We start from the raw sequence: 143521 nt of genomic DNA on the forward strand, positions 1-143521 counted from the left end.
GTGCACAGAAAGCCAGTAGGGAAGCTATCCCGATGGCCCACTCAGTCTGTTTCACCAAGCTAGGCTACACCGACGCCCAGGATCCCGCCTGGGAAGCCCAGTCTCCCCATCCCTAACCCTAACTTGCATCTTAACCCTAATTTTCTTGTGCAAGTGAAACATCCCTCCGTCCATACTGTTTAGAAAAAGTCAGTAGGCAAGCCATCCCGATTGCCAACTCAATCTGTTCCACCAAGCTAGCCTTCACAGAGGCCCTGGTTGCTGCCTGGGAAGCACAGTCTCCCCAACCCAGCCCTAACTTGGGTATTAATCCTAATTTTCCTGTGCAACTGAAACATCCCCTCGTCCATACAGCGTACAAAAAGACAGTAGGCAAGCAATCCTGATGGCCCACTCAGTCTGTTTCACCAGGCTCAGCTTCATCGAGGCCGTAGTTCTTGCCTGGGAAGCCCAGCCTCCATAACCCTAACCCTAATTTGGGTCTTAGTGCTAATGTTCTTCTGCAATGGAAACATCCCCCCATGGATACGGTGTACTAAAACGGAGTAGGGAAGCCATCCTGGTGGCCCACTCAAGTCTGTTTCACCAAGCTAGGCTTCACAGAGGGTCTGGTTCCCTCCAGGGAAGCCTAGCCTCCCCAACCTTACCCCTAACTAGAGTCTTGGCCCTAATTTTCTTGTGCAACTGAAACATTCCCCCGTCCAAACGGTGAACAAAAAGAAAGTAGGCAAGCTATCCCGATGGCCCACTCAGTCTGTTTCACCAAGCTAGGCTGCACCGAAGCCCAGGATCACGCTTGGGATCCGCAGTCTCCCCAACCCTAACCCTAACTTGAGTTTTAACACAAATTTTCTTGTGCAACTGAAAAGATACCCCGCCCTTACAGTGCAAAGAAAGCCAGTAGGAAAGCTATCCCGATGGCCCACTCAGTCTGTTTCACCAAGCTAGGCTGCACCGAAGCCCAGGATCTCGCCTGGGAAGCCCAGTCTCCCCAACCCTAACCCTAACTTGAGTCTTAACCCTAATTTTCTTGTGCAAGTGAAACATCCCCCCGTCCATACGGTTTAGAAAAAGTCAGTAGGCAAGCCATCCCGATTGCCAACTCAATGTGTTCCACCAAGCTAGCCTTCACAGAGGCCCTGGTTGCTACCTGGGAAGCACAGTCTCCCCAACCCAGCCCTAACTTGAGTCTTCTTAACCCTAATTTTCTTGTGCAAGTGAAACATCCCCCCGTCCATACGGTTTAGAAAAAGTCAGTAGGCAAGCGAACCCGATTGCCAACTCAATCTGTTCCAACAAGCTAGCCTTCACAGAGGCCCTGGTTCCTGCCTGGGAAGCACAGTCTCCACAACCCAGCCCTCACTTGGGTATTAATCCTAATTTTCCTGTGCAACTGAAACATCCCCTCGTCCATACAGCGTACAAAAAGACAGTAGGCAAGCAATCTTGATGGCCCACTCAGTCTGTTTCACCAGGCTCGGCTTCATCGAGGCCATAGTTCCTGCCTGGGAAGCCCAGCCTCCATAACCCTAACCCTAATTTGGGTGTTAATGCTAATGTTCTTCTGCAATGGAAACATCCCCCCATGGATAAGGTGTACTAAAACGGAGTAGGGAAGCCATCCTGGTGGCCCACTCAAGTCTGTTTCACCAAGCTAGGCTTCACAGAAGGTCTGGTTCCCTCCAGGGAAGCCTAGACTCCCCAACCTTACCCCTAACTAGAGTCTTGGCCCTAATTTTCTTGTGCAACTGAAATATTCCCCCGTCCAAACGGTGTACAAAAAGAAAGTAGGCAAGCTATCCCGATGGCCCACTCAGTCTGTTTCACCAAGCTAGGCTGCACCGAAGCCCAGGATCACGCTTGGGATCCGCAGTCTCCCCAACCCTAACCGTAACTTGAGTTTTAACACAAATTTTCTTGTGCAACTGAAACGATACCCCATCCTTACAGTGCACAGAAAGCCAGTAGGCAAGCTATCCCGATGGCCCACTCAGTCTGTTTCACCAAGCTAGGCTACACCGACGCCCAGGATCCCACCTGGGAAGCCCAGTCTCCCCAACCCTAACCCTAACTTGAGTCTTAACCCTAATTTTCTTGTGCGAGTGAAACATCCCTCCGTCCATACGGTTTAGAAAAAGTCAGTAGGCAAGCCATCCCGATTGCCAACTCAATCTGTTCCACCAAGCTAGCCTTCACAGAGGCCCTGGTTGCTGCCTGGGAAGCACAGTCTCCCCAACCCAGCCCTCACTTGGGTATTAATCCTAATTTTCCTGTGCAACTGAAACATCCCCTCGTCCATACAGCGTACAAAAAGACAGTAGGCAAGCAATCCTGATGGCCCACTCAGTCTGTTTCACCAGGCTCGGCTTCATCGAGGCCGTAGTTCCTGCCTGGGAAGCCCAGCCTCCATAACCCTAACCCTAATTTGGGTCTTAATGCTAATGTTCTTCTGCAATGGAAACATCCCCCCATGGATACGGTGTACTAAAATGGAGTAGGAAAGCCATCCTGGTGGCCCAATCAAGTCTGTTTCACCAAGCTAGGCTTCACAGAGGGTCTGGTTCCCTCCAGGGAAGCCTAGCCTCCCCAACCTTACCCCTAACTAGAGTCTTGGCCCTAATTTTCTTGTGCAACTGAAACATTCCCCCGTACATACGGTTTAGAAAAAGTCAGTAGGCAAGCCATCCCGATTGCCAACTCAATGTGTTCCACCAAGCTAGCCTTCACAGAGGCCCTGGTTGCTACCTGGGAAGCACAGTCTCCCCAACCCAGCCCTAACTTGAGTCTTCTTAACCCTAATTTTCTTGTGCAAGTGAAACATCCCCCCGTCCATACGGTTTAGAAAAAGTCAGTAGGCAAGCGAACCCGATTGCCACCTCAATCTGTTCCAACAAGCTAGCCTTCACAGAGGCCCTGGTTCCTGCCTGGGAAGCACAGTCTCCACAACCCAGCCCTCACTTGGGTATTAATCCTAATTTTCCTGTGCAACTGAAACATCCCCTCGTCCATACAGCGTACAAAAAGACAGTAGGCAAGCAATCCTGATGGCCCACTCAGTCTGTTTCACCAGGCTCGGCTTCATAGAGGCCGTAGTTCCTGCCTGGGAAGCCCAGCCTCCATAAGCCTAACCCTAATTTGGGTCTTAATGCTAATGTTCTTCTGCAATGGAAACATCCCCCCATGGATACGGTGTACTAAAACGGAGTAGGGAAGCCATCCTCGTGGCCCAATCAAGTCTGTTTCACCAAGCTAGGCTTCACAGAGGGTCTGGTTCCCTCCAGGGAAGCCTAGCCTCCCCAACCTTACCCCTAACTAGAGTCTTGGCCCTAATTTTCTTGTGCAACTGAAACATTCCCCCGTCCAAACGGTGAACAAAAAGAAAGTAGGCAAGCTATCCCGATGCCCCACTCAGTCTGTTTCACCAAGCTAGGCTGCACCGAAGCCCAGGATCACGCTTGGGATCCGCAGTCTCCCCAACCCTAACCCTAACTTGAGTTTTAACACAAATTTTCTTGTGCAAGTGAAACATCCCCCCGTCCATACGGTTTAGAAAAAGTCAGTAGGCAAGCCATCCCGATTGCCAACTCAATGTGTTCCACCAAGCTAGCCTTCACAGAGGCCCTGGTTGCTACCTGGGAAGCACAGTCTCCCCAACCCAGCCCTAACTTGAGTCTTCTTAACCCTAATTTCCTTGTGCAAGTGAAACATCCCCCCGTCCATACGGTTTAGAAAAAGTGAGTAGGCAAGCCATCCCGATTGCCAACTCAATCTGTTCCAACAAGCTAGCCTTCACAGAGGCCCTGGTTCCTGCCTGGGAAGCACAGTCTCCACAACCCAGCCCTCACTTGGGTATTAATCCTAATTTTCCTGTGCAACTGAAACATCCCCTCGTCCATACAGCGTACAAAAAGACAGTAGGCAAGCAATCCTGATAGCCCACTCAGTCTGTTTCACCAGGCTCGGCTTCATCGAGGCCGTAGTTCCTGCCTGGGAAGCCCAGCCTCCATAACCCTAACCCTAATTTGGGTGTTAATGCTAATGTTCTTCTGCAATGGAAACATCCCCCCATGGATAAGGTGTACTAAAACTGAGTAGGGACGCCATCCTGGTGGCCCACTCAAGTCTGTTTCACCAAGCTAGGCTTCACAGAGGGTCTGGTTCCCTCAAGGGAAGCCTAGCCTCCCCAACCTTTCCCCTAACTAGAGTCTTGGCCCTTAATTTTCTTGTGCAACTGAAACATTCCCCCGTCCAAACGGTGTACAAAAAGAAAGTAGGCAAGCTATCCCGATGCCCCACTCAGTCTGTTTCACCAAGCTAGGCTGCACCGAAGCCCAGGATCACGCTTGGGATCCGCAGTCTCCCCAACCCTAACCCTAACTTGAGTTTTAACACAAATTTTCTTGTGCAACTGAAACGATACCCCGTCCTTACAGTGCACAGAAAGCCAGTAGGCAAGCTATCCCGATGGCCCACTCAGTCTGTTTCACCAAGCTAGGCTACACCGACGCCCAGGATCCCGCCTGGGAAGCCCAGTCTCCCCAACCCTAACCCTAACTTGAGTCTTAACCCTAATTTTCTTGTGCAGGTGAAACATCCTCCCGTCCTTACGGTTTAGAAAAAGTCAGTAGGCAAGCCATCACGATTGCCAACTCAATCTGTTCCACCAAGCTAGCCTTCACAGAGGCCCTGGTTGCTGCCTGGGAAGCCCGGACTCACCAACCCTAACCCTAACTTGAGTCTTCTTAACCCTAATGTTCTTGTGCAAGTGAAACATTCCCCCTTCCATACGGTTTAGAAAAAGTAAGTAGGCAAGCCATCCCGATTGCCAACTCAATCTGTTCCACCAAGCTAGCCTTCACAGAGGCCCTGGTTGCTGCCTGGGAAGCACAGTCTCCCCAACCCAGCCCTAACTTGGGTATTAATCCTAATTTTCCTGTGCAACTGAAACATCCCCTCGTCCATACAGCGTACAAAAAGACAGTAGGCAAGCTATCCCGATGGCCCACTCAGTCTCTTTCACCAAGCTAGGCTACACCGAAGCCCAGGATCCCGCCTGGGAAGCCCAGTCTCCCCAACCCTGACCCTAACTTGAGTCTTAACCCTAATTTTCTCGTGCAAGTGAAACATCCTCCCGTCCTTACGGTTTAGAAAAAGTCAGTAGGCAAGCCATCCCGATTGCCAACTCAATCTGTTTCACCAAGCTAGCCTTCACAGAGGCCCTGGTTCCTGCCTGGGAAGCCCGGTCTCACCAACCCTAACCCTAACTTGAGGCTTCTTAACCCTAATTTTCTTGTGCAAGTGAAACATCCCCCCGTCCATACGGTTTAGAAAAAGTCAGTAGGCAAGCGAACCCGATTGCCAACTCAATCTGTTCCAAAAAGCTAGCCTTCACAGACGCCCTGGTTGCTGCCTGGGAAGCACAGTCTCCCCAACCCAGCCCTCACTTGGGTATTAATCCTAATTTTCCTGTGCAACTGAAACATCCCCTCGTCCATACAGCATACAAAAAGACAGTAGGCAAGCAATCCTGATGGCCCACTCAGTCTGTTTCACCAGGCTCGGCTTCATCGAGGCCGTAGTTCCTGCCTGGGAAGCCTAGCCTCCATAACCCTAACCCTAATTTGGGTCTTAATGCTAATGTTCTTCTGCAACGGAAACATCCCCCCATGGACACGATGTACTAAAACGGAGTAGGGAAGCCATCCTGGTGGCCCACTCAAGTCTGTTTCACCAAGCTAGGCTTCACAGAGGGTCTGGTTCCCTCCAGGGAAGCCTAGCCTCCCCAACCTTACCCCTAACTAGAGTCTTGGCCCTAATTTTCTTGTGCAACTGAAACATTCCCCCGTCCAAACGGTGTACAAAAAGAAAGTAGGCAAGCTATCCCGATGGCCCACTCAGTCTTTTTCCCCAAGCTAGGCTGCACTCACACCCAGGAACATGCTTGGGATCCACAGTCTCCCCAACCCTAACCCTAACTTGAGTTTTAACACAAATTTTCTTGTGCAACTGAAACGATACCCCGTCCTTACAGTGCACAGAAAGCCAGTAGGAAAGCTATCCCGATGGCCCACTCAGTCTGTTTCACCAAGCTAGGCTACACCGACGCCCAGGATCCCGCCTGGGAAGCCCAGTCTCCCCATCCCTAACCCTAACTTGCATCTTAACCCTAATTTTCTTGTGCAAGTGAAACATCCCTCCGTCCATACTGTTTAGAAAAAGTCAGTAGGCAAGCCATCCCGATTGCCAACTCAATCTGTTCCACCAAGCTAGCCTTCACAGAGGCCCTGGTTGCTGCCTGGGAAGCACAGTCTCCCCAACCCAGCCCTAACTTGGGTATTAATCCTAATTTTCCTGTGCAACTGAAACATCCCCTCGTCCATACAGCGTACAAAAAGACAGTAGGCAAGCAATCCTGATGGCCCACTCAGTCTGTTTCACCAGGCTCGGCTTCATCGAGGCCGTAGTTCTTGCCTGGGAAGCCCAGCCTCCATAACCCTAACCCTAATTTGGGTCTTAGTGCTAATGTTCTTCTGCAATGGAAACATCCCCCCATGGATACGGTGTACTAAAACGGAGTAGGGAAGCCATCCTGGTGGCCCACTCAAGTCTGTTTCACCAAGCTAGGCTTCACAGAGGGTCTGGTTCCCTCCAGGGAAGCCTAGCCTCCCCAACCTTACCCCTAACTAGAGTCTTGGCCCTAATTTTCTTGTGCAACTGAAACATTCCCCCGTCCAAACGGTGAACAAAAAGAAAGTAGGCAAGCTATCCCGATGGCCCACTCAGTCTGTTTCACCAAGCTAGGCTGCACCGAAGCCCAGGATCACGCTTGGGATCCGCAGTCTCCCCAACCCTAACCCTAACTTGAGTTTTAACACAAATTTTCTTGTGCAACTGAAAAGATACCCCGTCCTTACAGTGCAAAGAAAGCCAGTAGGAAAGCTATCCCGATGGCCCACTCAGTCTGTTTCACCAAGCTAGGCTGCACCGAAGCCCAGGATCTCGCCTGGGAAGCCCAGTCTCCCCAACCCTAACCCTAACTTGAGTCTTAACCCTAATTTTCTTGTGCAAGTGAAACATCCCCCCGTCCATACGGTTTAGAAAAAGTCAGTAGGCAAGCCATCCCGATTGCCAACTCAATGTGTTCCACCAAGCTAGCCTTCACAGAGGCCCTGGTTGCTACCTGGGAAGCACAGTCTCCCCAACCCAGCCCTAACTTGAGTCTTCTTAACCCTAATTTTCTTGTGCAAGTGAAACATCCCCCCGTCCATACGGTTTAGAAAAAGTCAGTAGGCAAGCGAACCCGATTGCCAACTCAATCTGTTCCAACAAGCTAGCCTTCACAGAGGCCCTGGTTCCTGCCTGGGAAGCACAGTCTCCACAACCCAGCCCTCACTTGGGTATTAATCCTAATTTTCCTGTGCAACTGAAACATCCCCTCGTCCATACAGCGTACAAAAAGACAGTAGGCAAGCAATCCTGATGGCCCACTCAGTCTGTTTCACCAGGCTCGGCTTCATCGAGGCCATAGTTCCTGCCTGGGAAGCCCAGCCTCCATAACCCTAACCCTAATTTGGGTGTTAATGCTAATGTTCTTCTGCAATGGAAACATCCCCCCATGGATAAGGTGTACTAAAACGGAGTAGGGAAGCCATCCTGGTGGCCCACTCAAGTCTGTTTCACCAAGCTAGGCTTCACAGAAGGTCTGGTTCCCTCCAGGGAAGCCTAGACTCCCCAACCTTACCCCTAACTAGAGTCTTGGCCCTAATTTTCTTGTGCAACTGAAATATTCCCCTGTCCAAACGGTGTACAAAAAGAAAGTAGGCAAGCTATCCCGATGGCCCACTCAGTCTTTTTCACCAAGCTAGGCTGCACCGAAGCCCAGGATCACGCTTGGGATCCGCAGTCTCCCCAACCCTAACCGTAACTTGAGTTTTAACACAAATTTTCTTGTGCAACTGAAACGATACCCCGTCCTTACAGTGCACAGAAAGCCAGTAGGCAAGCTATCCCGATGGCCCACTCAGTCTGTTTCACCAAGCTAGGCTACACCGACGCCCAGGATCCCACCTGGGAAGCCCAGTCTCCCCAACCCTAACCCTAACTTGAGTCTTAACCCTAATTTTCTTGTGCAAGTGAAACATCCCTCCGTCCATACGGTTTAGAAAAAGTCAGTAGGCAAGCCATCCCGATTGCCAACTCAATCTGTTCCACCAAGCTAGCCTTCACAGAGGCCCTGGTTGCTGCCTGGGAAGCACAGTCTCCCCAACCCAGCCCTCACTTGGGTATTAATCCTAATTTTCCTGTGCAACTGAAACATCCCCTCGTCCATACAGCGTACAAAAAGACAGTAGGCAAGCAATCCTGATGGCCCACTCAGTCTGTTTCACCAGGCTCGGCTTCATCGAGGCCGTAGTTCCTGCCTGGGAAGCCCAGCCTCCATAACCCTAACCCTAATTTGGGTCTTAATGCTAATGTTCTTCTGCAATGGAAACATCCCCCCATGGATACGGTGTACTAAAACGGAGTAGGGAAGCCATCCTCGTGGCCCAATCAAGTCTGTTTCACCAAGCTAGGCTTCACAGAGGGTCTGGTTCCCCCCAGGGAAGCCTAGCCTCCCCAACCTTACCCCTAACTAGAGTCTTGGCCCTAATTTTCTTGTGCAACTGAAACATTCCCCCGTCCAAACGGTGTACAAAAAGAAAGTAGGCAAGCTATCCCGATGCCCCACTCAGTCTGTTTCACCAAGCTAGGCTGCACCGAAGCCCAGGATCACGCTTGGGATCCGCAGTCTCCCCAACCCTAACCCTAACTTGAGTTTTAACACAAATTTTCTTGTGCAACTGAAACGATACCCCGACCTTACAGTGCACAGAAAGCCAGTAGGAAAGCTATCCCGATGGCCCACTCAGTCTGTTTCACCAAGCTAGGCTACACCGACGCCCAGGATCCCGCCTGGGAAGCCCAGTCTCCCCAACCCTGACCCTAACTTGAGTCTTAACCCTAATTTTCTCGTGCAAGTGAAACATCCTCCCGTCCTTACGGTTTAGAAAAAGTCAGTAGGCAAGCCATCCCGATTGCCAACTCAATCTGTTTCACCAAGCTAGCCTTCACAGAGGCCCTGGTTCCTGCCTGGGAAGCCCGGTCTCACCAACCCTAACCCTAACTTGAGGCTTCTTAACCCTAATTTTCTTGTGCAAGTGAAACATCCCCCCGTCCATACGGTTTAGAAAAAGTCAGTAGGCAAGCGAACCCGATTGCCAACTCAATCTGTTCCAAAAAGCTAGCCTTCACAGACGCCCTGGTTGCTGCCTGGGAAGCACAGTCTCCCCAACCCAGCCCTCACTTGGGTATTAATCCTAATTTTCCTGTGCAACTGAAACATCCCCTCGTCCATACAGCATACAAAAAGACAGTAGGCAAGCAATCCTGATGGCCCACTCAGTCTGTTTCACCAGGCTCGGCTTCATCGAGGCCGTAGTTCCTGCCTGGGAAGCCTAGCCTCCATAACCCTAACCCTAATTTGGGTCTTAATGCTAATGTTCTTCTGCAACGGAAACATCCCCCCATGGACACGATGTACTAAAACGGAGTAGGGAAGCCATCCTGGTGGCCCACTCAAGTCTGTTTCACCAAGCTAGGCTTCACAGAGGGTCTGGTTCCCTGCAGGGAAGCCTAGCCTCCCCAACCTTAACCCTAACTAGAGTCTTGGCCCTAATTTTCTTGTGCAACTGAAACATTCCCCCGTCCAAACGGTGTACAAAAAGAAAGTAGGCAAGCTATCCCGATGGCCCACTCAGTCTTTTTCACCAAGCTAGGCTGCACTCACACCCAGGAACATGCTTGGGATCCACAGTCTCCCCAACCCTAACCCTAACTTGAGTTTTAACACAAATTTTCTTGTGCAACTGAAACGATACCCCGTCCTTACAGTGCACAGAAAGCCAGTAGGGAAGCTATCCCGATGGCCCACTCAGTCTGTTTCACCAAGCTAGGCTACACCGACGCCCAGGATCCCGCCTGGGAAGCCCAGTCTCCCCATCCCTAACCCTAACTTGCATCTTAACCCTAATTTTCTTGTGCAAGTGAAACATCCCTCCGTCCATACTGTTTAGAAAAAGTCAGTAGGCAAGCCATCCCGATTGCCAACTCAATCTGTTCCACCAAGCTAGCCTTCACAGAGGCCCTGGTTGCTGCCTGGGAAGCACAGTCTCCCCAACCCAGCCCTAACTTGGGTATTAATCCTAATTTTCCTGTGCAACTGAAACATCCCCTCGTCCATACAGCGTACAAAAAGACAGTAGGCAAGCAATCCTGATGGCCCACTCAGTCTGTTTCACCAGGCTCAGCTTCATCGAGGCCGTAGTTCTTGCCTGGGAAGCCCAGCCTCCATAACCCTAACCCTAATTTGGGTCTTAGTGCTAATGTTCTTCTGCAATGGAAACATCCCCCCATGGATACGGTGTACTAAAACGGAGTAGGGAAGCCATCCTGGTGGCCCACTCAAGTCTGTTTCACCAAGCTAGGCTTCACAGAGGGTCTGGTTCCCTCCAGGGAAGCCTAGCCTCCCCAACCTTACCCCTAACTAGAGTCTTGGCCCTAATTTTCTTGTGCAACTGAAACATTCCCCCGTCCAAACGGTGAACAAAAAGAAAGTAGGCAAGCTATCCCGATGGCCCACTCAGTCTGTTTCACCAAGCTAGGCTGCACCGAAGCCCAGGATCACGCTTGGGATCCGCAGTCTCCCCAACCCTAACCCTAACTTGAGTTTTAACACAAATTTTCTTGTGCAACTGAAAAGATACCCCGTCCTTACAGTGCAAAGAAAGCCAGTAGGAAAGCTATCCCGATGGCCCACTCAGTCTGTTTCACCAAGCTAGGCTGCACCGAAGCCCAGGATCTCGCCTGGGAAGCCCAGTCTCCCCAACCCTAACCCTAACTTGAGTCTTAACCCTAATTTTCTTGTGCAAGTGAAACATCCCCCCGTCCATACGGTTTAGAAAAAGTCAGTAGGCAAGCCATCCCGATTGCCAACTCAATGTGTTCCACCAAGCTAGCCTTCACAGAGGCCCTGGTTGCTACCTGGGAAGCACAGTCTCCCCAACCCAGCCCTAACTTGAGTCTTCTTAACCCTAATTTTCTTGTGCAAGTGAAACATCCCCCCGTCCATACGGTTTAGAAAAAGTCAGTAGGCAAGCGAACCCGATTGCCAACTCAATCTGTTCCAACAAGCTAGCCTTCACAGAGGCCCTGGTTCCTGCCTGGGAAGCACAGTCTCCACAACCCAGCCCTCACTTGGGTATTAATCCTAATTTTCCTGTGCAACTGAAACATCCCCTCGTCCATACAGCGTACAAAAAGACAGTAGGCAAGCAATCTTGATGGCCCACTCAGTCTGTTTCACCAGGCTCGGCTTCATCGAGGCCATAGTTCCTGCCTGGGAAGCCCAGCCTCCATAACCCTAACCCTAATTTGGGTGTTAATGCTAATGTTCTTCTGCAATGGAAACATCCCCCCATGGATAAGGTGTACTAAAACGGAGTAGGGAAGCCATCCTGGTGGCCCACTCAAGTCTGTTTCACCAAGCTAGGCTTCACAGAAGGTCTGGTTCCCTCCAGGGAAGCCTAGACTCCCCAACCTTACCCCTAACTAGAGTCTTGGCCCTAATTTTCTTGTGCAACTGAAATATTCCCCCGTCCAAACGGTGTACAAAAAGAAAGTAGGCAAGCTATCCCGATGGCCCACTCAGTCTGTTTCACCAAGCTAGGCTGCACCGAAGCCCAGGATCACGCTTGGGATCCGCAGTCTCCCCAACCCTAACCGTAACTTGAGTTTTAACACAAATTTTCTTGTGCAACTGAAACGATACCCCATCCTTACAGTGCACAGAAAGCCAGTAGGCAAGCTATCCCGATGGCCCACTCAGTCTGTTTCACCAAGCTAGGCTACACCGACGCCCAGGATCCCACCTGGGAAGCCCAGTCTCCCCAACCCTAACCCTAACTTGAGTCTTAACCCTAATTTTCTTGTGCGAGTGAAACATCCCTCCGTCCATACGGTTTAGAAAAAGTCAGTAGGCAAGCCATCCCGATTGCCAACTCAATCTGTTCCACCAAGCTAGCCTTCACAGAGGCCCTGGTTGCTGCCTGGGAAGCACAGTCTCCCCAACCCAGCCCTCACTTGGGTATTAATCCTAATTTTCCTGTGCAACTGAAACATCCCCTCGTCCATACAGCGTACAAAAAGACAGTAGGCAAGCAATCCTGATGGCCCACTCAGTCTGTTTCACCAGGCTCGGCTTCATCGAGGCCGTAGTTCCTGCCTGGGAAGCCCAGCCTCCATAACCCTAACCCTAATTTGGGTCTTAATGCTAATGTTCTTCTGCAATGGAAACATCCCCCCATGGATACGGTGTACTAAAATGGAGTAGGAAAGCCATCCTGGTGGCCCAATCAAGTCTGTTTCACCAAGCTAGGCTTCACAGAGGGTCTGGTTCCCTCCAGGGAAGCCTAGCCTCCCCAACCTTACCCCTAACTAGAGTCTTGGCCCTAATTTTCTTGTGCAACTGAAACATTCCCCCGTACATACGGTTTAGAAAAAGTCAGTAGGCAAGCCATCCCGATTGCCAACTCAATGTGTTCCACCAAGCTAGCCTTCACAGAGGCCCTGGTTGCTACCTGGGAAGCACAGTCTCCCCAACCCAGCCCTAACTTGAGTCTTCTTAACCCTAATTTTCTTGTGCAAGTGAAACATCCCCCCGTCCATACGGTTTAGAAAAAGTCAGTAGGCAAGCGAACCCGATTGCCACCTCAATCTGTTCCAACAAGCTAGCCTTCACAGAGGCCCTGGTTCCTGCCTGGGAAGCACAGTCTCCACAACCCAGCCCTCACTTGGGTATTAATCCTAATTTTCCTGTGCAACTGAAACATCCCCTCGTCCATACAGCGTACAAAAAGACAGTAGGCAAGCAATCCTGATGGCCCACTCAGTCTGTTTCACCAGGCTCGGCTTCATAGAGGCCGTAGTTCCTGCCTGGGAAGCCCAGCCTCCATAAGCCTAACCCTAATTTGGGTCTTAATGCTAATGTTCTTCTGCAATGGAAACATCCCCCCATGGATACGGTGTACTAAAACGGAGTAGGGAAGCCATCCTCGTGGCCCAATCAAGTCTGTTTCACCAAGCTAGGCTTCACAGAGGGTCTGGTTCCCTCCAGGGAAGCCTAGCCTCCCCAACCTTACCCCTAACTAGAGTCTTGGCCCTAATTTTCTTGTGCAACTGAAACATTCCCCCGTCCAAACGGTGAACAAAAAGAAAGTAGGCAAGCTATCCCGATGCCCCACTCAGTCTGTTTCACCAAGCTAGGCTGCACCGAAGCCCAGGATCACGCTTGGGATCCGCAGTCTCCCCAACCCTAACCCTAACTTGAGTTTTAACACAAATTTTCTTGTGCAAGTGAAACATCCCCCCGTCCATACGGTTTAGAAAAAGTCAGTAGGCAAGCCATCCCGATTGCCAACTCAATGTGTTCCACCAAGCTAGCCTTCACAGAGGCCCTGGTTGCTACCTGGGAAGCACAGTCTCCCCAACCCAGCCCTAACTTGAGTCTTCTTAACCCTAATTTCCTTGTGCAAGTGAAACATCCCCCCGTCCATACGGTTTAGAAAAAGTGAGTAGGCAAGCCATCCCGATTGCCAACTCAATCTGTTCCAACAAGCTAGCCTTCACAGAGGCCCTGGTTCCTGCCTGGGAAGCACAGTCTCCACAACCCAGCCCTCACTTGGGTATTAATCCTAATTTTCCTGTGCAACTGAAACATCCCCTCGTCCATACAGCGTACAAAAAGACAGTAGGCAAGCAATCCTGATAGCCCACTCAGTCTGTTTCACCAGGCTCGGCTTCATCGAGGCCGTAGTTCCTGCCTGGGAAGCCCAGCCTCCATAACCCTAACCCTAATTTGGGTGTTAATGCTAATGTTCTTCTGCAATGGAAACATCCCCCCATGGATAAGGTGTACTAAAACTGAGTAGGGACGCCATCCTGGTGGCCCACTCAAGTCTGTTTCACCAAGCTAGGCTTCACAGAGGGTCTGGTTCCCTCAAGGGAAGCCTAGCCTCCCCAACCTTTCCCCTAACTAGAGTCTTGGCCCTTAATTTTCTTGTGCAACTGAAACATTCCCCCGTCCAAACGGTGTACAAAAAGAAAGTAGGCAAGCTATCCCGATGCCCCACTCAGTCTGTTTCACCAAGCTAGGCTGCACCGAAGCCCAGGATCACGCTTGGGATCCGCAGTCTCCCCAACCCTAACCCTAACTTGAGTTTTAACACAAATTTTCTTGTGCAACTGAAACGATACCCCGTCCTTACAGTGCACAGAAAGCCAGTAGGCAAGCTATCCCGATGGCCCACTCAGTCTGTTTCACCAAGCTAGGCTACACCGACGCCCAGGATCCCGCCTGGGAAGCCCAGTCTCCCCAACCCTAACCCTAACTTGAGTCTTAACCCTAATTTTCTTGTGCAGGTGAAACATCCTCCCGTCCTTACGGTTTAGAAAAAGTCAGTAGGCAAGCCATCACGATTGCCAACTCAATCTGTTCCACCAAGCTAGCCTTCACAGAGGCCCTGGTTGCTGCCTGGGAAGCCCGGACTCACCAACCCTAACCCTAACTTGAGTCTTCTTAACCCTAATGTTCTTGTGCAAGTGAAACATTCCCCCTTCCATACGGTTTAGAAAAAGTAAGTAGGCAAGCCATCCCGATTGCCAACTCAATCTGTTCCACCAAGCTAGCCTTCACAGAGGCCCTGGTTGCTGCCTGGGAAGCACAGTCTCCCCAACCCAGCCCTAACTTGGGTATTAATCCTAATTTTCCTGTGCAACTGAAACATCCCCTCGTCCATACAGCGTACAAAAAGACAGTAGGCAAGCTATCCCGATGGCCCACTCAGTCTCTTTCACCAAGCTAGGCTACACCGAAGCCCAGGATCCCGCCTGGGAAGCCCAGTCTCCCCAACCCTGACCCTAACTTGAGTCTTAACCCTAATTTTCTCGTGCAAGTGAAACATCCTCCCGTCCTTACGGTTTAGAAAAAGTCAGTAGGCAAGCCATCCCGATTGCCAACTCAATCTGTTTCACCAAGCTAGCCTTCACAGAGGCCCTGGTTCCTGCCTGGGAAGCCCGGTCTCACCAACCCTAACCCTAACTTGAGGCTTCTTAACCCTAATTTTCTTGTGCAAGTGAAACATCCCCCCGTCCATACGGTTTAGAAAAAGTCAGTAGGCAAGCGAACCCGATTGCCAACTCAATCTGTTCCAAAAAGCTAGCCTTCACAGACGCCCTGGTTGCTGCCTGGGAAGCACAGTCTCCCCAACCCAGCCCTCACTTGGGTATTAATCCTAATTTTCCTGTGCAACTGAAACATCCCCTCGTCCATACAGCATACAAAAAGACAGTAGGCAAGCAATCCTGATGGCCCACTCAGTCTGTTTCACCAGGCTCGGCTTCATCGAGGCCGTAGTTCCTGCCTGGGAAGCCTAGCCTCCATAACCCTAACCCTAATTTGGGTCTTAATGCTAATGTTCTTCTGCAACGGAAACATCCCCCCATGGACACGATGTACTAAAACGGAGTAGGGAAGCCATCCTGGTGGCCCACTCAAGTCTGTTTCACCAAGCTAGGCTTCACAGAGGGTCTGGTTCCCTCCAGGGAAGCCTAGCCTCCCCAACCTTACCCCTAACTAGAGTCTTGGCCCTAATTTTCTTGTGCAACTGAAACATTCCCCCGTCCAAACGGTGTACAAAAAGAAAGTAGGCAAGCTATCCCGATGGCCCACTCAGTCTTTTTCCCCAAGCTAGGCTGCACTCACACCCAGGAACATGCTTGGGATCCACAGTCTCCCCAACCCTAACCCTAACTTGAGTTTTAACACAAATTTTCTTGTGCAACTGAAACGATACCCCGTCCTTACAGTGCACAGAAAGCCAGTAGGAAAGCTATCCCGATGGCCCACTCAGTCTGTTTCACCAAGCTAGGCTACACCGACGCCCAGGATCCCGCCTGGGAAGCCCAGTCTCCCCATCCCTAACCCTAACTTGCATCTTAACCCTAATTTTCTTGTGCAAGTGAAACATCCCTCCGTCCATACTGTTTAGAAAAAGTCAGTAGGCAAGCCATCCCGATTGCCAACTCAATCTGTTCCACCAAGCTAGCCTTCACAGAGGCCCTGGTTGCTGCCTGGGAAGCACAGTCTCCCCAACCCAGCCCTAACTTGGGTATTAATCCTAATTTTCCTGTGCAACTGAAACATCCCCTCGTCCATACAGCGTACAAAAAGACAGTAGGCAAGCAATCCTGATGGCCCACTCAGTCTGTTTCACCAGGCTCGGCTTCATCGAGGCCGTAGTTCTTGCCTGGGAAGCCCAGCCTCCATAACCCTAACCCTAATTTGGGTCTTAGTGCTAATGTTCTTCTGCAATGGAAACATCCCCCCATGGATACGGTGTACTAAAACGGAGTAGGGAAGCCATCCTGGTGGCCCACTCAAGTCTGTTTCACCAAGCTAGGCTTCACAGAGGGTCTGGTTCCCTCCAGGGAAGCCTAGCCTCCCCAACCTTACCCCTAACTAGAGTCTTGGCCCTAATTTTCTTGTGCAACTGAAACATTCCCCCGTCCAAACGGTGAACAAAAAGAAAGTAGGCAAGCTATCCCGATGGCCCACTCAGTCTGTTTCACCAAGCTAGGCTGCACCGAAGCCCAGGATCACGCTTGGGATCCGCAGTCTCCCCAACCCTAACCCTAACTTGAGTTTTAACACAAATTTTCTTGTGCAACTGAAAAGATACCCCGTCCTTACAGTGCAAAGAAAGCCAGTAGGAAAGCTATCCCGATGGCCCACTCAGTCTGTTTCACCAAGCTAGGCTGCACCGAAGCCCAGGATCTCGCCTGGGAAGCCCAGTCTCCCCAACCCTAACCCTAACTTGAGTCTTAACCCTAATTTTCTTGTGCAAGTGAAACATCCCCCCGTCCATACGGTTTAGAAAAAGTCAGTAGGCAAGCCATCCCGATTGCCAACTCAATGTGTTCCACCAAGCTAGCCTTCACAGAGGCCCTGGTTGCTACCTGGGAAGCACAGTCTCCCCAACCCAGCCCTAACTTGAGTCTTCTTAACCCTAATTTTCTTGTGCAAGTGAAACATCCCCCCGTCCATACGGTTTAGAAAAAGTCAGTAGGCAAGCGAACCCGATTGCCAACTCAATCTGTTCCAACAAGCTAGCCTTCACAGAGGCCCTGGTTCCTGCCTGGGAAGCACAGTCTCCACAACCCAGCCCTCACTTGGGTATTAATCCTAATTTTCCTGTGCAACTGAAACATCCCCTCGTCCATACAGCGTACAAAAAGACAGTAGGCAAGCAATCCTGATGGCCCACTCAGTCTGTTTCACCAGGCTCGGCTTCATCGAGGCCATAGTTCCTGCCTGGGAAGCCCAGCCTCCATAACCCTAACCCTAATTTGGGTGTTAATGCTAATGTTCTTCTGCAATGGAAACATCCCCCCATGGATAAGGTGTACTAAAACGGAGTAGGGAAGCCATCCTGGTGGCCCACTCAAGTCTGTTTCACCAAGCTAGGCTTCACAGAAGGTCTGGTTCCCTCCAGGGAAGCCTAGACTCCCCAACCTTACCCCTAACTAGAGTCTTGGCCCTAATTTTCTTGTGCAACTGAAATATTCCCCTGTCCAAACGGTGTACAAAAAGAAAGTAGGCAAGCTATCCCGATGGCCCACTCAGTCTTTTTCACCAAGCTAGGCTGCACCGAAGCCCAGGATCACGCTTGGGATCCGCAGTCTCCCCAACCCTAACCGTAACTTGAGTTTTAACACAAATTTTCTTGTGCAACTGAAACGATACCCCGTCCTTACAGTGCACAGAAAGCCAGTAGGCAAGCTATCCCGATGGCCCACTCAGTCTGTTTCACCAAGCTAGGCTACACCGACGCCCAGGATCCCACCTGGGAAGCCCAGTCTCCCCAACCCTAACCCTAACTTGAGTCTTAACCCTAATTTTCTTGTGCAAGTGAAACATCCCTCCGTCCATACGGTTTAGAAAAAGTCAGTAGGCAAGCCATCCCGATTGCCAACTCAATCTGTTCCACCAAGCTAGCCTTCACAGAGGCCCTGGTTGCTGCCTGGGAAGCACAGTCTCCCCAACCCAGCCCTCACTTGGGTATTAATCCTAATTTTCCTGTGCAACTGAAACATCCCCTCGTCCATACAGCGTACAAAAAGACAGTAGGCAAGCAATCCTGATGGCCCACTCAGTCTGTTTCACCAGGCTCGGCTTCATCGAGGCCGTAGTTCCTGCCTGGGAAGCCCAGCCTCCATAACCCTAACCCTAATTTGGGTCTTAATGCTAATGTTCTTCTGCAATGGAAACATCCCCCCATGGATACGGTGTACTAAAACGGAGTAGGGAAGCCATCCTCGTGGCCCAATCAAGTCTGTTTCACCAAGCTAGGCTTCACAGAGGGTCTGGTTCCCCCCAGGGAAGCCTAGCCTCCCCAACCTTACCCCTAACTAGAGTCTTGGCCCTAATTTTCTTGTGCAACTGAAACATTCCCCCGTCCAAACGGTGTACAAAAAGAAAGTAGGCAAGCTATCCCGATGGCCCACTCAGTCTGTTTCACCAAGCTAGGCTGCACCGAAGCCCAGGATCACGCTTGGGATCCGCAGTCTCCCCAACCCTAACCCTAACTTGAGTTTTAACACAAATTTTCTTGTGCAACTGAAACGATACCCCGACCTTACAGTGCACAGAAAGCCAGTAGGAAAGCTATCCCGATGGCCCACTCAGTCTGTTTCACCAAGCTAGGCTACACCGACGCCCAGGATCCCGCCTGGGAAGCCCAGTCTCCCCAACCCTAACCCTAACTTGCATTTTAACCCTAATTTTCTTGTGCAAGTGAAACATCCCTCCGTCCATACTGTGTAGAAAAAGTCAGTAGGCAAGCCATCCCGATTGCCAACTCAATCTGTTCCACCAAGCTAGCCTTCACAGAGGCCCTGGTTGCTGCCTGGGAAGCACAGTCTCCCCAACCCAGCCCTAACTAGGGTATTAATCCTAATTTTCCTGTGCAACTGAAACATCCCCTCGTCCATACAGCGTACAAAAAGACAGTAGGCAAGCAATCCTGATGGCCCACTCAGTCTGTTTCACCAGGCTCGGCTTCATCGAGGCCGTAGTTCTTGCCTGGGAAGCCCAGCCTCCATAACCCTAACCCTAATTTGGGTCTTAGTGCTAATGTTCTTCTGCAATGGAAACATCCCCCCATGGATACGGTGTACTAAAACGGAGTAGGGAAGCCATCCTGGTGGCCCACTCAAGTCTGTTTCACCAAGCTAGGCTTCACAGAGGGTCTGGTTCCCTCCAGGGAAGCCTAGCCTCCCCAACCTTACCCCTAACTAGAGTCTTGGCCCTAATTTTCTTGTGCAACTGAAACATTCCCCCGTCCAAACGGTGAACAAAAAGAAAGTAGGCAAGCTATCCCGATGGCCCACTCAGTCTGTTTCACCAAGCTAGGCTGCACCGAAGCCCAGGATCACGCTTGGGATCCGCAGTCTCCCCAACCCTAACCCTAACTTGAGTTTTAACACAAATTTTCTTGTGCAACTGAAACGATACCCCGTCCTTACAGTGCACAGAAAGCCAGTAGGAAAGCTATCCCGATGGCCCACTCAGTCTGTTTCACCAAGCTAGGCTGCACCGAAGCCCAGGATCCCGCCTGGGAAGCCCAGTCTCCCCAACCCTGACCCTAACTTGAGTCTTAACCCTAATTTTCTTGTGCAAGTGAAACAACCCCCCGTCCATACGGTTTAGAAAAAGTCAGTAGGCAAGCCATCCCGATTGCCAACTCAATCTGTTCCACCAAGCTAGCCTTCACAAAGGCCCTGGTTGCTGCCTGGGAAGCACAGTCTCCCCAACCCAGCCCTAACTTGGGTATTAATCCTAATTTTCCTGTGCAACTGAAACATCCCCTCGTCCATGCACCGTACAAAAAGACAGTAGGCAAGCCATCCCGATTGCCAACTCAATGTGTTCCACCAAGCTAGCCTTCACAGAGGCCCTGGTTGCTACCTGGGAAGCACAGTCTCCCCAACCCAGCCCTAACTTGAGTCTTCTTAACCCTAATTTTCTTGTGCAAGTGAAACATCCCCCCGTCCATACGGTTTAGAAAAAGTCAGTAGGCAAGCGAACCTGATTGCCAACTCAATCTGTTCCAACAAGCTAGCCTTCACAGAGGCCCTGGTTCCTGCCTGGGAAGCACAGTCTCCACAACCCAGCCCTCACTTGGGTATTAATCCTAATTTTCCAGTGCAACTGAAACATCCCCTCGTCCATACAGCTTCTAAAAAGACAGTAGGCAAGCAATCCTGATGGCCCACTCAGTCTGTTTCACCAGGTTCGGCTTCATCGAGGCCGTAGTTCCTGCCTGGGAAGCCCAGCCTCCATAACCCTAACCCTAACTTGGGTGTTAATGCTAATGTTCTTCTGCAATGGAAACATCCCCCCATGGATACGGTGTACTAAAACGGAGGAGGGAAGCCATCCTGGTGGCCCACTCAAGTCTGTTTCACCAAGCTAGGCTTCAAAGAAGGTCTGGTTCCCTCCAGGGAAGCCTAGACTCCCCAACCTTACCCCTAACTAGAGTCTTGGCCCTAATTTTCTTGTCAACTGAAACATTCCCCCATCCAAACGGTGTACAAAAAGAAAGTAGGCAAGCTATCCCGATGGCCCACTCAGTCTGTTTCACCAAGCTAGGCTGCACCGAAGCCCAGGATCACGCTTGGGATCCGCAGTCTCCCCAACCCTAACCCTTACTTGAGTTTTAACACAAATTTTCTTGTGCAACTGAAATGATACCCCGTCCTTACAGTGCACAGAAAGCCAGTAGGAAAGCTATCCCGATGGCCCACTCAGTCTGTTTCACCAAGCTAGGCTACACCGACGCCCATGATCCCGCCTGGGAAGCCCAGTCTCCCCAACCCTAACCCTAACTTGAGTCTTAACCCTAATTTTCTTGTGCAAGTGAAACATCACTCCGTCCATACGGTTTAGAAAAAGTCAGTAGGCAAGCCATCCCGACTGCCAACTCAATCTGTTCCACCAAGCTAGCCTTCACAGAGGCCCTGGTTGCTGCCTGGGAAGCACAGTCTCCCCAACCCAGCCCTAACTTGGGTATTAATCCTAATTTTCCTGTGCAACAGAAACATCCCCTCGTCCATACAGCGTACAAAACGACAGTAGGCAAGCAATCCTGATGGCCCACTCAGTCTGTTTCACCAGGCTCGGCTTCATCGAGGCCGTAGTTCCTGCCTGGGAAGCCCAGCCTCCATAACCCTAACCCTAATTTGGGTCTTAATGCTAATGTTCTTCTGCAATGGAAACATCCCCCCATGGATACGGTGTACTAAAACGGAGTAGGGAAGCCATCCTGGTGGCCCATTCCAGTCTGTTTCACCAAGCTAGGCTTCACAGAGGGTCTGGTTCCCTCCAGGGAAGCCTAGCCTCCCCAACCTTACCCCTAACTAGAGTCTTGGCCCTAATTTTCTTGTGCAACTGAAACATTCCCCTGTCCAAACGGTGTACAAAAAGAAAGTAGGCAAGCTATCCCGATGGCCCACTCAGTCTTTTTCACCAAGCTAGGCTGCACCGAAGCCCAGGATCACGCTTCGGATCCGCAGTCTCCCCAACCCTAACCCTAACTTGAATTTTTACACAAATTTTCTTGTGCAACCGAAACGATACCCCGTCCTTACAGTGCACAGAAAGACAGTAGGCAAGCTATCCCGATGGCCCACTCAGTCTGTTTCACCAAGCTAGGCTACACCGAAGCCCAGGATCCCGCCTGGGAAGCCCAGTCTCCCCAACCCTAACCCTAACTTGAGTCTTAACCCTAATTTTCTTGTGCAAGTGAAACATCCCTCCATCCATACGGTTTAGAAAAAGTCAGTAGGCAAGCCATCCCGATTGCCAACTCAATCTCTTCCACCAAGCTAGCCTTCACAGAGGCCCTCGTTGCTGCCTGGGAAGCACAGTCTCCCCAACCCAGCCCTCACTTGGGTATTAATCCTAATTTTCCTGTGCAACTGAAACATCCCCTCGTCCATACAGCGTACAAAAAGACAGTAGGCAAGCAATCCTGATGGCCCACTCAGTCTGTTTCACCAGGCTCGGCTTCATCGAGTCCGTAGTTCCTGCCTGGGAAGCCCAGCCTCCATAACCCTAACCCTAATTTGGGTCTTAATGCTAATATTCTTCTGCAATGGAAACATCCCCCCATGGATACGGTGTACTAAAACGGAGTAGGGAAGCCATCCTGTTGGGCCACTCAAGTCTATTTCACCAAGCTAGGCTTCACAGAAGGTCTGGTTCCCTCCAGGGAAGCCTAGCCTCCCCAACCTTACCCCTAACTAGAGTCTTGGCCCTAATTTTCTTGTGCAACTGAAACATTCCCCCGTCCAAACGGTGTACAAAAAGAAAGTAGGCAAGCTATCCCGATGGCCCACTCAGTCTGTTTCACCAAGCTAGGCTGCACCGAAGCCCAGGATCACGCTTGGGATCCGCAGTCTCCCCAACCCTAACCCTAACTTGAGTTTTAACACAAATTTTCTTGTGCAACTGAAACGATACCCCGTCCTTACAGTGCACAGAAAGCCAGTAGGAAAGCTATCCCGATGGCCCACTCAGTCTGTTTCACCAAGCTAGGCTGCACCGAAGCCCAGGATCCCGCCTGGGAAGCCCAGTCTCCCCAACCCTAACCCTAACTTGAGTCTTAACCCTAATTTTCTTGTGCAAATGAAACATCCCCCCGTCCATACGGTTTAGAAAAAGTCAGTAGGCAAGCCATCCCGATTGCCAACTCAATCTGTTCCACCAAGCTAGCCTTCACAGAGGCCCTGGTTGCTACCTGGGAAGCACAGTCTCCCAACCCAGCCCTAACTTGAGTCTTCTCAACCCTAATTTTCTTGTGCAAGTGAAACATCCCCCCGTCCATACGGTTTAGAAAAAGTCAGTAGGCAAGCGAACCCGATTGCCAACTCAATCTGTTCCAACAAGCTAGCCTTCACAGAGGCCCTGGTTCCTGCCTGGGAAGCACAGTCTCCACAACCCAGCCCTCACTTGGGCATTAATCCTAATTTTCCTGTGCAACTGAAACATCCCCTCGTCCATACAGCGTACAAAAAGACAGTAGGCAAGCAATCCTGATGGCCCACTCAGTCTGTTTCACCAGGCTCGGCTTCATCGAGGCCGTAGTTCTTGCCTGGGAAGCCCAGCCTCCATAACCCTAACCCTAATTTGGGTCTTAGTGCTAATGTTCTACTGCAATGGAAACATCCCCCCATGGATACGGTGTACTACAACGGAGTAGGGAAGCCATCCTGGTGGCCCACTCAAGTCTGTTTCACCAAGCTAGGCTTCACAGAGGGTCTGGTTCCCTCCAGGGAAGCCTAGCCTCCCCAACCTTACCCCTAACTAGAGTCTTGGCCCTAATTTTCTTGTGCAACTGAAACATTCCCCCGTCCAAACGGTGAACAAAAAGAAAGTAGGCAAGCTATCCCGATGGCCCACTCAGTCTGTTTCACCAAGCTAGGCTGCACCGAAGCCCAGGATCACGCTTGGGATCCGCAGTCTCCCCAACCCTAACCCTAACTTGAGTTTTAACACAAATTTTCTTGTGCAACTGAAACGATACCCCGTCCTTACAGTGCACAGAAAGCCAGTAGGAAAGCTATCCCGATGGCCCACTCAGTCTGTTTCACCAAGCTAGGCTGCACCGAAGCCCAGGATCCCGCCTGGGAAGCCCAGTCTCCCCAACCCTAACCCTAACTTGAGTCTTAACCCTAATTTTCTTCTGCAAGTGAAACATCCCCCCGTCCATACGGTTTAGAAAAAGTCAGTAGGCAAGCCATCCCGATTGCCAACTCAATGTGTTCCACCAAGCTAGCCTTCACAGAGGCCCTGGTTGCTACCTGGGAAGCACAGTCTCCCCAACCCAGCCCTAACTTGAGTCTTCTTAACCCTAATTTTCTTGTGCAAGTGAAACATCCCCCCGTCCATACGGTTTAGAAAAAGTCAGTAGGCAAGCGAACCCGATTGCCACCTCAATCTGTTCCAACAAGCTAGCCTTCACAGAGGCCCTGGTTCCTGCCTGGGAAGCACAGTCTCCACAACCCAGCCCTCACTTGGGTATTAATCCTAATTTTCCTGTGCAACTGAAACATCCCCTCGTCCATACAGCGTACAAAAAGACAGTAGGCAAGCAATCCTGATGGCCCACTCAGTCTGTTTCACCAGGCTCGGCTTCATCGAGGCCGTAGTTCCTGCCTGGGAAGCCCAGCCTCCATAACCCTAACGCTAATTTGGGTCTTAATGCTAATGTTCTTCTGCAATGGAAACATCCCCCCATGGATAAGGTGTACTAAAACGGAGTAGGGAAGCCATCCTGGTGGCCCACTCAAGTCTGTTTCACCAAGCTAGGCTTCACAGAAGGTCTGGTTCCCTCCAGGGAAGCCTAGACTCCCCAAACGTACCCCTAACTAGAGTCTTGGCCCTAATTTTCTTGTGCAACTGAAATATTCCCCCGTCCAAACGGTGTACAAAAAGAAAGTAGGCAAGCTATCCCGATGGCCCACTCAGTCTGTTTCACCAAGCTAGGCTGCACCGAAGCCCAGGATCACGCTTGGGATCCGCAGTCTCCCCAACCCTAACCGTAACTTGAGTTTTAACACAAATTTTCTTGTGCAACTGAAACGATACCCCGTCCTTACAGTGCACAGAAAGCCAGTAGGCAAGCTATCCCGATGGCCCACTCAGTCTGTTTCACCAAGCTAGGCTACACCGACGCCCAGGATCCCACCTGGGAAGCCCAGTCTCCCCAACCCTAACCCTAACTTGAGTCTTAACCCTAATTTTCTTGTGCGAGTGAAACATCCCTCCGTCCATACGGTTTAGAAAAAGTCAGTAGGCAAGCCATCCCGATTGCCAACTCAATCTGTTCCACCAAGCTAGCCTTCACAGAGGCCCTGGTTGCTGCCTGGGAAGCACAGTCTCCCCAACCCAGCCCTAACTTGGGTATTAATCCTAATTTTCCTGTGCAACTGAAACATCCCCTCGTCCATACAGCGTACAAAAAGACAGTAGGCAAGCAATCCTGATGGCCCACTCAGTCTGTTTCACCAGGCTCGGCTTCATCGAGGCCGTAGTTCCTGCCTGGGAAGCCCAGCCTCCATAACCCTAACCCTAATTTGGGTCTTAATGCTAATGTTCTTCTGCAATGGAAACATCCCCCCATGGATACGGTGTACTAAAACGGAGTAGGGAAGCCATCCTGGTGGCCCAATCAAGTCTGTTTCACCAAGCTAGGCTTCACAGATGGTCCGGTTCCCTCCAGGGAAGCCTAGCCTCCCCAACCTTACCCCTAACTAGAGTCTTGGCCCTAATTTTCTTGTGCAACTGAAACATTCCCCCGTCCATACGGTTTAGAAAAAGTCAGTAGGCAAGCCATCCCGATTGCCAACTCAATGTGTTCCACCAAGCTAGCCTTCACAGAGGCCCTGGTTGCTACCTGGGAAGCACAGTCTCCCCAACCCAGCCCTAACTTGAGTCTTCTTAACCCTAATTTTCTTGTGCAAGTGAAACATCCCCCCGTCCATACGGTTTAGAAAAAGTCAGTAGGCAAGCGAACCCGATTGCCACCTCAATCTGTTCCAACAAGCTAGCCTTCACAGAGGCCCTGGTTCCTGCCTGGGAAGCACAGTCTCCACAACCCAGCCCTCACTTGGGTATTAATCCTAATTTTCCTGTGCAACTGAAACATCCCCTCGTCCATACAGCGTACAAAAAGACAGTAGGCAAGCAATCCTGATGGCCCACTCAGTCTGTTTCACCAGGCTCGGCTTCATCGAGGCCGTAGTTCCTGCCTGGGAAGCCCAGCCTCCATAACCCTAACCCTAATTTGGGTCTTAATGCTAATGTTCTTCTGCAATGGAAACATCCCCCCATGGATACGGTGTACTAAAACGGAGTAGGGAAGCCATCCTCGTGGCCCAATCAAGTCTGTTTCACCAAGCTAGGCTTCACAGAGGGTCTGGTTCCCTCCAGGGAAGCCTAGCCTCCCCAACCTTACCCCTAACTAGAGTCTTGGCCCTAATTTTCTTGTGCAACTGAAACATTCCCCCGTCCAAACGGTGAACAAAAAGAAAGTAGGCAAGCTATCCCGATGGCCCACTCAGTCTGTTTCACCAAGCTAGGCTGCACCGAAGCCCAGGATCACGCTTGGGATCCGCAGTCTCCCCAACCCTAACCCTAACTTGAGTTTTAACACAAATATTCATGTGCAACTGAAACGATACCCCGTCCTTACAGTGCACAGAAAGCCAGTAGAAAAGCTATCCCGATGGCCCACTCAGTCTGTTTCACCAAGCTAGGCTACAGCGAAGCCCAGGATCTCGCCTGGGAAGCCCAGTCTCCCCAACAATGACCCTAACTTGAGTCTTAACCCTAATTTTCTTGTGCAAGTGAAACATCCTCCCGTCCTTACGGTTTAGAAAAAGTCAGTAGGCAAGCCATCCCGATTGCCAACTCAATGTGTTCCACCAAGCTAGCCTTCACAGAGGCCCTGGTTGCTGCCTGGGAAGCCCGGTCTCACCAACCCTAACCCTAACTTGAGTCTTCTTAACCCTAATTTTCTTGTGCAAGTGAAACATCCCCCCTTCCATAGGGTTTAGAAAAAGTCAGTAGGCAAGCCATCCCGATTGCCAACTCAATGTGTTCCCCCAAGCTAGCCTTCACAGAGGCCCTGGTTGCTGCCTGGGAAGCACAGTCTCCCCAACCCAGCCGTAACTTGGGGATTAATCCTAATTTTCCTGTGCAACTGAAACATCCCCTCGTCCATACAGCGTACAAAAAGACAGTAGGCAAGCTATCCCGATGGCCCACTCAGTCTCTTTCACCAAGCTAGGCTACACCGAAGCCCAGGATCCCGCCTGGGAAGCCCAGTCTCCCCAACCCTGACCCTAACTTGAGTCTTAACCCTAATTTTCTCGTGCAAGTGAAACATCCTCCCGTCCTTACGGTTTAGAAAAAGTCAGTAGGCAAGCCATCCCGATTGCCAACTCAATCTGTTCCACCAAGCTAGCCTTCACAGAGGCCCTGGTGCCTGCCTGGGAAGCCCGGTCTCACCAACCCTAACCCTAACTTGAGTCTTCTTAACCCTAATTTTCTTGTGCAAGTGAATCATCCCCCCGTCCATACGGTTTAGAAAAAGTCAGTAGGCAAGCGAACCCGATTGCCAACTCAATCTGTTCCAACAAGCTAGCCTTCACAGACGCCCTGGTTGCTGCCTGGGAAGCACAGTCTCCCCAACCCAGCCCTCACTTGGGTATTAATCCTAATTTTCCTGTGCAACTGAAACATCCCCTCTTCCATACAGCATACAAAAAGACAGTAGGCAAGCAATCCTGATGGCCCACTCAGTCTGTTTCACCAGGCTCGGCTTCATCGAGGCCGTAGTTTCTGCCTGGGAAGCCTAGCCTCCATAACCCTAACCCTAATTTGGGTGTTAATGCTAATGTTCTTCTGCAATGGAAACATCCCCCCATGGACACGATGTACTGAACCGGAGTAGGGAAGCCATCCTGGTGGCCCACTCCAGTCTGTTTCACCAAGCTAGGCTTCACAGAGGGTCTGGTTCCCTCCAGGGAAGCCTAGCCTCCCCAACCTTAACCCTAACTAGAGTCTTGGCCCTAATTTTCTTGTGCAACTGAAACATTCCCCCGTCCAAACGGTGTACAAAAAGAAAGTAGGCAAGCTATCCCGATGGCCCACTCAGTCTTTATCACCAAGCTAGGCTGCACCGACGCCCAGGAACATGCTTGGGATCCACAGTCTCCCCAACCCTAACCCTAACTTGAGTTTTAACACAAATTTTCTTGTGCAACTGAAACGATACCCCGTCCTTACAGTGCACAGAAAGCCAGTAGGAAAGCTATCCCGATGGCCCACTCAGTGTGTTTCACCAAGCTAGGCTGCACCGAAGCCCAGGATCCCGCCTGGGAAGCCCAGTCTCCCCAACCCTAACCCTAACTTGAGTCTTAACCCTAATTTTCTTGTGCAAGTGAAACATCCCCCCGTCCATACGGTTTAGAAAAAGTCAGTAGGCAAGCCATCCCGATTGCCAACTCAATGTGTTCCACCAAGCTAGCCTTCACAGAGGCCCTGGTTGCTACCTGGGAAGCACAGTCTCCCCAACCCAGCCCTAACTTGAGTCTTCTTAACCCTAATTTCCTTGTGCAAGTGAAACATCCCCCCGTCCATACGGTTTAGAAAAAGTGAGTAGGCAAGCCATCCCGATTGCCAACTCAATCTGTTCCAACAAGCTAGCCTTCACAGAGGCCCTGGTTCCTGCCTGGGAAGCACAGTCTCCCCAACCCAGCCCTCACTTGGGTATTAATCCTAATTTTCCTGTGCAACTGAAACATCCCCTCGTCCATACAGCGTACAAAAAGACAGTAGGCAAGCAATCCTGATAGCCCACTCAGTCTGTTTCACCAGGATCGGCTTCATCGAGGCCGTAGTTCCTGCCTGGGAAGCCCAGCCTCCATAACCCTAACCCTAATTTGGGTGTTAATGCTAATGTTCTTCTGCAATGGAAACATCCCCCCATGGATACGGTGTACTAAAACGGAGTAGGGAAGCCATCCTCGTGGCCCAATCAAGTCTGTTTCACCAAGCTAGGCTTCACAGAGGGTCTGGTTCCCCCCAGGGAAGCCTAGCCTCCCCAACCTTACCCCTAACTAGAGTCTTGGCCCTAATTTTCTTGTGCAACTGAAACATTCCCCCGTCCAAACGGTGTACAAAAAGAAAGTAGGCAAGCTATCCCGATGCCCCACTCAGTCTGTTTCACCAAGCTAGGCTGCACCGAAGCCCAGGATCACGCTTGGGATCCGCAGTCTCCCCAACCCTAACCCTAACTTGAGTTTTAACACAAATTTTCTTGTGCAACTGAAACGATACCCCGTCCTTACAGTGCACAGAAAGCCAGTAGGAAAGCCATCCCGATGGCCCACTCAGTCTGTTTCACCAAGCTAGGCTACACCGACGCCCAGGATCCCACCTGGGAAGCCCAGTCTCCCCAACCCTAACCCTAACTTGAGTCTTAACCCTAATTTTCTTGTGCAAGTGAAACATCCCCCCGTCCATACGGTTTAGAAAAAGTCAGTAGGCATGCCATCCCGATTGCCAACTCAATGTGTTCCACCAAGCTAGCCTTCACAGAGGCCCTGGTTGCTACCTGGGAAGCACAGTCTCCCCAACCCAGCCCTAACTTGAGTCTTCTTAACCCTAATTTTCTTGTGCAAGTGAAACATCCCCCCGTCCATACGGTTTAGAAAAAGTCAGTAGGCAAGCGAACCCGATTGCCAGCTCAATCTGTTCCAACAAGCTAGCCTTCACAGAGGCCCTGGTTGCTGCCTGGGAAGCACAGTCTCCACAACCCAGCCCTCACTTGGGTATTAATCCTAATTTTCCTGTGCAACTGAAACATCCCCTCGTCCATACAGCGTACAAAAAGACAGTAGGCAAGCAATCCTGATGGCCCACTCAGTCTGTTTCACCAGGCTCGGCTTCATCGAGGCCGTAGTTCCTGCCTGGGAAGCCCAGCCTCCATAACCCTAATGCTAATTTGGGTCTTAATGCTAATGTTCTTCTGCAATGGAAACATCCCCCCATGGATAAGGTGTACTAAAACGGAGTAGGGAAGCCATCCTCGTGGCCCAATCAAGTCTGTTTCACCAAGCTAGGCTTCACAGAGGGTCTGGTTCCCTCCAGGGAAGCCTAGCCTCCCCAACCTTACCCCTAACTAGAGTCTTGGCCCTAATTTTCTTGTGCAACTGAAACATTCCCCCGTCCAAACGGTGTACAAAAAGAAAGTAGGCAAGCTATCCCGATGCCCCACTCAGTCTGTTTCACCAAGCTAGGCTGCACCGAAGCCCAGGATCACGCTTGGGATCTGCAGTCTCCCCAACCCTAACCCTAACTTGAGTTTTAACACAAATTTTCTTGTGCAACTGAAACGATACCCCGACCTTACAGTGCACAGAAAGCCAGTAGGAAAGCTATCCCGATGGCCCACTCAGTCTGTTTCACCAAGCTAGGCTACACCGACGCCCAGGATCCCGCCTGGGAAGCCCAGTCTCCCCAACCCTAACCCTAACTTGCATCTTAACCCTAATTTTCTTGTGCAAGTGAAACATCCCTCCGTCCATACTGTTTAGAAAAAGTCAGTAGGCAAGCCATCCCGATTGCCAACTCAATGTGTTCCACCAAGCTAGCCTTCACAGAGGCCCTGGTTGCTGCCTGGGAAGCACAGTCTCCCCAACCCAGCCCTAACTAGGGTATTAATCCTAATTTTCCTGTGCAACTGAAACATCCCCTCGTCCATACAGCGTACAAAAAGACAGTAGGCAAGCAATCCTGATGGCCCACTCAGTCTGTTTCACCAGGCTCGGCTTCATCGAGGCCGTAGTTCTTGCCTGGGAAGCCCAGCCTCCATAACCCTAACCCTAATTTGGGTCTTAGTGCTAATGTTCTTCTGCAATGGAAACATCCCCCCATGGATACGGTGTACTAAAACGGAGTAGGGAAGCCATCCTGGTGGCCCACTCAAGTCTGTTTCACCAAGCTAGGCTTCACAGAGGGTCTGGTTCCCTCCAGGGAAGCCTAGCCTCCCCAACCTTACCCCTAACTAGAGTCTTGGCCCTAATTTTCTTGTGCAACTGAAACATTCCCCCGTCCAAACGGTGAACAAAAAGAAAGTAGGCAAGCTATCCCGATGGCCCACTCAGTCTGTTTCACCAAGCTAGGCTGCACCGAAGCCCAGGATCACGCTTGGGATCCGCAGTCTCCCCAACCCTAACCCTAACTTGAGTTTTAACACAAATTTTCTTGTGCAACTGAAACGATACCCCGTCCTTACAGTGCACAGAAAGCCAGTAGGAAAGCTATCCCGATGGCCCACTCAGTCTGTTTCACCAAGCTAGGCTGCACCGAAGCCCAGGATCCCGCCTGGGAAGCCCAGTCTCCCCAACCCTGACCCTAACTTGAGTCTTAACCCTAATTTTCTTGTGCAAGTGAAACAACCCCCCGTCCATACGGTTTAGAAAAAGTCAGTAGGCAAGCCATCCCGATTGCCAACTCAATCTGTTCCACCAAGCTAGCCTTCACAAAGGCCCTGGTTGCTGCCTGGGAAGCACAGTCTCCCCAACCCAGCCCTAACTTGGGTATTAATCCTAATTTTCCTGTGCAACTGAAACATCCCCTCGTCCATGCACCGTACAAAAAGACAGTAGGCAAGCCATCCCGATTGCCAACTCAATGTGTTCCACCAAGCTAGCCTTCACAGAGGCCCTGGTTGCTACCTGGGAAGCACAGTCTCCCCAACCCAGCCCTAACTTGAGTCTTCTTAACCCTAATTTTCTTGTGCAAGTGAAACATCCCCCCGTCCATACGGTTTAGAAAAAGTCAGTAGGCAAGCGAACCTGATTGCCAACTCAATCTGTTCCAACAAGCTAGCCTTCACAGAGGCCCTGGTTCCTGCCTGGGAAGCACAGTCTCCACAACCCAGCCCTCACTTGGGTATTAATCCTAATTTTCCAGTGCAACTGAAACATCCCCTCGTCCATACAGCTTCTAAAAAGACAGTAGGCAAGCAATCCTGATGGCCCACTCAGTCTGTTTCACCAGGTTCGGCTTCATCGAGGCCGTAGTTCCTGCCTGGGAAGCCCAGCCTCCATAACCCTAACCCTAACTTGGGTGTTAATGCTAATGTTCTTCTGCAATGGAAACATCCCCCCATGGATACGGTGTACTAAAACGGAGGAGGGAAGCCATCCTGGTGGCCCACTCAAGTCTGTTTCACCAAGCTAGGCTTCAAAGAAGGTCTGGTTCCCTCCAGGGAAGCCTAGACTCCCCAACCTTACCCCTAACTAGAGTCTTGGCCCTAATTTTCTTGTCAACTGAAACATTCCCCCATCCAAACGGTGTACAAAAAGAAAGTAGGCAAGCTATCCCGATGGCCCACTCAGTCTGTTTCACCAAGCTAGGCTGCACCGAAGCCCAGGATCACGCTTGGGATCCGCAGTCTCCCCAACCCTAACCCTTACTTGAGTTTTAACACAAATTTTCTTGTGCAACTGAAATGATACCCCGTCCTTACAGTGCACAGAAAGCCAGTAGGAAAGCTATCCCGATGGCCCACTCAGTCTGTTTCACCAAGCTAGGCTACACCGACGCCCATGATCCCGCCTGGGAAGCCCAGTCTCCCCAACCCTAACCCTAACTTGAGTCTTAACCCTAATTTTCTTGTGCAAGTGAAACATCACTCCGTCCATACGGTTTAGAAAAAGTCAGTAGGCAAGCCATCCCGACTGCCAACTCAATCTGTTCCACCAAGCTAGCCTTCACAGAGGCCCTGGTTGCTGCCTGGGAAGCACAGTCTCCCCAACCCAGCCCTAACTTGGGTATTAATCCTAATTTTCCTGTGCAACAGAAACATCCCCTCGTCCATACAGCGTACAAAACGACAGTAGGCAAGCAATCCTGATGGCCCACTCAGTCTGTTTCACCAGGCTCGGCTTCATCGAGGCCGTAGTTCCTGCCTGGGAAGCCCAGCCTCCATAACCCTAACCCTAATTTGGGTCTTAATGCTAATGTTCTTCTGCAATGGAAACATCCCCCCATGGATACGGTGTACTAAAACGGAGTAGGGAAGCCATCCTGGTGGCCCATTCCAGTCTGTTTCACCAAGCTAGGCTTCACAGAGGGTCTGGTTCCCTCCAGGGAAGCCTAGCCTCCCCAACCTTACCCCTAACTAGAGTCTTGGCCCTAATTTTCTTGTGCAACTGAAACATTCCCCTGTCCAAACGGTGTACAAAAAGAAAGTAGGCAAGCTATCCCGATGGCCCACTCAGTCTTTTTCACCAAGCTAGGCTGCACCGAAGCCCAGGATCACGCTTCGGATCCGCAGTCTCCCCAACCCTAACCCTAACTTGAATTTTTACACAAATTTTCTTGTGCAACCGAAACGATACCCCGTCCTTACAGTGCACAGAAAGACAGTAGGAAAGCTATCCCGATGGCCCACTCAGTCTGTTTCACCAAGCTAGGCTACACCGAAGCCCAGGATCCCGCCTGGGAAGCCCAGTCTCCCCAACCCTAACCCTAACTTGAGTCTTAACCCTAATTTTCTTGTGCAAGTGAAACATCCCTCCATCCATACGGTTTAGAAAAAGTCAGTAGGCAAGCCATCCCGATTGCCAACTCAATCTCTTCCACCAAGCTAGCCTTCACAGAGGCCCTCGTTGCTGCCTGGGAAGCACAGTCTCCCCAACCCAGCCCTCACTTGGGTATTAATCCTAATTTTCCTGTGCAACTGAAACATCCCCTCGTCCATACAGCGTACAAAAAGACAGTAGGCAAGCAATCCTGATGGCCCACTCAGTCTGTTTCACCAGGCTCGGCTTCATCGAGTCCGTAGTTCCTGCCTGGGAAGCCCAGCCTCCATAACCCTAACCCTAATTTGGGTCTTAATGCTAATATTCTTCTGCAATGGAAACATCCCCCCATGGATACGGTGTACTAAAACGGAGTAGGGAAGCCATCCTGTTGGGCCACTCAAGTCTATTTCACCAAGCTAGGCTTCACAGAAGGTCTGGTTCCCTCCAGGGAAGCCTAGCCTCCCCAACCTTACCCCTAACTAGAGTCTTGGCCCTAATTTTCTTGTGCAACTGAAACATTCCCCCGTCCAAACGGTGTACAAAAAGAAAGTAGGCAAGCTATCCCGATGGCCCACTCAGTCTGTTTCACCAAGCTAGGCTGCACCGAAGCCCAGGATCACGCTTGGGATCCGCAGTCTCCCCAACCCTAACCCTAACTTGAGTTTTAACACAAATTTTCTTGTGCAACTGAAACGATACCCCGTCCTTACAGTGCACAGAAAGCCAGTAGGAAAGCTATCCCGATGGCCCACTCAGTCTGTTTCACCAAGCTAGGCTGCACCGAAGCCCAGGATCCCGCCTGGGAAGCCCAGTCTCCCCAACCCTAACCCTAACTTGAGTCTTAACCCTAATTTTCTTGTGCAAATGAAACATCCCCCCGTCCATACGGTTTAGAAAAAGTCAGTAGGCAAGCCATCCCGATTGCCAACTCAATCTGTTCCACCAAGCTAGCCTTCACAGAGGCCCTGGTTGCTACCTGGGAAGCACAGTCTCCCAACCCAGCCCTAACTTGAGTCTTCTCAACCCTAATTTTCTTGTGCAAGTGAAACATCCCCCCGTCCATACGGTTTAGAAAAAGTCAGTAGGCAAGCGAACCCGATTGCCAACTCAATCTGTTCCAACAAGCTAGCCTTCACAGAGGCCCTGGTTCCTGCCTGGGAAGCACAGTCTCCACAACCCAGCCCTCACTTGGGCATTAATCCTAATTTTCCTGTGCAACTGAAACATCCCCTCGTCCATACAGCGTACAAAAAGACAGTAGGCAAGCAATCCTGATGGCCCACTCAGTCTGTTTCACCAGGCTCGGCTTCATCGAGGCCGTAGTTCTTGCCTGGGAAGCCCAGCCTCCATAACCCTAACCCTAATTTGGGTCTTAGTGCTAATGTTCTACTGCAATGGAAACATCCCCCCATGGATACGGTGTACTACAACGGAGTAGGGAAGCCATCCTGGTGGCCCACTCAAGTCTGTTTCACCAAGCTAGGCTTCACAGAGGGTCTGGTTCCCTCCAGGGAAGCCTAGCCTCCCCAACCTTACCCCTAACTAGAGTCTTGGCCCTAATTTTCTTGTGCAACTGAAACATTCCCCCGTCCAAACGGTGAACAAAAAGAAAGTAGGCAAGCTATCCCGATGGCCCACTCAGTCTGTTTCACCAAGCTAGGCTGCACCGAAGCCCAGGATCACGCTTGGGATCCGCAGTCTCCCCAACCCTAACCCTAACTTGAGTTTTAACACAAATTTTCTTGTGCAACTGAAACGATACCCCGTCCTTACAGTGCACAGAAAGCCAGTAGGAAAGCTATCCCGATGGCCCACTCAGTCTGTTTCACCAAGCTAGGCTGCACCGAAGCCCAGGATCCCGCCTGGGAAGCCCAGTCTCCCCAACCCTAACCCTAACTTGAGTCTTAACCCTAATTTTCTTGTGCAAGTGAAACATCCCCCCGTCCATACGGTTTAGAAAAAGTCAGTAGGCAAGCCATCCCGATTGCCAACTCAATGTGTTCCACCAAGCTAGCCTTCACAGAGGCCCTGGTTGCTACCTGGGAAGCACAGTCTCCCCAACCCAGCCCTAACTTGAGTCTTCTTAACCCTAATTTTCTTGTGCAAGTGAAACATCCCCCCGTCCATACGGTTTAGAAAAAGTCAGTAGGCAAGCGAACCCGATTGCCACCTCAATCTGTTCCAACAAGCTAGCCTTCACAGAGGCCCTGGTTCCTGCCTGGGATGCACAGTCTCCACAACCCAGCCCTCACTTGGGTATTAATCCTAATTTTCCTGTGCAACTGAAACATCCCCTCGTCCATACAGCGTACAAAAAGACAGTAGGCAAGCAATCCTGATGGCCCACTCAGTCTGTTTCACCAGGCTCGGCTTCATCGAGGCCGTAGTTCCTGCCTGGGAAGCCCAGCCTCCATAACCCTAACGCTAATTTGGGTCTTAATGCTAATGTTCTTCTGCAATGGAAACATCCCCCCATGGATAAGGTGTACTAAAACGGAGTAGGGAAGCCATCCTGGTGGCCCACTCAAGTCTGTTTCACCAAGCTAGGCTTCACAGAAGGTCTGGTTCCCTCCAGGGAAGCCTAGACTCCCCAAACGTACCCCTAACTAGAGTCTTGGCCCTAATTTTCTTGTGCAACTGAAATATTCCCCCGTCCAAACGGTGTACAAAAAGAAAGTAGGCAAGCTATCCCGATGGCCCACTCAGTCTGTTTCACCAAGCTAGGCTGCACCGAAGCCCAGGATCACGCTTGGGATCCGCAGTCTCCCCAACCCTAACCGTAACTTGAGTTTTAACACAAATTTTCTTGTGCAACTGAAACGATACCCCGTCCTTACAGTGCACAGAAAGCCAGTAGGCAAGCTATCCCGATGGCCCACTCAGTCTGTTTCACCAAGCTAGGCTACACCGACGCCCAGGATCCCACCTGGGAAGCCCAGTCTCCCCAACCCTAACCCTAACTTGAGTCTTAACCCTAATTTTCTTGTGCGAGTGAAACATCCCTCCGTCCATACGGTTTAGAAAAAGTCAGTAGGCAAGCCATCCCGATTGCCAACTCAATCTGTTCCACCAAGCTAGCCTTCACAGAGGCCCTGGTTGCTGCCTGGGAAGCACAGTCTCCCCAACCCAGCCCTAACTTGGGTATTAATCCTAATTTTCCTGTGCAACTGAAACATCCCCTCGTCCATACAGCGTACAAAAAGACAGTAGGCAAGCAATCCTGATGGCCCACTCAGTCTGTTTCACCAGGCTCGGCTTCATCGAGGCCGTAGTTCCTGCCTGGGAAGCCCAGCCTCCATAACCCTAACCCTAATTTGGGTCTTAATGCTAATGTTCTTCTGCAATGGAAACATCCCCCCATGGATACGGTGTACTAAAACGGAGTAGGGAAGCCATCCTGGTGGCCCAATCAAGTCTGTTTCACCAAGCTAGGCTTCACAGATGGTCCGGTTCCCTCCAGGGAAGCCTAGCCTCCCCAACCTTACCCCTAACTAGAGTCTTGGCCCTAATTTTCTTGTGCAACTGAAACATTCCCCCGTCCATACGGTTTAGAAAAAGTCAGTAGGCAAGCCATCCCGATTGCCAACTCAATGTGTTCCACCAAGCTAGCCTTCACAGAGGCCCTGGTTGCTACCTGGGAAGCACAGTCTCCCCAACCCAGCCCTAACTTGAGTCTTCTTAACCCTAATTTTCTTGTGCAAGTGAAACATCCCCCCGTCCATACGGTTTAGAAAAAGTCAGTAGGCAAGCGAACCCGATTGCCACCTCAATCTGTTCCAACAAGCTAGCCTTCACAGAGGCCCTGGTTCCTGCCTGGGAAGCACAGTCTCCACAACCCAGCCCTCACTTGGGTATTAATCCTAATTTTCCTGTGCAACTGAAACATCCCCTCGTCCATACAGCGTACAAAAAGACAGTAGGCAAGCAATCCTGATGGCCCACTCAGTCTGTTTCACCAGGCTCGGCTTCATCGAGGCCGTAGTTCCTGCCTGGGAAGCCCAGCCTCCATAAGCCTAACCCTAATTTGGGTCTTAATGCTAATGTTCTTCTGCAATGGAAACATCCCCCCATGGATACGGTGTACTAAAACGGAGTAGGGAAGCCATCCTCGTGGCCCAATCAAGTCTGTTTCACCAAGCTAGGCTTCACAGAGGGTCTGGTTCCCTCCAGGGAAGCCTAGCCTCCCCAACCTTACCCCTAACTAGAGTCTTGGCCCTAATTTTCTTGTGCAACTGAAACATTCCCCCGTCCAAACGGTGAACAAAAAGAAAGTAGGCAAGCTATCCCGATGCCCCACTCAGTCTGTTTCACCAAGCTAGGCTGCACCGAAGCCCAGGATCACGCTTGGGATCCGCAGTCTCCCCAACCCTAACCCTAACTTGAGTTTTAACACAAATATTCATGTGCAACTGAAACGATACCCCGTCCTTACAGTGCACAGAAAGCCAGTAGAAAAGCTATCCCGATGGCCCACTCAGTCTGTTTCACCAAGCTAGGCTACAGCGAAGCCCAGGATCTCGCCTGGGAAGCCCAGTCTCCCCAACAATGACCCTAACTTGAGTCTTAACCCTAATTTTCTTGTGCAAGTGAAACATCCTCCCGTCCTTACGGTTTAGAAAAAGTCAGTAGGCAAGCCATCCCGATTGCCAACTCAATGTGTTCCACCAAGCTAGCCTTCACAGAGGCCCTGGTTGCTGCCTGGGAAGCCCGGTCTCACCAACCCTAACCCTAACTTGAGTCTTCTTAACCCTAATTTTCTTGTGCAAGTGAAACATCCCCCCTTCCATAGGGTTTAGAAAAAGTCAGTAGGCAAGCCATCCCGATTGCCAACTCAATGTGTTCCCCCAAGCTAGCCTTCACAGAGGCCCTGGTTGCTGCCTGGGAAGCACAGTCTCCCCAACCCAGCCGTAACTTGGGGATTAATCCTAATTTTCCTGTGCAACTGAAACATCCCCTCGTCCATACAGCGTACAAAAAGACAGTAGGCAAGCTATCCCGATGGCCCACTCAGTCTCTTTCACCAAGCTAGGCTACACCGAAGCCCAGGATCCCGCCTGGGAAGCCCAGTCTCCCCAACCCTGACCCTAACTTGAGTCTTAACCCTAATTTTCTCGTGCAAGTGAAACATCCTCCCGTCCTTACGGTTTAGAAAAAGTCAGTAGGCAAGCCATCCCGATTGCCAACTCAATCTGTTCCACCAAGCTAGCCTTCACAGAGGCCCTGGTGCCTGCCTGGGAAGCCCGGTCTCACCAACCCTAACCCTAACTTGAGTCTTCTTAACCCTAATTTTCTTGTGCAAGTGAATCATCCCCCCGTCCATACGGTTTAGAAAAAGTCAGTAGGCAAGCGAACCCGATTGCCAACTCAATCTGTTCCAACAAGCTAGCCTTCACAGACGCCCTGGTTGCTGCCTGGGAAGCACAGTCTCCCCAACCCAGCCCTCACTTGGGTATTAATCCTAATTTTCCTGTGCAACTGAAACATCCCCTCTTCCATACAGCATACAAAAAGACAGTAGGCAAGCAATCCTGATGGCCCACTCAGTCTGTTTCACCAGGCTCGGCTTCATCGAGGCCGTAGTTTCTGCCTGGGAAGCCTAGCCTCCATAACCCTAACCCTAATTTGGGTGTTAATGCTAATGTTCTTCTGCAATGGAAACATCCCCCCATGGACACGATGTACTGAACCGGAGTAGGGAAGCCATCCTGGTGGCCCACTCCAGTCTGTTTCACCAAGCTAGGCTTCACAGAGGGTCTGGTTCCCTCCAGGGAAGCCTAGCCTCCCCAACCTTAACCCTAACTAGAGTCTTGGCCCTAATTTTCTTGTGCAACTGAAACATTCCCCCGTCCAAACGGTGTACAAAAAGAAAGTAGGCAAGCTATCCCGATGGCCCACTCAGTCTTTATCACCAAGCTAGGCTGCACCGACGCCCAGGAACATGCTTGGGATCCACAGTCTCCCCAACCCTAACCCTAACTTGAGTTTTAACACAAATTTTCTTGTGCAACTGAAACGATACCCCGTCCTTACAGTGCACAGAAAGCCAGTAGGAAAGCTATCCCGATGGCCCACTCAGTGTGTTTCACCAAGCTAGGCTGCACCGAAGCCCAGGATCCCGCCTGGGAAGCCCAGTCTCCCCAACCCTAACCCTAACTTGAGTCTTAACCCTAATTTTCTTGTGCAAGTGAAACATCCCCCCGTCCATACGGTTTAGAAAAAGTCAGTAGGCAAGCCATCCCGATTGCCAACTCAATGTGTTCCACCAAGCTAGCCTTCACAGAGGCCCTGGTTGCTACCTGGGAAGCACAGTCTCCCCAACCCAGCCCTAACTTGAGTCTTCTTAACCCTAATTTCCTTGTGCAAGTGAAACATCCCCCCGTCCATACGGTTTAGAAAAAGTGAGTAGGCAAGCCATCCCGATTGCCAACTCAATCTGTTCCAACAAGCTAGCCTTCACAGAGGCCCTGGTTCCTGCCTGGGAAGCACAGTCTCCCCAACCCAGCCCTCACTTGGGTATTAATCCTAATTTTCCTGTGCAACTGAAACATCCCCTCGTCCATACAGCGTACAAAAAGACAGTAGGCAAGCAATCCTGATAGCCCACTCAGTCTGTTTCACCAGGATCGGCTTCATCGAGGCCGTAGTTCCTGCCTGGGAAGCCCAGCCTCCATAACCCTAACCCTAATTTGGGTGTTAATGCTAATGTTCTTCTGCAATGGAAACATCCCCCCATGGATACGGTGTACTAAAACGGAGTAGGGAAGCCATCCTCGTGGCCCAATCAAGTCTGTTTCACCAAGCTAGGCTTCACAGAGGGTCTGGTTCCCCCCAGGGAAGCCTAGCCTCCCCAACCTTACCCCTAACTAGAGTCTTGGCCCTAATTTTCTTGTGCAACTGAAACATTCCCCCGTCCAAACGGTGTACAAAAAGAAAGTAGGCAAGCTATCCCGATGCCCCACTCAGTCTGTTTCACCAAGCTAGGCTGCACCGAAGCCCAGGATCACGCTTGGGATCCGCAGTCTCCCCAACCCTAACCCTAACTTGAGTTTTAACACAAATTTTCTTGTGCAACTGAAACGATACCCCGTCCTTACAGTGCACAGAAAGCCAGTAGGAAAGCCATCCCGATGGCCCACTCAGTCTGTTTCACCAAGCTAGGCTACACCGACGCCCAGGATCCCACCTGGGAAGCCCAGTCTCCCCAACCCTAACCCTAACTTGAGTCTTAACCCTAATTTTCTTGTGCAAGTGAAACATCCCCCCGTCCATACGGTTTAGAAAAAGTCAGTAGGCATGCCATCCCGATTGCCAACTCAATGTGTTCCACCAAGCTAGCCTTCACAGAGGCCCTGGTTGCTACCTGGGAAGCACAGTCTCCCCAACCCAGCCCTAACTTGAGTCTTCTTAACCCTAATTTTCTTGTGCAAGTGAAACATCCCCCCGTCCATACGGTTTAGAAAAAGTCAGTAGGCAAGCGAACCCGATTGCCAGCTCAATCTGTTCCAACAAGCTAGCCTTCACAGAGGCCCTGGTTCCTGCCTGGGAAGCACAGTCTCCACAACCCAGCCCTCACTTGGGTATTAATCCTAATTTTCCTGTGCAACTGAAACATCCCCTCGTCCATACAGCGTACAAAAAGACAGTAGGCAAGCAATCCTGATGGCCCACTCAGTCTGTTTCACCAGGCTCGGCTTCATCGAGGCCGTAGTTCCTGCCTGGGAAGCCCAGCCTCCATAACCCTAATGCTAATTTGGGTCTTAATGCTAATGTTCTTCTGCAATGGAAACATCCCCCCATGGATAAGGTGTACTAAAACGGAGTAGGGAAGCCATCCTCGTGGCCCAATCAAGTCTGTTTCACCAAGCTAGGCTTCACAGAGGGTCTGGTTCCCTCCAGGGAAGCCTAGCCTCCCCAACCTTACCCCTAACTAGAGTCTTGGCCCTAATTTTCTTGTGCAACTGAAACATTCCCCCGTCCAAACGGTGTACAAAAAGAAAGTAGGCAAGCTATCCCGATGCCCCACTCAGTCTGTTTCACCAAGCTAGGCTGCACCGAAGCCCAGGATCACGCTTGGGATCTGCAGTCTCCCCAACCCTAACCCTAACTTGAGTTTTAACACAAATTTTCTTGTGCAACTGAAACGATACCCCGACCTTACAGTGCACAGAAAGCCAGTAGGAAAGCTATCCCGATGGCCCACTCAGTCTGTTTCACCAAGCTAGGCTACACCGACGCCCAGGATCCCGCCTGGGAAGCCCAGTCTCCCCAACCCTAACCCTAACTTGCATCTTAACCCTAATTTTCTTGTGCAAGTGAAACATCCCTCCGTCCATACTGTTTAGAAAAAGTCAGTAGGCAAGCCATCCCGATTGCCAACTCAATGTGTTCCACCAAGCTAGCCTTCACAGAGGCCCTGGTTGCTGCCTGGGAAGCACAGTCTCCCCAACCCAGCCCTAACTAGGGTATTAATCCTAATTTTCCTGTGCAACTGAAACATCCCCTCGTCCATACAGCGTACAAAAAGACAGTAGGCAAGCAATCCTGATGGCCCACTCAGTCTGTTTCACCAGGCTCGGCTTCATCGAGGCCGTAGTTCTTGCCTGGGAAGCCCAGCCTCCATAACCCTAACCCTAATTTGGGTCTTAGTGCTAATGTTCTTCTGCAATGGAAACATCCCCCCATGGATACGGTGTACTAAAACGGAGTAGGGAAGCCATCCTGGTGGCCCACTCAAGTCTGTTTCACCAAGCTAGGCTTCACAGAGGGTCTGGTTCCCTCCAGGGAAGCCTAGCCTCCCCAACCTTACCCCTAACTAGAGTCTTGGCCCTAATTTTCTTGTGCAACTGAAACATTCCCCCGTCCAAACGGTGAACAAAAAGAAAGTAGGCAAGCTATCCCGATGGCCCACTCAGTCTGTTTCACCAAGCTAGGCTGCACCGAAGCCCAGGATCACGCTTGGGATCCGCAGTCTCCCCAACCCTAACCCTAACTTGAGTTTTAACACAAATTTTCTTGTGCAACTGAAACGATACCCCGTCCTTACAGTGCACAGAAAGCCAGTAGGAAAGCTATCCCGATGGCCCACTCAGTCTGTTTCACCAAGCTAGGCTGCACCGAAGCCCAGGATCCCGCCTGGGAAGCCCAGTCTCCCCAACCCTAACCCTAACTTGAGTCTTAACCCTAATTTTCTTGTGCAAGTGAAACATCCCCCCGTCCATACGGTTTAGAAAAAGTCAGTAGGCAAGCCATCCCGATTGCCAACTCAATGTGTTCCACCAAGCTAGCCTTCACAGAGGCCCTGGTTGCTACCTGGGAAGCACAGTCTCCCCAACCCAGCCCTAACTTGAGTCTTCTTAACCCTAATTTTCTTGTGCAAGTGAAACATCCCCCCGTCCATACGGTTTAGAAAAAGTCAGTAGGCAAGCGAACCCGATTGCCAGCTCAATCTGTTCCAACAAGCTAGCCTTCACAGAGGCCCTGGTTCCTGCCTGGGAAGCACAGTCTCCACAACCCAGCCCTCACTTGGGTATTAATCCTAATTTTCCTGTGCAACTGAAACATCCCCTCGTCCATACAGCGTACAAAAAGACAGTAGGCAAGCAATCCTGATGGCCCACTCAGTCTGTTTCACCAGGCTCGGCTTCATCGAGGCCGTAGTTCCTGCCTGGGAAGCCCAGCCTCCATAACCCTAACGCTAATTTGGGTCTTAATGCTAATGTTCTTCTGCAATGGAAACATCCCCCCATGGATAAGGTGTACTAAAACGGAGTAGGGAAGCCATCCTGGTGGCCCACTCAAGTCTGTTTCACCAAGCTAGGCTTCACAGAAGGTCTGGTTCCCTCCAGGGAAGCCTAGACTCCCCAACCTTACCCCTAACTAGAGTCTTGGCCCTAATTTTCTTGTGCAACTGAAATATTCCCCCGTCCAAACGGTGTACAAAAAGAAAGTAGGCAAGCTATCCCGATGGCCCACTCAGTCTGTTTCACCAAGCTAGGCTGCACCGAAGCCCAGGATCACGCTTGGGATCCGCAGTCTCCCCAACCCTAACCGTAACTTGAGTTTTAACACAAATTTTCTTGTGCAACTGAAACGATACCCCGTCCTTACAGTGCACAGAAAGCCAGTAGGCAAGCTATCCCGATGGCCCACTCAGTCTGTTTCACCAAGCTAGGCTACACCGACGCCCAGGATCCCACCTGGGAAGCCCAGTCTCCCCAACCCTAACCCTAACTTGAGTCTTAACCCTAATTTTCTTGTGCAAGTGAAACATCCCTCCGTCCATACGGTTTAGAAAAAGTCAGTAGGCAAGCCATCCCGATTGCCAACTCAATCTGTTCCACCAAGCTAGCCTTCACAGAGGCCCTGGTTGCTGCCTGGGAAGCACAGTCTCCCCAACCCAGCCCTAACTTGGGTATTAATCCTAATTTTCCTGTGCAACTGAAACATCCCCTCGTCCATACAGCGTACAAAAAGACAGTAGGCAAGCAATCCTGATGGCCCACTCAGTCTGTTTCACCAGGCTCGGCTTCATCGAGGCCGTAGTTCTTGCCTGGGAAGCCCAGCCTCCATAACCCTAACCCTAATTTGGGTGTTAATGCTAATGTTCTTCTGCAATGGAAACATCCCCCCATGGACACGATGTACTGAACCGGAGTAGGGAAGCCATCCTGGTGGCCCACTCCAGTCTGTTTCACCAAGCTAGGCTTCACAGAGGGTCTGGTTCCCTCCAGGGAAGCCTAGCCTCCCCAACCTTAACCCTAACTAGAGTCTTGGCCCTAATTTTCTTGTGCAACTGAAACATTCCCCCGTCCAAACGGTGTACAAAAAGAAAGTAGGCAAGCTATCCCGATGGCCCACTCAGTCTTTATCACCAAGCTAGGCTGCACCGACGCCCAGGAACATGCTTGGGATCCACAGTCTCCCCAACCCTAACCCTAACTTGAGTTTTAACACAAATTTTCTTGTGCAACTGAAACGATACCCCGTCCTTACAGTGCACAGAAAGCCAGTAGGAAAGCTATCCCGATGGCCCACTCAGTGTGTTTCACCAAGCTAGGCTGCACCGAAGCCCAGGATCCCGCCTGGGAAGCCCAGTCTCCCCAACCCTAACCCTAACTTGAGTCTTAACCCTAATTTTCTTGTGCAAGTGAAACATCCCCCCGTCCATACGGTTTAGAAAAAGTCAGTAGGCAAGCCATCCCGATTGCCAACTCAATGTGTTCCACCAAGCTAGCCTTCACAGAGGCCCTGGTTGCTACCTGGGAAGCACAGTCTCCCCAACCCAGCCCTAACTTGAGTCTTCTTAACCCTAATTTCCTTGTGCAAGTGAAACATCCCCCCGTCCATACGGTTTAGAAAAAGTGAGTAGGCAAGCCATCCCGATTGCCAACTCAATCTGTTCCAACAAGCTAGCCTTCACAGAGGCCCTGGTTCCTGCCTGGGAAGCACAGTCTCCCCAACCCAGCCCTCACTTGGGTATTAATCCTAATTTTCCTGTGCAACTGAAACATCCCCTCGTCCATACAGCGTACAAAAAGACAGTAGGCAAGCAATCCTGATAGCCCACTCAGTCTGTTTCACCAGGATCGGCTTCATCGAGGCCGTAGTTCCTGCCTGGGAAGCCCAGCCTCCATAACCCTAACCCTAATTTGGGTGTTAATGCTAATGTTCTTCTGCAATGGAAACATCCCCCCATGGATACGGTGTACTAAAACGGAGTAGGGAAGCCATCCTCGTGGCCCAATCAAGTCTGTTTCACCAAGCTAGGCTTCACAGAGGGTCTGGTTCCCCCCAGGGAAGCCTAGCCTCCCCAACCTTACCCCTAACTAGAGTCTTGGCCCTAATTTTCTTGTGCAACTGAAACATTCCCCCGTCCAAACGGTGTACAAAAAGAAAGTAGGCAAGCTATCCCGATGCCCCACTCAGTCTGTTTCACCAAGCTAGGCTGCACCGAAGCCCAGGATCACGCTTGGGATCCGCAGTCTCCCCAACCCTAACCCTAACTTGAGTTTTAACACAAATTTTCTTGTGCAACTGAAACGATACCCCGTCCTTACAGTGCACAGAAAGCCAGTAGGAAAGCCATCCCGATGGCCCACTCAGTCTGTTTCACCAAGCTAGGCTACACCGACGCCCAGGATCCCACCTGGGAAGCCCAGTCTCCCCAACCCTAACCCTAACTTGAGTCTTAACCCTAATTTTCTTGTGCAAGTGAAACATCCCTCCGTCCATACTGTTTAGAAAAAGTCAGTAGGCAAGCCATCCCGATTGCCAACTCAATGTGTTCCACCAAGCTAGCCTTCACAGAGGCCCTGGTTGCTGCCTGGGAAGCACAGTCTCCCCAACCCAGCCCTAACTAGGGTATTAATCCTAATTTTCCTGTGCAACTGAAACATCCCCTCGTCCATACAGCGTACAAAAAGACAGTAGGCAAGCAATCCTGATGGCCCACTCAGTCTGTTTCACCAGGCTCGGCTTCATCGAGGCCGTAGTTCTTGCCTGGGAAGCCCAGCCTCCATAACCCTAACCCTAATTTGGGTCTTAGTGCTAATGTTCTTCTGCAATGGAAACATCCCCCCATGGATACGGTGTACTAAAACGGAGTAGGGAAGCCATCCTGGTGGCCCAATCAAGTCTGTTTCACCAAGCTAGGCTTCACAGAGTGTCTGGTTCCTTCCAGGGAAGCCTAGCCTCCCCAACCTTACCCCTAACTAGAGTCTTGGCCCTAATTTTCTTGTGCAACTGAAACATTCCCCCGTCCAAACGGTGAACAAAAAGAAAGTAGGCAAGCTATCCCGATGGCCCACTCAGTCTGTTTCACCAAGCTAGGCTGCACCGAAGCCCAGGATCACGCTTGGGATCCGCAGTCTCCCCAACCCTAACCCTAACTTGAGTTTTAACACAAATTTTCTTGTGCAACTGAAACGATACCCCGTCCTTACAGTGCACAGAAAGCCAGTAGGAAAGCTATCCCGATGGCCCACTCAGTCTGTTTCACCAAGCTAGGCTGCACCGAAGCCCAGGATCCCGCCTGGGAAGTCCAGTCTCCCCAACCCTAACCCTAACTTGAGTCTTAACCCTAATTTTCTTGTGCAAGTGAAACATCCCCCCGTCCATACGGTTTAGAAAAAGTCAGTAGGCAAGCCATCCCGATTGCCAACTCAATGTGTTCCACCAAGCTAGCCTTCACAGAGGCCCTGGTTGCTACCTGGGAAGCACAGTCTCCCCAACCCAGCCCTAACTTGAGTCTTCTTAACCCTAATTTTCTTGTGCAAGTGAAACATCCCCCCGTCCATACGGTTTAGAAAAAGTCAGTAGGCAAGCCATCCCGATTGCCACCTCAATCTGTTCCAACAAGCTAGCCTTCACAGAGGCCCTGGTTCCTGCCTGGGAAGCACAGTCTCCACAACCCAGCCCTCACTTGGGTATTAATCCTAATTTTCCAGTGCAACTGAAACATCCCCTCGTCCATACAGCGTACAAAAAGACAGTAGGCAAGCAATCCTGATGGCCCACTCAGTCTGTTTCACCAGGCTCGGCTTCATCGAGGCCGTAGTTCCTGCCTGGGAAGCCCAGCCTCCATAACCCTAACGCTAATTTGGGTCTTAATGCTAATGTTCTTCTGCAATGGAAACATCCCCCCATGGATAAGGTGTACTAAAACGGAGTAGGGAAGCCATCCTGGTGGCCCACTCAAGTCTGTTTCACCAAGCTAGGCTTCACAGAAGGTCTGGTTCCCTCCAGGGAAGCCTAGACTCCCCAACCTTACCCCTAACTAGAGTCTTGGCCCTAATTTTCTTGTGCAACTGAAATATTCCCCCGTCCAAACGGTGTACAAAAAGAAAGTAGGCAAGCTATCCCGATGGCCCACTCAGTCTGTTTCACCAAGCTAGGCTGCACCGAAGCCCAGGATCACGCTTGGGATCCGCAGTCTCCCCAACCCTAACTGTAACTTGAGTTTTAACACAAATTTTCTTGTGCAACTGAAACGATACCCCGTCCTTACAGTGCACAGAAAGCCAGTAGGCAAGCTATCCCGATGGCCCACTCAGTCTGTTTCACCAAGCTAGGCTACACCGACGCCCAGGATCCCACCTGGGAAGCCCAGTCTCCCCAACCCTAACCCTAACTTGAGTCTTAACCCTAATTTTCTTGTGCGAGTGAAACATCCCTCCGTCCATACGGTTTAGAAAAAGTCAGTAGGCAAGCCATCCCGATTGCCAAATCAATCTGTTCCACCAAGCTAGCCTTCACAGAGGACCTGGTTGCTGCCTGGGAAGCACAGTCTCCCCAACCCAGCCCTCACTTGGGTATTAATCCTAATTTTCCTGTGCAACTGAAACATCCCCTCGTCCATACAGCGTACAAAAAGACAGTAGGCAAGCAATCCTGATGGCCCACTCAGTCTGTTTCACCAGGCTCGGCTTCATCGAGGCCGTAGTTCCTGCCTGGGAAGCCCAGCCTCCATAACCCTAACCCTAATTTGGGTCTTAATGCTAATGTTCTTCTGCAATGGAAACATCCCCCCATGGATACGGTGTACTAAAACGGAGTAGGGAAGCCATCCTCGTGGCCCAATCAAGTCTGTTTCACCAACCTAGGCTTCACAGAGGGTCTGGTTCCCTCCAGGGAAGCCTAGCCTCCCCAACCTTACCCCTAACTAGAGTCTTGGCCCTAATTTTCTTGTGCAACTGAAACATTCCCCCGTCCAAACGGTGTACAAAAAGAAAGTAGGCAAGCTATCCCGATGCCCCACTCAGTCTGTTTCACCAAGCTAGGCTGCACCGAAGCCCAGGATCACGCTTGGGATCCGCAGTCTCCCCAACCCTAACCCTAACTTGAGTTTTAACACAAATTTTCTTGTGCAACTGAAACGATACCCCGTCCTTACAGTGCACAGAAAGCCAGTAGGAAAGCTATCCCGATGGCCCACTCAGTCTGTTTCACCAAGCTAGGCTACACCGATGCCCAGGATCCCACCTGGGAAGCCCAGTCTCCCCAACCCTGACCCTAACTTGAGTCTTAACCCGAATTTTCTTGTGCAAGTGAAACATCCTCCCGTCCTTACGGTTTAGAAAAAGTCAGTAGGCAAGCCATCCCGATTGCCAACTCAATGTGTTCCACCAAGCTAGCCTTCACAGAGGCCCTGGTTGCTGCCTGGGAAGCCCGGTCTCACCAACCCTAACCCTAACTTGAGTCTTCTTAACCCTAATTTTCTTGTGCAAGTGAAACATCCCCCCTTCCATAGGGTTTAGAAAAAGTCAGTAGGCAAGCCATCCCGATTGCCAACTCAATGTGTTCCCCCAAGCTAGCCTTCACAGAGGCCCTGGTTGCTGCCTGGGAAGCACAGTCTCCACAACCCAGCCCTCACTTGGGTATTAATCCTAATTTTCCTGTGCAACTGAAACATCCCCTCGTCCATACAGCGTACAAAAAGACAGTAGGCAAGCAATCCTGATGGCCCACTCAGTCTGTTTCACCAGGCTCGGCTTCATCGAGGCCGTAGTTCCTGCCTGGGAAGCCCAGCCTCCATAACCCTAACGCTAATTTGGGTCTTAATGCTAATGTTCTTCTGCAATGGAAACATCCCCCCATGGATAAGGTGTACTAAAACGGAGTAGGGAAGCCATCCTGGTGGCCCACTCAAGTCTGTTTCACCAAGCTAGGCTTCACAGAAGTTCTGGTTCCCTCCAGGGAAGCCTAGACTCCCCAACCTTACCCCTAACTAGAGTCTTGGCCCTAATTTTCTTGTGCAACTGAAATATTCCCCCGTCCAAACGGTGTACAAAAAGAAAGTAGGCAAGCTATCCCGATGGCCCACTCAGTCTGTTTCACCAAGCTAGGCTGCACCGAAGCCCAGGATCACGCTTGGGATCCGCAGTCTCCCCAACCCTAACTGTAACTTGAGTTTTAACACAAATTTTCTTGTGCAACTGAAACGATACCCCGTCCTTACAGTGCACAGAAAGCCAGTAGGCAAGCTATCCCGATGGCCCACTCAGTCTGTTTCACCAAGCTAGGCTACACCGACGCCCAGGATCCCACCTGGGAAGCCCAGTCTCCCCAACCCTAACCCTAACTTGAGTCTTAACCCTAATTTTCTTGTGCGAGTGAAACATCCCTCCGTCCATACGGTTTAGAAAAAGTCAGTAGGCAAGCCATCCCGATTGCCAAATCAATCTGTTCCACCAAGCTAGCCTTCACAGAGGACCTGGTTGCTGCCTGGGAAGCACAGTCTCCCCAACCCAGCCCTCACTTGGGTATTAATCCTAATTTTCCTGTGCAACTGAAACATCCCCTCGTCCATACAGCGTACAAAAAGACAGTAGGCAAGCAATCCTGATGGCCCACTCAGTCTGTTTCACCAGGCTCGGCTTCATCGAGGCCGTAGTTCCTGCCTGGGAAGCCCAGCCTCCATAACCCTAACCCTAATTTGGGTCTTAATGCTAATGTTCTTCTGCAATGGAAACATCCCCCCATGGATACGGTGTACTAAAACGGAGTAGGGAAGCCATCCTCGTGGCCCAATCAAGTCTGTTTCACCAACCTAGGCTTCACAGAGGGTCTGGTTCCCTCCAGGGAAGCCTAGCCTCCCCAACCTTACCCCTAACTAGAGTCTTGGCCCTAATTTTCTTGTGCAACTGAAACATTCCCCCGTCCAAACGGTGTACAAAAAGAAAGTAGGCAAGCTATCCCGATGCCCCACTCAGTCTGTTTCACCAAGCTAGGCTGCACCGAAGCCCAGGATCACGCTTGGGATCCGCAGTCTCCCCAACCCTAACCCTAACTTGAGTTTTAACACAAATTTTCTTGTGCAACTGAAACGATACCCCGTCCTTACAGTGCACAGAAAGCCAGTAGGAAAGCTATCCCGATGGCCCACTCAGTCTGTTTCACCAAGCTAGGCTACACCGATGCCCAGGATCCCACCTGGGAAGCCCAGTCTCCCCAACCCTGACCCTAACTTGAGTCTTAACCCGAATTTTCTTGTGCAAGTGAAACATCCTCCCGTCCTTACGGTTTAGAAAAAGTCAGTAGGCAAGCCATCCCGATTGCCAACTCAATGTGTTCCACCAAGCTAGCCTTCACAGAGGCCCTGGTTGCTGCCTGGGAAGCCCGGTCTCACCAACCCTAACCCTAACTTGAGTCTTCTTAACCCTAATTTTCTTGTGCAAGTGAAACATCCCCCCTTCCATAGGGTTTAGAAAAAGTCAGTAGGCAAGCCATCCCGATTGCCAACTCAATGTGTTCCCCCAAGCTAGCCTTCACAGAGGCCCTGGTTGCTGCCTGGGAAGCACAGTCTCCACAACCCAGCCCTCACTTGGGTATTAATCCTAATTTTCCTGTGCAACTGAAACATCCCCTCGTCCATACAGCGTACAAAAAGACAGTAGGCAAGCAATCCTGATGGCCCACTCAGTCTGTTTCACCAGGCTCGGCTTCATCGAGGCCGTAGTTCCTGCCTGGGAAGCCCAGCCTCCATAACCCTAACGCTAATTTGGGTCTTAATGCTAATGTTCTTCTGCAATGGAAACATCCCCCCATGGATAAGGTGTACTAAAACGGAGTAGGGAAGCCATCCTGGTGGCCCACTCAAGTCTGTTTCACCAAGCTAGGCTTCACAGAAGTTCTGGTTCCCTCCAGGGAAGCCTAGACTCCCCAACCTTACCCCTAACTAGAGTCTTGGCCCTAATTTTCTTGTGCAACTGAAATATTCCCCCGTCCAAACGGTGTACAAAAAGAAAGTAGGCAAGCTATCCCGATGGCCCACTCAGTCTGTTTCACCAAGCTAGGCTGCACCGAAGCCCAGGATCACGCTTGGGATCCGCAGTCTCCCCAACCCTAACCGTAACTTGAGTTTTAACACAAATTTTCTTGTGCAACTGAAACGATACCCCGTCCTTACAGTGCACAGAAAGCCAGTAGGCAAGCTATCCCGATGGCCCACTCAGTCTGTTTCACCAAGCTAGGCTACACCGACGCCCAGGATCCCACCTGGGAAGCCCAGTCTCCCCAACCCTAACCCTAACTTGAGTCTTAACCCTAATTTTCTTGTGCAAGTGAAACATCCCTCCGTCCATACGGTTTAGAAAAAGTCAGTAGGCAAGCCATCCCGATTGCCAACTCAATGTGTTCCACCAAGCTAGCCTTCACAGAGGCCCTGGTTGCTGCCTGGGAAGCACAGTCTCCCCAACCCAGCCCTAACTTGGGTATTAATCCTAATTTTCCTGTGCAACTGAAACATCCCCTCGTCCATACAGCGTACAAAAAGACAGTAGGCAAGCAATCCTGATGGCCCACTCAGTCTGTTTCACCAGGCTCGGCTTCATCGAGGCCGTAGTTCCTGCCTGGGAAGCCCAGCCTCCATAACCCTAACCCTAATTTGGGTCTTAATGCTAATGTTCTTCTGCAATGGAAACATCCCCCCATGGATACGGTGTACTAAAACGGAGTAGGGAAGCCATCCTCGTGGCCCAATCAAGTCTGTTTCACCAAGCTAGGCTTCACAGAGGGTCTGGTTCCCTCCAGGGAAGCCTAGCCTCCCCAACCTTACCCCTAACTAGAGTCTTGGCCCTAATTTTCTTGTGCAACTGAAACATTCCCCCGTCCAAACGGTGTACAAAAAGAAAGTAGGCAAGCTATCCCGATGCCCCACTCAGTCTGTTTCACCAAGCTAGGCTGCACCGAAGCCCAGGATCACGCTTGGGATCCGCAGTCTCCCCAACCCTAACCCTAACTTGAGTCTTAACCCTAATTTTCTTGTGCAAGTGAAACATCCCCCCGTCCATACGGTTTAGAAAAAGTCAGTAGGCAAGCCATCCCGATTGCCAACTCAATGTGTTCCACCAAGCTAGCCTTCACAGAGGCCCTGGTTGCTACCTGGGAAGCACAGTCTCCCCAACCCAGCCCTAACTTGAGTCTTCTTAACCCTAATTTCCTTGTGCAAGTGAAACATCCCCCCGTCCATACGGTTTAGAAAAAGTGAGTAGGCAAGCCATCCCGATTGCCAACTCAATCTGTTCCAACAAGCTAGCCTTCACAGAGGCCCTGGTTCCTGCCTGGGAAGCACAGTCTCCCCAACCCAGCCCTCACTTGGGTATTAATCCTAATTTTCCTGTGCAACTGAAACATCCCCTCATCCATACAGCGTACAAAAAGACAGTAGGCAAGCAATCCTGATGGCCCACTCAGTCTGTTTCACCAGGCTCGGCTTCATCGAGGCCGTAGTTCCTGCCTGGGAAGCCTAGCCTCCATAACCCTAACCCTAATTTGGGTGTTAATGCTAATGTTCTTCTGCAATGGAAACATCCCCCCATGGACACGATGTACTGAAACGGAGTAGGGAAGCCATCCTGGTGGCCCACTCCAGTCTGTTTCACCAAGCTAGGCTTCACAGAGGGTCTGGTTCCCTCCAGGGAAGCCTAGCCTCCCCAACCTTAACCCTAACTAGAGTCTTGGCCCTAATTTTCTTGTGCAACTGAAACATTCCCCCGTCCAAACGGTGTACAAAAAGAAAGTAGGCAAGCTATCCCGATGGCCCACTCAGTCTTTATCACCAAGCTAGGCTGCACCGACGCCCAGGAACATGCTTGGGATCCACAGTCTCCCCAACCCTAACCCTAACTTGAGTTTTAACACAAATTTTCTTGTGCAACTGAAACGATACCCCGTCCTTACAGTGCACAGAAAGCCAGTAGGAAAGCTATCCCGATGGCCCACTCAGTGTGTTTCACCAAGCTAGGCTGCACCGAAGCCCAGGATCCCGCCTGGGAAGCCCAGTCTCCCCAACCCTGACCCTAACTTGAGTCTTAACCCTAATTTTCTTGTGCAAGTGAAACATCCCCCCGTCCATACGGTTTAGAAAAAGTCAGTAGGCAAGACATCCCGATTGCCAACTCAATGTGTTCCACCAAGCTAGCCTTCACAGAGGCCCTGGTTGCTACCTGGGAAGCACAGTCTCCCCAACCCAGCCCTAACTTGAGTCTTCTTAACCCTAATTTCCTTGTGCAAGTGAAACATCCCCCCGTCCATACGGTTTAGAAAAAGTGAGTAGGCAAGCCATCCCGATTGCCAACTCAATCTGTTCCAACAAGCTAGCCTTCACAGAGGCCCTGGTTCCTGCCTGGGAAGCACAGTCTCCCCAACCCAGCCCTCACTTGGGTATTAATCCTAATTTTCCTGTGCAACTGAAACATCCCCTCGTATATACAGCATACAAAAAGACAGTAGGCAAGCAATCCTGATGGCCCACTCAGTCTGTTTCACCAGGCTCGGCTTCATCGAGGCCGTAGTTCCTGCCTGGGAAGCCTAGCCTCCATAACCCTAACCCTAATTTGGGTGTTAATGCTAATGTTCTTCTGCAATGGAAACATCCCCCCATGGACACGATGTACTGAAACGGAGTAGGGAAGCCATCCTGGTGGCCCACTCCAGTCTGTTTCACCAAGCTAGGCTTCACAGAGGGTCTGGTTCCCTCCAGGGAAGCCTAGCCTCCCCAACCTTAACCCTAACTAGAGTCTTGGCCCTAATTTTCTTGTGCAACTGAAACATTCCCCCGTCCAAACGGTGTACAAAAAGAAAGTAGGCAAGCTATCCCGATGGCCCACTCAGTCTTTATCACCAAGCTAGGCTGCACCGACGCCCAGGAACATGCTTGGGATCCACAGTCTCCCCAACCCTAACCCTAACTTGAGTTTTAACACAAATTTTCTTGTGCAACTGAAACGATACCCCGTCCTTACAGTGCACAGAAAGCCAGTAGGAAAGCTATCCCGATGGCCCACTCAGTGTGTTTCACCAAGCTAGGCTGCACCGAAGCCCAGGATCCCGCCTGGGAAGCCCAGTCTCCCCAACCCTAACCCTAACTTGAGTCTTAACCCTAATTTTCTTGTGCAAGTGAAACATCCCCCCGTCCATACGGTTTAGAAAAAGTCAGTAGGCAAGCCATCCCGATTGCCAACTCAATGTGTTCCACCAAGCTAGCCTTCACAGAGGCCCTGGTTGCTACCTGGGAAGCACAGTCTCCCCAACCCAGCCCTAACTTGAGTCTTCTTAACCCTAATTTCCTTGTGCAAGTGAAACATCCCCCCGTCCATACGGTTTAGAAAAAGTGAGTAGGCAAGCCATCCCGATTGCCAACTCAATCTGTTCCAACAAGCTAGCCTTCACAGAGGCCCTGGTTCCTGCCTGGGAAGCACAGTCTCCCCAACCCAGCCCTCACTTGGGTATTAATCCTAATTTTCCTGTGCAACTGAAACATCCCCTCGTCCATACAGCGTACAAAAAGACAGTAGGCAAGCAATCCTGATAACCCACTCAGTCTGTTTCACCAGGCTCGGCTTCATCGAGGCCGTAGTTCCTGCCTGGGAAGCCCAGCCTCCATAACCCTAACCCTAATTTGGGTGTTAATCCTAATGTTCTTCTGCAATGGAAACATCCCCCCATGGATAAGGTGTACTAAAACTGAGTAGGGACGCCATCCTGGTGGCCCACTCAAGTCTGTTTCACCAAGCTAGGCTTCACAGAGGGTCTGGTTCCCTCAAGGGAAGCCTAGCCTCCCCAACCTTTCCTCTAACTAGAGTCTTGGCCCTTAATTTTCTTGTGCAACTGAAACATTCCCCCGTCCAAACGGTGTACAAAAAGAAAGTAGGCAAGCTATCCCGATGGCCCACTCAGTCTGTTTCACCAAGCTAGGCTGCACCGAAGCCCAGGATCACGCTTGGGATCCGCAGTCTCCCCAACCCTAACCCTAACTTGAGTTTTAACACAAATTTTCTTGTGCAACTGAAACGATACCCCGTCCTTACAGTGCACAGAAAGCCAGTAGGCAAGCTATCCCGATGGCCCACTCAGTCTGTTTCACCAAGCTAGGCTACACCGACGCCCAGGATCCCGCCTGGGAAGCCCAGTCTCCCCAACCCTAACCCTAACTTGAGTCTTAACCCTAATTTTCTTGTGCAAGTGAAACATCCCTCCGTCCATACGGTTTAGAAAAAGTCAGTAGGCAAGCCATCCCGATTGCCAACTCAATGTGTTCCACCAAGCTAGCCTTCACAGAGGCCCTGGTTGCTGCCTGGGAAGCACAGTCTCCCCAACCCAGCCCTAGCTTGGGTATTAATCCTAATTTTCCTGTGCAAGTGAAACATCCCCTCGTCCATACAGCGTACAAAAAGACAGTAGGCAAGCAATCCTGATGGCCCACTCAGTCTGTTTCACCAGGCTCGGCTTCATCGAGGCCGTAGTTCCTGCCTGGGAAGCCCAGCCTCCATAACCCTAACCCTAATTTGGGTCTTAATGCTAATGTTCTTCTGCAATGGAAACATCCCCCCATGGATACGGTGTACTAAAACGGAGTAGGGAAGCCATCCTGGTGGCCCACTCCAGTCTGTTTCACCAAGCTAGGCTTCACAGAGGGTCTGGTTCCCTCCAGGGAAGCCTAGCCTCCCCAACCTTACCCCTAACTAGAGTCTTGGCCCTAATTTTCTTGTGCAACTGAAACATTCCCCCGACCAAACGGTGTACAAAAAGAAAGTAGGCAAGCTATCCCGATGCCCCACTCAGTCTGTTTCACCAAGCTAGGTTGCACCGAAGCCCAGGATCACGCTTGGGATCCGCAGTCTCCCCAACCCTAACCCTAACTTGAGTTTTAACACAAATTTTCTTGTGCAACTGAAACGATACCCCGTCCTTACAGTGCACAGAAAGCCAGTAGGAAAGCTATCCCGATGGCCCACTCAGTCTGTTTCACCAAGCTAGGCTACAGCGAAGCCCAGGATCTCGCCTGGGAAGCCCAGTCTCCCCAACCCTGACCCTAACTTGAGTCTTAACCCTAATTTTCTTGTGCAAGTGAAACAACCCCCCGTCCATACGGTTTAGAAAAAGTCAGTAGGCAAGCCATCCCGATTGCCAACTCAATCTGTTCCACCAAGCTAGCCTTCACAAAGGCCCTGGTTGCTGCCTGGGAAGCACAGTCTCCCCAACCCAGCCCTAACTTGGGTATTAATCCTAATTTTCCTGTGCAACTGAAACATCCCCTCGTCCATGCACCGTACAAAAAGACAGTAGGCAAGCCATCCCGATTGCCAACTCAATGTGTTCCACCAAGCTAGCCTTCACAGAGGCCCTGGTTGCTACCTGGGAAGCACAGTCTCCCCAACCCAGCCCTAACTTGAGTCTTCTTAACCCTAATTTTCTTGTGCAAGTGAAACATCCCCCCGTCCATACGGTTTAGAAAAAGTCAGTAGGCAAGCGAACCTGATTGCCAACTCAATCTGTTCCAACAAGCTAGCCTTCACAGAGGCCCTGGTTCCTGCCTGGGAAGCACAGTCTCCACAACCCAGCCCTCACTTGGGTATTAATCCTAATTTTCCAGTGCAACTGAAACATCCCCTCGTCCATACAGCTTCCAAAAAGACAGTAGGCAAGCAATCCTGATGGCCCACTCAGTCTGTTTCACCAGGTTCGGCTTCATCGAGGCCGTAGTTCCTGCCTGGGAAGCCCAGCCTCCATAACCCTAACCCTAACTTGGGTGTTAATGCTAATGTTCTTCTGCAATGGAAACATCCCCCCATGGATACGGTGTACTAAAACGGAGGAGGGAAGCCATCCTGGTGGCCCACTCAAGTCTGTTTCACCAAGCTAGGCTTCACAGAAGGTCTGGTTCCCTCCAGGGAAGCCTAGACTCCCCAACCTTACCCCTAACTAGAGTCTTGGCCCTAATTTTCTTGTCAACTGAAACATTCCCCCATCCAAACGGTGTACAAAAAGAAAGTAGGCAAGCTATCCCGATGGCCCACTCAGTCTGTTTCACCAAGCTAGGCTGCACCGAAGCCCAGGATCACGCTTGGGATCCGCAGTCTCCCCAACCCTAACCCTTACTTGAGTTTTAACACAAATTTTCTTGTGCAACTGAAATGATACCCCGTCCTTACAGTGCACAGAAAGCCAGTAGGAAAGCTATCCCGATGGCCCACTCAGTCTGTTTCACCAAGCTAGGCTACACCGACGCCCATGATCCCGCCTGGGAAGCCCAGTCTCCCCAACCCTAACCCTAACTTGAGTCTTAACCCTAATTTTCTTGTGCAAGTGAAACATCACTCCGTCCATACGGTTTAGAAAAAGTCAGTAGGCAAGCCATCCCGACTGCCAACTCAATCTGTTCCACCAAGCTAGCCTTCACAGAGGCCCTGGTTGCTGCCTGGGAAGCACAGTCTCCCCAACCCAGCCCTCACTTGGGTATTAATCCTAATTTTCCTGTGCAACAGAAACATCCCCTCGTCCATACAGCGTACAAAACGACAGTAGGCAAGCAATCCTGATGGCCCACTCAGTCTGTTTCACCAGGCTCGGCTTCATCGAGGCCGTAGTTCCTGCCTGGGAAGCCCAGCCTCCATAACCCTAACCCTAATTTGGGTCTTAATGCTAATGTTCTTCTGCAATGGAAACATCCCCCCATGGATACGGTGTACTAAAACGGAGTAGGGAAGCCATCCTGGTGGCCCATTCCAGTCTGTTTCACCAAGCTAGGCTTCACAGAGGGTCTGGTTCCCTCCAGGGAAGCCTAGCCTCCCCAACCTTACCCCTAACTAGAGTCTTGGCCCTAATTTTCTTGTGCAACTGAAACATTCCCCTGTCCAAACGGTGTACAAAAAGAAAGTAGGCAAGCTATCCCGATGGCCCACTCAGTCTTTTTCACCAAGCTAGGCTGCACCGAAGCCCAGGATCACGCTTCGGATCCGCAGTCTCCCCAACCCTAACCCTAACTTGAATTTTTACACAAATTTTCTTGTGCAACTGAAACGATACCCCGTCCTTACAGTGCACAGAAAGCCAGTAGGAAAGCTATCCCGATGGCCCACTCAGTCTGTTTCACCAAGCTAGGCTACACCGAAGCCCAGGATCCCGCCTGGGAAGCCCAGTCTCCCCAACCCTAACCCTAACTTGAGTCTTAACCCTAATTTTCTTGTGCAAGTGAAACATCCCTCCATCCATACGGTTTAGAAAAAGTCAGTAGGCAAGCCATCCCGATTGCCAACTCAATCTGTTCCACCAAGCTAGCCTTCACAGAGGCCCTGGTTGCTGCCTGGGAAGCACAGTCTCCCCAACCCAGCCCTCACTTGGGTATTAATCCTAATTTTCCTGTGCAACTGAAACATCCCCTCGTCCATACAGCGTACAAAAAGACAGTAGGCAAGCAATCCTGATGGCCCACTCAGTCTGTTTCACCAGGCTCGGCTTCATCGAGTCCGTAGTTCCTGCCTGGGAAGCCCAGCCTCCATAACCCTAACCCTAATTTGGGTCTTAATGCTAATATTCTTCTGCAATGGAAACATCCCCCCATGGATACGGTGTACTAAAACGGAGTAGGGAAGCCATCCTGTTGGGCCACTCAAGTCTATTTCACCAAGCTAGGCTTCACAGAAGGTCTGGTTCCCTCCAGGGAAGCCTAGCCTCCCCAACCTTACCCCTAACTAGAGTCTTGGCCCTAATTTTCTTGTGCAACTGAAACATTCCCCCGTCCAAACGGTGTACAAAAAGAAAGTAGGCAAGCTATCCCGATGGCCCACTCAGTCTGTTTCACCAAGCTAGGCTGCACCGAAGCCCAGGATCACGCTTGGGATCCGCAGTCTCCCCAACCCTAACCCTAACTTGAGTTTTAACACAAATTTTCTTGTGCAACTGAAACGATACCCCGTCCTTACAGTGCACAGAAAGCCAGTAGGAAAGCTATCCCGATGGCCCACTCAGTCTGTTTCACCAAGCTAGGCTGCACCGAAGCCCAGGATCCCGCCTGGGAAGCCCAGTCTCCCCAACCCTAACCCTAACTTGAGTCTTAACCCTAATTTTCTTGTGCAAATGAAACATCCCCCCGTCCATACGGTTTAGAAAAAGTCAGTAGGCAAGCCATCCCGATTGCCAACTCAATCTGTTCCACCAAGCTAGCCTTCACAGAGGCCCTGGTTGCTACCTGGGAAGCACAGTCTCCCCAACCCAGCCCTAACTTGAGTCTTCTCAACCCTAATTTTCTTGTGCAAGTGAAACATCCCCCCGTCCATACGGTTTAGAAAAAGTCAGTAGGCAAGCGAACCCGATTGCCAACTCAATCTGTTCCAACAAGCTAGCCTTCACAGAGGCCCTGGTTCCTGCCTGGGAAGCACAGTCTCCACAACCCAGCCCTCACTTGGGCATTAATCCTAATTTTCCTGTGCAACTGAAACATCCCCTCGTCCATACAGCGTACAAAAAGACAGTAGGCAAGCAATCCTGATGGCCCACTCAGTCTGTTTCACCAGGCTCGGCTTCATCGAGGCCGTAGTTCCTGCCTGGGAAGCCCAGCCTCCATAACCCTAACCCTAATTTGGGTCTTAATGCTAATGTTCTTCTGCAATGGAAACATCCCCCCATGGATACGGTGTACTAAAACGGAGTAGGGAAGCCATCCTGGTGGCCCACTCCAGTCTGTTTCACCAAGCTAGGCTTCACAGAGGGTCTGGTTCCCTCCAGGGAAGCCTAGCCTCCCCAACCTTACCCCTAACTAGAGTCTTGGCCCTAATTTTCTTGTGCAACTGAAACATTCCCCCGTCCAAAAGGTGTACAAAAAGAAAGTAGGCAAGCTATCCCGATGCCCCACTCAGTCTGTTTCACCAAGCTAGGCGGCACCGAAGCCCAGGATCACGCTTGGGATCCGCAGTCTCCCCAACCCTAACCCTAACTTGAGTTTTAACACAAATTTTCTTGTGCAACTGAAACGATACCCCGTCCTTACAGTGCACAGAAAGCCAGTAGGAAAGCTATCCCGATGGCCCACTCAGTCTGTTTCACCAAGCTAGGCTACAGCGAAGCCCAGGATCTCACCTGGGAAGCCCAGTCTCCCCAACCCTGACCCTAACTTGAGTCTTAACCCTAATTTTCTTGTGCAAGTGAAACAACCCCCCGTCCATACGGTTTAGAAAAAGTCAGTAGGCAAGCCATCCCGATTGCCAACTCAATCTGTTCCACCAAGCTAGCCTTCACAAAGGCCCTGGTTGCTGCCTGGGAAGCACAGTCTCCCCAACCCAGCCCTAGCTTGGGTATTAATCCTAATTTTCCTGTGCAACTGAAACATCCCCTCGTCCATGCACCGTACAAAAAGACAGTAGGCAAGCCATCCCGATTGCCAACTCAATGTGTTCCACCAAGCTAGCCTTCACAGAGGCCCTGGTTGCTACCTGGGAAGCACAGTCTCCCCAACCCAGCCCTAACTTGAGTCTTCTTAACCCTAATTTTCTTGTGCAAGTGAAACATCCCCCCGTCCATACGGTTTAGAAAAAGTCAGTAGGCAAGCGAACCCGATTGCCAACTCAATCTGTTCCAACAAGCTAGCCTTCACAGAGGCCCTGGTTCCTGCCTGGGAAGCACAGTCTCCACAACCCAGCCCTCACTTGGGTATTAATCCTAATTTTCCAGTGCAACTGAAACATCCCCTCGTCCATACAGCGTACAAAAAGACAGTAGGCAAGCAATCCTGATGGCCCACTCAGTCTGTTTCACCAGGTTCGGCTTCATCGAGGCCGTAGTTCCTGCCTGGGAAGCCCAGCCTCCATAACCCTAACCCTAACTTGGGTGTTAATGTTAATGTTCTTCTGCAATGGAAACATCCCCCCATGGATACGGTGTACTAAAACGGAGTAGGGAAGCCATCCTGGTGGCCCACTCAAGTCTGTTTCACCAAGCTAGGCTTCACAGAAGGTCTGGTTCCCTCCAGGGAAGCCTAGACTCCCCAACCTCACCCCTAACTAGAGTCTTGGCCCTAATATTCTTGTCAACTGAAACATTCCCCCATCCAAACGGTGTACAAAAAGAAAGTAGGCAAGCTATCCCGATGGCCCACTCAGTCTGTTTCACCAAGCTAGGCTGCACCGAAGCCCAGGATCACGCTTGGGATCCGCAGTCTCCCCAACCCTAACCCTTACTTGAGTTTTAACACAAATTTTCTTGTGCAACAGAAATGATACCCCGTCCTTACAGTGCACAGAAAGCCAGTAGGAAAGCTATCCCGATGGCCCACTCAGTCTGTTTCACCAAGCTAGGCTACACCGACGCCCATGATCCCGCCTGGGAAGCCCAGTCTCCCCAACCCTAACCCTAACTTGAGTCTTAACCCTAATTTTCTTGTGCAAGTGAAACTTCCCTCCGTCCATACGGTTTAGAAAAAGTCAGTAGGCAAGCCATCCCGATTGCCAACTCAATGTGTTCCACCAAGCTAGCCTTCACAGAGGCCCTGGTTGCTACCTGGGAAGCACAGTCTCCCCAACCCAGCCCTAACTTGAGTCTTCTTAACCCTAATTTCCTTGTGCAAGTGAAACATCCCCCCGTCCATACGGTTTAGAAAAAGTGAGTAGGCAAGCCATCCCGATTGCCAACTCAATCTGTTCCAACAAGCTAGCCTTCACAGAGGCCCTGGTTCCTGCCTCGGAAGCACAGTCTCCCCAACCCAGCCCTCACTTGGGTATTAATCCTAATTTTCCTGTGCAACTGAAACATCCCCTCGTCCATACAGCGTACAAAAAGACAGTAGGCAAGCAATCCTGATAACCCACTCAGTCTGTTTCACCAGGCTCGGCTTCATCGAGGCCGTAGTTCCTGCCTGGGAAGCCCAGCCTCCATAACCCTAACCCTAATTTGGGTCTTAATGCTAATGTTCTTCTGCAATGGAAACATCCCCCCATGGATAAGGTGTACTAAAACTGAGTAGGGACGCCATCCTGGTGGCCCACTCAAGTCTGTTTCACCAAGCTAGGCTTCACAGAGGGTCTGGTTCCCTCAAGGGAAGCCTAGCCTCCCCAACCTTTCCTCTAACTAGAGTCTTGGCCCTAATTTTCTTGTGCAACTGAAACATTCCCCCGTCCAAACGGTGTACAAAAAGAAAGTAGGCAAGCTATCCCGATGGCCCACTCAGTCTGTTTCACCAAGCTAGGCTGCACCGAAGCCCAGGATCACGCTTGGGATCCGCAGTCTCCCCAACCCTAACCCTAACTTGAGTTTTAACACAAATTTTCTTGTGCAACTGAAACGATACCCCGTCCTTACAGTGCACAGAAAGCCAGTAGGCAAGCTATCCCGATGGCCCACTCAGTCTGTTTCACCAAGCTAGGCTACACCGACGCCCAGGATCCCGCCTGGGAAGCCCAGTCTCCCCAACCCTAACCCTAACTTGAGTCTTAACCCTAATTTTCTTGTGCAAGTGAAACATCCCTCCGTCCATACGGTTTAGAAAAAGTCAGTAGGCAAGCCATCCCGATTGCCAACTCAATCTGTTCCACCAAGCTAGCCTTCACAGAGGCCCTGGTTGCTACCTGGGAAGCACAGTCTCCCCAACCCAGCCCTAGCTTGGGTATTAATCCTAATTTTCCTGTGCAAGTGAAACATCCCCTCGTCCATACAGCGTACAAAAAGACAGTAGGCAAGCAATCCTGATGGCCCACTCAGTCTGTTTCACCAGGCTCGGCTTCATCGAGGCCGTAGTTCCTGCCTGGGAAGCCCAGCCTCCATAACCCTAACCCTAATTTGGGTCTTAATGCTAATGTTCTTCTGCAATGGAAACATCCCCCCATGGATACGGTGTACTAAAACGGAGTAGGGAAGCCATCCTGGTGGCCCACTCCAGTCTGTTTCACCAAGCTAGGCTTCACAGAGGGTCTGGTTCCCTCCAGGGAAGCCTAGCCTCCCCAACCTTACCCCTAACTAGAGTCTTGGCCCTAATTTTTTTGTGCAACTGAAACATTCCCCCGACCAAACGGTGTACAAAAAGAAAGTAGGCAAGCTATCCCGATGCCCCACTCAGTCTGTTTCACCAAGCTAGGTTGCACCGAAGCCCAGGATCACGCTTGGGATCCGCAGTCTCCCCAACCCTAACCCTAACTTGAGTTTTAACACAAATTTTCTTGTGCAACTGAAACGATACCCCGTCCTTACAGTGCACAGAAAGCCAGTAGGAAAGCTATCCCGATGGCCCACTCAGTCTGTTTCACCAAGCTAGGCTACAGCGAAGCCCAGGATCTCGCCTGGGAAGCCCAGTCTCCCCAACCCTGACCCTAACTTGAGTCTTAACCCTAATTTTCTTGTGCAAGTGAAACAACCCCCCGTCCATACGGTTTAGAAAAAGTCAGTAGGCAAGCCATCCCGATTGCCAACTCAATCTGTTCCACCAAGCTAGCCTTCACAAAGGCCCTGGTTGCTGCCTGGGAAGCACAGTCTCCCCAACCCAGCCCTAACTTGGGTATTAATCCTAATTTTCCTGTGCAACTGAAACATCCCCTCGTCCATGCACCGTACAAAAAGACAGTAGGCAAGCGATCCCGATTGCCAACTCAATGTGTTCCACCAAGCTAGCCTTCACAGAGGCCCTGGTTGCTACCTGGGAAGCACAGTCTCCCCAACCCAGCCCTAACTTGAGTCTTCTTAACCCTAATTTTCTTGTGCAAGTGAAACATCCCCCCGTCCATACGGTTTAGAAAAAGTCAGTAGGCAAGCGAACCTGATTGCCAACTCAATCTGTTCCAACAAGCTAGCCTTCACAGAGGCCCTGGTTCCTGCCTGGGAAGCACAGTCTCCACAACCCAGCCCTCACTTGGGTATTAATCCTAATTTTCCAGTGCAACTGAAACATCCCCTCGTCCATACAGCTTCCAAAAAGACAGTAGGCAAGCAATCCTGATGGCCCACTCAGTCTGTTTCACCAGGTTCGGCTTCATCGAGGCCGTAGTTCCTGCCTGGGAAGCCCAGCCTCCATAACCCTAACCCTAACTTGGGTGTTAATGCTAATGTTCTTCTGCAATGGAAACATCCCCCCATGGATACGGTGTACTAAAACGGAGGAGGGAAGCCATCCTGGTGGCCCACTCAAGTCTGTTTCACCAAGCTAGGCTTCACAGAAGGTCTGGTTCCCTCCAGGGAAGCCTAGACTCCCCAACCTTACCCCTAACTAGAGTCTTGGCCCTAATTTTCTTGTCAACTGAAACATTCCCCCATCCAAACGGTGTACAAAAAGAAAGTAGGCAAGCTATCCCGATGGCCCACTCAGTCTGTTTCACCAAGCTAGGCTGCACCGAAGCCCAGGATCACGCTTGGGATCCGCAGTCTCCCCAACCCTAACCCTTACTTGAGTTTTAACACAAATTTTCTTGTGCAACTGAAATGATACCCCTTCCTTACAGTGCACAGAAAGCCAGTAGGAAAGCTATCCCGATGGCCCACTCAGTCTGTTTCACCAAGCTAGGCTACACCGACGCCCATGATCCCGCCTGGGAAGCCCAGTCTCCCCAACCCTAACCCTAACTTGAGTCTTAACCCTAATTTTCTTGTGCAAGTGAAACATCACTCCGTCCATACGGTTTAGAAAAAGTCAGTAGGCAAGCCATCCCGACTGCCAACTCAATCTGTTCCACCAAGCTAGCCTTCACAGAGGCCCTGGTTGCTGCCTGGGAAGCACAGTCTCCCCAACCCAGCCCTAACTTGGGTATTAATCCTAATTTTCCTGTGAAACAGAAACATCCCCTCGTCCATACAGCGTACAAAACGACAGTAGGCAAGCAATCCTGATGGCCCACTCAGTCTGTTTCACCAGGCTCGGTTTCATCGAGGCCGTAGTTCCTGCCTGGGAAGCCCAGCCTCCATAACCCTAACCCTAATTTGGGTCTTAATGCTAATGTTCTTCTGCAATGGAAAAATCCCCCCATGGATACGGTGTACTAAAACGGAGTAGGGAAGCCATCCTGGTGGCCCATTCCAGTCTGTTTCACCAAGCTAGGCTTCACAGAGGGTCTGGTTCCCTCCAGGGAAGCCTAGCCTCCCCAACCTTACCCCTAACTAGAGTCTTGGCCCTAATTTTCTTGTGCAACTGAAACATTCCCCTGTCCAAACGGTGTACAAAAAGAAAGTAGGCAAGCTATCCCGATGGCCCACTCAGTCTTTTTCACCAAGCTAGGCTGCACCGAAGCCCAGGATCACGCTTCGGATCCGCAGTCTCCCCAACCCTAACCCTAACTTGAATTTTTACACAAATTTTCTTGTGCAACTGAAACGATACCCCGTCCTTACAGTGCACAGAAAGACAGTAGGAAAGCTATCCCGATGGCCCACTCAGTCTGCTTCACCAAGCTAGGCTACACCGAAGCCCAGGATCCCGCCTGGGAAGCCCAGTCTCCCCAACCCTAACCCTAACTTGAGTCTTAACCCTAATTTTCTTGTGCAAGTGAAACATCCCTCCGTCCATACGGTTTAGAAAAAGTCAGTAGGCAAGCCATCCCGATTGCCAACTCAATCTGTTCCACCAAGCTAGCCTTCACAGAGGCCCTGGTTCCTGCCTGGGAAGCACAGTCTCCACAACCCAGCCCTCACTTGGGCATTAATCCTAATTTTCCTGTGCAACTGAAACATCCCCTCGTCCATACAGCGTACAAAAAGACAGTAGGCAAGCAATCCTGATGGCCCACTCAGTCTGTTTCACCAGGCTCGGCTTCATCGAGGCCGTAGTTCCTGCCTGGGAAGCCCAGCCTCCATAACCCTAACCCTAATTTGGGTCTTAATGCTAATGTTCTTCTGCAATGGAAACATCCCCCCATGGATACGGTGTACTAAAACGGAGTAGGGAAGCCATCCTGGTGGCCCACTCCAGTCTGTTTCACCAAGCTAGGCTTCACAGAGGGTCTGGTTCCCTCCAGGGAAGCCTAGCCTCCCCAACCTTACCCCTAACTAGAGTCTTGGCCCTAATTTTCTTGTGCAACTGAAACATTCCCCCGTCCAAACGGTGTACAAAAAGAAAGTAGGCAAGCTATCCCGATGCCCCACTCAGTCTGTTTCACCAAGCTAGGCGGCACCGAAGCCCAGGATCACGCTTGGGATCCGCAGTCTCCCCAACCCTAACCCTAACTTGAGTTTTAACACAAATTTTCTTGTGCAACTGAAACAATACCCCGTCCTTACAGTGCACAGAAAGCCAGTAGGAAAGCTATCCCGATGGCCAACTCAGTCTGTTTCACCAAGCTAGGCTACAGCGAAGCCCAGGATCTCGCCTGGGAAGCCCAGTCTCCCCAACCCTGACCCTAACTTGAGTCTTAACCCTAATTTTCTTGTGCAAGTGAAACAACCCCCCGTCCATACGGTTTAGAAAAAGTCAGTAGGCAAGCCATCCCGATTGCCAACTCAATCTGTTCCACCAAGCTAGCCTTCACAAAGGCCCTGGTTGCTGCCTGGGAAGCACAGTCTCCCCAACCCAGCCCTAGCTTGGGTATTAATCCTAATTTTCCTGTGCAACTGAAACATCCCCTCGTCCATGCACCGTACAAAAAGACAGTAGGCAAGCCATCCCGATTGCCAACTCAATGTGTTCCACCAAGCTAGCCTTCACAGAGGCCCTGGTTGCTACCTGGGAAGCACAGTCTCCCCAACCCAGCCCTAACTTGAGTCTTCTTAACCCTAATTTTCTTGTGCAAGTGAAACATCCCCCCGTCCATACGGTTTAGAAAAAGTCAGTAGGCAAGCGAACCCGATTGCCAACTCAATCTGTTCCAACAAGCTAGCCTTCACAGAGGCCCTGGTTCCTGCCTGGGAAGCACAGTCTCCACAACCCAGCCCTCACTTGGGTATTAATCCTAATTTTCCAGTGCAACTGAAACATCCCCTCGTCCATACAGCGTACAAAAAGACAGTAGGCAAGCAATCCTGATGGCCCACTCAGTCTGTTTCACCAGGCTCGGCTTCATCGAGGCCGTAGTTCCTGCCTGGGAAGCCCAGCCTCCATAACCCTAACCCTAATTTGGGTCTTAATGCTAATGTTCTTCTGCAATGGAAACATCCCCCCATGGATACGGTGTACTAAAACGGAGTAGGGAAGCCATCCTGGTGGCCCACTCCAGTCTGTTTCACCAAGCTAGGCTTCACAGAGGGTCTGGTTCCCTCCAGGGAAGCCTAGCCTCCCCAACCTTACCCCTAACTAGAGTCTTGGCCCTAATTTTCTTGTGCAACTGAAACATTCCCCCGACCAAACGGTGTACAAAAAGAAAGTAGGCAAGCTATCCCGATGCCCCACTCAGTCTGTTTCACCAAGCTAGGTTGCACCGAAGCCCAGGATCACGCTTGGGATCCGCAGTCTCCCCAACCCTAACCCTAACTTGAGTTTTAACACAAATTTTCTTGTGCAACTGAAACGATACCCCGTCCTTACAGTGCACAGAAAGCCAGTAGGAAAGCTATCCCGATGGCCCACTCAGTCTGTTTCACCAAGCTAGGCTACAGCGAAGCCCAGGATCTCGCCTGGGAAGCCCAGTCTCCCCAACCCTGACCCTAACTTGAGTCTTAACCCTAATTTTCTTGTGCAAGTGAAACAACCCCCCGTCCATACGGTTTAGAAAAAGTCAGTAGGCAAGCCATCCCGATTGCCAACTCAATCTGTTCCACCAAGCTAGCCTTCACAAAGGCCCTGGTTGCTGCCTGGGAAGCACAGTCTCCCCAACCCAGCCCTAACTTGGGTATTAATCCTAATTTTCCTGTGCAACTGAAACATCCCCTCGTCCATGCACCGTACAAAAAGACAGTAGGCAAGCCATCCCGATTGCCAACTCAATGTGTTCCACCAAGCTAGCCTTCACAGAGGCCCTGGTTGCTGCCTGGGAAGCACAGTCTCCCCAACCCAGCCCTAACTTGGGTATTAATCCTAATTTTCCTGTGCAACAGAAACATCCCCTCGTCCATACAGCGTACAAAACGACAGTAGGCAAGCAATCCTGATGGCCCACTCAGTCTGTTTCACCAGGCTCGGCTTCATCGAGGCCGTAGTTCCTGCCTGGGAAGCCCAGCCTCCATAACCCTAACCCTAATTTGGGTCTTAATGCTAATGTTCTTCTGCAATGGAAACATCCCCCCATGGATACGGTGTACTAAAACGGAGTAGGGAAGCCATCCTGGTGGCCCATTCCAGTCTGTTTCACCAAGCTAGGCTTCACAGAGGGTCTGGTTCCCTCCAGGGAAGCCTAGCCTCCCCAACCTTACCCCTAACTAGAGTCTTGGCCCTAATTTTCTTGTGCAACTGAAACATTCCCCTGTCCAAACGGTGTACAAAAAGAAAGTAGGCAAGCTATCCCGATGGCCCACTCAGTCTTCTTCACCAAGCTAGGCTGCACCGAAGCCCAGGATCACGCTTCGGATCCGCAGTCTCCCCAACCCTAACCCTAACTTGAATTTTTACACAAATTTTCTTGTGCAACTGAAACGATACCCCGTCCTTACAGTGCACAGAAAGACAGTAGGAAAGCTATCCCGATGGCCCACTCAGTCTGCTTCACCAAGCTAGGCTACACCGAAGCCCAGGATCCCGCCTGGGAAGCCCAGTCTCCCCAACCCTAACCCTAACTTGAGTCTTAACCCTAATTTTCTTGTGCAAGTGAAACATCCCTCCGTCCATACGGTTTAGAAAAAGTCAGTAGGCAAGCCATCCCGATTGCCAACTCAATCTGTTCCACCAAGCTAGCCTTCACAGAGGCCCTGGTTGCTGCCTGGGAAGCACAGTCTCCCCAACCCAGCCCTCACTTGGGTATTAATCCTAATTTTCCTGTGCAACTGAAACATCCCCTCGTCCATACAGCGTACAAAAAGACAGTAGGCAAGCAATCCTGATGGCCCACTCAGTCTGTTTCACCAGGCTCGGCTTCATCGAGTCCGTAGTTCCTGCCTGGGAAGCCCAGCCTCCATAACCCTAACCCTAATTTGGGTCTTAATGCTAATATTCTTCTGCAATGGAAACATCCCCCCATGGATACGGTGTACTAAAACGGAGTAGGGAAGCCATCCTGTTGGGCCACTCAAGTCTATTTCACCAAGCTAGGCTTCACAGAGGGTCTGGTTCCCTCCAGGGAAGCCTAGCCTCCCCAACCTTACCCCTAACTAGAGTCTTGGCCCTAATTTTCTTGTGCAACTGAAACATTCCCCCGTCCAAACGGTGTACAAAAAGAAAGTAGGCAAGCTATCCCGATGGCCCACTCAGTCTGTTTCACCAAGCTAGGCTGCACCGAAGCCCAGGATCACGCTTGGGATCCGCAGTCTCCCCAACCCTAACCCTAACTTGAGTTTTAACACAAATTTTCTTGTGCAACTGAAACGATACCCCGTCCTTACAGTGCACAGAAAGCCAGTAGGAAAGCTATCCCGATGGCCCACTCAGTCTGTTTCACCAAGCTAGGCTGCACCGAAGCCCAGGATCCCGCCTGGGAAGCCCAGTCTCCCCAACCCTAACCCTAACTTGAGTCTTAACCCTAATTTTCTTGTGCAAATGAAACATCCCCCCGTCCATACGGTTTAGAAAAAGTCAGTAGGCAAGCCATCCCGATTGCCAACTCAATCTGTTCCACCAAGCTAGCCTTCACAGAGGCCCTGGTTGCTACCTGGGAAGCACAGTCTCCCCAACCCAGCCCTAACTTGAGTCTTCTCAACCCTAATTTTCTTGTGCAAGTGAAACATCCCCCCGTCCATACGGTTTAGAAAAAGTCAGTAGGCAAGCGAAACCGATTGCCAACTCAATCTGTTCCAACAAGCTAGCCTTCACAGAGGCCCTGGTTCCTGCCTGGGAAGCACAGTCTCCACAACCCAGCCCTCACTTGGGCATTAATCCTAATTTTCCTGTGCAACTGAAACATCCCCTCGTCCATACAGCGTACAAAAAGACAGTAGGCAAGCAATCCTGATGGCCCACTCAGTCTGTTTCACCAGGCTCGGCTTCATCGAGGCCGTAGTTCCTGCCTGGGAAGCCCAGCCTCCATAACCCTAACCCTAATTTGGGTCTTAATGCTAATGTTCTTCTGCAATGGAAACATCCCCCCATGGATACGGTGTACTAAAACGGAGTAGGGAAGCCATCCTGGTGGCCCACTCCAGTCTGTTTCACCAAGCTAGGCTTCACAGAGGGTCTGGTTCCCTCCAGGGAAGCCTAGTCTCCCCAACCTTACCCCTAACTAGAGTCTTGGCCCTAATTTTCTTGTGCAACTGAAACATTCCCCCGTCCAAACGGTGTACAAAAAGAAAGTAGGCAAGCTATCCCGATGCCCCACTCAGTCTGTTTCACCAAGCTAGGCGGCACCGAAGCCCAGGATCACGCTTGGGATCCGCAGTCTCCCCAAACCTAACCCTAACTTGAGTTTTAACACAAATTTTCTTGTGCAACTGAAACGATACCCCGTCCTTACAGTGCACAGAAAGCCAGTAGGAAAGCTATCCCGATGGCCCACTCAGTCTGTTTCACCAAGCTAGGCTACAGCGAAGCCCAGGATCTCGCCTGGGAAGCCCAGTCTCCCCAACCCTGACCCTAACTTGAGTCTTAACCCTAATTTTCTTGTGCAAGTGAAACAACCCCCCGTCCATACGGTTTAGAAAAAGTCAGTAGGCAAGCCATCCCGATTGCCAACTCAATCTGTTCCACCAAGCTAGCCTTCACAAAGGCCCTGGTTGCTGCCTGGGAAGCACAGTCTCCCCAACCCAGCCCTAGCTTGGGTATTAATCCTAATTTTCCTGTGCAACTGAAACATCCCCTCGTCCATGCACCGTACAAAAAGACAGTAGGCAAGCCATCCCGATTGCCAACTCAATGTGTTCCACCAAGCTAGCCTTCACAGAGGCCCTGGTTGCTACCTGGGAAGCACAGTCTCCCCAACCCAGCCCTAACTTGAGTCTTCTTAACCCTAATTTTCTTGTGCAAGTGAAACATCCCCCCGTCCATACGGTTTAGAAAAAGTCAGTAGGCAAGCGAACCCGATTGCCAACTCAATCTGTTCCAACAAGCTAGCCTTCACAGAGGCCCTGGTTCCTGCCTGGGAAGCACAGTCTCCACAACCCAGCCCTCACTTGGGTATTAATCCTAATTTTCCAGTGCAACTGAAACATCCCCTCGTCCATACAGCGTACAAAAAGACAGTAGGCAAGCAATCCTGATGGCCCACTCAGTCTGTTTCACCAGGTTCGGCTTCATCGAGGCCGTAGTTCCTGCCTGGGAAGCCCAGCCTCCATAACCCTAACCCTAACTTGGGTGTTAATGTTAATGTTCTTCTGCAATGGAAACATCCCCCCATGGATACGGTGTACTAAAACGGAGTAGGGAAGCCATCCTGGTGGCCCACTCAAGTCTGTTTCACCAAGCTAGGCTTCACAGAAGGTCTGGTTCCCTCCAGGGAAGCCTAGACTCCCCAACCTTACCCCTAACTAGAGTCTTGGCCCTAATTTTCTTGTCAACTGAAACATTCCCCCATCCAAACGGTGTACAAAAAGAAAGTAGGCAAGCTATCCCGATGGCCCACTCAGTCTGTTTCACCAAGCTAGGCTGCACCGAAGCCCAGGATCACGCTTGGGATCCGCAGTCTCCCCAACCCTAACCCTTACTTGAGTTTTAACACAAATTTTCTTGTGCAACTGAAATGATACCCCGTCCTTACAGTGCACAGAAAGCCAGTAGGAAAGCTATCCCGATGGCCCACTCAGTCTGTTTCACCAAGCTAGGCTACACCGACGCCCATGATCCCGCCTGGGAAGCCCAGTCTCCCCAACCCTAACCCTAACTTGAGTCTTAACCCTAATTTTCTTGTGCAAGTGAAACTTCCCTCCGTCCATACGGTTTAGAAAAAGTCAGTAGGCAAGCCATCCCGATTGCCAACTCAATGTGTTCCACCAAGCTAGCCTTCACAGAGGCCCTGGTTGCTACCTGGGAAGCACAGTCTCCCCAACCCAGCCCTAACTTGAGTCTTCTTAACCCTAATTTCCTTGTGCAAGTGAAACATCCCCCCGTCCATACGGTTTAGAAAAAGTGAGTAGGCAAGCCATCCCGATTGCCAACTCAATCTGTTCCAACAAGCTAGCCTTCACAGAGGCCCTGGTTCCTGCCTGGGAAGCACAGTCTCCCCAACCCAGCCCTCACTTGGGTATTAATCCTAATTTTCCTGTGCAACTGAAACATCCCCTCGTCCATACAGCATACAAAAAGACAGTAGGCAAGCAATCCTGATAACCCACTCAGTCTGTTTCACCAGGCTCGGCTTCATCGAGGCCGTAGTTCCTGCCTGGGAAGCCCAGCCTCCATAACCCTAACCCTAATTTGGGTGTTAATGCTAATGTTCTTCTGCAATGGAAACATCCCCCCATGGATAAGGTGTACTAAAACTGAGTAGGGACGCCATCCTGGTGGCCCACTCAAGTCTGTTTCACCAAGCTAGGCTTCACAGAGGGTCTGGTTCCCTCAAGGGAAGCCTAGCCTCCCCAACCTTTCCTCTAACTAGAGTCTTGGCCCTTAATTTTCTTGTGCAACTGAAACATTCCCCCGTCCAAACGGTGTACAAAAAGAAAGTAGGCAAGCTATCCCGATGGCCCACTCAGTCTGTTTCACCAAGCTAGGCTGCACCGAAGCCCAGGATCACGCTTGGGATCCGCAGTCTCCCCAACCCTAACCCTAACTTGAGTTTTAACACAAATTTTCTTGTGCAACTGAAACGATACCCCGTCCTTACAGTGCACAGAAAGCCAGTAGGCAAGCTATCCCGATGGCCCACTCAGTCTGTTTCACCAAGCTAGGCTACACCGACGCCCAGGATCCCGCCTGGGAAGCCCAGTCTCCCCAACCCTAACCCTAACTTGAGTCTTAACCCTAATTTTCTTGTGCAAGTGAAACATCCCTCCGTCCATACGGTTTAGAAAAAGTCAGTAGGCAAGCCATCCCGATTGCCAACTCAATCTGTTCCACCAAGCTAGCCTTCACAGAGGCCCTGGTTGCTGCCTGGGAAGCACAGTCTCCCCAACCCAGCCCTAGCTTGGGTATTAATCCTAATTTTCCTGTGCAAGTGAAACATCCCCTCGTCCATACAGCGTACAAAAAGACAGTAGGCAAGCAATCCTGATGGCCCACTCAGTCTGTTTCACCAGGCTCGGCTTCATCGAGGCCGTAGTTCCTGCCTGGGAAGCCCAGCCTCCATAACCCTAACCCTAATTTGGGTCTTAATGCTAATGTTCTTCTGCAATGGAAACATCCCCCCATGGATACGGTGTACTAAAACGGAGTAGGGAAGCCATCCTGGTGGCCCACTCCAGTCTGTTTCACCAAGCTAGGCTTCACAGAGGGTCTGGTTCCCTCCAGGGAAGCCTAGCCTCCCCAACCTTACCCCTAACTAGAGTCTTGGCCCTAATTTTCTTGTGCAACTGAAACATTCCCCCGACCAAACGGTGTACAAAAAGAAAGTAGGCAAGCTATCCCGATGCCCCACTCAGTCTGTTTCACCAAGCTAGGTTGCACCGAAGCCCAGGATCACGCTTGGGATCCGCAGTCTCCCCAACCCTAACCCTAACTTGAGTTTTAACACAAATTTTCTTGTGCAACTGAAACGATACCCCGTCCTTACAGTGCACAGAAAGCCAGTAGGAAAGCTATCCCGATGGCCCACTCAGTCTGTTTCACCAAGCTAGGCTACAGCGAAGCCCAGGATCTCGCCTGGGAAGCCCAGTCTCCCCAACCCTGACCCTAACTTGAGTCTTAACCCTAATTTTCTTGTGCAAGTGAAACAACCCCCCGTCCATACGGTTTAGAAAAAGTCAGTAGGCAAGCCATCCCGATTGCCAACTCAATCTGTTCCACCAAGCTAGCCTTCACAAAGGCCCTGGTTGCTGCCTGGGAAGCACAGTCTCCCCAACCCAGCCCTAACTTGGGTATTAATCCTAATTTTCCTGTGCAACTGAAACATCCCCTCGTCCATGCACCGTACAAAAAGACAGTAGGCAAGCCATCCCGATTGCCAACTCAATGTGTTCCACCAAGCTAGCCTTCACAGAGGCCCTGGTTGCTACCTGGGAAGCACAGTCTCCCCAACCCAGCCCTAACTTGAGTCTTCTTAACCCTAATTTCCTTGTGCAAGTGAAACATCCCCCCGTCCATACGGTTTAGAAAAAGTGAGTAGGCAAGCCATCCCGATTGCCAACTCAATCTGTTCCAACAAGCTAGCCTTCACAGAGGCCCTGGTTCCTGCCTGGGAAGCACAGTCTCCCCAACCCAGCCCTCACTTGGGTATTAATCCTAATTTTCCTGTGCAACTGAAACATCCCCTCGTCCATACAGCGTACAAAAAGACAGTAGGCAAGCAATCCTGATAACCCACTCAGTCTGTTTCACCAGGCTCGGCTTCATCGAGGCCGTAGTTCCTGCCTGGGAAGCCCAGCCTCCATAACCCTAACCCTAATTTGGGTGTTAATGCTAATGTTCTTCTGCAATGGAAACATCCCCCCATGGATAAGGTGTACTAAAACTGAGTAGGGACGCCATCCTGGTGGCCCACTCAAGTCTGTTTCACCAAGCTAGGCTTCACAGAGGGTCTGGTTCCCTCAAGGGAAGCCTAGCCTCCCCAACCTTTCCTCTAACTAGAGTCTTGGCCCTTAATTTTCTTGTGCAACTGAAACATTCCCCCGTCCAAACGGTGTACAAAAAGAAAGTAGGCAAGCTATCCCGATGGCCCACTCAGTCTGTTTCACCAAGCTAGGCTGCACCGAAGCCCAGGATCACGCTTGGGATCCGCAGTCTCCCCAACCCTAACCCTAACTTGAGTTTTAACACAAATTTTCTTGTGCAACTGAAACGATACCCCGTCCTTACAGTGCACAGAAAGCCAGTAGGCAAGCTATCCCGATGGCCCACTCAGTCTGTTTCACCAAGCTAGGCTACACCGACGCCCAGGATCCCGCCTGGGAAGCCCAGTCTCCCCAACCCTAACCCTAACTTGAGTCTTAACCCTAATTTTCTTGTGCAAGTGAAACATCCCTCCGTCCATACGGTTTAGAAAAAGTCAGTAGGCAAGCCATCCCGATTGCCAACTCAATCTGTTCCACCAAGCTAGCCTTCACAGAGGCCCTGGTTGCTGCCTGGGAAGCACAGTCTCCCCAACCCAGCCCTAGCTTGGGTATTAATCCTAATTTTCCTGTGCAAGTGAAACATCCCCTCGTCCATACAGCGTACAAAAAGACAGTAGGCAAGCAATCCTGATGGCCCACTCAGTCTGTTTCACCAGGCTCGGCTTCATCGAGGCCGTAGTTCCTGCCTGGGAAGCCCAGCCTCCATAACCCTAACCCTAATTTGGGTCTTAATGCTAATGTTCTTCTGCAATGGAAACATCCCCCCATGGATACGGTGTACTAAAACGGAGTAGGGAAGCCATCCTGGTGGCCCACTCCAGTCTGTTTCACCAAGCTAGGCTTCACAGAGGGTCTGGTTCCCTCCAGGGAAGCCTAGCCTCCCCAACCTTACCCCTAACTAGAGTCTTGGCCCTAATTTTCTTGTGCAACTGAAACATTCCCCCGACCAAACGGTGTACAAAAAGAAAGTAGGCAAGCTATCCCGATGCCCCACTCAGTCTGTTTCACCAAGCTAGGTTGCACCGAAGCCCAGGATCACGCTTGGGATCCGCAGTCTCCCCAACCCTAACCCTAACTTGAGTTTTAACACAAATTTTCTTGTGCAACTGAAACGATACCCCGTCCTTACAGTGCACAGAAAGCCAGTAGGAAAGCTATCCCGATGGCCCACTCAGTCTGTTTCACCAAGCTAGGCTACAGCGAAGCCCAGGATCTCGCCTGGGAAGCCCAGTCTCCCCAACCCTGACCCTAACTTGAGTCTTAACCCTAATTTTCTTGTGCAAGTGAAACAACCCCCCGTCCATACGGTTTAGAAAAAGTCAGTAGGCAAGCCATCCCGATTGCCAACTCAATCTGTTCCACCAAGCTAGCCTTCACAAAGGCCCTGGTTGCTGCCTGGGAAGCACAGTCTCCCCAACCCAGCCCTAACTTGGGTATTAATCCTAATTTTCCTGTGCAACTGAAACATCCCCTCGTCCATGCACCGTACAAAAAGACAGTAGGCAAGCCATCCCGATTGCCAACTCAATGTGTTCCACCAAGCTAGCCTTCACAGAGGCCCTGGTTGCTACCTGGGAAGCACAGTCTCCCCAACCCAGCCCTAACTTGAGTCTTCTTAACCCTAATTTTCTTGTGCAAGTGAAACATCCCCCCGTCCATACGGTTTAGAAAAAGTCAGTAGGCAAGCGAACCTGATTGCCAACTCAATCTGTTCCAACAAGCTAGCCTTCACAGAGGCCCTGGTTCCTGCCTGGGAAGCACAGTCTCCACAACCCAGCCCTCACTTGGGTATTAATCCTAATTTTCCAGTGCAACTGAAACATCCCCTCGTCCATACAGCGTACAAAAAGACAGTAGGCAAGCAATCCTGATGGCCCACTCAGTCTGTTTCACCAGGTTCGGCTTCATCGAGGCCGTAGTTCCTGCCTGGGAAGCCCAGCCTCCATAACCCTAACCCTAACTTTGGTGTTAATGCTAATGTTCTTCTGCAATGGAAACATCCCCCCATGGATACGGTGTACTAAAACGGAGGAGGGGAGCCATCCTGGTGGCCCACTCAAGTCTGTTTCACCAAGCTAGGCTTCACAGAAGGTCTGGTTCCCTCCAGGGAAGCCTAGACTCCCCAACCTTACCCCTAACTAGAGTCTTGGCCCTAATTTTCTTGTCAACTGAAACATTCCCCCATCCAAACGGTGTACAAAAAGAAAGTAGGCAAGCTATCCCGATGGCCCACTCAGTCTGTTTCACCAAGCTAGGCTGCACCGAAGCCCAGGATCACGCTTGGGATCCGCAGTCTCCCCAACCCTAACCCTTACTTGAGTTTTAACACAAATTTTCTTGTGCAACTGAAATGATACCCCGTCCTTACAGTGCACAGAAAGCCAGTAGGAAAGCTATCCCGATGGCCCACTCAGTCTGTTTCACCAAGCTAGGCTACACCGACGCCCATGATCCCGCCTCGGAAGCCCAGTCTCCCCAACCCTAACCCTAACTTGAGTCTTAACCCTAATTTTCTTGTGCAAGTGAAACATCACTCCGTCCATACGGTTTAGAAAAAGTCAGTAGGCAAGCCATCCCGACTGCCAACTCAATCTGTTCCACCAAGCTAGCCTTCACAGAGGCCCTGGTTGCTGCCTGGGAAGCACAGTCTCCCCAACCCAGCCCTAACTTGGGTATTAATCCTAATTTTCCTGTGCAACTGAAACATCCCCTTGTCCATACAGCGTACAAAAAGACAGTAGGCAAGCAATCCTGATGGCCCACTCAGTCTGTTTCACCAGGCTCGGCTTCATCGAGGCCGTAGTTCCTGCCTGGGAAGCCCAGCCTCCATAACCCTAACCCTAATTTGGGTCTTAATGCTAATGTTCTTCTGCAATGGAAACATCCCCCCATGGATACGGTGTACTAAAACGGAGTAGGGAAGCCATCCTGGTGGCCCATTCCAGTCTGTTTCACCAAGCTAGGCTTCACAGAGGGTCTGGTTCCCTCCAGGGAAGCCTAGCCTCCCCAACCTTACCCCTAACTAGAGTCTTGGCCCTAATTTTCTTGTGCAACTGAAACATTCCCCCGTCCAAACGGTGAACAAAAAGAAAGTAGGCAAGCTATCCCGATGGCCCACTCAGTCTGTTTCACCAAGCTAGGCTGCACCGAAGCCCAGGATCACGCTTGGGATCCGCAGTCTCCCCAACCCTAACCCTAACTTGAGTTTTAACACAAATTTTCTTGTGCAACTGAAACGATACCCCGTCCTTACAGTGCACAGAAAGCCAGTAGGAAAGCTATCCCGATGGCCCACTCAGTCTGTTTCACCAAGCTAGGCTGCACCGAAGCCCAGGATCCCGCCTGGGAAGCCCAGTCTCCCCAACCCTAACCCTAACTTGAGTCTTAACCCTAATTTTCTTGTGCAAGTGAAACATCCCCCCGTCCATACGGTTTAGAAAAAGTCAGTAGGCAAGCCATCCCGATTGCCAACTCAATGTGTTCCACCAAGCTAGCCTTCACAGAGGCCCTGGTTGCTACCTGGGAAGCACAGTCTCCCCAACCCAGCCCTAACTTGAGTCTTCTTAACCCTAATTTTCTTGTGCAAGTGAAACATCCCCCCGTCCATACGGTTTAGAAAAAGTCAGTAGGCAAGCGAACCTGATTGCCAACTCAATCTGTTCCAACAAGCTAGCCTTCACAGAGGCCCTGGTTCCTGCCTGGGAAGCACAGTCTCCACAACCCAGCCCTCACTTGGGTATTAATCCTAATTTTCCTGTGCAACTGAAACATCCCCTCGTCCATACAGCGTACAAAAAGACAGTAGGCAAGCAATCCTGATGGCCCACTCAGTCTGTTTCACCAGGCTCGGCTTCATCGAGGCCGTAGTTCCTGCCTGGGAAGCCCAGCCTCCATAACCCTAACGCTAATTTGGGTCTTAATGCTAATGTTCTTCTGCAATGGAAACATCCCCCCATGGATAAGGTGTACTAAAACGGAGTAGGGAAGCCATCCTGGTGGCCCACTCAAGTCTGTTTCACCAAGCTAGGCTTCACAGAAGGTCTGGTTCCCTCCAGGGAAGCCTAGACTCCCCAACCTTACCCCTAACTAGAGTCTTGGCCCTAATTTTCTTGTGCAACTGAAATCTTCCCCCGTCCAAACGGTGTACAAAAAGAAAGTAGGCAAGCTATCCCGATGGCCCACTCAGTCTGTTTCACCAAGCTAGGCTGCACCGAAGCCCAGGATCACGCTTGGGATCCGCAGTCTCCCCAACCCTAACCGTAACTTGAGTTTTAACACAAATTTTCTTGTGCAACTGAAACGATACCCCGTCCTTACAGTGCACAGAAAGCCAGTAGGCAAGCTATCCCGATGGCCCACTCAGTCTGTTTCACCAAGCTAGGCTACACCGACGCCCAGGATCCCACCTGGGAAGCCCAGTCTCCCCAACCCTAACCCTAACTTGAGTCTTAACCCTAATTTTCTTGTGCAAGTGAAACATCCCTCCGTCCATACGGTTTAGAAAAAGTCAGTAGGCAAGCCATCCCGATTGCCAACTCAATCTGTTCCACCAAGCTAGCCTTCACAGAGGCCCTGGTTGCTGCCTGGGAAGCACAGTCTCCCCAACCCAGCCCTAACTTGGGTATTAATCCTAATTTTCCTGTGCAACTGAAACATCCCCTCGTCCATACAGCGTACAAAAAGACAGTAGGCAAGCAATCCTGATGGCCCACTCAGTCTGTTTCACCAGGCTCGGCTTCATCGAGGCCGTAGTTCCTGCCTGGGAAGCCCAGCCTCCATAACCCTAACCCTAATTTGGGTCTTAATGCTAATGTTCTTCTGCAATGGAAACATCCCCCCATGGATACGGTGTACTAAAACGGAGTAGGGAAGCCATCCTCGTGGCCCAATCAAGTCTGTTTCACCAAGCTAGGCTTCACAGAGGGTCTGGTTCCCTCCAGGGAAGCCTAGCCTCCCCAACCTTACCCCTAACTAGAGTCTTGGCCCTAATTTTCTTGTGCAACTGAAACATTCCCCCGTCCAAACGGTGTACAAAAAGAAAGTAGGCAAGCTATCCCGATGCCCCACTCAGTCTGTTTCACCAAGCTAGGCTGCACCGAAGCCCAGGATCACGCTTGGGATCCGCAGTCTCCCCAACCCTAACCCTAACTTGAGTTTTAACACAAATTTTCTTGTGCAACTGAAACGATACCCCGTCCTTACAGTGCACAGAAAGCCAGTAGGAAAGCTATCCCGATGGCCCACTCAGTCTGTTTCACCAAGCTAGGCTACACCGATGCCCAGGATCCCACCTGGGAAGCCCAGTCTCCCCAACCCTGACCCTAACTTGAGTCTTAACCCTAATTTTCTTGTGCAAGTGAAACATCCTCCCGTCCTTACGGTTTAGAAAAAGTCAGTAGGCAAGCCATCCCGATTGCCAACTCAATGTGTTCCACCAAGCTAGCCTTCACAGAGGCCCTGGTTGCTGCCTGGGAAGCCCGGTCTCACCAACCCTAACCCTAACTTGAGTCTTCTTAACCCTAATTTTCTTGTGCAAGTGAAACATCCCCCCTTCCATAGGGTTTAGAAAAAGTCAGTAGGCAAGCCATCCCGATTGCCAACTCAATGTGTTCCACCAAGCTAGCCTTCACAGAGGCCCTGGTTGCTGCCTGGGAAGCACAGTCTCCCCAACCCAGCCCTAACTTGGGTATTAATCCTAATTTTCCTGTGCAACTGAAACATCCCCTCGTCCATACAGCGTACAAAAAGACAGTAGGCAAGCTATCCCGATGGCCCACTCAGTCTGTTTCACCAGGCTCGGCTTCATCGAGGCCGTAGTTCCTGCCTGGGAAGCCTAGCCTCCATAACCCTAACCCTAATTTGGGTGTTAATGCTAATGTTCTTCTGCAATGGAAACATCCCCCCATGGACACGATGTACTGAAACGGAGTAGGGAAGCCATCCTGGTGGCCCACTCCAGTCTGTTTCACCAAGCTAGGCTTCACAGAGGGTCTGGTTCCCTCCAGGGAAGCCTAGCCTCCCCAACCTTAACCCTAACTAGAGTCTTGGCCCTAATTTTCTTGTGCAACTGAAACATTCCCCCGTCCAAACGGTGTACAAAAAGAAAGTAGGCAAGCTATCCCGATGGCCCACTCAGTCTTTATCACCAAGCTAGGCTGCACCGACGCCCAGGAACATGCTTGGGATCCACAGTCTCCCCAACCCTAACCCTAACTTGAGTTTTAACACAAATTTTCTTGTGCAACTGAAACGATACCCCGTCCTTACAGTGCACAGAAAGCCAGTAGGAAAGCTATCCCGATGGCCCACTCAGTGTGTTTCACCAAGCTAGGCTGCACCGAAGCCCAGGATCCCGCCTGGGAAGCCCAGTCTCCCCAACCCTAACCCTAACTTGAGTCTTAACCCTAATTTTCTTGTGCAAGTGAAACATCCCCCCGTCCATACGGTTTAGAAAAAGTCAGTAGGCAAGCCATCCCGATTGCCAACTCAATGTGTTCCACCAAGCTAGCCTTCACAGAGGCCCTGGTTGCTACCTGGGAAGCACAGTCTCCCCAACCCAGCCCTAACTTGAGTCTTCTTAACCCTAATTTCCTTGTGCAAGTGAAACATCCCCCCGTCCATACGGTTTAGAAAAAGTGAGTAGGCAAGCCATCCCGATTGCCAACTCAATCTGTTCCAACAAGCTAGCCTTCACAGAGGCCCTGGTTCCTGCCTGGGAAGCACAGTCTCCCCAACCCAGCCCTCACTTGGGTATTAATCCTAATTTTCCTGTGCAACTGAAACATCCCCTCGTCCATACAGCGTACAAAAAGACAGTAGGCAAGCAATCCTGATGGCCCACTCAGTCTGTTTCACCAGGCTCGGCTTCATCGAGGCCGTTGTTCCTGCCTGGGAAGCCTAGCCTCCATAACCCTAACCCTAATTTGGGTGTTAATGCTAATGTTCTTCTGCAATGGAAACATCCCCCCATGGACACGATGTACTGAAACGGAGTAGGGAAGCCATCCTGGTGGCCCACTCCAGTCTGTTTCACCAAGCTAGGCTTCACAGAGGGTCTGGTTCCCTCCAGGGAAGCCTAGCCTCCCCAACCTTAACCCTAACTAGAGTCTTGGCCCTAATTTTCTTGTGCAACTGAAACATTCCCCCATCCAAACGGTGTACAAAAAGAAAGTAGGCAAGCTATCCCGATGGCCCACTCAGTCTGTTTCACCAAGCTAGGCTGCACCGACGCCCAGGAACATGCTTGGGATCCACAGTCTCCCCAACCCTAACCCTAACTTGAGTTTTAACACAAATTTTCTTGTGCAACTGAAACGATACCCCGTCCTTACAGTGCACAGAAAGCCAGTAGGAAAGCTATCCCGATGGCCCACTCAGTGTGTTTCACCAAGCTAGGCTGCACCGAAGCCCAGGATCCCGCCTGGGAAGCCCAGTCTCCCCAACCCTAACCCTAACTTGAGTCTTAACCCTAATTTTCTTGTGCAAGTGAAACATCCCCCCGTCCATACGGTTTAGAAAAAGTCAGTAGGCAAGCCATCCCGATTGCCAACTCAATGTGTTCCACCAAGCTAGCCTTCACAGAGGCCCTGGTTGCTACCTGGGAAGCACAGTCTCCCCAACCCAGCCCTAACTTGAGTCTTCTTAACCCTAATTTCCTTGTGCAAGTGAAACATCCCCCCGTCCATACGGTTTAGAAAAAGTCAGTAGGCAAGCCATCCCGATTGCCAACTCAATCTGTTCCAACAAGCTAGCCTTCACAGAGGCCCTGGTTCCTAACTGGGAAGCACAGTCTCCCCAACACAGCCCTCACTTGGGTATTAATCCTAATTTTCCTGTGCAACTGAAACATCCCCTCGTCCATACAGCATACAAAAAGACAGTAGGCAAGCAATCCTGATGGCCCACTCAGTCTGTTTCACCAGGCTCGGCTTCATCGAGGCCGTAGTTCCTGCCTGGGAAGCCTAGCCTCCATAACCCTAACCCTAATTTGGGTGTTAATGCTAATGTTCTTCTGCAGTGGAAACATCCCCCCATGGACACGATGTACTGAAACGGAGTAGGGAAGCCATCCTGGTGGCCCACTCCAGTCTGTTTCACCAAGCTAGGCTTCACAGAGGGTCTGGTTCCCTCCAGGGAAGCCTAGCCTCCCCAACCTTAACCCTAACTAGAGTCTTGGCCCTAATTTTCTTGTGCAACTGAAACATTCCCCCGTCCAAACGGTGTACAAAAAGAAAGTAGGCAAGCTATCCCGATGGCCCACTCAGTCTTTATCACCAAGCTAGGCTGCACCGACGCCCAGGAACATGCTTGGGATCCACAGTCTCCCCAACCCTAACCCTAACTTGAGTTTTAACACAAATTTTCTTGTGCAACTGAAACGATACCCCGTCCTTACAGTGCACAGAAAGCCAGTAGGAAAGCTATCCCGATGGCCCACTCAGTGTGTTTCACCAAGCTAGGCTGCACCGAAGCCCAGGATCCCGCCTGGGAAGCCCAGTCTCCCCAACCCTAACCCTAACTTGAGTCTTAACCCTAATTTTCTTGTGCAAGTGAAACATCCCCCCGTCCATACGGTTTAGAAAAAGTCAGTATGCAAGCCATCCCGATTGCCAACTCAATGTGTTCCACCAAGCTAGCCTTCACAGAGGCCCTGGTTGCTACCTGGGAAGCACAGTCTCCCCAACCCAGCCCTAACTTGAGTCTTCTTAACCCTAATTTCCTTGTGCAAGTGAAACATCCCCCCGTCCATACGGTTTAGAAAAAGTGAGTAGGCAAGCCATCCCGATTGCCAACTCAATCTGTTCCAACAATCTAGCCTTCACAGAGGCCCTGGTTCCTGCCTGGGAAGCACAGTCTCCCCAACCCAGCCCTCACTTGGGTATTAATCCTAATTTTCCTGTGCAACTGAAACATCCCCTCGTCCATACAGCGTACAAAAAGACAGTAGGCAAGCAATCCTGATAACCCACTCAGTCTGTTTCACCAGGCTCGGCTTCATCGAGGCCGTAGTTCCTGCCTGGGAAGCCCAGCCTCCATAACCCTAACCCTAATTTGGGTGTTAATGCTAATGTTCTTCTGCAATGGAAACATCCCCCCATGGATAAGGTGTACTAAAACTGAGTAGGGACGCCATCCTGGTGGCCCACTCAAGTCTGTTTCACCAAGCTAGGCTTCACAGAGGGTCTGGTTCCCTCAAGGGAAGCCTAGCCTCCCCAACCTTTCCTCTAACTAGAGTCTTGGCCCTTAATTTTCTTGTGCAACTGAAACATTCCCCCGTCCAAACGGTGTACAAAAAGAAAGTAGGCAAGCTATCCCGATGGCCCACTCAGTCTGTTTCACCAAGCTAGGCTGCACCGAAGCCCAGGATCACACTTGGGATCCGCAGTCTCCCCAACCCTAACCCTAACTTGAGTTTTAACACAAATTTTCTTGTGCAACTGAAACGATACCCCGTCCTTACAGTGCACAGAAAGCCAGTAGGCAAGCTATCCCGATGGCCCACTCAGTCTGTTTCACCAAGCTAGGCTACACCGACGCCCAGGATCCCGCCTGGGAAGCCCAGTCTCCCCAACCCTAACCCTAACTTGAGTCTTAACCCTAATTTTCTTGTGCAAGTGAAACATCCCTCCGTCCATACGGTTTAGAAAAAGTCAGTAGGCAAGCCATCCCGATTGCCAACTCAATCTGTTCCACCAAGCTAGCCTTCACAGAGGCCCTGGTTGCTGCCTGGGAAGCACAGTCTCCCCAACACAGCCCTAGCTTGGGTATTAATCCTAATTTTCCTGTGCAAGTGAAACATCCCCTCGTCCATACAGCGTACAAAAAGACAGTAGGCAAGCAATCCTGATGGCCCACTCAGTCTGTTTCACCAGGCTCGGCTTCATCGAGGCCGTAGTTCCTGCCTGGGAAGCCCAGCCTCCATAACCCTAACCCTAATTTGGGTCTTAATGCTAATGTTCTTCTGCAATGGAAACATCCCCCCATGGATACGGTGTACTAAAACGGAGTAGGGAAGCCATCCTGGTGGCCCACTCCAGTCTGTTTCACCAAGCTAGGCTTCACAGAGGGTCTGGTTCCCTCCAGGGAAGCCTAGCCTCCCCAACCTTACCCCTAACTAGAGTCTTGGCCCTAATTTTCTTGTGCAACTGAAACATTCCCCCGACCAAACGGTGTACAAAAAGAAAGTAGGCAAGCTATCCCGATGCCCCACTCAGTCTGTTTCACCAAGCTAGGTTGCACCGAAGCCCAGGATCACGCTTGGGATCCGCAGTCTCCCCAACCCTAACCCTAACTTGAGTTTTAACACAAATTTTCTTGTGCAACTGAAACGATACCCCGTCCTTACAGTGCACAGAAAGCCAGTAGGAAAGCTATCCCGATGGCCCACTCAGTCTGTTTCACCAAGCTAGGCTACAGCGAAGCCCAGGATCTCGCCTGGGAAGCCCAGTCTCCCCAACCCTGACCCTAACTTGAGTCTTAACCCTAATTTTCTTGTGCAAGTGAAACAACCCCCCGTCCATACGGTTTAGAAAAAGTCAGTAGGCAAGCCATCCCGATTGCCAACTCTATCTGTTCCACCAAGCTAGCCTTCACAAAGGCCCTGGTTGCTGCCTGGGAAGCACAGTCTCCCCAACCCAGCCCTAACTTGGGTATTAATCCTAATTTTCTTGTGCAAGTGAAACATCCCCCCGTCCATACGGTTTAGAAAAAGTCAGTAGGCAAGCCATCCCGATTGCCAACTCAATGTGTTCCACCAAGCTAGCCTTCACAGAGGCCCTGGTTGCTACCTGGGAAGCACAGTCTCCCCAACCCAGCCCTAACTTGAGTCTTCTTAACCCTAATTTCCTTGTGCAAGTGAAACATCCCCCCGTCCATACGGTTTAGAAAAAGTCAGTAGGCAAGCCATCCCGATTGCCAACTCAATCTGTTCCAACAAGCTAGCCTTCACAGAGGCCCTGGTTCCTGCCTGGGAAGCACAGTCTCCCCAACCCAGCCCTCACTTGGGTATTAATCCTAATTTTCCTGTGCAACTGAAACATCCCCTCGTCCATACAGCATACAAAAAGACAGTAGGCAAGCAATCCTGATGGCCCACTCAGTCTGTTTCACCAGGCTCGGCTTCATCGAGGCCGTAGTTCCTGCCTGGGAAGCCTAGCCTCCATAACCCTAACCCTAATTTGGGTGTTAATGCTAATGTTCTTCTGCAGTGGAAACATCCCCCCATGGACACGATGTACTGAAACGGAGTAGGGAAGCCATCCTGGTGGCCCACTCCAGTCTGTTTCACCAAGCTAGGCTTCACAGAGGGTCTGGTTCCCTCCAGGGAAGCCTAGCCTCCCCAACCTTAACCCTAACTAGAGTCTTGGCCCTAATTTTCTTGTGCAACTGAAACATTCCCCCGTCCAAACGGTGTACAAAAAGAAAGTAGGCAAGCTATCCCGATGGCCCACTCAGTCTTTATCACCAAGCTAGGCTGCACCGACGCCCAGGAACATGCTTGGGATCCACAGTCTCCCCAACCCTAACCCTAACTTGAGTTTTAACACAAATTTTCTTGTGCAACTGAAACGATACCCCGTCCTTACAGTGCACAGAAAGCCAGTAGGAAAGCTATCCCGATGGCCCACTCAGTGTGTTTCACCAAGCTAGGCTGCACCGAAGCCCAGGATCCCGCCTGGGAAGCCCAGTCTCCCCAACCCTAACCCTAACTTGAGTCTTAACCCTAATTTTCTTGTGCAAGTGAAACATCCCCCCGTCCATACGGTTTAGAAAAAGTCAGTATGCAAGCCATCCCGATTGCCAACTCAATGTGTTCCACCAAGCTAGCCTTCACAGAGGCCCTGGTTGCTACCTGGGAAGCACAGTCTCCCCAACCCAGCCCTAACTTGAGTCTTCTTAACCCTAATTTCCTTGTGCAAGTGAAACATCCCCCCGTCCATACGGTTTAGAAAAAGTGAGTAGGCAAGCCATCCCGATTGCCAACTCAATCTGTTCCAACAAGCTAGCCTTCACAGAGGCCCTGGTTCCTGCCTGGGAAGCACAGTCTCCCCAACCCAGCCCTCACTTGGGTATTAATCCTAATTTTCCTGTGCAACTGAAACATCCCCTCGTCCATACAGCGTACAAAAAGACAGTAGGCAAGCAATCCTGATAACCCACTCAGTCTGTTTCACCAGGCTCGGCTTCATCGAGGCCGTAGTTCCTGCCTGGGAAGCCCAGCCTCCATAACCCTAACCCTAATTTGGGTGTTAATGCTAATGTTCTTCTGCAATGGAAACATCCCCCCATGGATAAGGTGTACTAAAACTGAGTAGGGACGCCATCCTGGTGGCCCACTCAAGTCTGTTTCACCAAGCTAGGCTTCACAGAGGGTCTGGTTCCCTCAAGGGAAGCCTAGCCTCCCCAACCTTTCCTCTAACTAGAGTCTTGGCCCTTAATTTTCTTGTGCAACTGAAACATTCCCCCGTCCAAACGGTGTACAAAAAGAAAGCAGGCAAGCTATCCCGATGGCCCACTCAGTCTGTTTCACCAAGCTAGGCTGCACCGAAGCCCAGGATCACACTTGGGATCCGCAGTCTCCCCAACCCTAACCCTAACTTGAGTTTTAACACAAATTTTCTTGTGCAACTGAAACGATACCCCGTCCTTACAGTGCACAGAAAGCCAGTAGGCAAGCTATCCCGATGGCCCACTCAGTCTGTTTCACCAAGCTAGGCTACACCGACGCCCAGGATCCCGCCTGGGAAGCCCAGTCTCCCCAACCCTAACCCTAACTTGAGTCTTAACCCTAATTTTCTTGTGCAAGTGAAACATCCCTCCGTCCATACGGTTTAGAAAAAGTCAGTAGGCAAGCCATCCCGATTGCCAACTCAATCTGTTCCACCAAGCTAGCCTTCACAGAGGCCCTGGTTGCTGCCTGGGAAGCACAGTCTCCCCAACCCAGCCCTAGCTTGGGTATTAATCCTAATTTTCCTGTGCAAGTGAAACATCCCCTCGTCCATACAGCGTACAAAAAGACAGTAGGCAAGCAATCCTGATGGCCCACTCAGTCTGTTTCACCAGGCTCGGCTTCATCGAGGCCGTAGTTCCTGCCTGGGAAGCCCAGCCTCCATAACCCTAACCCTAATTTGGGTCTTAATGCTAATGTTCTTCTGCAATGGAAACATCCCCCCATGGATACGGTGTACTAAAACGGAGTAGGGAAGCCATCCTGGTGGCCCACTCCAGTCTGTTTCACCAAGCTAGGCTTCACAGAGGGTCTGGTTCCCTCCAGGGAAGCCTAGCCTCCCCAACCTTACCCCTAACTAGAGTCTTGGCCCTAATTTTCTTGTGCAACTGAAACATTCCCCCGACCAAACGGTGTACAAAAAGAAAGTAGGCAAGCTATCCCGATGCCCCACTCAGTCTGTTTCACCAAGCTAGGTTGCACCGAAGCCCAGGATCACGCTTGGGATCCGCAGTCTCCCCAACCCTAACCCTAACTTGAGTTTTAACACAAATTTTCTTGTGCAACTGAAACGATACCCCGTCCTTACAGTGCACAGAAAGCCAGTAGGAAAGCTATCCCGATGGCCCACTCAGTCTGTTTCACCAAGCTAGGCTACAGCGAAGCCCAGGATCTCGCCTGGGAAGCCCAGTCTCCCCAACCCTGACCCTAACTTGAGTCTTAACCCTAATTTTCTTGTGCAAGTGAAACAACCCCCCGTCCATACGGTTTAGAAAAAGTCAGTAGGCAAGCCATCCCGATTGCCAACTCTATCTGTTCCACCAAGCTAGCCTTCACAAAGGCCCTGGTTGCTGCCTGGGAAGCACAGTCTCCCCAACCCAGCCCTAACTTGGGTATTAATCCTAATTTTCCTGTGCAACTGAAACATCCCCTCGTCCATGCACCGTACAAAAAGACAGTAGGCAAGCCATCCCGATTGCCAACTCAATGTGTTCCACCAAGCTAGCCTTCACAGAGGCCCTGGTTGCTACCTGGGAAGCACGGTCTCCCCAACCCAGCCCTAACTTGAGTCTTCTTAACCCTAATTTTCTTGTGCAAGTGAAACATCCCCCCGTCCATACGGTTTAGAAAAAGTCAGTAGGCAAGCGAACCTGATTGCCAACTCAATCTGTTCCAACAAGCTAGCCTTCACAGAGGCCCTGGTTCCTGCCTGGGAAGCACAGTCTCCACAACCCAGCCCTCACTTGGGTATTAATCCTAATTTTCCAGTGCAACTGAAACATCCCCTCGTCCATACAGCTTCCAAAAAGACAGTAGGCAAGCAATCCTGATGGCACACTCACTCTGTTTCACCAGGTTCGGCTTCATCGAGGCCGTAGTTCCTGCCTGGGAAGCCCAGCCTCCATAACCCTAACCCTAACTTGGGTGTTAATGCTAATGTTCTTCTGCAGTGGAAACATCCCCCCATGGACACGATGTACTGAAACGGAGTAGGGAAGCCATCCTGGTGGCCCACTCCAGTCTGTTTCACCAAGCTAGGCTTCACAGAGGGTCTGGTTCCCTCCAGGGAAGCCTAGCCTCCCCAACCTTAACCCTAACTAGAGTCTTGGCCCTAATTTTCTTGTGCAACTGAAACATTCCCCCGTCCAAACGGTGTACAAAAAGAAAGTAGGCAAGCTATCCCGATGGCCCACTCAGTCTTTATCACCAAGCTAGGCTGCACCGACGCCCAGGAACATGCTTGGGATCCACAGTCTCCCCAACCCTAACCCTAACTTGAGTTTTAACACAAATTTTCTTGTGCAACTGAAACGATACCCCGTCCTTACAGTGCACAGAAAGCCAGTAGGAAAGCTATCCCGATGGCCCACTCAGTGTGTTTCACCAAGCTAGGCTGCACCGAAGCCCAGGATCCCGCCTGGGAAGCCCAGTCTCCCCAACCCTAACCCTAACTTGAGTCTTAACCCTAATTTTCTTGTGCAAGTGAAACATCCCCCCGTCCATACGGTTTAGAAAAAGTCAGTAGGCAAGCCATCCCGATTGCCAACTCAATGTGTTCCACCAAGCTAGCCTTCACAGAGGCCCTGGTTGCTACCTGGGAAGCACAGTCTCCCCAACCCAGCCCTAACTTGAGTCTTCTTAACCCTAATTTCCTTGTGCAAGTGAAACATCCCCCCGTCCATACGGTTTAGAAAAAGTGAGTAGGCAAGCCATCCCGATTGCCAACTCAATCTGTTCCAACAAGCTAGCCTTCACAGAGGCCCTGGTTCCTGCCTGGGAAGCACAGTCTCCCCAACCCAGCCCTCACTTGGGTATTAATCCTAATTTTCCTGTGCAACTGAAACATCCCCTCGTCCATACAGCGTACAAAAAGACAGTAGGCAAGCAATCCTGATAACCCACTCAGTCTGTTTCACCAGGCTCGGCTTCATCGAGGCCGTAGTTCCTGCCTGGGAAGCCCAGCCTCCATAACCCTAACCCTAATTTGGGTCTTAATGCTAATGTTCTTCTGCAATGGAAACATCCCCCCATGGATAAGGTGTACTAAAACTGAGTAGGGACGCCATCCTGGTGGCCCACTCAAGTCTGTTTCACCAAGCTAGGCTTCACAGAGGGTCTGGTTCCCTCAAGGGAAGCCTAGCCTCCCCAACCTTTCCTCTAACTAGAGTCTTGGCCCTTAATTTTCTTGTGCAACTGAAACATTCCCCCGTCCAAACGGTGTACAAAAAGAAAGTAGGCAAGCTATCCCGATGGCCCACTCAGTCTGTTTCACCAAGCTAGGCTGCACCGAAGCCCAGGATCACGCTTGGGATCCGCAGTCTCCCCAACCCTAACCCTAACTTGAGTTTTAACACAAATTTTCTTGTGCAACTGAAACGATACCCCGTCCTTACAGTGCACAGAAAGCCAGTAGGCAAGCTATCCCGATGGCCCACTCAGTCTGTTTCACCAAGCTAGGCTACACCGACGCCCAGGATCCCGCCTGGGAAGCCCAGTCTCCCCAACCCTAACCCTAACTTGAGTCTTAACCCTAATTTTCTTGTGCAAGTGAAACATCCCTCCGTCCATACGGTTTAGAAAAAGTCAGTAGGCAAGCCATCCCGATTGCCAACTCAATCTGTTCCACCAAGCTAGCCTTCACAGAGGCCCTGGTTGCTGCCTGGGAAGCACAGTCTCCCCAACCCAGCCCTAGCTTGGGTATTAATCCTAATTTTCCTGTGCAAGTGAAACATCCCCTCGTCCATACAGCGTACAAAAAGACAGTAGGCAAGCAATCCTGATGGCCCACCCAGTCTGTTTCACCAGGCTCGGCTTCATCGAGGCCGTAGTTCCTGCCTGGGAAGCCCAGCCTCCATAACCCTAACCCTAATTTGGGTCTTAATGCTAATGTTCTTCTGCAATGGAAACATCCCCCCATGGATACGGTGTACTAAAACGGAGTAGGGAAGCCATCCTGGTGGCCCACTCCAGTCTGTTTCACCAAGCTAGGCTTCACAGAGGGTCTGGTTCCCTCCAGGGAAGCCTAGCCTCCCCAACCTTACCCCTAACTAGAGTCTTGGCCCTAATTTTCTTGTGCAACTGAAACATTCCCCCGACCAAACGGTGTACAAAAAGAAAGTAGGCAAGCTATCCCGATGCCCCACTCAGTCTGTTTCACCAAGCTAGGTTGCACCGAAGCCCAGGATCACGCTTGGGATCCGCAGTCTCCCCAACCCTAACCCTAACTTGAGTTTTAACACAAATTTTCTTGTGCAACTGAAACGATACCCCGTCCTTACAGTGCACAGAAAGCCAGTAGGAAAGCTATCCCGATGGCCCACTCAGTCTGTTTCACCAAGCTAGGCTACAGCGAAGCCCAGGATCTCGCCTGGGAAGCCCAGTCTCCCCAACCCTGACCCTAACTTGAGTCTTAACCCTAATTTTCTTGTGCAAGTGAAACAACCCCCCGTCCATACGGTTTAGAAAAAGTCAGTAGGCAAGCCATCCCGATTGCCAACTCTATCTGTTCCACCAAGCTAGCCTTCACAAAGGCCCTGGTTGCTGCCTGGGAAGCACAGTCTCCCCAACCCAGCCCTAACTTGGGTATTAATCCTAATTTTCCTGTGCAACTGAAACATCCCCTCGTCCATGCACCGTACAAAAAGACAGTAGGCAAGCCATCCCGATTGCCAACTCAATGTGTTCCACCAAGCTAGCCTTCACAGAGGCCCTGGTTGCTACCTGGGAAGCACAGTCTCCCCAACCCAGCCCTAACTTGAGTCTTCTTAACCCTAATTTTCTTGTGCAAGTGAAACATCCCCCCGTCCATACGGTTTAGAAAAAGTCAGTAGGCAAGCGAACCTGATTGCCAACTCAATCTGTTCCAACAAGCTAGCCTTCACAGAGGCCCTGGTTCCTGCCTGGGAAGCACAGTCTCCACAACCCAGCCCTCACTTGGGTATTAATCCTAATTTTCCAGTGCAACTGAAACATCCCCTCGTCCATACAGCGTACAAAAAGACAGTAGGCAAGCAATCCTGATGGCCCACTCAGTCTGTTTCACCAGGTTCGGCTTCATCGAGGCCGTAGTTCCTGCCTGGGAAGCCCAGCCTCCATAACCCTAACCCTAACTTGGGTGTTAATGCTAATGTTCTTCTGCAATGGAAACATCCCCCCATGGATACGGTGTACTAAAACGGAGGAGGGAAGCCATCCTGGTGGCCCACTCAAGTCTGTTTCACCAAGCTAGGCTTCACAGAAGGTCTGGTTCCCTCCAGGGAAGCCTAGACTCCCCAACCTTACCCCTAACTAGAGTCTTGGCCCTAATTTTCTTGTCAACTGAAACATTCCCCCATCCAAACGGTGTACAAAAAGAAAGTAGGCAAGCTATCCCGATGGCCCACTCAGTCTGTTTCACCAAGCTAGGCTGCACCGAAGCCCAGGATCACGCTTGGGATCCGCAGTCTCCCCAACCCTAACCCTTACTTGAGTTTTAACACAAATTTTCTTGTGCAACTGAAATGATACCCCGTCCTTACAGTGCACAGAAAGCCAGTAGGAAAGCTATCCCGATGGCCCACTCAGTCTGTTTCACCAAGCTAGGCTACACCGACGCCCATGATCCCGCCTGGGAAGCCCAGTCTCCCCAACCCTAACCCTAACTTGAGTCTTAACCCTAATTTTCTTGTGCAAGTGAAACATCCCCCCGTCCATACGGTTTAGAAAAAGTCAGTAGGCAAGCCATCCCGATTGCCAACTCAATGTGTTCCACCAAGCTAGCCTTCACAGAGGCCCTGGTTGCTACCTGGGAAGCACAGTCTCCCCAACCCAGCCCTAACTTGAGTCTTCTTAACCCTAATTTCCTTGTGCAAGTGAAACATCCCCCCGTCCATACGGTTTAGAAAAAGTGAGTAGGCAAGCCATCCCGATTGCCAACTCAATCTGTTCCAACAAGCTAGCCTTCACAGAGGCCCTGGTTCCTGCCTGGGAAGCACAGTCTCCCCAACCCAGCCCTCACTTGGGTATTAATCCTAATTTTCCTGTGCAACTGAAACATCCCCTCGTCCATACAGCGTACAAAAAGACAGTAGGCAAGCAATCCTGATAGCCCACTCAGTCTGTTTCACCAGGCTCGGCTTCATCGAGGCCGTAGTTCCTGCCTGGGAAGCCCAGCCTCCATAACCCTAACCCTAATTTGGGTGTTAATGCTAATGTTCTTCTGCAATGGAAACATCCCCCCATGGATAAGGTGTACTAAAACTGAGTAGGGACGCCATCCTGGTGGCCCACTCAAGTCTGTTTCACCAAGCTAGGCTTCACAGAGGGTCTGGTTCCCTCAAGGGAAGCCTAGCCTCCCCAACCTTTCCTCTAACTAGAGTCTTGGCTCTTAATTTTCTTGTGCAACTGAAACATTCCCCCGTCCAAACGGTGTACAAAAAGAAAGTAGGCAAGCTATCCCGATGGCCCACTCAGTCTGTTTCACCAAGCTAGGCTGCACCGAAGCCCAGGATCACGCTTGGGATCCGCAGTCTCCCCAACCCTAACCCTAACTTGAGTTTTAACACAAATTTTCTTGTGCAACTGAAACGATACCCCGTCCTTACAGTGCACAGAAAGCCAGTAGGCAAGCTATCCCGATGGCCCACTCAGTCTGTTTCACCAAGCTAGGCTACACCGACGCCCAGGATCCCGCCTGGGAAGCCCAGTCTCCCCAACCCTAACCCTAACTTGAGTCTTAACCCTAATTTTCTTGTGCAAGTGAAACATCCCTCCGTCCATACGGTTTAGAAAAAGTCAGTAGGCAAGCCATCCCGATTGCCAACTCAATGTGTTCCACCAAGCTAGCCTTCACAGAGGCCCTGGTTGCTGCCTGGGAAGCACAGTCTCCCCAACCCAGCCCTAGCTTGGGTATTAATCCTAATTTTCCTGTGCAAGTGAAACATCCCCTCGTCCATACAGCGTACAAAAAGACAGTAGGCAAGCAATCCTGATGGCCCACTCAGTCTGTTTCACCAGGCTCGGTTTCATCGAGGCCGTAGTTCCTGCCTGGGAAGCCCAGCCTCCATAACCCTAACCCTAATTTGGGTCTTAATGCTAATGTTCTTCTGCAATGGAAACATCCCCCCATGGATACGGTGTACTAAAACGGAGTAGGGAAGCCATCCTGGTGGCCCACTCCAGTCTGTTTCACCAAGCTAGGCTTCACAGAGGGTCTGGTTCCCTCCAGGGAAGCCTAGCCTCCCCAACCTTACCCCTAACTAGAGTCTTGGCCCTAATTTTCTTGTGCAACTGAAACATTCCCCCGACCAAACGGTGTACAAAAAGAAAGTAGGCAAGCTATCCCGATGCCCCACTCAGTCTGTTTCACCAAGCTAGGTTGCACCGAAGCCCAGGATCACGCTTGGGATCCGCAGTCTCCCCAACCCTAACCCTAACTTGAGTTTTAACACAAATTTTCTTGTGCAACTGAAACGATACCCCGTCCTTACAGTGCACAGAAAGCCAGTAGGAAAGCTATCCCGATGGCCCACTCAGTCTGTTTCACCAAGCTAGGCTACAGCGAAGCCCAGGATCTCGCCTGGGAAGCCCAGTCTCCCCAACCCTGACCCTAACTTGAGTCTTAACCCTAATTTTCTTGTGCAAGTGAAACAACCCCCCGTCCATACGGTTTAGAAAAAGTCAGTAGGCAAGCCATCCCGATTGCCAACTCTATCTGTTCCACCAAGCTAGCCTTCACAAAGGCCCTGGTTGCTGCCTGGGAAGCACAGTCTCCCCAACCCAGCCCTAACTTGGGTATTAATCCTAATTTTCCTGTGCAACTGAAACATCCCCTCGTCCATGCACCGTACAAAAAGACAGTAGGCAAGCCATCCCGATTGCCAACTCAATGTGTTCCACCAAGCTAGCCTTCACAGAGGCCCTGGTTGCTACCTGGGAAGCACAGTCTCCCCAACCCAGCCCTAACTTGAGTCTTCTTAACCCTAATTTTCTTGTGCAAGTGAAACATCCCCCCGTCCATACGGTTTAGAAAAAGTCAGTAGGCAAGCGAACCTGATTGCCAACTCAATCTGTTCCAACAAGCTAGCCTTCACAGAGGCCCTGGTTCCTGCCTGGGAAGCACAGTCTCCACAACCCAGCCCTCACTTGGGTATTAATCCTAATTTTCCAGTGCAACTGAAACATCCCTTCGTCCATACAGCTTCCAAAAAGACAGTAGGCAAGCAATCCTGATGGCCCACTCAGTCTGTTTCACCAGGTTCGGCTTCATCGAGGCCGTAGTTCCTGCCTGGGAAGCCCAGCCTCCATAACCCTAACCCTAACTTGGGTGTTAATGCTAATGTTCTTCTGCAATGGAAACATCCCCCCATGGATACGGTGTACTAAAACGGAGGAGGGAAGCCATCCTGGTGGCCCACTCAAGTCTGTTTCACCAAGCTAGGCTTCACAGAAGGTCTGGTTCCCTCCAGGGAAGCCTAGACTCCCCAACCTTACCCCTAACTAGAGTCTTGGCCCTAATTTTCTTGTCAACTGAAACATTCCCCCATCCAAACGGTGTACAAAAAGAAAGTAGGCAAGCTATCCCGATGGCCCACTCAGTCTGTTTCACCAAGCTAGGCTGCACCGAAGCCCAGGATCACGCTTGGGATCCGCAGTCTCCCCAACCCTAACCCTTACTTGAGTTTTAACACAAATTTTCTTGTGCAACTGAAATGATACCCCGTCCTTACAGTGCACAGAAAGCCAGTAGGAAAGCTATCCCAATGGCCCACTCAGTCTGTTTCACCAAGCTAGGCTACACCGACGCCCATGATCCCGCCTGGGAAGCCCAGTCTCCCCAACCCTAACCCTAACTTGAGTCTTAACCCTAATTTTCTTGTGCAAGTGAAACATCACTCCGTCCATACGGTTTAGAAAAAGTCAGTAGGCAAGCCATCCCGACTGCCAACTCAATCTGTTCCACCAAGCTAGCCTTCACAGAGGCCCTGGTTGCTGCCTGGGAAGCACAGTCTCCCCAACCCAGCCCTAACTTGGGTATTAATCCTAATTTTCCTGTGCAACAGAAACATCCCCTCGTCCATACAGCGTACAAAACGACAGTAGGCAAGCAATCCTGATGGCCCACTCAGTCTGTTTCACCAGGCTCGGCTTCATCGAGGCCGTAGTTCCTGCCTGGGAAGCCCAGCCTCCATAACCCTAACCCTAATTTGGGTCTTAATGCTAATGTTCTTCTGCAATGGAAACATCCCCCCATGGATACGGTGTACTAAAACGGAGTAGGGAAGCCATCCTGGTGGCCCATTCCAGTCTGTTTCACCAAGCTAGGCTTCACAGAGGGTCTGGTTCCCTCCAGGGAAGCCTAGCCTCCCCAACCTTACCCCTAACTAGAGTCTTGGCCCTAATTTTCTTGTGCAACTGAAACATTCCCCTGTCCAAACGGTGTACAAAAAGAAAGTAGGCAAGCTATCCCGAAGGCCCACTCAGTCTTTTTCACCAAGCTAGGCTGCACCGAAGCCCAGGATCACGCTTCGGATCCGCAGTCTCCCCAACCCTAACCCTAACTTGAATTTTTACACAAATTTTCTTGTGCAACTGAAACGATACCCCGTCCTTACAGTGCACAGAAAGACAGTAGGAAAGCTATCCCGATGGCCCACTCAGTCTGTTTCACCAAGCTAGGCTACACCGAAGCCCAGGATCCCGCCTGGGAAGCCCAGTCTCCCCAACCCTAACCCTAACTTGAGTCTTAACCCTAATTTTCTTGTGCAAGTGAAACATCCCTCCGTCCATACGGTTTAGAAAAAGTCAGTAGGCAAGCCATCCCGATTGCCAACTCAATCTGTTCCACCAAGCTAGCCTTCACAGAGGCCCTGGTTGCTGCCTGGGAAGCACAGTCTCCCCAACCCAGCCCTCACTTGGGTATTAATCCTAATTTTCCTGTGCAACTGAAACATCCCCTCGTCCATACAGCGTACAAAAAGACAGTAGGCAAGCAATCCTGATGGCCCACTCAGTCTGTTTCACCAGGCTCGGCTTCATCGAGTCCGTAGTTCCTGCCTGGGAAGCCCAGCCTCCATAACCCTAACCCTAATTTGGGTCTTAATGCTAATATTCTTCTGCAATGGAAACATCCCCCCATGGATACGGTGTACTAAAACGGAGTAGGGAAGCCATCCTGTTGGGCCACTCAAGTCTATTTCACCAAGCTAGGCTTCACAGAGGGTCTGGTTCCCTCCAGGGAAGCCTAGCCTCCCCAACCTTACCCCTAACTAGAGTCTTGGCCCTAATTTTCTTGTGCAACTGAAACATTCCCCCGTCCAAACGGTGTACAAAAAGAAAGTAGGCAAGCTATCCCGATGGCCACTCAGTCTGTTTCACCAAGCTAGGCTGCACCGAAGCCCAGGATCACGCTTGGGATCCGCAGTCTCCCCAACCCTAACCCTAACTTGAGTTTTAACACAAATTTTCTTGTGCAACTGAAACGATACCCCGTCCTTACAGTGCACAGAAAGCCAGTAGGAAAGCTATCCCGATGGCCCACTCAGTCTGTTTCACCAAGCTAGGCTGCACCGAAGCCCAGGATCCCGCCTGGGAAGCCCAGTCTCCCCAACCCTAACCCTAACTTGAGTCTTAACCCTAATTTTCTTGTGCAAATGAAACATCCCCCCGTCCATACGGTTTAGAAAAAGTCAGTAGGCAAGCCATCCCGATTGCCAACTCAATCTGTTCCACCAAGCTAGCCTTCACAGAGGCCCTGGTTGCTACCTGGGAAGCACAGTCTCCACAACCCAGCCCTCACTTGGGCATTAATCCTAATTTTCCTGTGCAACTGAAACATCCCTTCGTCCATACAGCGTACAAAAAGACAGTAGGCAAGCAATCCTGATGGCCCACTCAGTCTGTTTCACCAGGCTCGGCTTCATCGAGGCCGTAGTTCCTGCCTGGGAAGCCCAGCCTCCATAACCCTAACCCTAATTTGGGTCTTAATGCTAATGTTCTTCTGCAATGGAAACATCCCCCCATGGATACGGTGTACTAAAACGGAATAGGGAAGCCATCCTGGTGGCCCACTCCAGTCTGTTTCACCAAGCTAGGCTTCACAGAGGGTCTGGTTCCCTCCAGGGAAGCCTAGCCTCCCCAACCTTACCCCTAACAAGAGTCTTGGCCCTAATTTTCTTGTGCAACTGAAACATTCCCCCGTCCAAACGGTGTACAAAAAGAAAGTAGGCAAGCTATCCCGATGCCCCACTCAGTCTGTTTCACCAAGCTAGGCGGCACCGAAGCCCAGGATCACGCTTGGGATCCGCAGTCTCCCCAACCCTGACCCTAACTTGAGTTTTAACACAAATTTTCTTGTGCAACTGAAACGATACCCCGTCCTTACAGTGCACAGAAAGCCAGTAGGAAAGCTATCCCGATGGCCCACTCAGTCTGTTTCACCAAGCTAGGCTGCACCGAAGCCCAGGATCCCGCCTGGGAAGCCCAGTCTCCCCAACCCTAACCCTAACTTGAGTCTTAACCCTAATTTTCTTGTGCAAATGAAACATCCCCCCGTCCATACGGTTTAGAAAAAGTCAGTAGGCAAGCCATCCCGATTGCCAACTCAATCTGTTCCACCAAGCTAGCCTTCACAGAGGCCCTGGTTGCTACCTGGGAAGCACAGTCTCCCAACCCAGCCCTAACTTGAGTCTTCTCAACCCTAATTTTCTTGTGCAAGTGAAACATCCCCCCGTCCATACGGTTTAGAAAAAGTCAGTAGGCAAGCGAACCCGATTGCCAACTCAATCTGTTCCAACAAGCTAGCCTTCACAGAGGCCCTGGTTCCTGCCTGGGAAGCACAGTCTCCACAACCCAGCCCTCACTTGGGCATTAATCCTAATTTTCCTGTGCAACTGAAACATCCCCTCATCCATACAGCGTACAAAAAGACAGTAGGCAAGCAATCCTGATGGCCCACTCAGTCTGTTTCACCAGGCTCGGCTTCATCGAGGCCGTAGTTCCTGCCTGGGAAGCCCAGCCTCCATAACCCTAACCCTAATTTGGGTCTTAATGCTAATGTTCTTCTGCAATGGAAACATCCCCCCATGGATACGGTGTACTAAAACGGAGTAGGGAAGCCATCCTGGTGGCCCACTCCAGTCTGTTTCACCAAGCTAGGCTTCACAGAGGGTCTGGTTCCCTCCAGGGAAGCCTAGCCTCCCCAACCTTACCCCTAACTAGAGTCTTGGCCCTAATTTTCTTGTGCAACTGAAACATTCCCCCGTCCAAACGGTGTACAAAAAGAAAGTAGGCAAGCTATCCCGATGGCCCACTCAGTCTGTTTCACCAAGCTAGGCTGCACCGAAGCCCAGGATCACGCTTGGGATCCGCAGTCTCCCCAACCCTAACCCTTACTTGAGTTTTAACACAAATTTTCTTGTGCAACTGAAATGATACCCCGTCCTTACAGTGCACAGAAAGCCAGTAGGAAAGCTATCCCGATGGCCCACTCAGTCTGTTTCACCAAGCTAGGCTACACCGACGCCCAGGATCCCGCCTGGGAAGCCCAGTCTCCCCAACCCTAACCCTAACTTGAGTCTTAACCCTAATTTTCTTGTGCAAGTGAAACATCCCTCCGTCCATACGGTTTAGAAAAAGTCAGTAGGCAAGCCATCCCGATTGCCAACTCAATCTGTTCCACCAAGCTAGCCTTCACAGAGGCCCTGGTTGCTGCCTGGGAAGCACAGTCTCCCCAACCCAGCCCTAGCTTGGGTATTAATCCTAATTTTCCTGTGCAAGTGAAACATCCCCTCGTCCATACAGCGTACAAAAAGACAGTAGGCAAGCAATCCTGATGGCCCACTCAGTCTGTTTCACCAGGCTCGGTTTCATCGAGGCCGTAGTTCCTGCCTGGGAAGCCCAGCCTCCATAACCCTAACCCTAATTTGGGTCTTAATGCTAATGTTCTTCTGCAATGGAAACATCCCCCCATGGATACGGTGTACTAAAACGGAGTAGGGAAGCCATCCTGGTGGCCCACTCCAGTCTGTTTCACCAAGCTAGGCTTCACAGAGGGTCTGGTTCCCTCCAGGGAAGCCTAGCCTCCCCAACCTTACCCCTAACTAGAGTCTTGGCCCTAATTTTCTTGTGCAACTGAAACATTCCCCCGACCAAACGGTGTACAAAAAGAAAGTAGGCAAGCTATCCCGATGCCCCACTCAGTCTGTTTCACCAAGCTAGGTTGCACCGAAGCCCAGGATCACGCTTGGGATCCGCAGTCTCCCCAACCCTAACCCTAACTTGAGTTTTAACACAAATTTTCTTGTGCAACTGAAACGATACCCCGTCCTTACAGTGCACAGAAAGCCAGTAGGAAAGCTATCCCGATGGCCCACTCAGTCTGTTTCACCAAGCTAGGCTACAGCGAAGCCCAGGATCTCGCCTGGGAAGCCCAGTCTCCCCAACCCTGACCCTAACTTGAGTCTTAACCCTAATTTTCTTGTGCAAGTGAAACAACCCCCCGTCCATACGGTTTAGAAAAAGTCAGTAGGCAAGCCATCCCGATTGCCAACTCTATCTGTTCCACCAAGCTAGCCTTCACAAAGGCCCTGGTTGCTGCCTGGGAAGCACAGTCTCCCCAACCCAGCCCTAACTTGGGTATTAATCCTAATTTTCCTGTGCAACTGAAACATCCCCTCGTCCATGCACCGTACAAAAAGACAGTAGGCAAGCCATCCCGATTGCCAACTCAATGTGTTCCACCAAGCTAGCCTTCACAGAGGCCCTGGTTGCTACCTGGGAAGCACAGTCTCCCCAACCCAGCCCTAACTTGAGTCTTCTTAACCCTAATTTTCTTGTGCAAGTGAAACATCCCCCCGTCCATACGGTTTAGAAAAAGTCAGTAGGCAAGCGAACCTGATTGCCAACTCAATCTGTTCCAACAAGCTAGCCTTCACAGAGGCCCTGGTTCCTGCCTGGGAAGCACAGTCTCCACAACCCAGCCCTCACTTGGGTATTAATCCTAATTTTCCAGTGCAACTGAAACATCCCCTCGTCCATACAGCTTCCAAAAAGACAGTAGGCAAGCAATCCTGATGGCCCACTCAGTCTGTTTCACCAGGTTCGGCTTCATCGAGGCCGTAGTTCCTGCCTGGGAAGCCCAGCCTCCATAACCCTAACCCTAACTTGGGTGTTAATGCTAATGTTCTTCTGCAATGGAAACATCCCCCCATGGATACGGTGTACTAAAACGGAGGAGGGAAGCCATCCTGGTGGCCCACTCAAGTCTGTTTCACCAAGCTAGGCTTCACAGAAGGTCTGGTTCCCTCCAGGGAAGCCTAGACTCCCCAACCTTACCCCTAACTAGAGTCTTGGCCCTAATTTTCTTGTCAACTGAAACATTCCCCCATCCAAACGGTGTACAAAAAGAAAGTAGGCAAGCTATCCCGATGGCCCACTCAGTCTGTTTCACCAAGCTAGGCTGCACCGAAGCCCAGGATCACGCTTGGGATCCGCAGTCTCCCCAACCCTAACCCTTACTTGAGTTTTAACACAAATTTTCTTGTGCAACTGAAATGATACCCCGTCCTTACAGTGCACAGAAAGCCAGTAGGAAAGCTATCCCAATGGCCCACTCAGTCTGTTTCACCAAGCTAGGCTACACCGACGCCCATGATCCCGCCTGGGAAGCCCAGTCTCCCCAACCCTAACCCTAACTTGAGTCTTAACCCTAATTTTCTTGTGCAAGTGAAACATCACTCCGTCCATACGGTTTAGAAAAAGTCAGTAGGCAAGCCATCCCGACTGCCAACTCAATCTGTTCCACCAAGCTAGCCTTCACAGAGGCCCTGGTTGCTGCCCGGGAAGCACAGTCTCCCCAACCCAGCCCTAACTTGGGTATTAATCCTAATTTTCCTGTGCAACAGAAACATCCCCTCGTCCATACAGCGTACAAAACGACAGTAGGCAAGCAATCCTGATGGCCCACTCAGTCTGTTTCACCAGGCTCGGCTTCATCGAGGCCGTAGTTCCTGCCTGGGAAGCCCAGCCTCCATAACCCTAACCCTAATTTGGGTCTTAATGCTAATGTTCTTCTGCAATGGAAACATCCCCCCATGGATACGGTGTACTAAAACGGAGTAGGGAAGCCATCCTGGTGGCCCATTCCAGTCTGTTTCACCAAGCTAGGCTTCACAGAGGGTCTGGTTCCCTCCAGGGAAGCCTAGCCTCCCCAACCTTACCCCTAACTAGAGTCTTGGCCCTAATTTTCTTGTGCAACTGAAACATTCCCCTGTCCAAACGGTGTACAAAAAGAAAGTAGGCAAGCTATCCCGATGGCCCACTCAGTCTTTTTCACCAAGCTAGGCTGCACCGAAGCCCAGGATCACGCTTCGGATCCGCAGTCTCCCCAACCCTAACCCTAACTTGAATTTTTACACAAATTTTCTTGTGCAACTGAAACGATACCCCGTCCTTACAGTGCACAGAAAGACAGTAGGAAAGCTATCCCGATGGCCCACTCAGTCTGTTTCACCAAGCTAGGCTACACCGAAGCCCAGGATCCCGCCTGGGAAGCCCAGTCTCCCCAACCCTAACCCTAACTTGAGTCTTAACCCTAATTTTCTTGTGCAAGTGAAACATCCCTCCGTCCATACGGTTTAGAAAAAGTCAGTAGGCAAGCCATCCCGATTGCCAACTCAATCTGTTCCACCAAGCTAGCCTTCACAGAGGCCCTGGTTGCTGCCTGGGAAGCACAGTCTCCCCAACCCAGCCCTCACTTGGGTATTAATCCTAATTTTCCTGTGCAACTGAAACATCCCCTCGTCCATACAGCGTACAAAAAGACAGTAGGCAAGCAATCCTGATGGCCCACTCAGTCTGTTTCACCAGGCTCGGCTTCATCGAGTCCGTAGTTCCTGCCTGGGAAGCCCAGCCTCCATAACCCTAACCCTAATTTGGGTCTTAATGCTAATATTCTTCTGCAATGGAAACATCCCCCCATGGATACGGTGTACTAAAACGGAGTAGGGAAGCCATCCTGTTGGGCCACTCAAGTCTATTTCACCAAGCTAGGCTTCACAGAGGGTCTGGTTCCCTCCAGGGAAGCCTAGCCTCCCCAACCTTACCCCTAACTAGAGTCTTGGCCCTAATTTTCTTGTGCAACTGAAACATTCCCCCGTCCAAACGGTGTACAAAAAGAAAGTAGGCAAGCTATCCCGATGGCCACTCAGTCTGTTTCACCAAGCTAGGCTGCACCGAAGCCCAGGATCACGCTTGGGATCCGCAGTCTCCCCAACCCTAACCCTAACTTGAGTTTTAACACAAATTTTCTTGTGCAACTGAAACGATACCCCGTCCTTACAGTGCACAGAAAGCCAGTAGGAAAGCTATCCCGATGGCCCACTCAGTCTGTTTCACCAAGCTAGGCCGCACCGAAGCCCAGGATCCCGCCTGGGAAGCCCAGTCTCCCCAACCCTAACCCTAACTTGAGTCTTAACCCTAATTTTCTTGTGCAAATGAAACATCCCCCCGTCCATACGGTTTAGAAAAAGTCAGTAGGCAAGCCATCCCGATTGCCAACTCAATCTGTTCCACCAAGCTAGCCTTCACAGAGGCCCTGGTTGCTACCTGGGAAGCACAGTCTCCACAACCCAGCCCTCACTTGGGCATTAATCCTAATTTTCCTGTGCAACTGAAACATCCCCTCGTCCATACAGCGTACAAAAAGACAGTAGGCAAGCAATCCTGATGGCCCACTCAGTCTGTTTCACCAGGCTCGGCTTCATCGAGGCCGTAGTTCCTGCCTGGGAAGCCCAGCCTCCATAACCCTAACCCTAATTTGGGTCTTAATGCTAATGTTCTTCTGCAATGGAAACATCCCCCCATGGATACGGTGTACTAAAACGGAATAGGGAAGCCATCCTGGTGGCCCACTCCAGTCTGTTTCACCAAGCTAGGCTTCACAGAGGGTCTGGTTCCCTCCAGGGAAGCCTAGCCTCCCCAACCTTACCCCTAACAAGAGTCTTGGCCCTAATTTTCTTGTGCAACTGAAACATTCCCCCGTCCAAACGGTGTACAAAAAGAAAGTAGGCAAGCTATCCCGATGCCCCACTCAGTCTGTTTCACCAAGCTAGGCGGCACCGAAGCCCAGGATCACGCTTGGGATCCGCAGTCTCCCCAACCCTGACCCTAACTTGAGTTTTAACACAAATTTTCTTGTGCAACTGAAACGATACCCCGTCCTTACAGTGCACAGAAAGCCAGTAGGAAAGCTATCCCGATGGCCCACTCAGTCTGTTTCACCAAGCTAGGCTGCACCGAAGCCCAGGATCCCGCCTGGGAAGCCCAGTCTCCCCAACCCTAACCCTAACTTGAGTCTTAACCCTAATTTTCTTGTGCAAATGAAACATCCCCCCGTCCATACGGTTTAGAAAAAGTCAGTAGGCAAGCCATCCCGATTGCCAACTCAATCTGTTCCACCAAGCTAGCCTTCACAGAGGCCCTGGTTGCTACCTGGGAAGCACAGTCTCCCAACCCAGCCCTAACTTGAGTCTTCTCAACCCTAATTTTCTTGTGCAAGTGAAACATCCCCCCGTCCATACGGTTTAGAAAAAGTCAGTAGGCAAGCGAACCCGATTGCCAACTCAATCTGTTCCAACAAGCTAGCCTTCACAGAGGCCCTGGTTCCTGCCTGGGAAGCACAGTCTCCACAACCCAGCCCTCACTTGGGCATTAATCCTAATTTTCCTGTGCAACTGAAACATCCCCTCATCCATACAGCGTACAAAAAGACAGTAGGCAAGCAATCCTGATGGCCCACTCAGTCTGTTTCACCAGGCTCGGCTTCATCGAGGCCGTAGTTCCTGCCTGGGAAGCCCAGCCTCCATAACCCTAACCCTAATTTGGGTCTTAATGCTAATGTTCTTCTGCAATGGAAACATCCCCCCATGGATACGGTGTACTAAAACGGAGTAGGGAAGCCATCCTGGTGGCCCACTCCAGTCTGTTTCACCAAGCTAGGCTTCACAGAGGGTCTGGTTCCCTCCAGGGAAGCCTAGCCTCCCCAACCTTACCCCTAACTAGAGTCTTGGCCCTAATTTTCTTGTGCAACTGAAACATTCCCCCGTCCAAACGGTGTACAAAAAGAAAGTAGGCAAGCTATCCCGATGGCCCACTCAGTCTGTTTCACCAAGCTAGGCTGCACCGAAGCCCAGGATCACGCTTGGGATCCGCAGTCTCCCCAACCCTAACCCTTACTTGAGTTTTAACACAAATTTTCTTGTGCAACTGAAATGATACCCCGTCCTTACAGTGCACAGAAAGCCAGTAGGAAAGCTATCCCGATGGCCCACTCAGTCTGTTTCACCAAGCTAGGCTACACCGACGCCCATGATCCCGCCTGGGAAGCCCAGTCTCCCCAACCCTAACCCTAACTTGAGTCTTAACCCTAATTTTCTTGTGCAAGTGAAACATCACTCCGTCCATACGGTTTAGAAAAAGTCAGTAGGCAAGCCATCCCGACTGCCAACTCAATCTGTTCCACCAAGCTAGCCTTCACAGAGGCCCTGGTTGCTGCCTGGGAAGCACAGTCTCCCCAACCCAGCCCTAACTTGGGTATTAATCCTAATTTTCCTGTGCAACAGAAACATCCCCTCGTCCATACAGCGTACAAAACGACAGTAGGCAAGCAATCCTGATGGCCCACTCAGTCTGTTTCACCAGGCTCGGCTTCATCGAGGCCGTAGTTCCTGCCTGGGAAGCCCTGCCTCCATAACCCTAACCCTAATTTGGGTCTTAATGCTAATGTTCTTCTGCAATGGAAACATCCCCCCATGGATACGGTGTACTAAAACGGAGTAGGGAAGCCATCCTGGTGGCCCATTCCAGTCTGTTTCACCAAGCTAGGCTTCACAGAGGGTCTGGTTCCCTCCAGGGAAGCCTAGCCTCCCCAACCTTACCCCTAACTAGAGTCTTGGCCCTAATTTTCTTGTGCAACTGAAACATTCCCCTGTCCAAACGGTGTACAAAAAGAAAGTAGGCAAGCTATCCCGATGGCCCACTCAGTCTTTTTCACCAAGCTAGGCTGCACCGAAGCCCAGGATCACGCTCCGGATCCGCAGTCTCCCCAACCCTAACCCTAACTTGAATTTTTACACAAATTTTCTTGTGCAACTGAAACGATACCCCGTCCTTACAGTGCACAGAAAGACAGTAGGAAAGCTATCCCGATGGCCCACTCAGTCTGTTTCACCAAGCTAGGCTACACCGAAGCCCAGGATCCCGCCTGGGAAGCCCAGTCTCCCCAACCCTAACCCTAACTTGAGTCTTAACCCTAATTTTCTTGTGCAAGTGAAACATCCCTCCATCCATACGGTTTAGAAAAAGTCAGTAGGCAAGCCATCCCGATTGCCAACTCAATCTCTTCCACCAAGCTAGCCTTCACAGAGGCCCTGGTTGCTGCCTGGGAAGCACAGTCTCCCCAACCCAGCCCTCACTTGGGTATTAATCCTAATTTTCCTGTGCAACTGAAACATCCCCTCGTCCATACAGCGTACAAAAAGACAGTAGGCAAGCAATCCTGATGGCCCACTCAGTCTGTTTCACCAGGCTCGGCTTCATCGAGTCCGTAGTTCCTGCCTGGGAAGCCCAGCCTCCATAACCCTAACCCTAATTTGGGTCTTAATGCTAATATTCTTCTGCAATGGAAACATCCCCCCATGGATACGGTGTACTAAATCGGAGTAGGGAAGCCATCCTGTTGGGCCACTCAAGTCTATTTCACCAAGCTAGGCTTCACAGAAGGTCTGGTTCCCTCCAGGGAAGCCTAGCCTCCCCAACCTTACCCCTAACTAGAGTCTTGGCCCTAATTTTCTTGTGCAACTGAAACATTCCCCCGTCCAAACGGTGTACAAAAAGAAAGTAGGCAAGCTATCCCGATGGCCCACTCAGTCTGTTTCACCAAGCTAGGCTGCACCGAAGCCCAGGATCACGCTTGGGATCCGCAGTCTCCCCAACCCTAACCCTAACTTGAGTTTTAACACAAATTTTCTTGTGCAACTGAAACGATACCCCGTCCTTACAGTGCACAGAAAGCCAGTAGGAAAGCTATCCCGATGGCCCACTCAGTCTGTTTCACCAAGCTAGGCTGCACCGAAGCCCAGGATCCCGCCTGGGAAGCCCAGTCTCCCCAACCCTAACCCTAACTTGAGTCTTAACCCTAATTTTCTTGTGCAAATGAAACATCCCCCCGTCCATACGGTTTAGAAAAAGTCAGTAGGCAAGCCATCCCGATTGCCAACTCAATCTGTTCCACCAAGCTAGCCTTCACAGAGGCCCTGGTTGCTACCTGGGAAGCACAGTCTCCCAACCCAGCCCTAACTTGAGTCTTCTCAACCCTAATTTTCTTGTGCAAGTGAAACATCCCCCCGTCCATACGGTTTAGAAAAAGTCAGTAGGCAAGCGAACCCGATTGCCAACTCAATCTGTTCCAACAAGCTAGCCTTCACAGAGGCCCTGGTTCCTGCCTGGGAAGCACAGTCTCCACAACCCAGCCCTCACTTGGGCATTAATCCTAATTTTCCTGTGCAACTGAAACATCCCCTCGTCCATACAGCGTACAAAAAGACAGTAGGCAAGCAATCCTGATGGCCCACTCAGTCTGTTTCACCAGGCTCGGCTTCATCGAGGCCGTAGTTCCTGCCTGGGAAGCCCAGCCTCCATAACCCTAACCCTAATTTGGGTCTTAATGCTAATGTTCTTCTGCAATGGAAACATCCCCCCATGGATACGGTGTACTAAAACGGAGTAGGGAAGCCATCCTGGTGGCCCACTCCAGTCTGTTTCACCAAGCTAGGCTTCACAGAGGGTCTGGTTCCCTCCAGGGAAGCCTAGCCTCCCCAACCTTACCCCTAACTAGAGTCTTGGCCCTAATTTTCTTGTGCAACTGAAACATTCCCCCGTCCAAACGGTGTACAAAAAGAAAGTAGGCAAGCTATCCCGATGCCCCACTCAGTCTGTTTCACCAAGCTAGGCGGCACCGAAGCCCAGGATCACGCTTGGGATCCGCAGTCTCCCCAACCCTAACCCTAACTTGAGTTTTAACACAAATTTTCTTGTGCAACTGAAACGATACCCCGTCCTTACAGTGCACAGAAAGCCAGTAGGAAAGCTATCCCGATGGCCCACTCAGTCTGTTTCACCAAGCTAGTCTACAGCGAAGCCCAGGATCTCGCCTGGGAAGCCCAGTCTCCCCAACCCTGACCCTAACTTGAGTCTTAACCCTAATTTTCTTGTGCAAGTGAAACAACCCCCCGTCCATACGGTTTAGAAAAAGTCAGTAGGCAAGCCATCCCGATTGCCAACTCAATCTGTTCCACCAAGCTAGCCTTCACAAAGGCCCTGGTTGCTGCCTGGGAAGCACAGTCTCCCCAACCCAGCCCTAGCTTGGGTATTAATCCTAATTTTCCTGTGCAACTGAAACATCCCCTCGTCCATGCACCGTACAAAAAGACAGTAGGCAAGCCATCCCGATTGCCAACTCAATGTGTTCCACCAAGCTAGCCTTCACAGAGGCCCTGGTTGCTACCTGGGAAGCACAGTCTCCCCAACCCAGCCCTAACTTGAGTCTTCTTAACCCTAATTTTCTTGTGCAAGTGAAACATCCCCCCGTCCATACGGTTTAGAAAAAGTCAGTAGGCAAGCGAACCCGATTGCCAACTCAATCTGTTCCAACAAGCTAGCCTTCACAGAGGCCCTGGTTCCTGCCTGGGAAGCACAGTCTCCACAACCCAGCCCTCACTTGGGTATTAATCCTAATTTTCCAGTGCAACTGAAACATCCCCTCGTCCATACAGCGTACAAAAAGACAGTAGGCAAGCAATCCTGATGGCCCACTCAGTCTGTTTCACCAGGTTCGGCTTCATCGAGGCCGTAGTTCCTGCCTGGGAAGCCCAGCCTCCATAACCCTAACCCTAACTTGGATGTTAATATTAATGTTCTTCTGCAATGGAAACATCCCCCCATGGATACGGTGTACTAAAACGGAGTAGGGAAGCCATCCTGGTGGCCCACTCAAGTCTGTTTCACCAAGCTAGGCTTCACAGAAGGTCTGGTTCCCTCCAGGGAAGCCTAGACTCCCCAACCTTACCCCTAACTAGAGTCTTGGCCCTAATTTTCTTGTCAACTGAAACATTCCCCCGACCAAACGGTGTACAAAAAGAAAGTAGGCAAGCTATCCCGATGGCCCACTCAGTCTGTTTCACCAAGCTAGGCTGCACCGAAGCCCAGGATCACGCTTGGGATCCGCAGTCTCCCCAACCCTAACCCTTACTTGAGTTTTAACACAAATTTTCTTGTGCAACTGAAATGATACCCCATCCTTACAGTGCACAGAAAGCCAGTAGGAAAGCTATCCCGATGGCCCACTCAGTCTGTTTCACCAAGCTAGGCTACACCGACGCCCATGATCCCGCCTGGGAAGCCCAGTCTCCCCAACCCTAACCCTAACTTGAGTCTTAACCCTAATTTTCTTGTGCAAGTGAAACTTCCCTCCGTCCATACGGTTTAGAAAAAGTCAGTAGGCAAGCCATCCCGATTGCCAACTCAATGTGTTCCACCAAGCTAGCCTTCACAGAGGCCCTGGTTGCTGCCTGGGAAGCACAGTCTCCCCAACCCAGCCCTAACTTGAGTCTTCTTAACCCTAATTTCCTTGTGCAAGTGAAACATCCCCCCGTCCATACGGTTTAGAAAAAGTGAGTAGGCAAGCCATCCCGATTGCCAACTCAATCTGTTCCAACAAGCTAGCCTTCACAGAGGCCCTGGTTCCTGCCTGGGAAGCACAGTCTCCCCAACCCAGCCCTCACTTGGGTATTAATCCTAATTTTCCTGTGCAACTGAAACATCCCCTCGTCCATACAGCGTACAAAAAGACAGTAGGCAAGCAATCCTGATAACCCACTCAGTCTGTTTCACCAGGCTCGGCTTCATCGAGGCCGTAGTTCCTGCCTGGGAAGCCCAGCCTCCATAACCCTAACCCTAATTTGGGTCTTAATGCTAATGTTCTTCTGCAATGGAAACATCCCCCCATGGATAAGGTGTACTAAAACTGAGTAGGGACGCCATCCTGGTGGCCCACTCAAGTCTGTTTCACCAAGCTAGGCTTCACAGAGGGTCTGGTTCCCTCAAGGGAAGCCTAGCCTCCCCAACCTTTCCTCTAACTAGAGTCTTGGCCCTTAATTTTCTTGTGCAACTGAAACATTCCCCCGTCCAAACGGTGTACAAAAAGAAAGTAGGCAAGCTATCCCGATGGCCCACTCAGTCTGTTTCACCAAGCTAGGCTGCACCGAAGCCCAGGATCACGCTTGGGATCCGCAGTCTCCCCAACCCTAACCCTAACTTGAGTTTTAACACAAATTTTCTTGTGCAACTGAAACGATACCCCGTCCTTACAGTGCACAGAAAGCCAGTAGGAAAGCTATCCCGATGGCCCACTCAGTCTGTTTCACCAAGCTAGGCTACACCGACGCCCAGGATCCCGCCTGGGAAGCCCAGTCTCCCCAACCCTAACCCTAACTTGAGTCTTAACCCTAATTTTCTTGTGCAAGTGAAACATCCCTCCGTCCATACGGTTTAGAAAAAGTCAGTAGGCAAGCCATCCCGATTGCCAACTCAATCTGTTCCACCAAGCTAGCCTTCACAGAGGCCCTGGTTGCTGCCTGGGAAGCACAGTCTCCCCAACCCAGCCCTAGCTTGGGTATTAATCCTAATTTTCCTGTGCAAGTGAAACATCCCCTCGTCCATACAGCGTACAAAAAGACAGTAGGCAAGCAATCCTGATGGCCCACTCAGTCTGTTTCACCAGGCTCGGCTTCATCGAGGCCGTAGTTCCTGCCTGGGAAGCCCAGCCTCCATAACCCTAACCCTAATTTGGGTCTTAATGCTAATGTTCTTCTGCAATGGAAACATCCCCCCATGGATACGGTGTACTAAAACGGAGTAGGGAAGCCATCCTGGTGGCCCACTCCAGTCTGTTTCACCAAGCTAGGCTTCACAGAGGGTCTGGTTCCCTCCAGGGAAGCCTAGCCTCCCCAACCTTACCCCTAACTAGAGTCTTGGCCCTAATTTTCTTGTGCAACTGAAACATTCCCCCGACCAAACGGTGTACAAAAAGAAAGTAGGCAAGCTATCCCGATGCCCCACTCAGTCTGTTTCACCAAGCTAGGTTGCACCGAAGCCCAGGATCACGCTTGGGATCCGCAGTCTCCCCAACCCTAACCCTAACTTGAGTTTTAACACAAATTTTCTTGTGCAACTGAAACGATACCCCGTCCTTACAGTGCACAGAAAGCCAGTAGGAAAGCTATCCCGATGGCCCACTCAGTCTGTTTCACCAAGCTAGGCTACAGCGGAGCCCAGGATCTCGCCTGGGAAGCCCAGTCTCCCCAACCCTGACCCTAACTTGAGTCTTAACCCTAATTTTCTTGTGCAAGTGAAACAACCCCCCGTCCATACGGTTTAGAAAAAGTCAGTAGGCAAGCCATCCCGATTGCCAACTCAATCTGTTCCACCAAGCTAGCCTTCACAAAGGCCCTGGTTGCTGCCTGGGAAGCACAGTCTCCCCAACCCAGCCCTAACTTGGGTATTAATCCTAATTTTCCTGTGCAACTGAAACATCCCCTCGTCCATGCACCGTACAAAAAGACAGTAGGCAAGCGATCCCGATTGCCAACTCAATGTGTTCCACCAAGCTAGCCTTCACAGAGGCCCTGGTTGCTACCTGGGAAGCACAGTCTCCCCAACCCAGCCCTAACTTGAGTCTTCTTAACCCTAATTTTCTTGTGCAAGTGAAACATCCCCCCGTCCATACGGTTTAGAAAAAGTCAGTAGGCAAGCGAACCTGATTGCCAACTCAATCTGTTCCAACAAGCTAGCCTTCACAGAGGCCCTGGTTCCTGCCTGGGAAGCACAGTCTCCACAACCCAGCCCTCACTTGGGTATTAATCCTAATTTTCCAGTGCAACTGAAACATCCCCTCGTCCATACAGCTTCCAAAAAGACAGTAGGCAAGCAATCCTGATGGCCCACTCAGTCTGTTTCACCAGGTTCGGCTTCATCGAGGCCGTAGTTCCTGCCTGGGAAGCCCAGCCTCCATAACCCTAACCCTAATTTGGGTCTTAATGCTAATGTTCTTCTGCAATGGAAACATCCCCCCATGGATACGGTGTACTAAAACGGAGTAGGGAAGCCATCCTGGTGGCCCACTCAAGTCTGTTTCACCAAGCTAGGCTTCACAGAAGGTCTGGTTCCCTCCAGGGAAGCCTAGACTCCCCAACCTTACCCCTAACTAGAGTCTTGGCCCTAATTTTCTTGTCAACTGAAACATTCCCCCATCCAAACGGTGTACAAAAAGAAAGTAGGCAAGCTATCCCGATGGCCCACTCAGTCTGTTTCACCAAGCTAGGCTGCACCGAAGCCCAGGATCATGCTTGGGATCCGCAGTCTCCCCAACCCTAACCCTTACTTGAGTTTTAACACAAATTTTCTTGTGCAACTGAAATGATACCCCGTCCTTACAGTGCACAGAAAGCCAGTAGGAAAGCTATCCAGATGGCCCACTCAGTCTGTTTCACCAAGCTAGGCTACACCGACGCCCATGATCCCGCCTGGGAAGCCCAGTCTCCCCAACCCTAACCCTAACTTGAGTCTTAACCCTAATTTTCTTGTGCAAGTGAAACATCACTCCGTCCATACGGTTTAGAAAAAGTCAGTAGGCAAGCCATCCCGACTGCCAACTCAATCTGTTCCACCAAGCTAGCCTTCACAGAGGCCCTGGTTGCTGCCTGGGAAGCACAGTCTCCCCAACCCAGCCCTAACTTGGGTATTAATCCTAATTTTCCTGTGCAACAGAAACATCCCCTCGTCCATACAGCGTACAAAACGACAGTAGGCAAGCAATCCTGATGGCCCACTCAGTCTGTTTCACCAGGCTCGGCTTCATCGAGGCCGTAGTTCCTGCCTGGGAAGCCCAGCCTCCATAACCCTAACCCTAATTTGGGTCTTAATGCTAATGTTCTTCTGCAATGGAAACATCCCCCCATGGATACGGTGTACTAAAACGGAGTAGGGAAGCCATCCTGGTGGCCCATTCCAGTCTGTTTCACCAAGCTAGGCTTCACAGAGGGTCTGGTTCCCTCCAGGGAAGCCTAGCCTCCCCAACCTTACCCCTAACTAGAGTCTTGGCCCTAATTTTCTTGTGCAACTGAAACATTCCCCTGTCCAAACGGTGTACAAAAAGAAAGTAGGCAAGCTATCCCGATGGCCCACTCAGTCTTTTTCACCAAGCTAGGCTGCACCGAAGCCCAGGATCACGCTTCGGATCCGCAGTCTCCCCAAACCTAACCCTAACTTGAATTTTTACACAAATTTTCTTGTGCAACTGAAACGATACCCCGTCCTTACAGTGCACAGAAAGACAGTAGGAAAGCTATCCCGATGGCCCACTCAGTCTGTTTCACCAAGCTAGGCTACACCGAAGCCCAGGATCCCGCCTGGGAAGCCCAGTCTCCCCAACCCTAACCCTAACTTGAGTCTTAACCCTAATTTTCTTGTGCAAGTGAAACATCCCTCCGTCCATACGGTTTAGAAAAAGTCAGTAGGCAAGCCATCCCGATTGCCAACTCAATCTGTTCCACCAAGCTAGCCTTCACAGAGGCCCTGGTTGCTGCCTGGGAAGCACAGTCTCCCCAACCCAGCCCTCACTTGGGTATTAATCCTAATTTTCCTGTGCAACTGAAACATCCCCTCGTCCATACAGCGTACAAAAAGACAGTAGGCAAGCAATCCTGATGGCCCACTCAGTCTGTTTCACCAGGCTCGGCTTCATCGAGTCCGTAGTTCCTGCCTGGGAAGCCCAGCCTCCATAACCCTAACCCTAATTTGGGTCTTAATGCTAATATTCTTCTGCAATGGAAACATCCCCCCATGGATACGGTGTACTAAAACGGAGTAGGGAAGCCATCCTGGTGGCCCACTCAAGTCTATTTCACCAAGCTAGGCTTCACAGAGGGTCTGGTTCCCTCCAGGGAAGCCTAGCCTCCCCAACCTTACCCCTAACTAGAGTCTTGGACCTAATTTTCTTGTGCAACTGAAACATTCCCCCATCCAAACGGTGTACAAAAAGAAAGTAGGCAAGCTATCCCGATGGCCCACTCAGTCTGTTTCACCAAGCTAGGCTGCACCGAAGCCCAGGATCACGCTTGGGATCCGCAGTCTCCCCAACCCTAACCCTAACTTGAGTTTTAACACAAATTTTCTTGTGCAACTGAAACGATACCCCGTCCTTACAGTGCACAGAAAGCCAGTAGGAAAGCTATCCCGATGGCCCACTCAGTCTGTTTCACCAAGCTAGGCTGCACCGAAGCCCAGGATCCCGCCTGGGAAGCCCAGTCTCCCCAACCCTAACCCTAACTTGAGTCTTAAACCTAATTTTCTTGTGCAAATGAAACATCCCCCCGTCCATACGGTTTAGAAAAAGTCAGTAGGCAAGCCATCCCGATTGCCAACTCAATCTGTTCCACCAAGCTAGCCTTCACAGAGGCCCTGGTTGCTACCTGGGAAGCACAGTCTCCCCAACCCAGCCCTAACTTGAGTCTTCTCAACCCTAATTTTCTTGTGCAAGTGAAACATCCCCCCGTCCATACGGTTTAGAAAAAGTCAGTAGGCAAGCGAACCCGATTGCCAACTCAATCTGTTCCAACAAGCTAGCCTTCACAGAGGCCCTGGTTCCTGCCTGGGAAGCACAGTCTCCACAACCCAGCCCTCACTTGGGCATTAATCCTAATTTTCCTGTGCAACTGAAACATCCCCTCGTCCATACAGCGTACAAAAAGACAGTAGGCAAGCAATCCTGATGGCCCACTCAGTCTGTTTCACCAGGCTCGGCTTCATCGAGGCCGTAGTTCCTGCCTGGGAAGCCCAGCCTCCATAACCCTAACCCTAATTTGGGTCTTAATGCTAATGTTCTTCTGCAATGGAAACATCCCCCCATGGATACGGTGTACTAAAACGGAGTAGGGAAGCCATCCTGGTGGCCCACTCCAGTCTGTTTCACCAAGCTAGGCTTCACAGAGGGTCTGGTTCCCTCCAGGGAAGCCTAGCCTCCCCAACCTTACCCCTAACTAGAGTCTTGGCCCTAATTTTCTTGTGCAACTGAAACATTCCCCCGTCCAAACGGTGTACAAAAAGAAAGTAGGCAAGCTATCCCGATGCCCCACTCAGTCTGTTTCACCAAGCTAGGCGGCACCGAAGCCCAGGATCACGCTTGGGATCCGCAGTCTCCCCAACCCTAACCCTAACTTGAGTTTTAACACAAATTTTCTTGTGCAACTGAAACGATACCCCGTCCTTACAGTGCACAGAAAGCCAGTAGGAAAGCTATCCCGATGGCCCACTCAGTCTGTTTCACCAAGCTAGGCTACAGCGAAGCCCAGGATCTCGCCTGGGAAGCCCAGTCTTCCCAACTCTGACCCTAACTTGAGTCTTAACCCTAATTTTCTTGTGCAAGTGAAACAACCCCCCGTCCATACGGTTTAGAAAAAGTCAGTAGGCAAGCCATCCCGATTGCCAACTCAATCTGTTCCACCAAGCTAGCCTTCACAAAGGCCCTGGTTGCTGCCTGGGAAGCACAGTCTCCCCAACCCAGCCCTAGCTTGGGTATTAATCCTAATTTTCCTGTGCAACTGAAACATCCCCTCGTCCATGCACCGTACAAAAAGACAGTAGGCAAGCCATCCCGATTGCCAACTCAATGTGTTCCACCAAGCTAGCCTTCACAGAGGCCCTGGTTGCTACCTGGGAAGCACAGTCTCCCCAACCCAGCCCTAACTTGAGTCTTCTTAACCCTAATTTTCTTGTGCAAGTGAAACATCCCCCCGTCCATACGGTTTAGAAAAAGTCAGTAGGCAAGCGAACCCGATTGCCAACTCAATCTGTTCCAACAAGCTAGCCTTCACAGATGCCCTGGTTCCTGCCTGGGAAGCACAGTCTCCACAACCCAGCCCTCACTTGGGTATTAATCCTAATTTTCCAGTGCAACTGAAACATCCCCTCGTCCATACAGCGTACAAAAAGACAGTAGGCAAGCAATCCTGATGGCCCACTCAGTCTGTTTCACCAGGTTCGGCTTCATCGAGGCCGTAGTTCCTGCCTGGGAAGCCCAGCCTCCATAACCCTAACCCTAACTTGGGTGTTAATGTTAATGTTCTTCTGCAATGGAAACATCCCCCCATGGATACGGTGTACTAAAACGGAGTAGGGAAGCCATCCTGGTGGCCCACTCAAGTCTGTTTCACCAAGCTAGGCTTCACAGAAGGTCTGGTTCCCTCAAGGGAAGCCTAGCCTCCCCAACCTTACCCCTAACTAGAGTCTTGGCCCTAATTTTCTTGTCAACTGAAACATTCCCCCATCCAAACGGTGTACAAAAAGAAAGTAGGCAAGCTATCCCGATGGCCCACTCAGTCTGTTTCACCAAGCTAGGCTGCACCGAAGCCCAGGATCACGCTTGGGATCCGCAGTCTCCCCAACCCTAACCCTTACTTGAGTTTTAACACAAATTTTCTTGTGCAACTGAAATGATACCCCGTCCTTACAGTGCACAGAAAGCCAGTAGGAAAGCTATCCCGATGGCCCACTCAGTCTGTTTCACCAAGCTAGGCTACACCGACGCCCATGATCCCGCCTGGGAAGCCCAGTCTCCCCAACCCTAACCCTAACTTGAGTCTTAACCCTAATTTTCTTGTGCAAGTGAAACTTCCCTCCGTCCATACGGTTTAGAAAAAGTCAGTAGGCAAGCCATCCCGATTGCCAACTCAATGTGTTCCACCAAGCTAGCCTTCACAGAGGCCCTGGTTGCTACCTGGGAAGCACAGTCTCCCCAACCCAGCCCTAACTTGAGTCTTCTTAACCCTAATTTCCTTGTGCAAATGAAACATCCCCCCGTCCATACGGTTTAGAAAAAGTGAGTAGGCAAGCCATCCCGATTGCCAACTCAATCTGTTCCAACAAGCTAGCCTTCACAGAGGCCCTGGTTCCTGCCTGGGAAGCACAGTCTCCCCAACCCAGCCCTCACTTGGGTATTAATCCTAATTTTCCTGTGCAAGTGAAACATCCCCTCGTCCATACAGCGTACAAAAAGACAGTAGGCAAGCAATCCTGATGGCCCACTCAGTCTGTTTCACCAGGCTCGGCTTCATCGAGGCCGTAGTTCCTGCCTGGGAAGCCCAGCCTCCATAACCCTAACCCTAATTTGGGTCTTAATGCTAATGTTCTTCTGCAATGGAAACATCCCCCCATGGATACGGTGTACTAAAACGGAGTAGGGAAGCCATCCTGGTGGCCCACTCCAGTCTGTTTCACCAAGCTAGGCTTCACAGAGGGTCTGGTTCCCTCCAGGGAAGCCTAGCCTCCCCAACCTTACCCCTAACTAGAGTCTTGGCCCTAATTTTCTTGTGCAACTGAAACATTCCCCCGACCAAACGGTGTACAAAAAGAAAGTAGGCAAGCTATCCCGATGCCCCACTCAGTCTGTTTCACCAAGCTAGGTTGCACCGAAGCCCAGGATCACGCTTGGGATCCGCAGTCTCCCCAACCCTAACCCTAACTTGAGTTTTAACACAAATTTTCTTGTGCAACTGAAACGATACCCCGTCCTTACAGTGCACAGAAAGCCAGTAGGAAAGCTATCCCGATGGCCCACTCAGTCTGTTTCACCAAGCTAGGCTACAGCGAAGCCCAGGATCTCGCCTGGGAAGCCCAGTCTCCCCAACCCTGACCCTAACTTGAGTCTTAACCCTAATTTTCTTGTGCAAGTGAAACAACCCCCCGTCCATACGGTTTAGAAAAAGTCAGTAGGCAAGCCATCCCGATTGCCAACTCAATCTGTTCCACCAAGCTAGCCTTCACAAAGGCCCTGGTTGCTGCCTGGGAAGCACAGTCTCCCCAACCCAGCCCTAACTTGGGTATTAATCCTAATTTTCCTGTGCAACTGAAACATCCCCTCGTCCATGCACCGTACAAAAAGACAGTAGGCAAGCCATCCCGATTGCCAACTCAATGTGTTCCACCAAGCTAGCCTTCACAGAGGCCCTGGTTGCTACCTGGGAAGCACAGTCTCCCCAACCCAGCCCTAACTTGAGTCTTCTTAACCCTAATTTTCTTGTGCAAGTGAAACATCCCCCCGTCCATACGGTTTAGAAAAAGTCAGTAGGCAAGCGAACCTGATTGCCAACTCAATCTGTTCCAACAAGCTAGCCTTCACAGAGGCCCTGGTTCCTGCCTGGGAAGCACAGTCTCCACAACCCAGCCCTCACTTGGGTATTAATCCTAATTTTCCAGTGCAACTGAAACATCCCCTCGTCCATACAGCGTACAAAACGACAGTAGGCAAGCAATCCTGATGGCCCACTCAGTCTGTTTCACCAGGCTCGGCTTCATCGAGGCCGTAGTTCCTGCCTGGGAAGCCCAGCCTCCATAACCCTAACCCTAATTTGGGTCTTAATGCTAATGTTCTTCTGCAATGGAAACATCCCCCCATGGATACGGTGTACTAAAACGGAGTAGGGAAGCCATCCTGGTGGCCCATTCCAGTCTGTTTCACCAAGCTAGGCTTCACAGAGGGTCTGGTTCCCTCCAGGGAAGCCTAGCCTCCCCAACCTTACCCCTAACTAGAGTCTTGGCCCTAATTTTCTTGTGCAACTGAAACATTCCCCTGTCCAAACGGTGTACAAAAAGAAAGTAGGCAAGCTATCCCGATGGCCCACTCAGTCTTTTTCACCAAGCTAGGCTGCACCGAAGCCCAGGATCACGCTTCGGATCCGCAGTCTCCCCAAACCTAACCCTAACTTGAATTTTTACACAAATTTTCTTGTGCAACTGAAACGATACCCCGTCCTTACAGTGCACAGAAAGACAGTAGGAAAGCTATCCCGATGGCCCACTCAGTCTGTTTCACCAAGCTAGGCTACACCGAAGCCCAGGATCCCGCCTGGGAAGCCCAGTCTCCCCAACCCTAACCCTAACTTGAGTCTTAACCCTAATTTTCTTGTGCAAGTGAAACATCCCTCCGTCCATACGGTTTAGAAAAAGTCAGTAGGCAAGCCATCCCGATTGCCAACTCAATCTGTTCCACCAAGCTAGCCTTCACAGAGGCCCTGGTTGCTACCTGGGAAGCACAGTCTCCACAACCCAGCCCTCACTTGGGCATTAATCCTAATTTTCCTGTGCAACTGAAACATCCCTTCGTCCATACAGCGTACAAAAAGACAGTAGGCAAGCAATCCTGATGGCCCACTCAGTCTGTTTCACCAGGCTCGGCTTCATCGAGGCCGTAGTTCCTGCCTGGGAAGCCCAGCCTCCATAACCCTAACCCTAATTTGGGTCTTAATGCTAATGTTCTTCTGCAATGGAAACATCCCCCCATGGATACGGTGTACTAAAACGGAATAGGGAAGCCATCCTGGTGGCCCACTCCAGTCTGTTTCACCAAGCTAGGCTTCACAGAGGGTCTGGTTCCCTCCAGGGAAGCCTAGCCTCCCCAACCTTACCCCTAACAAGAGTCTTGGCCCTAATTTTCTTGTGCAACTGAAACATTCCCCCGTCCAAACGGTGTACAAAAAGAAAGTAGGCAAGCTATCCCGATGCCCCACTCAGTCTGTTTCACCAAGCTAGGCGGCACCGAAGCCCAGGATCACGCTTGGGATCCGCAGTCTCCCCAACCCTGACCCTAACTTGAGTTTTAACACAAATTTTCTTGTGCAACTGAAACGATACCCCGTCCTTACAGTGCACAGAAAGCCAGTAGGAAAGCTATCCCGATGGCCCACTCAGTCTGTTTCACCAAGCTAGGCTGCACCGAAGCCCAGGATCCCGCCTGGGAAGCCCAGTCTCCCCAACCCTAACCCTAACTTGAGTCTTAACCCTAATTTTCTTGTGCAAATGAAACATCCCCCCGTCCATACGGTTTAGAAAAAGTCAGTAGGCAAGCCATCCCGATTGCCAACTCAATCTGTTCCACCAAGCTAGCCTTCACAGAGGCCCTGGTTGCTACCTGGGAAGCACAGTCTCCCAACCCAGCCCTAACTTGAGTCTTCTCAACCCTAATTTTCTTGTGCAAGTGAAACATCCCCCCGTCCATACGGTTTAGAAAAAGTCAGTAGGCAAGCGAACCCGATTGCCAACTCAATCTGTTCCAACAAGCTAGCCTTCACAGAGGCCCTGGTTCCTGCCTGGGAAGCACAGTCTCCACAACCCAGCCCTCACTTGGGCATTAATCCTAATTTTCCTGTGCAACTGAAACATCCCCTCATCCATACAGCGTACAAAAAGACAGTAGGCAAGCAATCCTGATGGCCCACTCAGTCTGTTTCACCAGGCTCGGCTTCATCGAGGCCGTAGTTCCTGCCTGGGAAGCCCAGCCTCCATAACCCTAACCCTAATTTGGGTCTTAATGCTAATGTTCTTCTGCAATGGAAACATCCCCCCATGGATACGGTGTACTAAAACGGAGTAGGGAAGCCATCCTGGTGGCCCACTCCAGTCTGTTTCACCAAGCTAGGCTTCACAGAGGGTCTGGTTCCCTCCAGGGAAGCCTAGCCTCCCCAACCTTACCCCTAACTAGAGTCTTGGCCCTAATTTTCTTGTGCAACTGAAACATTCCCCCGTCCAAACGGTGTACAAAAAGAAAGTAGGCAAGCTATCCCGATGGCCCACTCAGTCTGTTTCACCAAGCTAGGCTGCACCGAAGCCCAGGATCACGCTTGGGATCCGCAGTCTCCCCAACCCTAACCCTTACTTGAGTTTTAACACAAATTTTCTTGTGCAACTGAAATGATACCCCGTCCTTACAGTGCACAGAAAGCCAGTAGGAAAGCTATCCCGATGGCCCACTCAGTCTGTTTCACCAAGCTAGGCTACACCGACGCCCAGGATCCCGCCTGGGAAGCCCAGTCTCCCCAACCCTAACCCTAACTTGAGTCTTAACCCTAATTTTCTTGTGCAAGTGAAACATCCCTCCGTCCATACGGTTTAGAAAAAGTCAGTAGGCAAGCCATCCCGATTGCCAACTCAATCTGTTCCACCAAGCTAGCCTTCACAGAGGCCCTGGTTGCTGCCTGGGAAGCACAGTCTCCCCAACCCAGCCCTAGCTTGGGTATTAATCCTAATTTTCCTGTGCAAGTGAAACATCCCCTCGTCCATACAGCGTACAAAAAGACAGTAGGCAAGCAATCCTGATGGCCCACTCAGTCTGTTTCACCAGGCTCGGTTTCATCGAGGCCGTAGTTCCTGCCTGGGAAGCCCAGCCTCCATAACCCTAACCCTAATTTGGGTCTTAATGCTAATGTTCTTCTGCAATGGAAACATCCCCCCATGGATACGGTGTACTAAAACGGAGTAGGGAAGCCATCCTGGTGGCCCACTCCAGTCTGTTTCACCAAGCTAGGCTTCACAGAGGGTCTGGTTCCCTCCAGGGAAGCCTAGCCTCCCCAACCTTACCCCTAACTAGAGTCTTGGCCCTAATTTTCTTGTGCAACTGAAACATTCCCCCGACCAAACGGTGTACAAAAAGAAAGTAGGCAAGCTATCCCGATGCCCCACTCAGTCTGTTTCACCAAGCTAGGTTGCACCGAAGCCCAGGATCACGCTTGGGATCCGCAGTCTCCCCAACCCTAACCCTAACTTGAGTTTTAACACAAATTTTCTTGTGCAACTGAAACGATACCCCGTCCTTACAGTGCACAGAAAGCCAGTAGGAAAGCTATCCCGATGGCCCACTCAGTCTGTTTCACCAAGCTAGGCTACAGCGAAGCCCAGGATCTCGCCTGGGAAGCCCAGTCTCCCCAACCCTGACCCTAACTTGAGTCTTAACCCTAATTTTCTTGTGCAAGTGAAACAACCCCCCGTCCATACGGTTTAGAAAAAGTCAGTAGGCAAGCCATCCCGATTGCCAACTCTATCTGTTCCACCAAGCTAGCCTTCACAAAGGCCCTGGTTGCTGCCTGGGAAGCACAGTCTCCCCAACCCAGCCCTAACTTGGGTATTAATCCTAATTTTCCTGTGCAACTGAAACATCCCCTCGTCCATGCACCGTACAAAAAGACAGTAGGCAAGCCATCCCGATTGCCAACTCAATGTGTTCCACCAAGCTAGCCTTCACAGAGGCCCTGGTTGCTACCTGGGAAGCACAGTCTCCCCAACCCAGCCCTAACTTGAGTCTTCTTAACCCTAATTTTCTTGTGCAAGTGAAACATCCCCCCGTCCATACGGTTTAGAAAAAGTCAGTAGGCAAGCGAACCTGATTGCCAACTCAATCTGTTCCAACAAGCTAGCCTTCACAGAGGCCCTGGTTCCTGCCTGGGAAGCACAGTCTCCACAACCCAGCCCTCACTTGGGTATTAATCCTAATTTTCCAGTGCAACTGAAACATCCCCTCGTCCATACAGCTTCCAAAAAGACAGTAGGCAAGCAATCCTGATGGCCCACTCAGTCTGTTTCACCAGGTTCGGCTTCATCGAGGCCGTAGTTCCTGCCTGGGAAGCCCAGCCTCCATAACCCTAACCCTAACTTGGGTGTTAATGCTAATGTTCTTCTGCAATGGAAACATCCCCCCATGGATACGGTGTACTAAAACGGAGGAGGGAAGCCATCCTGGTGGCCCACTCAAGTCTGTTTCACCAAGCTAGGCTTCACAGAAGGTCTGGTTCCCTCCAGGGAAGCCTAGACTCCCCAACCTTACCCCTAACTAGAGTCTTGGCCCTAATTTTCTTGTCAACTGAAACATTCCCCCATCCAAACGGTGTACAAAAAGAAAGTAGGCAAGCTATCCCGATGGCCCACTCAGTCTGTTTCACCAAGCTAGGCTGCACCGAAGCCCAGGATCACGCTTGGGATCCGCAGTCTCCCCAACCCTAACCCTTACTTGAGTTTTAACACAAATTTTCTTGTGCAACTGAAATGATACCCCGTCCTTACAGTGCACAGAAAGCCAGTAGGAAAGCTATCCCAATGGCCCACTCAGTCTGTTTCACCAAGCTAGGCTACACCGACGCCCATGATCCCGCCTGGGAAGCCCAGTCTCCCCAACCCTAACCCTAACTTGAGTCTTAACCCTAATTTTCTTGTGCAAGTGAAACATCACTCCGTCCATACGGTTTAGAAAAAGTCAGTAGGCAAGCCATCCCGACTGCCAACTCAATCTGTTCCACCAAGCTAGCCTTCACAGAGGCCCTGGTTGCTGCCCGGGAAGCACAGTCTCCCCAACCCAGCCCTAACTTGGGTATTAATCCTAATTTTCCTGTGCAACAGAAACATCCCCTCGTCCATACAGCGTACAAAACGACAGTAGGCAAGCAATCCTGATGGCCCACTCAGTCTGTTTCACCAGGCTCGGCTTCATCGAGGCCGTAGTTCCTGCCTGGGAAGCCCAGCCTCCATAACCCTAACCCTAATTTGGGTCTTAATGCTAATGTTCTTCTGCAATGGAAACATCCCCCCATGGATACGGTGTACTAAAACGGAGTAGGGAAGCCATCCTGGTGGCCCATTCCAGTCTGTTTCACCAAGCTAGGCTTCACAGAGGGTCTGGTTCCCTCCAGGGAAGCCTAGCCTCCCCAACCTTACCCCTAACTAGAGTCTTGGCCCTAATTTTCTTGTGCAACTGAAACATTCCCCTGTCCAAACGGTGTACAAAAAGAAAGTAGGCAAGCTATCCCGATGGCCCACTCAGTCTTTTTCACCAAGCTAGGCTGCACCGAAGCCCAGGATCACGCTTCGGATCCGCAGTCTCCCCAACCCTAACCCTAACTTGAATTTTTACACAAATTTTCTTGTGCAACTGAAACGATACCCCGTCCTTACAGTGCACAGAAAGACAGTAGGAAAGCTATCCCGATGGCCCACTCAGTCTGTTTCACCAAGCTAGGCTACACCGAAGCCCAGGATCCCGCCTGGGAAGCCCAGTCTCCCCAACCCTAACCCTAACTTGAGTCTTAACCCTAATTTTCTTGTGCAAGTGAAACATCCCTCCGTCCATACGGTTTAGAAAAAGTCAGTAGGCAAGCCATCCCGATTGCCAACTCAATCTGTTCCACCAAGCTAGCCTTCACAGAGGCCCTGGTTGCTGCCTGGGAAGCACAGTCTCCCCAACCCAGCCCTCACTTGGGTATTAATCCTAATTTTCCTGTGCAACTGAAACATCCCCTCGTCCATACAGCGTACAAAAAGACAGTAGGCAAGCAATCCTGATGGCCCACTCAGTCTGTTTCACCAGGCTCGGCTTCATCGAGTCCGTAGTTCCTGCCTGGGAAGCCCAGCCTCCATAACCCTAACCCTAATTTGGGTCTTAATGCTAATATTCTTCTGCAATGGAAACATCCCCCCATGGATACGGTGTACTAAAACGGAGTAGGGAAGCCATCCTGTTGGGCCACTCAAGTCTATTTCACCAAGCTAGGCTTCACAGAGGGTCTGGTTCCCTCCAGGGAAGCCTAGCCTCCCCAACCTTACCCCTAACTAGAGTCTTGGCCCTAATTTTCTTGTGCAACTGAAACATTCCCCCGTCCAAACGGTGTACAAAAAGAAAGTAGGCAAGCTATCCCGATGGCCACTCAGTCTGTTTCACCAAGCTAGGCTGCACCGAAGCCCAGGATCACGCTTGGGATCCGCAGTCTCCCCAACCCTAACCCTAACTTGAGTTTTAACACAAATTTTCTTGTGCAACTGAAACGATACCCCGTCCTTACAGTGCACAGAAAGCCAGTAGGAAAGCTATCCCGATGGCCCACTCAGTCTGTTTCACCAAGCTAGGCCGCACCGAAGCCCAGGATCCCGCCTGGGAAGCCCAGTCTCCCCAACCCTAACCCTAACTTGAGTCTTAACCCTAATTTTCTTGTGCAAATGAAACATCCCCCCGTCCATACGGTTTAGAAAAAGTCAGTAGGCAAGCCATCCCGATTGCCAACTCAATCTGTTCCACCAAGCTAGCCTTCACAGAGGCCCTGGTTGCTACCTGGGAAGCACAGTCTCCACAACCCAGCCCTCACTTGGGCATTAATCCTAATTTTCCTGTGCAACTGAAACATCCCCTCGTCCATACAGCGTACAAAAAGACAGTAGGCAAGCAATCCTGATGGCCCACTCAGTCTGTTTCACCAGGCTCGGCTTCATCGAGGCCGTAGTTCCTGCCTGGGAAGCCCAGCCTCCATAACCCTAACCCTAATTTGGGTCTTAATGCTAATGTTCTTCTGCAATGGAAACATCCCCCCATGGATACGGTGTACTAAAACGGAATAGGGAAGCCATCCTGGTGGCCCACTCCAGTCTGTTTCACCAAGCTAGGCTTCACAGAGGGTCTGGTTCCCTCCAGGGAAGCCTAGCCTCCCCAACCTTACCCCTAACAAGAGTCTTGGCCCTAATTTTCTTGTGCAACTGAAACATTCCCCCGTCCAAACGGTGTACAAAAAGAAAGTAGGCAAGCTATCCCGATGCCCCACTCAGTCTGTTTCACCAAGCTAGGCGGCACCGAAGCCCAGGATCACGCTTGGGATCCGCAGTCTCCCCAACCCTGACCCTAACTTGAGTTTTAACACAAATTTTCTTGTGCAACTGAAACGATACCCCGTCCTTACAGTGCACAGAAAGCCAGTAGGAAAGCTATCCCGATGGCCCACTCAGTCTGTTTCACCAAGCTAGGCTGCACCGAAGCCCAGGATCCCGCCTGGGAAGCCCAGTCTCCCCAACCCTAACCCTAACTTGAGTCTTAACCCTAATTTTCTTGTGCAAATGAAACATCCCCCCGTCCATACGGTTTAGAAAAAGTCAGTAGGCAAGCCATCCCGATTGCCAACTCAATCTGTTCCACCAAGCTAGCCTTCACAGAGGCCCTGGTTGCTACCTGGGAAGCACAGTCTCCCAACCCAGCCCTAACTTGAGTCTTCTCAACCCTAATTTTCTTGTGCAAGTGAAACATCCCCCCGTCCATACGGTTTAGAAAAAGTCAGTAGGCAAGCGAACCCGATTGCCAACTCAATCTGTTCCAACAAGCTAGCCTTCACAGAGGCCCTGGTTCCTGCCTGGGAAGCACAGTCTCCACAACCCAGCCCTCACTTGGGCATTAATCCTAATTTTCCTGTGCAACTGAAACATCCCCTCATCCATACAGCGTACAAAAAGACAGTAGGCAAGCAATCCTGATGGCCCACTCAGTCTGTTTCACCAGGCTCGGCTTCATCGAGGCCGTAGTTCCTGCCTGGGAAGCCCAGCCTCCATAACCCTAACCCTAATTTGGGTCTTAATGCTAATGTTCTTCTGCAATGGAAACATCCCCCCATGGATACGGTGTACTAAAACGGAGTAGGGAAGCCATCCTGGTGGCCCACTCCAGTCTGTTTCACCAAGCTAGGCTTCACAGAGGGTCTGGTTCCCTCCAGGGAAGCCTAGCCTCCCCAACCTTACCCCTAACTAGAGTCTTGGCCCTAATTTTCTTGTGCAACTGAAACATTCCCCCGTCCAAACGGTGTACAAAAAGAAAGTAGGCAAGCTATCCCGATGGCCCACTCAGTCTGTTTCACCAAGCTAGGCTGCACCGAAGCCCAGGATCACGCTTGGGATCCGCAGTCTCCCCAACCCTAACCCTTACTTGAGTTTTAACACAAATTTTCTTGTGCAACTGAAATGATACCCCGTCCTTACAGTGCACAGAAAGCCAGTAGGAAAGCTATCCCGATGGCCCACTCAGTCTGTTTCACCAAGCTAGGCTACACCGACGCCCATGATCCCGCCTGGGAAGCCCAGTCTCCCCAACCCTAACCCTAACTTGAGTCTTAACCCTAATTTTCTTGTGCAAGTGAAACATCACTCCGTCCATACGGTTTAGAAAAAGTCAGTAGGCAAGCCATCCCGACTGCCAACTCAATCTGTTCCACCAAGCTAGCCTTCACAGAGGCCCTGGTTGCTGCCTGGGAAGCACAGTCTCCCCAACCCAGCCCTAACTTGGGTATTAATCCTAATTTTCCTGTGCAACAGAAACATCCCCTCGTCCATACAGCGTACAAAACGACAGTAGGCAAGCAATCCTGATGGCCCACTCAGTCTGTTTCACCAGGCTCGGCTTCATCGAGGCCGTAGTTCCTGCCTGGGAAGCCCTGCCTCCATAACCCTAACCCTAATTTGGGTCTTAATGCTAATGTTCTTCTGCAATGGAAACATCCCCCCATGGATACGGTGTACTAAAACGGAGTAGGGAAGCCATCCTGGTGGCCCATTCCAGTCTGTTTCACCAAGCTAGGCTTCACAGAGGGTCTGGTTCCCTCCAGGGAAGCCTAGCCTCCCCAACCTTACCCCTAACTAGAGTCTTGGCCCTAATTTTCTTGTGCAACTGAAACATTCCCCTGTCCAAACGGTGTACAAAAAGAAAGTAGGCAAGCTATCCCGATGGCCCACTCAGTCTTTTTCACCAAGCTAGGCTGCACCGAAGCCCAGGATCACGCTCCGGATCCGCAGTCTCCCCAACCCTAACCCTAACTTGAATTTTTACACAAATTTTCTTGTGCAACTGAAACGATACCCCGTCCTTACAGTGCACAGAAAGACAGTAGGAAAGCTATCCCGATGGCCCACTCAGTCTGTTTCACCAAGCTAGGCTACACCGAAGCCCAGGATCCCGCCTGGGAAGCCCAGTCTCCCCAACCCTAACCCTAACTTGAGTCTTAACCCTAATTTTCTTGTGCAAGTGAAACATCCCTCCATCCATACGGTTTAGAAAAAGTCAGTAGGCAAGCCATCCCGATTGCCAACTCAATCTCTTCCACCAAGCTAGCCTTCACAGAGGCCCTGGTTGCTGCCTGGGAAGCACAGTCTCCCCAACCCAGCCCTCACTTGGGTATTAATCCTAATTTTCCTGTGCAACTGAAACATCCCCTCGTCCATACAGCGTACAAAAAGACAGTAGGCAAGCAATCCTGATGGCCCACTCAGTCTGTTTCACCAGGCTCGGCTTCATCGAGTCCGTAGTTCCTGCCTGGGAAGCCCAGCCTCCATAACCCTAACCCTAATTTGGGTCTTAATGCTAATATTCTTCTGCAATGGAAACATCCCCCCATGGATACGGTGTACTAAATCGGAGTAGGGAAGCCATCCTGTTGGGCCACTCAAGTCTATTTCACCAAGCTAGGCTTCACAGAAGGTCTGGTTCCCTCCAGGGAAGCCTAGCCTCCCCAACCTTACCCCTAACTAGAGTCTTGGCCCTAATTTTCTTGTGCAACTGAAACATTCCCCCGTCCAAACGGTGTACAAAAAGAAAGTAGGCAAGCTATCCCGATGGCCCACTCAGTCTGTTTCACCAAGCTAGGCTGCACCGAAGCCCAGGATCACGCTTGGGATCCGCAGTCTCCCCAACCCTAACCCTAACTTGAGTTTTAACACAAATTTTCTTGTGCAACTGAAACGATACCCCGTCCTTACAGTGCACAGAAAGCCAGTAGGAAAGCTATCCCGATGGCCCACTCAGTCTGTTTCACCAAGCTAGGCTGCACCGAAGCCCAGGATCCCGCCTGGGAAGCCCAGTCTCCCCAACCCTAACCCTAACTTGAGTCTTAACCCTAATTTTCTTGTGCAAATGAAACATCCCCCCGTCCATACGGTTTAGAAAAAGTCAGTAGGCAAGCCATCCCGATTGCCAACTCAATCTGTTCCACCAAGCTAGCCTTCACAGAGGCCCTGGTTGCTACCTGGGAAGCACAGTCTCCCAACCCAGCCCTAACTTGAGTCTTCTCAACCCTAATTTTCTTGTGCAAGTGAAACATCCCCCCGTCCATACGGTTTAGAAAAAGTCAGTAGGCAAGCGAACCCGATTGCCAACTCAATCTGTTCCAACAAGCTAGCCTTCACAGAGGCCCTGGTTCCTGCCTGGGAAGCACAGTCTCCACAACCCAGCCCTCACTTGGGCATTAATCCTAATTTTCCTGTGCAACTGAAACATCCCCTCGTCCATACAGCGTACAAAAAGACAGTAGGCAAGCAATCCTGATGGCCCACTCAGTCTGTTTCACCAGGCTCGGCTTCATCGAGGCCGTAGTTCCTGCCTGGGAAGCCCAGCCTCCATAACCCTAACCCTAATTTGGGTCTTAATGCTAATGTTCTTCTGCAATGGAAACATCCCCCCATGGATACGGTGTACTAAAACGGAGTAGGGAAGCCATCCTGGTGGCCCACTCCAGTCTGTTTCACCAAGCTAGGCTTCACAGAGGGTCTGGTTCCCTCCAGGGAAGCCTAGCCTCCCCAACCTTACCCCTAACTAGAGTCTTGGCCCTAATTTTCTTGTGCAACTGAAACATTCCCCCGTCCAAACGGTGTACAAAAAGAAAGTAGGCAAGCTATCCCGATGCCCCACTCAGTCTGTTTCACCAAGCTAGGCGGCACCGAAGCCCAGGATCACGCTTGGGATCCGCAGTCTCCCCAACCCTAACCCTAACTTGAGTTTTAACACAAATTTTCTTGTGCAACTGAAACGATACCCCGTCCTTACAGTGCACAGAAAGCCAGTAGGAAAGCTATCCCGATGGCCCACTCAGTCTGTTTCACCAAGCTAGTCTACAGCGAAGCCCAGGATCTCGCCTGGGAAGCCCAGTCTCCCCAACCCTGACCCTAACTTGAGTCTTAACCCTAATTTTCTTGTGCAAGTGAAACAACCCCCCGTCCATACGGTTTAGAAAAAGTCAGTAGGCAAGCCATCCCGATTGCCAACTCAATCTGTTCCACCAAGCTAGCCTTCACAAAGGCCCTGGTTGCTGCCTGGGAAGCACAGTCTCCCCAACCCAGCCCTAGCTTGGGTATTAATCCTAATTTTCCTGTGCAACTGAAACATCCCCTCGTCCATGCACCGTACAAAAAGACAGTAGGCAAGCCATCCCGATTGCCAACTCAATGTGTTCCACCAAGCTAGCCTTCACAGAGGCCCTGGTTGCTACCTGGGAAGCACAGTCTCCCCAACCCAGCCCTAACTTGAGTCTTCTTAACCCTAATTTTCTTGTGCAAGTGAAACATCCCCCCGTCCATACGGTTTAGAAAAAGTCAGTAGGCAAGCGAACCCGATTGCCAACTCAATCTGTTCCAACAAGCTAGCCTTCACAGAGGCCCTGGTTCCTGCCTGGGAAGCACAGTCTCCACAACCCAGCCCTCACTTGGGTATTAATCCTAATTTTCCAGTGCAACTGAAACATCCCCTCGTCCATACAGCGTACAAAAAGACAGTAGGCAAGCAATCCTGATGGCCCACTCAGTCTGTTTCACCAGGTTCGGCTTCATCGAGGCCGTAGTTCCTGCCTGGGAAGCCCAGCCTCCATAACCCTAACCCTAACTTGGATGTTAATATTAATGTTCTTCTGCAATGGAAACATCCCCCCATGGATACGGTGTACTAAAACGGAGTAGGGAAGCCATCCTGGTGGCCCACTCAAGTCTGTTTCACCAAGCTAGGCTTCACAGAAGGTCTGGTTCCCTCCAGGGAAGCCTAGACTCCCCAACCTTACCCCTAACTAGAGTCTTGGCCCTAATTTTCTTGTCAACTGAAACATTCCCCCGACCAAACGGTGTACAAAAAGAAAGTAGGCAAGCTATCCCGATGGCCCACTCAGTCTGTTTCACCAAGCTAGGCTGCACCGAAGCCCAGGATCACGCTTGGGATCCGCAGTCTCCCCAACCCTAACCCTTACTTGAGTTTTAACACAAATTTTCTTGTGCAACTGAAATGATACCCCATCCTTACAGTGCACAGAAAGCCAGTAGGAAAGCTATCCCGATGGCCCACTCAGTCTGTTTCACCAAGCTAGGCTACACCGACGCCCATGATCCCGCCTGGGAAGCCCAGTCTCCCCAACCCTAACCCTAACTTGAGTCTTAACCCTAATTTTCTTGTGCAAGTGAAACTTCCCTCCGTCCATACGGTTTAGAAAAAGTCAGTAGGCAAGCCATCCCGATTGCCAACTCAATGTGTTCCACCAAGCTAGCCTTCACAGAGGCCCTGGTTGCTGCCTGGGAAGCACAGTCTCCCCAACCCAGCCCTAACTTGAGTCTTCTTAACCCTAATTTCCTTGTGCAAGTGAAACATCCCCCCGTCCATACGGTTTAGAAAAAGTGAGTAGGCAAGCCATCCCGATTGCCAACTCAATCTGTTCCAACAAGCTAGCCTTCACAGAGGCCCTGGTTCCTGCCTGGGAAGCACAGTCTCCCCAACCCAGCCCTCACTTGGGTATTAATCCTAATTTTCCTGTGCAACTGAAACATCCCCTCGTCCATACAGCGTACAAAAAGACAGTAGGCAAGCAATCCTGATAACCCACTCAGTCTGTTTCACCAGGCTCGGCTTCATCGAGGCCGTAGTTCCTGCCTGGGAAGCCCAGCCTCCATAACCCTAACCCTAATTTGGGTCTTAATGCTAATGTTCTTCTGCAATGGAAACATCCCCCCATGGATAAGGTGTACTAAAACTGAGTAGGGACGCCATCCTGGTGGCCCACTCAAGTCTGTTTCACCAAGCTAGGCTTCACAGAGGGTCTGGTTCCCTCAAGGGAAGCCTAGCCTCCCCAACCTTTCCTCTAACTAGAGTCTTGGCCCTTAATTTTCTTGTGCAACTGAAACATTCCCCCGTCCAAACGGTGTACAAAAAGAAAGTAGGCAAGCTATCCCGATGGCCCACTCAGTCTGTTTCACCAAGCTAGGCTGCACCGAAGCCCAGGATCACGCTTGGGATCCGCAGTCTCCCCAACCCTAACCCTAACTTGAGTTTTAACACAAATTTTCTTGTGCAACTGAAACGATACCCCGTCCTTACAGTGCACAGAAAGCCAGTAGGAAAGCTATCCCGATGGCCCACTCAGTCTGTTTCACCAAGCTAGGCTACACCGACGCCCAGGATCCCGCCTGGGAAGCCCAGTCTCCCCAACCCTAACCCTAACTTGAGTCTTAACCCTAATTTTCTTGTGCAAGTGAAACATCCCTCCGTCCATACGGTTTAGAAAAAGTCAGTAGGCAAGCCATCCCGATTGCCAACTCAATCTGTTCCACCAAGCTAGCCTTCACAGAGGCCCTGGTTGCTGCCTGGGAAGCACAGTCTCCCCAACCCAGCCCTAGCTTGGGTATTAATCCTAATTTTCCTGTGCAAGTGAAACATCCCCTCGTCCATACAGCGTACAAAAAGACAGTAGGCAAGCAATCCTGATGGCCCACTCAGTCTGTTTCACCAGGCTCGGCTTCATCGAGGCCGTAGTTCCTGCCTGGGAAGCCCAGCCTCCATAACCCTAACCCTAATTTGGGTCTTAATGCTAATGTTCTTCTGCAATGGAAACATCCCCCCATGGATACGGTGTACTAAAACGGAGTAGGGAAGCCATCCTGGTGGCCCACTCCAGTCTGTTTCACCAAGCTAGGCTTCACAGAGGGTCTGGTTCCCTCCAGGGAAGCCTAGCCTCCCCAACCTTACCCCTAACTAGAGTCTTGGCCCTAATTTTCTTGTGCAACTGAAACATTCCCCCGACCAAACGGTGTACAAAAAGAAAGTAGGCAAGCTATCCCGATGCCCCACTCAGTCTGTTTCACCAAGCTAGGTTGCACCGAAGCCCAGGATCACGCTTGGGATCCGCAGTCTCCCCAACCCTAACCCTAACTTGAGTTTTAACACAAATTTTCTTGTGCAACTGAAACGATACCCCGTCCTTACAGTGCACAGAAAGCCAGTAGGAAAGCTATCCCGATGGCCCACTCAGTCTGTTTCACCAAGCTAGGCTACAGCGGAGCCCAGGATCTCGCCTGGGAAGCCCAGTCTCCCCAACCCTGACCCTAACTTGAGTCTTAACCCTAATTTTCTTGTGCAAGTGAAACAACCCCCCGTCCATACGGTTTAGAAAAAGTCAGTAGGCAAGCCATCCCGATTGCCAACTCAATCTGTTCCACCAAGCTAGCCTTCACAAAGGCCCTGGTTGCTGCCTGGGAAGCACAGTCTCCCCAACCCAGCCCTAACTTGGGTATTAATCCTAATTTTCCTGTGCAACTGAAACATCCCCTCGTCCATGCACCGTACAAAAAGACAGTAGGCAAGCGATCCCGATTGCCAACTCAATGTGTTCCACCAAGCTAGCCTTCACAGAGGCCCTGGTTGCTACCTGGGAAGCACAGTCTCCCCAACCCAGCCCTAACTTGAGTCTTCTTAACCCTAATTTTCTTGTGCAAGTGAAACATCCCCCCGTCCATACGGTTTAGAAAAAGTCAGTAGGCAAGCGAACCTGATTGCCAACTCAATCTGTTCCAACAAGCTAGCCTTCACAGAGGCCCTGGTTCCTGCCTGGGAAGCACAGTCTCCACAACCCAGCCCTCACTTGGGTATTAATCCTAATTTTCCAGTGCAACTGAAACATCCCCTCGTCCATACAGCTTCCAAAAAGACAGTAGGCAAGCAATCCTGATGGCCCACTCAGTCTGTTTCACCAGGTTCGGCTTCATCGAGGCCGTAGTTCCTGCCTGGGAAGCCCAGCCTCCATAACCCTAACCCTAATTTGGGTCTTAATGCTAATGTTCTTCTGCAATGGAAACATCCCCCCATGGATACGGTGTACTAAAACGGAGTAGGGAAGCCATCCTGGTGGCCCACTCAAGTCTGTTTCACCAAGCTAGGCTTCACAGAAGGTCTGGTTCCCTCCAGGGAAGCCTAGACTCCCCAACCTTACCCCTAACTAGAGTCTTGGCCCTAATTTTCTTGTCAACTGAAACATTCCCCCATCCAAACGGTGTACAAAAAGAAAGTAGGCAAGCTATCCCGATGGCCCACTCAGTCTGTTTCACCAAGCTAGGCTGCACCGAAGCCCAGGATCATGCTTGGGATCCGCAGTCTCCCCAACCCTAACCCTTACTTGAGTTTTAACACAAATTTTCTTGTGCAACTGAAATGATACCCCGTCCTTACAGTGCACAGAAAGCCAGTAGGAAAGCTATCCAGATGGCCCACTCAGTCTGTTTCACCAAGCTAGGCTACACCGACGCCCATGATCCCGCCTGGGAAGCCCAGTCTCCCCAACCCTAACCCTAACTTGAGTCTTAACCCTAATTTTCTTGTGCAAGTGAAACATCACTCCGTCCATACGGTTTAGAAAAAGTCAGTAGGCAAGCCATCCCGACTGCCAACTCAATCTGTTCCACCAAGCTAGCCTTCACAGAGGCCCTGGTTGCTGCCTGGGAAGCACAGTCTCCCCAACCCAGCCCTAACTTGGGTATTAATCCTAATTTTCCTGTGCAACAGAAACATCCCCTCGTCCATACAGCGTACAAAACGACAGTAGGCAAGCAATCCTGATGGCCCACTCAGTCTGTTTCACCAGGCTCGGCTTCATCGAGGCCGTAGTTCCTGCCTGGGAAGCCCAGCCTCCATAACCCTAACCCTAATTTGGGTCTTAATGCTAATGTTCTTCTGCAATGGAAACATCCCCCCATGGATACGGTGTACTAAAACGGAGTAGGGAAGCCATCCTGGTGGCCCATTCCAGTCTGTTTCACCAAGCTAGGCTTCACAGAGGGTCTGGTTCCCTCCAGGGAAGCCTAGCCTCCCCAACCTTACCCCTAACTAGAGTCTTGGCCCTAATTTTCTTGTGCAACTGAAACATTCCCCTGTCCAAACGGTGTACAAAAAGAAAGTAGGCAAGCTATCCCGATGGCCCACTCAGTCTTTTTCACCAAGCTAGGCTGCACCGAAGCCCAGGATCACGCTTCGGATCCGCAGTCTCCCCAAACCTAACCCTAACTTGAATTTTTACACAAATTTTCTTGTGCAACTGAAACGATACCCCGTCCTTACAGTGCACAGAAAGACAGTAGGAAAGCTATCCCGATGGCCCACTCAGTCTGTTTCACCAAGCTAGGCTACACCGAAGCCCAGGATCCCGCCTGGGAAGCCCAGTCTCCCCAACCCTAACCCTAACTTGAGTCTTAACCCTAATTTTCTTGTGCAAGTGAAACATCCCTCCGTCCATACGGTTTAGAAAAAGTCAGTAGGCAAGCCATCCCGATTGCCAACTCAATCTGTTCCACCAAGCTAGCCTTCACAGAGGCCCTGGTTGCTGCCTGGGAAGCACAGTCTCCCCAACCCAGCCCTCACTTGGGTATTAATCCTAATTTTCCTGTGCAACTGAAACATCCCCTCGTCCATACAGCGTACAAAAAGACAGTAGGCAAGCAATCCTGATGGCCCACTCAGTCTGTTTCACCAGGCTCGGCTTCATCGAGTCCGTAGTTCCTGCCTGGGAAGCCCAGCCTCCATAACCCTAACCCTAATTTGGGTCTTAATGCTAATATTCTTCTGCAATGGAAACATCCCCCCATGGATACGGTGTACTAAAACGGAGTAGGGAAGCCATCCTGGTGGCCCACTCAAGTCTATTTCACCAAGCTAGGCTTCACAGAGGGTCTGGTTCCCTCCAGGGAAGCCTAGCCTCCCCAACCTTACCCCTAACTAGAGTCTTGGACCTAATTTTCTTGTGCAACTGAAACATTCCCCCATCCAAACGGTGTACAAAAAGAAAGTAGGCAAGCTATCCCGATGGCCCACTCAGTCTGTTTCACCAAGCTAGGCTGCACCGAAGCCCAGGATCACGCTTGGGATCCGCAGTCTCCCCAACCCTAACCCTAACTTGAGTTTTAACACAAATTTTCTTGTGCAACTGAAACGATACCCCGTCCTTACAGTGCACAGAAAGCCAGTAGGAAAGCTATCCCGATGGCCCACTCAGTCTGTTTCACCAAGCTAGGCTGCACCGAAGCCCAGGATCCCGCCTGGGAAGCCCAGTCTCCCCAACCCTAACCCTAACTTGAGTCTTAAACCTAATTTTCTTGTGCAAATGAAACATCCCCCCGTCCATACGGTTTAGAAAAAGTCAGTAGGCAAGCCATCCCGATTGCCAACTCAATCTGTTCCACCAAGCTAGCCTTCACAGAGGCCCTGGTTGCTACCTGGGAAGCACAGTCTCCCCAACCCAGCCCTAACTTGAGTCTTCTCAACCCTAATTTTCTTGTGCAAGTGAAACATCCCCCCGTCCATACGGTTTAGAAAAAGTCAGTAGGCAAGCGAACCCGATTGCCAACTCAATCTGTTCCAACAAGCTAGCCTTCACAGAGGCCCTGGTTCCTGCCTGGGAAGCACAGTCTCCACAACCCAGCCCTCACTTGGGCATTAATCCTAATTTTCCTGTGCAACTGAAACATCCCCTCGTCCATACAGCGTACAAAAAGACAGTAGGCAAGCAATCCTGATGGCCCACTCAGTCTGTTTCACCAGGCTCGGCTTCATCGAGGCCGTAGTTCCTGCCTGGGAAGCCCAGCCTCCATAACCCTAACCCTAATTTGGGTCTTAATGCTAATGTTCTTCTGCAATGGAAACATCCCCCCATGGATACGGTGTACTAAAACGGAGTAGGGAAGCCATCCTGGTGGCCCACTCCAGTCTGTTTCACCAAGCTAGGCTTCACAGAGGGTCTGGTTCCCTCCAGGGAAGCCTAGCCTCCCCAACCTTACCCCTAACTAGAGTCTTGGCCCTAATTTTCTTGTGCAACTGAAACATTCCCCCGTCCAAACGGTGTACAAAAAGAAAGTAGGCAAGCTATCCCGATGCCCCACTCAGTCTGTTTCACCAAGCTAGGCGGCACCGAAGCCCAGGATCACGCTTGGGATCCGCAGTCTCCCCAACCCTAACCCTAACTTGAGTTTTAACACAAATTTTCTTGTGCAACTGAAACGATACCCCGTCCTTACAGTGCACAGAAAGCCAGTAGGAAAGCTATCCCGATGGCCCACTCAGTCTGTTTCACCAAGCTAGGCTACAGCGAAGCCCAGGATCTCGCCTGGGAAGCCCAGTCTTCCCAACTCTGACCCTAACTTGAGTCTTAACCCTAATTTTCTTGTGCAAGTGAAACAACCCCCCGTCCATACGGTTTAGAAAAAGTCAGTAGGCAAGCCATCCCGATTGCCAACTCAATCTGTTCCACCAAGCTAGCCTTCACAAAGGCCCTGGTTGCTGCCTGGGAAGCACAGTCTCCCCAACCCAGCCCTAGCTTGGGTATTAATCCTAATTTTCCTGTGCAACTGAAACATCCCCTCGTCCATGCACCGTACAAAAAGACAGTAGGCAAGCCATCCCGATTGCCAACTCAATGTGTTCCACCAAGCTAGCCTTCACAGAGGCCCTGGTTGCTACCTGGGAAGCACAGTCTCCCCAACCCAGCCCTAACTTGAGTCTTCTTAACCCTAATTTTCTTGTGCAAGTGAAACATCCCCCCGTCCATACGGTTTAGAAAAAGTCAGTAGGCAAGCGAACCCGATTGCCAACTCAATCTGTTCCAACAAGCTAGCCTTCACAGATGCCCTGGTTCCTGCCTGGGAAGCACAGTCTCCACAACCCAGCCCTCACTTGGGTATTAATCCTAATTTTCCAGTGCAACTGAAACATCCCCTCGTCCATACAGCGTACAAAAAGACAGTAGGCAAGCAATCCTGATGGCCCACTCAGTCTGTTTCACCAGGTTCGGCTTCATCGAGGCCGTAGTTCCTGCCTGGGAAGCCCAGCCTCCATAACCCTAACCCTAACTTGGGTGTTAATGTTAATGTTCTTCTGCAATGGAAACATCCCCCCATGGATACGGTGTACTAAAACGGAGTAGGGAAGCCATCCTGGTGGCCCACTCAAGTCTGTTTCACCAAGCTAGGCTTCACAGAAGGTCTGGTTCCCTCAAGGGAAGCCTAGCCTCCCCAACCTTACCCCTAACTAGAGTCTTGGCCCTAATTTTCTTGTCAACTGAAACATTCCCCCATCCAAACGGTGTACAAAAAGAAAGTAGGCAAGCTATCCCGATGGCCCACTCAGTCTGTTTCACCAAGCTAGGCTGCACCGAAGCCCAGGATCACGCTTGGGATCCGCAGTCTCCCCAACCCTAACCCTTACTTGAGTTTTAACACAAATTTTCTTGTGCAACTGAAATGATACCCCGTCCTTACAGTGCACAGAAAGCCAGTAGGAAAGCTATCCCGATGGCCCACTCAGTCTGTTTCACCAAGCTAGGCTACACCGACGCCCATGATCCCGCCTGGGAAGCCCAGTCTCCCCAACCCTAACCCTAACTTGAGTCTTAACCCTAATTTTCTTGTGCAAGTGAAACTTCCCTCCGTCCATACGGTTTAGAAAAAGTCAGTAGGCAAGCCATCCCGATTGCCAACTCAATGTGTTCCACCAAGCTAGCCTTCACAGAGGCCCTGGTTGCTACCTGGGAAGCACAGTCTCCCCAACCCAGCCCTAACTTGAGTCTTCTTAACCCTAATTTCCTTGTGCAAATGAAACATCCCCCCGTCCATACGGTTTAGAAAAAGTGAGTAGGCAAGCCATCCCGATTGCCAACTCAATCTGTTCCAACAAGCTAGCCTTCACAGAGGCCCTGGTTCCTGCCTGGGAAGCACAGTCTCCCCAACCCAGCCCTCACTTGGGTATTAATCCTAATTTTCCTGTGCAAGTGAAACATCCCCTCGTCCATACAGCGTACAAAAAGACAGTAGGCAAGCAATCCTGATGGCCCACTCAGTCTGTTTCACCAGGCTCGGCTTCATCGAGGCCGTAGTTCCTGCCTGGGAAGCCCAGCCTCCATAACCCTAACCCTAATTTGGGTCTTAATGCTAATGTTCTTCTGCAATGGAAACATCCCCCCATGGATACGGTGTACTAAAACGGAGTAGGGAAGCCATCCTGGTGGCCCACTCCAGTCTGTTTCACCAAGCTAGGCTTCACAGAGGGTCTGGTTCCCTCCAGGGAAGCCTAGCCTCCCCAACCTTACCCCTAACTAGAGTCTTGGCCCTAATTTTCTTGTGCAACTGAAACATTCCCCCGACCAAACGGTGTACAAAAAGAAAGTAGGCAAGCTATCCCGATGCCCCACTCAGTCTGTTTCACCAAGCTAGGTTGCACCGAAGCCCAGGATCACGCTTGGGATCCGCAGTCTCCCCAACCCTAACCCTAACTTGAGTTTTAACACAAATTTTCTTGTGCAACTGAAACGATACCCCGTCCTTACAGTGCACAGAAAGCCAGTAGGAAAGCTATCCCGATGGCCCACTCAGTCTGTTTCACCAAGCTAGGCTACAGCGAAGCCCAGGATCTCGCCTGGGAAGCCCAGTCTCCCCAACCCTGACCCTAACTTGAGTCTTAACCCTAATTTTCTTGTGCAAGTGAAACAACCCCCCGTCCATACGGTTTAGAAAAAGTCAGTAGGCAAGCCATCCCGATTGCCAACTCAATCTGTTCCACCAAGCTAGCCTTCACAAAGGCCCTGGTTGCTGCCTGGGAAGCACAGTCTCCCCAACCCAGCCCTAACTTGGGTATTAATCCTAATTTTCCTGTGCAACTGAAACATCCCCTCGTCCATGCACCGTACAAAAAGACAGTAGGCAAGCCATCCCGATTGCCAACTCAATGTGTTCCACCAAGCTAGCCTTCACAGAGGCCCTGGTTGCTACCTGGGAAGCACAGTCTCCCCAACCCAGCCCTAACTTGAGTCTTCTTAACCCTAATTTTCTTGTGCAAGTGAAACATCCCCCCGTCCATACGGTTTAGAAAAAGTCAGTAGGCAAGCGAACCTGATTGCCAACTCAATCTGTTCCAACAAGCTAGCCTTCACAGAGGCCCTGGTTCCTGCCTGGGAAGCACAGTCTCCACAACCCAGCCCTCACTTGGGTATTAATCCTAATTTTCCAGTGCAACTGAAACATCCCCTCGTCCATACAGCGTACAAAACGACAGTAGGCAAGCAATCCTGATGGCCCACTCAGTCTGTTTCACCAGGCTCGGCTTCATCGAGGCCGTAGTTCCTGCCTGGGAAGCCCAGCCTCCATAACCCTAACCCTAATTTGGGTCTTAATGCTAATGTTCTTCTGCAATGGAAACATCCCCCCATGGATACGGTGTACTAAAACGGAGTAGGGAAGCCATCCTGGTGGCCCATTCCAGTCTGTTTCACCAAGCTAGGCTTCACAGAGGGTCTGGTTCCCTCCAGGGAAGCCTAGCCTCCCCAACCTTACCCCTAACTAGAGTCTTGGCCCTAATTTTCTTGTGCAACTGAAACATTCCCCTGTCCAAACGGTGTACAAAAAGAAAGTAGGCAAGCTATCCCGATGGCCCACTCAGTCTTTTTCACCAAGCTAGGCTGCACCGAAGCCCAGGATCACGCTTCGGATCCGCAGTCTCCCCAAACCTAACCCTAACTTGAATTTTTACACAAATTTTCTTGTGCAACTGAAACGATACCCCGTCCTTACAGTGCACAGAAAGACAGTAGGAAAGCTATCCCGATGGCCCACTCAGTCTGTTTCACCAAGCTAGGCTACACCGAAGCCCAGGATCCCGCCTGGGAAGCCCAGTCTCCCCAACCCTAACCCTAACTTGAGTCTTAACCCTAATTTTCTTGTGCAAGTGAAACATCCCTCCGTCCATACGGTTTAGAAAAAGTCAGTAGGCAAGCCATCCCGACTGCCAACTCAATCTGTTCCACCAAGCTAGCCTTCACAGAGGCCCTGGTTGCTGCCTGGGAAGCACAGTCTCCCCAACCCAGCCCTAACTTGGGTATTAATCCTAATTTTCCTGTGAAACAGAAACATCCCCTCGTCCATACAGCGTACAAAACGACAGTAGGCAAGCAATCCTGATGGCCCACTCAGTCTGTTTCACCAGGCTCGGTTTCATCGAGGCCGTAGTTCCTGCCTGGGAAGCCCAGCCTCCATAACCCTAACCCTAATTTGGGTCTTAATGCTAATGTTCTTCTGCAATGGAAACATCCCCCCATGGATACGGTGTACTAAAACGGAGTAGGGAAGCCATCCTGGTGGCCCATTCCAGTCTGTTTCACCAAGCTAGGCTTCACAGAGGGTCTGGTTCCCTCCAGGGAAGCCTAGCCTCCCCAACCTTACCCCTAACTAGAGTCTTGGCCCTAATTTTCTTGTGCAACTGAAACATTCCCCTGTCCAAACGGTGTACAAAAAGAAAGTAGGCAAGCTATCCCGATGGCCCACTCAGTCTGTTTCACCAAGCTAGGCTGCACCGAAGCCCAGGATCACGCTTCGGATCCGCAGTCTCCCCAACCCTAACCCTAACTTGAATTTTTACACAAATTTTCTTGTGCAACTGAAACGATACCCCGTCCTTACAGTGCACAGAAAGACAGTAGGAAAGCTATCCCGATGGCCCACTCAGTCTGCTTCACCAAGCTAGGCTACACCGAAGCCCAGGATCCCGCCTGGGAAGCCCAGTCTCCCCAACCCTAACCCTAACTTGAGTCTTAACCCTAATTTTCTTGTGCAAGTGAAACATCCCTCCGTCCATACGGTTTAGAAAAAGTCAGTAGGCAAGCCATCCCGATTGCCAACTCAATCTGTTCCACCAAGCTAGCCTTCACAGAGGCCCTGGTTCCTGCCTGGGAAGCACAGTCTCCACAACCCAGCCCTCACTTGGGCATTAATCCTAATTTTCCTGTGCAACTGAAACATCCCCTCGTCCATACAGCGTAGAAAAAGACAGTAGGCAAGCAATCCTGATGGCCCACTCAGTCTGTTTCACCAGGCTCGGCTTCATCGAGGCCGTAGTTCCTGCCTGGGAAGCCCAGCCTCCATAACCCTAACCCTAATTTGGGTCTTAATGCTAATGTTCTTCTGCAATGGAAACATCCCCCCATGGATACGGTGTACTAAAACGGAGTAGGGAAGCCATCCTGGTGGCCCACTCCAGTCTGTTTCACCAAGCTAGGCTTCACAGAGGGTCTGGTTCCCTCCAGGGAAGCCTAGCCTCCCCAACCTTACCCCTAACTAGAGTCTTGGCCCTAATTTTCTTGTGCAACTGAAACATTCCCCCGTCCAAACGGTGTACAAAAAGAAAGTAGGCAAGCTATCCCGATGCCCCACTCAGTCTGTTTCACCAAGCTAGGCGGCACCGAAGCCCAGGATCACGCTTGGGATCCGCAGTCTCCCCAACCCTAACCCTAACTTGAGTTTTAACACAAATTTTCTTGTGCAACTGAAACGATACCCCGTCCTTACAGTGCACAGAAAGCCAGTAGGAAAGCTATCCCGATGGCCAACTCAGTCTGTTTCACCAAGCTAGGCTACAGCGAAGCCCAGGATCTCGCCTGGGAAGCCCAGTCTCCCCAACCCTGACCCTAACTTGAGTCTTAACCCTAATTTTCTTGTGCAAGTGAAACAACCCCCCGTCCATACGGTTTAGAAAAAGTCAGTAGGCAAGCCATCCCGATTGCCAACTCAATCTGTTCCACCAAGCTAGCCTTCACAAAGGCCCTGGTTGCTGCCTGGGAAGCACAGTCTCCCCAACCCAGCCCTAGCTTGGGTATTAATCCTAATTTTCCTGTGCAACTGAAACATCCCCTCGTCCATGCACCGTACAAAAAGACAGTAGGCAAGCCATCCCGATTGCCAACTCAATGTGTTCCACCAAGCTAGCCTTCACAGAGGCCCTGGTTGCTACCTGGGAAGCACAGTCTCCCCAACCCAGCCCTAACTTGAGTCTTCTTAACCCTAATTTTCTTGTGCAAGTGAAACATCCCCCCGTCCATACGGTTTAGAAAAAGTCAGTAGGCAAGCGAACCCGATTGCCAACTCAATCTGTTCCAACAAGCTAGCCTTCACAGAGGCCCTGGTTCCTGCCTGGGAAGCACAGTCTCCACAACCCAGCCCTCACTTGGGTATTAATCCTAATTTTCCAGTGCAACTGAAACATCCCCTCGTCCATACAGCGTACAAAAAGACAGTAGGCAAGCAATCCTGTGGCCCACTCAGTCTGTTTCACCAGGTTCGGCTTCATCGAGGCCGTAGTTCCTGCCTGGGAAGCCCAGCCTCCATAACCCTAACCCTAACTTGGGTGTTAATGTTAATGTTCTTCTGCAATGGAAACATCCCCCCATGGATACGGTGTACTAAAACGGAGTAGGGAAGCCATCCTGGTGGCCCACTCAAGTCTGTTTCACCAAGCTAGGCTTCACAGAAGGTCTGGTTCCCTCCAGGGAAGCCTAGACTCCCCAACCTTACCCCTAACTAGAGTCTTGGCCCTAATTTTCTTGTCAACTGAAACATTCCCCCATCCAAACGGTGTACAAAAAGAAAGTAGGCAAGCTATCCCGATGGCCCACTCAGTCTGTTTCACCAAGCTAGGCTGCACCGAAGCCCAGGATCACGCTTGGGATCCGCAGTCTCCACAACCCTAACCCTTACTTGAGTTTTAACACAAATTTTCTTGTGCAACTGAAATGATACCCCGTCCTTACAGTGCACAGAAAGCCAGTAGGA

The sequence above is a fragment of the Heloderma suspectum genome, chromosome 2, assembly GCF_057233095.1.
Source record: "Heloderma suspectum isolate Gila_16-S chromosome 2, 16-S_ref, whole genome shotgun sequence".
NCBI classification, from domain to species: Eukaryota; Metazoa; Chordata; class Lepidosauria; order Squamata; family Helodermatidae; genus Heloderma; species Heloderma suspectum.